Here is a 124,918-nt window from a genome sequence, read left to right on the forward strand (position 1 = left end):
TGTGACCATTCGGCCTCCGTTGTGGGCTTTTAATGAAGTCTTGAAACTTTGCGGCAGTGTTAGCGGCAGACTGCTGTTAAACTAACATTATAATTATCTGCAGTATGGCCTTAATTCAACAGCACACGGGTCTGAAGTATCACTCATTCTAACAGATGAATGCTCTTGCTACAGTTAGCTCATTGACTAATTAGTCTAATTAAGCCACTTGCCAGCGTGTGAGCGAGGAAACAGATGCGTCTCGCAGGAATTTACACAAAGAAGGCGAGAGTTGGATGATAAACTGCTGCAGCGAGACACAAACCGAAACGCAAACGTCCACCAGCAGAAATTCATAACATGCATTATTTATACATATAATTTTATATACACATGCAGGTTGTAACAATACAATATTTACAAAAACCTTTTATAGGAATGTTTTGGGCACAAAACAAGCTGTCAGAACTTTAATGATTAATACCGTTGTTCACAGTAAACACTTACAGTACAATGAGTGTTAAAAACACAAATGTGTTGCCACAATGCGGATATATGAGGTGTCAGTTAGAAAATATGACATCAAATATCTTTCTAAAGCAAAAGATATGTTGCTCTTAAAAACATCTTCAGGTTATAAGGGTGCCTAATTCTTTTGATTTACATACACACTAAAACTATCTTTCATTGGACGTACATACTTTGCCAGTGGTCAACTATTATAACTTATAACTTGGTTATAATATAACAGTTAACTTTATATTTTATTTGTTGAGATTAGGATAGATTATAAGGAAAAACCTTGATATCACCTTGACCAAGCACACGCGCCACCGCCACACAAGACGACTCGTTTTTTTTTTCTCACATAGAAAATGGACATATATCTCTTAGAATGGATGTTTTTTCACGTCCACGAATGCACTTGTCTCTTAAATATAATCGCAACATTTTGCCGTCATGTAATCGCATAGCCTGACATCGCGATTGGTGCAGCAATAGTTGAGATTAATAGTATTATTGTTTATTGTATATTAATTGTATTTAATGAAATTAAAACTACTCAAAATGTATTGATTCTTTGCGGCGGTCTACCGGAATTTACGTTTAGGCCACGTAACGTTTGTTGTTGCCGCTGAAACCGTCTACAATATAAACTAAATATTATATACAATTACAGTGTTTAAAAAATGTAAAATAAAACAAAAATAAAACTGTAAAAAATTTAATGAAACATACATGTCATACATAAAGTTTTTTGAAAAAATACAACATTCAAGGTTCAATTTAAATCCAATAGGTCCGTATAAAAAAAACAATAAAAACTTGAGAAAGCTTTAACATAAGAGAACTTCTTAAAGTAGTGAAAAACTAAACATTAAAACATTTTAGATGTTGCAGCAGGTCACATGTTGGCAACTCATGCTTATCGTAGAAATATTATTATTTTTATATCGCAATATATCACTACACCCCTCACTAAAAACAGAATTGTATTGCCGAATATGCTCCAGAACACGCATGCAAACACACAACACTGTGATAAACACATTCTCACTGAAGTACTGACACATTCATCAGGCAATACATATGAAGCACACATACACACCTAAATCTGTACAAACACAGATAGCGTCAGCATGTTGTGATTATATGCATACACACACACACACACGCCTATATGTCTCCAATACAGCATCAACATCATTTGTTTGCCCATTTAATGGAGTATGTGTGCATTAGCATGTGTTTATTCATGTGTTTGTGTGTGTGTGTGTGTGTGTTTATGTTGGGGTGTGCCAGTGTTTGCGTGTGTTCTGGAAGTCCTCCAGCGAGAGGACATCTGCGCTACTAATAAACTATAACTCTGACAAATTGGCACTGTCCAATCATCCGCCCTCTCCGTGAATAAGCCATCAGATTCATCCAATCAGACATGGCTGACAGCTCCGGCCACCAATCAGGATCGGGCGGGGCGGAGAGGACACACACAGGGCACGCTGACAGTGCCGCAGGTGGAAATGAACCCTGACTGAACCGATGCTGATCTGGGAACAGCTTCTCTTACATTCCAATTAATCTCAATAATCAAGTATTAATCTGACAGCGTATACAGAGGAAGGAGAGAGAGAGAGAGCAAAAATGTATTTCTGACTATTATTGTCTACAAATTTTTTAATCATGATCAATTTTACTTTTTGTTTACTTTTACTTTTGTTTTTGAAACACAAAAAAACAGCCAAAAAGCTTAAAGTGGCTGTCTGTAAGAATGGCCTCTTTGCCGCCATCTCAGTTTGTAACTTGCTATTGCAGGTGATGTGCAGAGGTACAGAATCTTCACTGTACATCAGTAGCGCATAATAAACAACAGATAACAGACCCAAAGTGTTGAAGTGTTTTCCGGGTGCTGGGTCATATCCCTACTTGCCAACACTGCCGTTTTGGCCGGGAGTCTCCCGTTTTGTAATTCGAACTGGACAGAAGATCCCAGAACTAGTCTCAAATAATGACAGGTACGGTCATATATCATTATACAGCATACAACTTAGATAAATTCTAAGTTTCCCGTGAAAAAGTCTGTATATTTGAGTAAAATCACAGGCTTTACTCATCCCGTGCGATTGCGCCACGTGAAATACAGATGTGGGGAGGTCTTTTCTATATCACACAAGGTCCCCAGATAATTCTAATTCCGTGCAAATAGGGCTTAAATTACATTTATCATAATGAATATAACAAAGGGAGAAATAACAACCCATGAAACTGTACCTGTCTGTTTTAACACAACAAGTGTGCTACGGTTTTTGTGTTACCTATTGAAATATTGAAATGTCCTACCTGTTCTGTTCAGAAGAAATAAAGTCATGTCTGCATCTGTTTCAATCCTTCACACCAACTTTAAAATGCCTTGCCAAAGTTTATTCTGGTTTGGACACGAGTCCTCACATTCACTTTTCTTTGTAAACTGTCATCAGTTCGTACTTTCTTGATTTTCACAACTGATGAATCCCCAGACGTCAGTTCAGCGCTGCTTGGAGTTTAAAAGTAAAAGTACTAAAAGCCGCCATAAATAATACTTAAAAGTTTCCAAGAAAAATGTTCTGTGTACAATGCTACCCCCTGTCACTCGCAGCAGCAGCCCGGTCCTCTTCGTTCTGTTCACTAAAGACACCAAATAAGTATTTCCGGAGAATCACGACCCGACAGGGAAAATTACAGTCCATTATTACAAGTTTTCTGTGGTAAATCCAGGAGGGTTAATGACACGGTTTTAAACACTGTTCGTTCATGTACTTGCTCAATGATTGGTTTCAGTTCATTTTCTACCAAAGATTCTTGCGGATTGCCACTTTAAAATTTAAAAATGTACTTATTTGAACTTTCTGCCGAATTCAATAAACCTAAATCAAGTGTATTTTTCTTTCCCCATTGGCAGTTTTTTTTTTTATTGTTTTAAGCATAAAGCATTTTCTCTTCAGAAAACGTTTTGCTCAAGACTCATTTTGCTTCTCAAGTGAATATATCTTGATTTAATTAAAATAGTTACTTGTATTGAAAAATACAAAAAGGTAAATCACTTAATAACACAATTTTATTTTTAAATCTTTATATTTTATTTAAATCATTTTTTTCATATTTTTTTATAATTTGACTATACATTTTTGTCCAAATAAAAGCATGCCAAAGGCTAAAATTATCTACCAAACAAAGTTTGAATGAAGTCAATTCGGACTGAATTAATTGCAGAACTTCAATATTTATTAGAAGGCTTAGAAGTTAGAAACAAAATCCCTTAGAACAATGTTTGAAGGATGTGAATTCAGTTCTGCTATACAAGCACTGTAATGAATATTAATTTATGACCCGCACAGATGTGAGCTGTTCTGGAATCGAGCGTAAGTGTTTTTGCGGTTCAGAGAACCTCCTATCAGCGAGGAGAGCCCATAGATCTATTTTAAATCCAACTCACGACAACACTGCAAGGTGATGAAAACCCAGACACTCTCAAATTGCACTGTCAATCATGAGAGCCCCTAAAAAAGCTGAAATAAATAAAAGCGCAGACAGACACTAAAAGACAGAGACGGTTAGAGTAAAGGCCAAGCGCACATACAGTAAAGTTAAATCCGCACGCATCAAACACACGTCTCATAATTGTTCGGTAATAGTGTGCTTATCCTGTCTGTGGGTTGGTTAGCTAACACTGTACAGTTCTTTATACGGCTGTCGTGCCCTTGAGGGAAGCATTCAAAAGTGGAACGAGACAAAAATTGGATATGGAGCTAAAAAATGGATATGGAAAACCCGTGTTTAAAAACCCAATGAAATTGGAGTTTTGTGGCTTTTCGTCCATTGGATTTAAAGGCGTTTACATGCAAATGTGCTTCTAATCGCTGACCTAACCCTTACAATGCACATTCTTTCTAATCCAATGGAAGCAGCGATGACTTATGTTGCACAACACAGATTTCTGCACAATCAAATGCTTTTACAATGAGAATGTCCCTGCCAGAGATACCACCTGCAACCTATTAGCAAGCATAACATCATTCACTTCGATGCGAGCAAAGCTTATTGGCCATTTAAATAAAAACATCATGGCCCAGCAAAAGACAAAAATACTTCAATAACTTTCAACTCCATACAGGAGAGCAGCTTTTATGCGATATTCAATTTCAAATTCCGGTGATCTACCCATATAGGCTGTGTTGTATTCCAATAAAAAAAATTAAATAGCGCTTTTCACAATTTTCATTGTTGCAAAGCAGATGTATATACATCATAGTCAAAAATTACTAAAAAGAATACTAGGGAAATATTATAGATTAATATAAATGGTATTATATACAAGTAATGTATGATATGTTTAAATGCAAACACTTTAAGATACCTTCCTCTGACCAAATTCTATGGCATCACTACATGCATTACAATCCCATAATGCATTGCACCATATTATTGGGAAAATCCATCATACCACTTTTGTGCATTGTGATGTCACACTGTACATTCAAGTGTTCGTACGTGTTGTGTGTTCCCAGGGATTCTTACCAACCCTGTGAGATGCTAACAAATTACTATTTAAACTACAAAGTACTGCGGTAATAAAAAACATCCTTAAATGTTTTATTAAAAAATTATTCAATTAAGAGAACAAGAACAACACATTTTGGTTAAGAGCTTTCAGGAGCAAACCTAAAACGTGTTTCCTACTGTAAATATGCAGAAATCTCAGGTAAAAGAAACATTTATATTCAGTGCATCAAAGCGGAGAGGTCGGAAACTGAAGCAAATATGAAGATGAAGGGTCAGATAAGAGCACAGAAAGCATCTTATGATAACAAGAGATCAGAAGGTTAAATAAACACGCAAGCACTTTCACTTTTAGACCCGAGAAGGTGAAAGAAAGCATTCAGGACAGGAGGAGGATGAATAAGGGATGAAGAGGTAAAGAAACTGTAAATATGGGAAGTATTTTAGACGGTGAAGGGGGAAAAACATGTTTACGCTTTATTATATGAAGTACTGCTGAAATGTATAGACCCACGTGTCAGAAACAAGTCAGATACATATTGAATTCCATGGTGATGTATCTCAGTACCATAAATCACACATATCACATTACAAGACACAAAAGTCACAAATAATTCCTCTACTATTGTATGTGTTAACCAGTTCAATCACAAAAAAGAGCAAGCTAAAGTCAAACATGTTTTATTCAGGAATTATGGATCAACGGTATTAAAACTAAACACATTTTTATAATGCATTTACAGGCACATCTGCAGAAAAATCTATTTATGCACATACAGAAAGAGCAATGTGTGTGTGTGTGGTGAGATGTGACACTCACCTACTGCTGTATTCTCATAGATGAGCAGGTACGACTGGAAGAAATAATTCTGGAAACGAGGAGGCTGATTAGATGCTGGAGGAGAGAGAGAGAGAGAGAGAGAGAGAGATTAAACACATACAGGAGGTGACATTGATCATCGTGTGTGTGTGTGTGTGTGTGTGTGTGTGTATCCTTCTCTCTTTAAATAGATGTTTGGTTCCTCTTAGCACCTTGAGCCAAAAACCTTCTAATCAACGAAAACCAAATATTTTAAGATCAGTTTATTGGTTTTCATGCTCTGTAAAAAAACAATATCTGTTAAAAAAACTTTGAAAAACGTATTTAATAAATCACATTTATTATCGCTTTGGATAAAAGCGTCTGCTAAATGACTAAATGTAAATGTAAATGTATTTGTGAAGTCTCAAAACTAAATATCACAGTGTTCCTTACATGATTTTATGTATGATTAAATGGTTTTATGTAGAAAAGATTAATTATGAAAAATCACAGACTGGGTGACATTTATGGAAAACGTTTTTTCAAAACAGAATGTAGTTAGTGGAAAAAATGTATTTCTGACTTATTTGACCAAAGAGTTCAATTCAATATTTTGAATGAACATTTATTGTAATTTTAGTGTCATTTTTAGCATTTTTGGTGCCTTTTCTGTTTTTTAATATCGATGTTTAGGCTTCAAATGATTAACTTTATACTTATTTCGGTTCATTGCCAAAGTTTCAACTTCCTTGATTTTTTCATATAATTCTTAAGTCTATATTTACTTTGATTACTTTTCATTAGCAGCAACCTAGCACGGACATTGTATTTAGTAAAACAAATAACAGCATTGTAATATTCCAAATAAACCAACAATATTTAATAAAGCCAAAACAAAATGCAGTTTTATTACAATAAAGCCAATAAATTCATGTTTACTACCGGATATCTAAAAGATCAATACAGTCCTTTGAAAAGGTAACAAATCAGGGTTGATTTTCTCAGACAGAGAGAGAACACCATGTGTGAGCATGTGTTGTGTTAGTAATCACTCTGGCTTGTTAGTGTTTGCCCCCATCTGCCCTCCTCAATATTGTTCAACTATACAATCCGAGATGTGTTCACCTCCCCATCAGCTGTTGTGTGCGAGACACATGTCTCCCCGCCGTGTTTGTGTGTGTGTTCACATTCAAGGGCCAAGATGATTTGTCAAAAAGATCAGGAGGACTTTGATCGTGGGCAACACACAGAGACACTAGAGAGAGAGAGTGTGTGTGTGTGTTTGAAGTACTCGTGTTTAATAAAGTGACTCGACTTTGAACACACCGAGATCGAGCCAAAGAGAGAGAGAGATGCCGAGCGGGAAATGAAATCTATCGACTGCGTATCTGCCAATACGTGCTAACCAGAACCACGTCGGCCTGTGTTAATTACTGGAGCGTTTTAGAATGGCGACGGAGATTAAAGCGCTTGGTTTTAGGTGGGCGACGAACTGTATCGCAGCTTTAATGAGAGTTCCTGCTAACAGCCAAGACTGGCGCATCTGTCCTCGCTTCTGCTCGCGATTTTTACACCGTCACGATAAAATTATTAATCATATCATTATTGTTGCTTAATGAAATTTCCTTTGACCCCCGTGCACTGAAATTAAATCGTAATGACTGCTGAAAGGAATAGGATTCAATTGAATTTTAACACCATCGGGCCCGTTCTTGCATCCGCATGAATGTGGCACATATAGTTGCAATGTACATATGACATAGAACAGAAATAGGTACCGATTCAGTGTTAAAAAAAGGCAACCGTTCGGCATCAGTAGCCAAATTCAGATTTGACTGTGCAGTTAAGGGTTTGGATTCGTTGTAAATGAATCACTGCTTGGATGTAAATGGGATTCTCATGTAAATTAGATTCTAACCATAATCAAGTTCGTAATAGTTCTCAATGGCACACTACCGAATGGCATTTTATAATTTATGCCCGTTTTAAACATTCAATCTGGCAACCCACAAATCACTTAATTTTCATCAGAGATGCCGTTGTGTTCAACGACAGAAAATCTGTTTAAGCTCTATACTGTTACGCAGTGAAAACAACCATAACGGCTGATGTCATAACATCACACCTCATGAATTTCTGGATGTGACATTGATTGAGGGTCTTTTGAGTGAACGAGTTGGACAGAATCCCTCATGTCATATCGGATCTTGTCACACAACCATCATCATTCATTATGAAAACACCTCACCTCTACCATCCTCTTCACATATAAATTCTTTAAAAAGAAACCTCACCCAAAAAATCGGTATTTACCCTTGTGTCATTGTACAACCTGAATACAACTTTGTTATGAGTGGAACGCAAAATAAGATATAAGATGTTTTGTGTCCATACAATAGAAGTCAATGGGGGCCGATGTTGTTTGGTTACCAACATTCTTCAAAATATCTTCTTTTGTGTTCTGCAGGAGAAAGCAAGTCATACGGGTTTAAATGGACATTCAGATACAATGTAAATACTTTCCTCATATAAAGTGGATGGAGACCAGTAGCTGTCACTGTCCAAACAGCTCCATAAAGACAAAGGTTCAGGTTCAAGTTTATCATCTTAAATCTCAGTCTGTTCCTCAAACTTACAAGCTGTAAGAGAATTTCGGCGCATGATGGTTTCGTCCTTTAAGAAGCTTGACAGTGTGGGTCGCCATCCGCTTTCAATGTACAAAAAAAGACACATTTTGTGTGAACTATCCCTTTAAGCTCGCTCTCCTTGAAGAGTGATGTTTGAGATTCAGTTCTGGTTTGTTCAGGGCTAAGCAGGGATCAACCCCGCCACCCCATTTCACCCCCATTACGCTGAAGCCCTTAACCAATCAGAAACAACTAACAACCATGAGAGAACCGCTCCCACAGGACCACTGAGCGAGAGAGAGATTCATGAAGTGTGTAAATGATAGAGAGTTTCAGCAAAAGAGCGAGTGAATTATAACTCTTCTGCTCTGATGTTAACTGGCAGTGACACCGTGTTGTTAAACGTGCCGTGGTGGATTGGAGGTGTCCGGCATTCATTTCAGACATCAGTCACGGCGAACACACACACACAGAGTGAGGGATGACAGACAGGCGAGAAAGAGCAGTGATGGAGTAAGATGTCAGAGAAAAGATAAGAAAAGTTGGCAGAAAGGAAGAAAGGAATGCGGGGAGGAACAAAAAAGGAAATGAAAAGGTAAAAAAGCTTAAAATAAGAAAAACAGATGAATGGCATCCTGACGTCAACATAATCCGAGTTATAATCTGAAAATCTAAATTTTAACACTAGAGCTTTTGGTTTGGTTTGTTTGACCATCAGATGAATGGAGGTTCATCAACATACAAAGGTGTGTGTGTGTGTGTGTGTGTGTGTGTGTGCGTGCGTGCGTGCGTGCGATTACCTTCACAAAGCGTGTGTAGCAGCAATAAGCTGAGTAGCAACCTGACCGGAGTCATCTTGCCCCCAAAACCTTCACACCACGACATCTTCAGCACCTGTGACATGATAAAAACAGTTTATTATACTTTGTTTATAAATGAGTTAAAAAATATACATGTTGGCTGAACAAATGTAAGTGGCAGGTCAACTTTGTGATTGAAGCTTAGCATTAAATATTCTATGACAACAGAATTAAAACAAAGCACAGCTGGTTATCTACATGTTTGAGGTTAAACCCATCCCTCTAAATCAATAATGCATGATCCATGATGAGAGATGTGATGTTTACAGGTTCATTTCATTACAACTTTGTTGCCTACCATGTCAGTATATGATATGTAAATACAATCACTAGTTTTTTCTAAAAACGATATATATCCAATGTAAGACTAATGTTGTTTGTACTTAAACAATCAAGTTATCGTGATTAAACAATACATACAAATGTAGCTTATTTTGGATCCATGCTTCAAAAATCAAAATATTCATGTCAAAAATCTTTACATTTAAACATAAAAAATGTAAGGAACTTAAATTATTAATAGAAAATGCAATGTGAAATACCCATGTGCCCTTGCGTCTGAATATTTTTATTATTTAAGCCTAAGAATAAGAACTGATTTTAAATAGTTGTTAATAGGAGGTTTTAGCTATTTGTAGTGTTACTGAAGTTGTTTTCTGTCAAGTCTGTTCACCACATCAAAAATGCAGCATTTCTGCAGATAATACAAAGCTAAATACATTTAGGTTCAATCTATATGAGCAACAAGTTAAGTGAATTTAATTTAAGTACAGTCATGAGCACTAAATGAAGCGAACTCAAATATAATAAACTAAGAAAATAGGCCATAAATGTGACAAAAAATTTACATAAAAACTTAAAATCTCAAAATAAGGGCTAATTTAAAATATTAATCAAATAAATTCAAACTAAAAAATATACATTTAATTCAAAGGGGGGGGTTTAACGCCATTTCATGCATTCTGCCTTCATTACAATATTAAACGTGCTGTGTTCTCATGCTTAACATGGTCAACTTGTCAAACGATAAGTATTACATAGTATTTCTTTGCTCGATACACTCCCCCAAGGTTTCGGAAAAAAAGTTTCTGAACATGACAAACTATTACGTAACGACTTTTCTTCGTCCCTTATTGGGCAATTCTCCTGGAAACGCACGCCTGCATCTCGTTACTCTTGCGATAGTGAGAGAAGTTGAGGTGTGTTTGTTTGTTCACGCCATTTCTGTGATGGATGTTATATAAATGGTGGATATAATACTGGATTTGCAGATCGTTTGAAAGATAGAGCGGTCCCAGCATCAAAAGATGACATGAAACGCACAAGGTAAGTGAAACTAAGTCATATGTCTGTGGTTTGTTGGCAAACATGCATAATGTAAACAACACAAATTTATAGTGAATCAAAACAGTTATGCTGGGATAATGCAATGATGTATTGTGGGTTCGTGATTTAGTTCCTCCCACCGCACACCCCCAGGATGTCGTCTGTTTTCGGGAAATAATCGTAAAGCTGTATCTATCTTTTATAAATGTGACCAAACTAAATACTCTTTGTAGATACGAAGTATGCAATTCTACTGTAGAGGTACTCCGGATCAATTTGAGATTGGCAGAAAGTGCCGGACCTTTAAAAAAAGAGGCACTACAAGTACCTATAAAAATATGCTGTCTAATGCTACAAACCATTAACAATTTTATGTTATTTTTCTTCCAAACAGCGGCTGCAATAAAAGATGTTAAATGTTTATCATAAAGCAGGTCAAAGTACAACCGCAACATTCGTCACAATAATCTGCAGTTAACAACGCACATCAACCAACCGTATGCTTTCCTTTTTTTCCTTTAATAGCACGTTCAGATACGTGCCGCCCCTGAACAGATGATATCGCTGGAGGGGAGGAGTATTATTTAGACAGCATTAATGATTAATACGCATATAATTTATGCATTAAAATGAAGAATAGTTTCACACCGGCTGGAGTGATGGGGAGGGCTCGCTCGACGAGGAATTCCCACAGAGTACGGTACTCACACACACCGAGAGCTAATCGAGACGCGCATGCTGCTAATCATCTCGGCGGCGTCTCTTTCACTCTCGGAGGAAAAATAAAAGAAATGAATTAAATAAGTAATCGTGGGGGTAAGAGGAGTGAAGATGATATTTACAAGGGTGCCGATGTGATGTGCGACTTAATTACAGCGACTGTAAGGTCGAAATTAATGATGTATAATCACGGCGAGCACAACCTCTGTTTAATTAGGCTAATTACCGTGCTGGGATTGGTTGAGCGTGTTTGTTTTGCTGGTATTTACTGTTAATGCTGTGGCGTTAAAGACGTCCGCAGGGACGCAGATAAGACACTAATTCTCTCCTCGTACCAGGAAATAGATCTGCTTAATGACGTTCAGCCCTGTCTCTTCGGATTTAAATCTGTAACACACAACATGGACCTCCTTGTGGAGTGATGCTGTATGCAAATTGTAAGTTCATGATAAACAACAGGTAAAACTAAATTCATCGACGGTTGTTTGTTAAAACATCAATGCCATCAATTTGTGTCAGGTTGTGTTGGCAGGACACTGTTAAGAGCAACCAGATACTTGATCCACCTTCTCAGTGTCCATGATGAATTCATTATTAAGAGTTTCAAGCTCACTATCACGCAGCTGCTTTTGGTCTGTCAAGTCAAGTCAACTTTATTTATATGACGCTTTTTACAATGTTAATTGTTACGAAGCAGCTGTACATGAAACATATTGACTATAAGCAAAACATTAAAGTAGAAACAAAAAAAGTGAACGCACACAGAAAACAGACACGCACACAGGCCCACATGCATTAAACACAACTCCACACGCAGAGAAGCACAACACACACTGACACATGCAAGCACGCACATATTTAAGATGAAGATATCTGCCTATCTTCATATACATTTATACATCTATCTATCAGTCTGTCTATCCAGCTATCTGCCTATCAATTTACCTGTCTATCTGTCTGTCTACGCATCTAGCTGTCTATTTGCAGACTGTCTGTCTTTCAACCTGTCTATCTGTCTAATCGTATGTCAGTCTGTCTATCCATCTACTTGTCTATCTGTCTATATCCAGCTATCAATCTATCCATCCACCTGTCTGTCTGTCTGTCTGTCTGTCTATCTATGCAGCTATCTTCAAATCCACATAGCCGTCTATCTGCCTACTTGTCTATCTATCCATCTAGCTGTCTATCTATCTAGCTCTCTATCGGTCTGTCTGTCTATACAGCTATCTGCCTATCCACTTGTCTGCCTGTCTATATGTCCACTTGTCTGTCTGTCTTCATATCAATTTATTCATCTATCCATCTACCTGTCTGCCTGTCTAACTTTCTATCTATCTGTCTGTCTATCCAGCTATCTGCCTATCAATCAACCTGTTTATCTATCTGTATATTTGCAGCCTTTCTGCCTTTCAACCTGTCTATCTGTTTACTTGTCTGTCTGTCTATGCTGCTATCTTCATATAAATGTATCCATCTACTTGTCTATCTGTCTATATCCAGCTTTCAATCTATCCATCCACCGGTCTATCTATCCAGCAGTCTATTATCTCACTACTTGTCTATCTATCTAGCAATCTGCCTATAAATCTGGCCATACGCCTGTCTATCTGTCTGTTTGTCTACTTAACAGTCTATCTATACAAGCAGATTCTTGATCCACATCCTCAGTCCCAATGATAGACTCATTATTCAGTGGTTCGACCTCACCATGACACACAAACCATCTGTCTGTGATCTGTACTATTGTCAATACATTTTGTTCTTCCACAGATGAGTTTGTTCAAAATCTGCCCTCATGGTTAAAGCCTTCAAGAAACACAGAAAGTTGATGTCAGCTAAGTGAATTACAGCCAGACTGGAACAGCGCAAGTCTTCCCCGCAGACTCAGTAACGGAGAACATGCTCGACAAAAATCCACCAGCATTTCAGCGAAATGAAATGAGCGAGCTGCATATTATAATGTTTTAGTTAGCATGGCAATCCCTGGTGTGAAATTTGTGCTATAACCTTGGCAGCGAATTGCATTTTGTGTTACAGAGGAGAGACGAAAAAAGAGAAAGAGCGAGCGAGAGGGAGAAATAGTCACATTTGTTTTCATTTGGCGTCTCGCAGTTTCCTGGGTGATATAATAAACAGAGTTCCCAGGCGTCATGCCGACTCAAACCTTCTCTCAGCCCACTGTGAAGCTGAAGATACCGCAGTGAAAAAGTGCTGTCAGACTGCGCTCAATCCACCTGCGTCTGCTCCGCAAACATCCACCTCCTTATATTGTGCTCTGCTAATGCCATTGTAAATAAAGGGACAGAAATGTAACAATGTACAGGAACTTGTCAATTACACTAGTACATTATATATATTATAATGTGAACAGAAACTAAAAAGATTCATTCTACTAACAATATTTCTCAAAAACTTCGAATAGAAATATTGTTTCTATTTGCATTTATTGGCAGAAAAAGAAATTGGAGAAATTGGTAAAAATTAACAGAAAAGATGCTTTTGGTTTTTTCAGACCTCAAATACTGCAAAGAAAACAAGTTCAGATTCACAGCAATACAACACGAATATTTCAAAATGTATTTAGGAAAAATAAAAAAACCTTTTGATGTGTCTTGTCATGCTGTCAGTCTTCCGCATTGCAGTTGGATGACCTTATGTCACTCCTGAGGTTTGATTAAGTTGAAATTTAACATACAATAGACTGGAATGTCCACAGTATTTAGAAAGGATGATTCAATGAAATGGTCTCTTCATTTTCTCCATGGCTGTATAGTGCTCTGAGTCAAGATCAAAGCTACAAACCCTCATGTCCACGCATTAATTGTTCTAATGAGCCAAAAGAAATAACGAAAATATCCCAAAACCAACAGCCTCTCACGGTTCTGTTGTGTTTTAGTTCTGGTTTTCGTGTCTGTTCATTCTTGTGTTAATTAAACGTCATTGGTTCATCAGTTCACCCGTGTTCCATTAGTACATCCATTCCCTTTGTTTGCCATCTGTGTTTAAGTTATTTATCGGTTATTGTTTATGGTTACGTGTTCTTGTGTTCCTGTGTCGTTCTTCCCCTGGATTCTACATTAAATAACTATTTGGATGATACTCCTTGTCGTGCACATTACAGAATAACCAACATAAAAAGTATGTTTATAGTGGCATTTTTCACATTTAGTTTTTTTCCCTCTCCCCGGATGGCTTCCCCAGCCGTCCCGCTGATATTTGCCGCTGATATTTCCTGAAGCTCATCTGACCCAACGGTGCTGGTGTGCAGAGGGTGAGCTGAGGGGTCTCCAGATGCCAGCAGGCCCAGGGCTGAAGGACTGAGTGGAAACGTCAGAGGCGGCAGAGGGAGGCTACATCAGGGGTTGAGTATCTGTCTCTAGCGTCCGAGACCCCCCTCCAGCCTCTGAGTCCCGGACTCCACCTCGGCCCTCAACCCAGCGGCTTCACCTTGGCTCCTGGCTCCCTCATCTCCACCGTGTCCCATCATCCCACCAGCTCCACCAGGCTTCCTCGTCCCTCCGGCTCCGCCTTGGTCAGTCTTCGACCATCCGTCACCTTAGGCTCTGTCAGTCTCGTCCCTCCGGCTCCACTTTCATCCTCGGTCGCTCTGACTCTGCCGCAGTCTTCCAGATCCCAGCCTCAGTCAGCCTTTGCCGTCAGTTCTTCCTTGGCCTTCTGGATCGTCTGTGTCACCCTTGCTCTCTGACCCTGGGCTCCTCCGCCATCGGCTGCGTCTCTTTCAGTTGGCCCACTGGTGTTGCCACCACTGACTCCACCCTGGCACCTCCTTCAATCAATACCTCCATGGATTCATAACAGCCTCTTTTTTAGTGTTTCCCCTCTCCTGCTCCATGTCCTGCATGGGCGAACTATTCAGTTATGTTTTAGTTCTGGTTTTCGTGTCTGTTCATTCCTGTGTCAATAATTTGTCATTAGTTCATCAGTTCACCCGTGTTCCATTAGTTCATCAGTCCACTTTGTTTGTCATCTGTATTTAAACCCTGTGTTATCCTCAGTTCTTTATCGGTTATTGTTAATGGTTAGATGTTCGTGTGTTTATGTGTCGATCTTCCCAAGGATTCTTTATTATGAACCTGGATGTAACTCCTTGTTGTGTGTGTTGATTTACACAGCTACTCGTGACACAACCTCTAGGTCCAAATTAATACACAGATTCTCTGCTTTTTTTTGTTGTTGTTATAAAACCACTCATGTATAACAAAGGTAATTGAAAAAAGAATGTAATTCATTTTCAAGAGGCTTTCAAGCGGTAAATTGGTTGATTACAGTTTGAAAAGCTTGTTTTTAATGTATCACGCAAAAATGAAAAAGGCTACCAATCAATAAAAAGGTTACCGGCCCCCAGGGGCGATGCATAATCCAACCCGGCAAACTTTTGCCTTTTTATAACTTAACCTTCATTTTACTAATGAGAAACCTACTGGGGCTTGGGGTCTACAGTTCACATATTGTTGCATCTTACAAACAAGCAACCGACCACAGAGATTACCGTCGTACCTAAATCACTGTCCCCGCGTGCCTGCTGGCATTAAGACAGGTGTGCACATCTCTCTTCTGTGTGCATACAAAATAGATTCCTCACACGATCAGGAAAAGAGCAGTCAGGGAAGCAATAAAGACATGCTTTGGAATTCAAAGCAGACAGCTGGATGTTGGGTCACCACGGCCTTGCACTTTGTCAGAAAGGCAATGTGTGTGACTGCCGTGGCCTGACCCCACCCAGAACAAAACCTTCGCGTTTTCTGCAAAATCACTCCGCTCCAGCAGTGAGAAAACAACATGATCCCTTTCTGCATCCTTTCAGACACTTTATATTCCCCTTTTGATATTTATGTTGAACTTCATTCAATGAAAGTCTCTCTGAGGTCAAACCACAACCAAGCTCTCACTTATGCAAACCCACATGCTGCTTTGGTCATAAATGTACACACCCCTTGCATAATCTGCAAGTTAATCTCTTCTTTTTTTATTACTCTCCGATTAAACTCTGAAATTGTTTATTTCATGATTTTACCTTTATGTTTGTCTCTGTGTTTGCAAATATCTAACCAAAGCAAAGTATTATAAAGTGCTTGTCAATTTTGACAACACAGTACAAAAAAGTATAGTCATTTCCATTTCCTGAAAAACTGAATTCAGACATAAGAGGGTTCAGAAGGACATCAACGATATATTCCACAATACAACTTTAAAAAAACATTTTTATAACATTTGAAAGGATACATAATATTCTAGCTTGATCCTAATATTTTATGTATTGACTCTTTGAGCTTCAGAAACAGTTTGGAGCTGTTTGTGATAAGAAGATTCATCGGGCTGATTTTAGTAGCTGGTATTAAGATGCCTTTTGGTCAATCTTTCTATCAAATGGACGAAATAAGTGCACACAATTTACATATGAACGCAGAAAAACATACAGAGAGAAGCGTTGTTAATTTAATCTCTGAGAGCCGTGAGACACGCAGGAACTGTAAGCGCGTGTTAGAAATCTGTGGCTGTGTAATATGAGTGATTTTAGTTTTCACTTAGATTGTGACCATTTGACTAATAGCAGCGTCTGTCAACAAACATACCAATTTTAGAAGGTGCTTAATAGTTTGGACTATGAGTTATACTGCTATCTTGTACCCTACAATAAACACTTACTCAATCTTTCTCAACCAAGTGCACTGATTTGAAGAGACATGTCTTCAATGAATGTTTAATTTAAGCAATATTCTGTATCACTTCTTATTACTTAACTTTTAGATTTTATGAGATGAAGGTGGAAAAAATCGGCATCCTATATATCGGCCACCGACTGGCCTGATTTCTAAATATCGGCCAGAGAAAAATCCATAACGGTGGACATCGATTTGTGATAGATACTGCCTGTTCTTGACAAAAAGCCTCCTGGTACATCAACAACATCTTTGTTTACCCAACATGCACTGCTTATTTCACTCAGAAGTCTGCAAACAATCACAGATCCTCAACGAGGCGACGCACACAATATCAAAGTAAACTTTTGAACAGAATAATTTGTGTAGCAGTCTAGTGAAATGTATCTAGATATATGCAACTTATTTTGTCCAGTTTTAAATAAGAAAATATTATTATTTAATTCTTAAAATGTCTCTCTTCACTTTTTAACATTATATTCGGCACTCAACATTCGGTATATTCACTTATAAGCACAGTTATATCTACTTGAGTGATAAACAACCTATTATATAATATATAACTGCAAGTCTGACTTGAAATGTTTTTGCCAGATAAATGCATTCTCCTTCAAACGCTTGCAGGCAAACCGTTATGTCGATCCTTCTGAAAGCACATCAGCTTGTAATGCCGTACACATCCAGACGCAGATGCTGAGACATTAAACACAACTTACACTTCACTAAACAAACAGAGTAAATAAGCCCAAATATGCTGATGGAAATACGGGAGTCACATCATCTCGAGCAGAGCACTAAACTCCACTTCAGACCAAGATTTACCAGCGCTCAACGATAGCATCATTTATATGCATGTGCTGACAAAATTGATTTAGCATCAAATTGGATGAACGAATTCTGAAAAAGTATAACAATCTGATCCCAACTTGCATTGGGTGACAATGAGGGAAAAACATAAATGGACGAAGAGCCCAAACAGATGCATGAAAAAAACTCTGATTTTGGATATCCATTAACTTGTACTGACTTCTAAAATGTCCCAAAAACTTTGTTTCGGGTTTGGAACAGCATGAATAAACGATGACAAAATCATATTTGTGTGAACTATTCCTGTATAAAGACAGCCTGTTATTTTAGACTTTACCCCTAATGTCCATTCTTTCCATTCGTCTGCATTTCATATTTACAATATGATGTTTTATTAACAAAGTTCGGGAGGAACCTAAGCATATAAATCAGCCCGATGTTCCATCAGCAGCAGTCACCTATCAGCAGAGCACGCAATCTCTACTTAATGATCTAGGCTGGTTCACCATCAGCAATCACTCTATCTACCCTATCAGCTCCTGCAAGCTCTATCATAAATAGACAAACAATCTTACCTGTTGCATCTTGCCAGATAACCATCCCTCCTCCACCCCAGCTCCTCTAATTTTCTCTAAAGTCCCGCAGGACCCTCGGGGGGGGGGGGGGGGGGGGTGTGTTCTGAGCTCGAGCCGGTTCCGAGCCCGGAGCACTTGCACTGAGCAGGGTAGAGTGCTCCGGGTTCGGATAGATCCGGCGGGCTCGGAGCCCACTCCCTGTACAACACGCCAAATACGCATAACCTGCATTCCCATGCTTTACCATCTATCCCAACAAGGAGCTGTTTATTGGCGAGGGCGAACTCGTGAAGTCTCTCTCTTTGTCTTTCTCTTGTCCTCTCACGGTTCTTCTCCTTCTCTTACTACTCTCTCGCTTCCTGTCATTTATCAGATCTGTCTCTCTCTGCAGTTGAAGCGACATGCTTGTCTTCCCTCTTGATCTGCCTCTTATTTCTCACTCCGTCTTCGCGAGCAGCTAAAGGATCACGGGTCGGATACACGTCGACAACGGCTGCCCAAGAGTGAAATGAGGTGTTTATTGAAACAATCTGATGTTAAGCATCGTAAAACACCACATATTAACTCGCTCGCTCTGTATTTAATTTTATAAGATACATTTATATATGAATGCGTGTTCTCTAGGAATCGAACCCAATGCTCTACCGACTGAGCAACGTGATATTTATTCAGAAAGTCCCGTCACATTGTGATAACACTCAAGAAGTGACGTCATCAATTATGACGACCTGTATGTGTGCAGGCTTTCAACAACATCATTTGGATTATTGGCAGATAATCAGAGGTTTAATCAGCCGTTATCCACCATTAAAATACAATAAAAACCTCCATAACCCAACAAAGCCATCTGCTGACTGGAATATGACTACTGCATCAATTCACTTCAAAAACGCCATCACGTACAAGGGCTTGTAAATCTTGATATAAATGTTTGATGGCTTGTTTGTGGTGAAGTTCAAAGGACATTATGAAGAGAGTTTTAAGGGCATAGAGCAGAGAGTACACACATCTAATTCAATTCATTCGCTCCAGCTCCATTACAATTACAATTAAAGGGACAGTTCACCCAAAAATAAAAATGCTGTCATCATTTACTCACCCTCGAGTTGTTCCAAATCTGTATAAATGTGTTTGTTCTAATGAACACAGAGAAATATATTTGGAAGAATGCTTGTAACCAAACAGTTCTTGGCCACCATTGACTAGCACAGTAGGAAAAATGACAATGGTTGTCAAAAGTGCCCCAGAACGGATTGCGTTCCTTCATTGTTCCAAATATCTTCTTTTGTGTTCAACAGAACAACAGGTCAGTGCTATAAGTGTGTCAAATTGTGTCATGTGTGGAGGTATCTGCTTGAAAAAGGCCTTCACAGTTGTGATGGTGAATAATGTGTTTGTATTTGTGTATTTATTCACGAGAAGGTTTGGGCGACCTGTAGAGACGGTAATTACTGCAACAGGATGGGGTCCCAGCGAGAAGCCGTGCCGCAGTTCATCCTGTCACAACCGCTCAAACACATCTCACCCAGACACAACTGTGTGAGGTCTCTCTCTCTCTCTCTCTCTCTCTCTCTCTCTCTCTGTGTTCACCTTATTTTTTCCTCTCTCTCTAAGTGCCTGACTAAATGAATTCCATCAGGTCTCCTGTAGAGCGCTCCGTGAGCCAGCGTGTGCATCTCAGACACAGCGTTGAGCTGAAACAGAGCAGAAATATGATAGACTAACCATGAGTGACATCCCTTCACAGCGACTCACCTTAAAGAAACAAGACAAGAACTTCACAATTGTCTAGTTTTCCTTAATACTGATAGCACTCATTTGTTTCCAAAGGAATTACTTGTGCGCACTTGGCAGATCCTTTTATCCAAAGCATCTTAACAGCATGTGTACCGATCTTACTGTACTTGTACACTAGAATGAGCATTGCATAATCCATATAGCCTATTGTTGTGTCCGTATGACAAATTACTTGTGATTTCTTCCAATTTCAAGTCTCTTGGAATAAAAGAATTTACTGAATAAATAAAAATTATACTTTTTTATTTAAAGGGGGAAAAGTTTTTTATCTTCATTCAAAACCAGTGATGGACAATTGTCAATAAAGGGGCCATACATAAGTGTTATACCTCCAATGTTTATGCTACAATCATTTTGACGTGGCGGGCCAACACGCCAAAAATCCTCCCGGCCATGACTACAGTGACTACAGTTTCCCATTCATTCATAATTTGTTTGGCCATTTTTGCTTAGTTTGCAACGTTTTCACTAGTTTTTACGACCCCTTTGGCGACTTTTGTTCAGAGGACGCATACTGTATAACGACAAACCTAGCATCTTATTGGATAAACCGTCCATTCAGAGGGAAAATGTCATCAATATTGCCCCGCTGTGAGTGAGTAGCAGGCGGCAGGGAGAAGCCATAGATGCTAAATGGAGAGCCTATAACCTTTAGCCAAAAAGAACGTAATGGCTAATGCTAATGCCCTGGCTTTAGCTCTTTAGGTGTGTGTGGTGATTTTATCTTGGTTATAAAACAGAACCTCTCCTATTTATCATAAAATACACCATTTATGTTTAGGCTACATTTGTCTAAAGGGGTGATTTAACCCTGTTTCATGCATTCTGACTTCTTTACAATGTTAAATGTCCTGGCTACTCATGCTAAACATGGTCAACTTGTCAGCTCGATACTCTTGCGATAGTGAGAGAAGTTGAGGCGTGATGGTTTGTTCATGGCATTTCAGTGATGGATGTTATATAATTGGTGGATATAATACTGGATTTGCAGATCGTTTGAAACTGATAGATGGCGGGGTCCCAGCGCTAAAAGATGCATGCTTTAAGTGAAACTAAGTCACATAGTCTGTGTTTTGTAGGCAATCGGCGTGTACATGCATAATGTAAACAACACCAACCTCTAGTGAATCAATGCAATAATGTATTGTGTGCTCGTGATTTAGTTCCTCACCCCGCACACCCCCAGGAGGTCGTTTTTTTCCAGAAATAATCGTACAAATGTGTCTATATTTTATAAATGTGATCAAACTAAATACTCTTTAAAGATACGAAGTAGCCTATGCAATACTGCTCTATAGGTACTCAAGATTAATATGAGATTCGCAGAAACTGGATGTCAACCGGACCTTTAAGAAACCTTCCTTTACAGCTTATCAGAAGCACCTGAGCATTCATAAACATCTGCGAAAATTGCGTTTACAATATGCACATGCACTATAAGGATAGCAAATAATCTGATAATAAATGTGTATATAACAGTCACTCTGAATGCACAACACAAACCTGAATTCGAACAGATAAAAAACGGTTCATAAAAGCGAATAGGAAAGGTCAGAAAATGAGCGTTTTTGAGTACCACAGGCACACGCTGACTGTGTATCAGAGCTGAGGGGTTGACTGTGTGTTTGTGTGCCGAAAAACTTCGAAGTAGGCAAGACAAGCTCACTGCGCAGACAAAATGCATAAATCAATAACCTGTCAGAGGCAAGCAGAGCTGGAGGACGACTGATATTCTTTCTCCCTTTTTTCTTCTGTCTGCCTCATCCCTCGCTCAACACAGAATTTGTTTGGGTTCCCTCTATCATTGCATTGCAAAACAAACTGTCGGAATCCAGAAAGAGTGAAGAAGAGAGATATTGGGCGGGTGGCGGATGCATTGTGAAGCAGTCCGCTGCTACAATAAACCCATCAGGCGGAGGGACTTTCAGCTTTCTTGACAGCAGACGAGTGAAAGAATAAATACAAAAATGGAGAAGAAAGTGCACCTGTACCTTCAGCCAACCGATCAGTCCCTTTATTTTGTCTTACAAAAGCATACTCACAAATGTATGAAAATACACAGAAAAATGATCTCTTACGTTCCTTATATTGTTTATGTTTGTGAGGATGACAGACACAGAGAAAGAAAGAGAGAAGGGAGGGAGGGACGGCATAAACACAAAGGGTCAGAGGTACAGAAGATAGCCAAATGCACATTTATCAATGTAGTCTGGCACACCTCACTACCCCGCTCTCCACTAATGTTGTTTTAAAGTCCTCCAGCAAGGTTTCTACTAGCTCGGAAATCACAATTACGCAGCGATGCAAGTTTAAGTTCTTTTGGTTGGAATAAAACAGACAATTTCATTTATATATTTTTGCCTTTTCCACCTCTAGACAACGATGAGAAGCTTTTGCCTGTTGCGCCACAAACTGGCTACATGTGATGTGATGTGTTTCCTGAAAGGTAAAATTACTTTATCAACATTAAACACAATTCCAAAAAGCTGAAGAATCAATATTCACAATTACGACATTACATGATCAATAGCAATTTGTTACAGCCATGCTTCTTTAAATGACTTGCTTCTTCGACGTACAAACATCTCAGGATCACTAAATTCATTAAACACACACGAAGTTCACACACAGATCCCAACTCCGTCTATCTACTACTACAACTTTACACACATACTCAGAAGAGATGTTTGGATGCAGACGTCACTGTATCTGCCGTGGTCAGAGCTTCATATTGCAGTTACCAGAGCAACAGAACACAATGAGCAACATGACCTCAGAGAGCACACCTGAATACACCCAAAATACACCTCTTATACACAGACAAAATACCCTAAAACATGCACAAACAATACAGTAAACACACAAACATCTAAACACACACACTATACCTCTAAACACCGACTCTTGAGTTATACCTCCATTGAAAAATTGGAGGTCGCCTCTGACTCACCAAAAGGAAGTGTCTTCACAAAAAAACACTGCACTCAATGGACTGTCATTTCTAACCGCAATACGGTGCGATGGTGGCGCTGTTTCTTGAGGCGTTGCAGTTTAATTTCCTCCTAAAGAGCTATTAGGAGCTGTATTAGCTGTATGTAACGGCTGTTTAGGTGGCGTACATCATATTTTAAGCTGTGCAGATGGCTCGAGCTCGACAGTATGAATGTGCATTGCGGTCAGAACAACTCGCGAACAAATGACTCATTTGAACCTGTTTGATTTGACAGAATATAAGAGATCAGTGAATCATTCAAAGCACGAGAGAACGCAGGGTGTGAATGGGCTTATTTAGTAAGACTGGTTCATTCAGTTTGAGCTGAAAAGGGAGTTGAAAAGTATGAAAAAAGCTTACAGTTCTCTTTAGTTGAATAACATCTTCAAAAAACAACCTTTTCTTTGAATACTCGACAGGTAAATGATAAAACAAACAGTTTACTCTGTCTCTCTTTTCTGGAAACTAGTAACTTGGTGTTAGCGCTTTATTGACCCAGTTTGACATATCGATTTATTGCTTCCTAAACTCTCTGTAAGTCACTTTGGACAAAAAGCGTCTGCTAAATTACTACATTTAAATTAATACATTTAATATAACTTATATAATTGTCATTTGAACGGCAAAATGACATTCTGATCATTTAAAGGGTATACAAAGTGACATTTATGTTTAAGAGGTCATAGGGATCCCTCAAGAATTTTACTTTTAACACCCTTTCCTCGCTGTATCCACACACACACACACACACATTCTGTAGATAAATACCAACAGCAAGTATTTGTCACGCTGTAAAGCTAACAGTGAATAGGGTATTATGACCAGCCTCTGTCCGATTATTTATGAGCCGGGCTGTAATTGAATACTGCAAATCCTCCAGCTTTGACTTATGGACAAACACTGAGGGCATTGATGTTATCCATATCTCCCTCTCTGTATCTATGTCTCCACAAACTTTACTGATTCTTTCCTGCCTACTTTAAACATTATACCGTTCAACAGAAGAATAACATACTGGTCCACATCACCTTATTAATAAAAGTTTACATATAGAATAGCGGTGTGGACAAATATTAAAAATAAATGCATTTCGTGTGAGATGAAATTAATGCATTTTAGGGATGCCCCGATATGTAAATTTTGGCCGATAATTTGTTAAAATACGACGATAACCGATATACTGATATACCATATACAATATCTAAATATTATCATAACATTTTCTGAGACTGAAACAAAAGGCGGAAAGTTGACAACGGCTTTTATTTGAAACCATTCACTGCCAAAAACAAAGTAACCATTAATGGAAAATGATGTGAGCCTTACACTAGATAAAGATCCTTTAACTTTTAAACTTTTCTGGTATAATATTTATTTTATAAACAAATGATAGATGTTCTTCCAGAGCAACCCAGAAAAGTGTCCTTAATAATAGTCTAACAAGACAGAAAGCATCAGACAGCAATCGTCTTTAAACTGGGTTTTTCCTACAACAACATTTTAGTTTTTTATTTGATCATTGAATGTGATTTATGAGCAATGTTGCCACGCTTGTGAAGACTGCAGGAAAGAATGAACGGTGAGCTCGTGCACTCTCTCTCTGTTGTGCAGACCGGTCGGCATATGATGTGAAGAAGCTGCGGAAAGCAGATGGCATCGTATGCTTTTAAATGCTCAGCGCTGAATGAAGCACAACATGCCGATTTCTGAGCTGACCCTCTCCCCAGCACATCAATCAAAAGCAGATAACACAATGAAAAAAAGTCAGAAAACCGAAATCATGTTTCATAATTAAATTTTATGGGGTGAAAATAAGAACTGTTATTAAAAATATGGGATATGGGTATTAATAGTTTGAATGATAGCCTGTTTATATATCAAGTCTGGCAAATAAAAATAAATGAAAGCCAAAATACAGCTTTTTTTAAAACAGGGCAAGAATAAGGAAATTGAGAGTATATTAATATCTGTGTCACATTATTTCATCCCTAATTATATAACTTAGAAAAGGTTGTAAAACAAAAAAATAGCAACTGAATAAAATGACGAATGATCAAATATTTTTGCATTTATATTGGATTTATCGTCAGTACAGGATTCGCAGTTCAAGGGTAGGGTACCACCGAAGATCTAAACAATGTGCTTTTGTTCCTGTTATTTACACATTCATACATCAACGAATGTTTAGATAATAGCAGTAAGTGAATGATCATGACAGAAAGACAGTAGTGTACTGGGCTTAAACCGTGAACAGCGTCCTGCTAAAATGGTTTGACCAGAGAAAATGATGAATCATTTCTCATCTACAATTTATCGCCCTAAATTTTTTTTGCGGCCGATTCTGATATGGCCGATAATTTATCGTGCACCCCTATTAAATTTGAATTGTTGAGATCAAGACCCGCCCAAATAATGAACATTAGCTTATATATCTCAAATCTCAGGACAACATTGCGTCAACACTTAGGGCGGTTTCACACTAGCACTTTTGGTGCGCACCCGAGTTTGGTTCTTTTGGGTGATGTGAACGCTGACTTCCGAACCCGGGTCTGCTCCCGTAATCGAACTAAATGGGAAACCGACCTCCCAGTCCTTGAACTAATAGAAGTATCAGGATGCTCGATACTTTGCAGTCTGTTTGCATGGCCGTGTCTATTAAGCTATCCACTCCATCTAGCCCTGAAGTTTGATACCACCATAAAGTTCGCAACCAGCTGCCATCAGTTCATCCTCTCTGACCGACCAAACAGCTTGTTCTTCTGAGCACCGTGACACATTCGCATCTGTGCTCAATTAAAATCTCAATCACACATAACGGGAAGAGATTCACAGCTCCAAAACACTAAACTGAGATCAGTGAGGTCAAAACCATCAGACTGGCACCTCTCTCTCTCTCTCTCATCTGCCTGTGACTTTTCTAATAGTTTAATGAGGATTTATTCTTAAAGGTGCAGATACACTAAGCTATAGCCATACAAAATTACCATAAATAAAGTAAATATTTGCAATGGTATATGATGTCACACTTAAGGCGTTGTTTTTGAAAAGATGTAATCCAATTACCTTTAATAGCCCCCTTCCTGATTTGGTAGTTTTTTGCATGTTTGTCACACTTGTGTGTTTCAGATCATCAAACAAATTGAAATATTAGTCAAAAGATAACACAAGTAAACACAACATGCAGTTTTTAAATGAAGGTTTGTACTAATGAGGGAAAACAAAATCCTACATGGACCTGTGTGAAAAAGTGTTTGCCCACCCCTGTTAAAACATAACTAAACTGTGGTTTATCACACCTGAGTTCAATTTCTCTAGCCACGCCAAGGCCCGGTTACTGCCACACCCGTCGCAATCAAGAAATCACTTACAGTGAAAAGGACCTGCCTGACAAAGTGAAATAGACAAAAAGATCATCAAAAGCTATACATCAAGCCGAGATCCAAAGATATTCAGAAACAAATGAGAACGAAAGACAGTCATTGAGATCTATCGGTCTGGAAAAGGTTTTAAAACCAGTTAAGGTCAGTGTTCATGACTCCATCATAAGATAGAGACTGGCCAAAAATGGTCTGCATGGCAGAGTTCCAAGACGAAAACCTAAAGAACATAAAGGCTCATCTCAGTTTTGCCAGAAAACATTTTGATGATCCCCAAGACTTTTGGGAAAATAATCTGTGGACCAACGAGACCACCTTTTGGAAGGTGTGCGTCCCATTATGTCTGAACCAAAATGAAGACTTTGGAGTGGCCTAGTCCTGACCTGAATCCTATTGAGATGCTGTGGCATGACCTTGGAAAAGGCGGTTCATGCTCGAAAACCCTCCAATGTGGCTGAATTACAACAAATCTGCAAAGATGATTTAAATCCTCCATTTAAAAACTGCATGTTTTGTTTACTTGTGTTATCTTTGACTGATATTTAAATTTGTTTAATGATCTGAAACATTAAAGTGTGAAAAACATGCAAAAAAAGACGAAATCAGGAAGGGGGCCAACACTTTTTCACACCACTGTAACTCCGTTTTTGTGCATTCCAAGTCAAATTAAAAACATAATAACAATGATTTTTTAACCACGTTTCTGTTTTTGAAAACAAACTCTTCATATACTGTGCAGAGTATGCAAATCTTGAGTATGTATAGAATGCTTGTGTAGTATAATATTCAACAAAGCACACTGCAAAGGGTCGCCTATGCACAATGCAATAGCCTTGACTTCATCTCCCACGAACTGAACAAGAAGTTATTTGCTTCATACAACCACCAAATAAAATGTATACAAAACTGTTTTCAGAAGGTAAAATAAAGCATCTGCTAAATGCCTAAATGTATATGACACGTGATTTGCATAAAGTGTAAGTTTCTTTTTTCTTTTAAAAGCAAAATGAATATGGATTTTACGATGGTCAGTTTAATGGTCAACTGGGGAGCAGGGTGGTTGGTCAATATACATGTATATGTGAACATAGTTTTAAGACAAATAAGATCTACTCTGCACTGTGACAATTAAACATTTCTACATAATTTACAAAATCTGCTAAAAAGCCAAGCCAAAATAAGTCACAACCGTGCAAGTATGCAGTATTTTATTATTCCATTCAAACACAGGCAATGTGTATTTGGCTTGAAGGGAGGGTCCTGTCCGAAAAACCCTCTCCTTCTATACCCCTTCTTTATTCTCTGACCTCTGTGTTCTGCCTGACTGACCCCACTGATTTAATGACCTCGCACAGACGGGACTCTCGGATAGAAAAGGTGAAACGGAGAGAAGGCGAGCAAGGAATAGAAAGAACGCCAAAGCGAGTTTGCTGATTACAGTACATATATCCACAGATCAGATTTCTCCATTTTATTCCTCAAATTCATCTTTTATTTTCATCATCTCTCCGTTTCTTCTTTGTATCTTTGGAGTGTCACTGTCTCTGCAATTCGGTCCTCCCTCCTTCTGATACAGCCAGTCATTTCAGCCCGTCAATCAAAATAGCTGTCCCATCCCGAGCCTTCATTTCGAATGATCATTCCCTCTCTCTCTTTCGTCTGTGCTCGTTTCAGAGTGGATTTGAAAGGGCTGACAGACATGCCGAGTAAGAAACTGTGGCAGCTGATTCTATATCAAACTGAAACACTTGTGCACACATACATATACAGTATGTCCATTGAGCATATATTATTTTTGCAATTCTAACAAAGTGAAGGTAACCAAATTCCTGATGATGTAATACCGATGCATACAAAGACATTCAACCTCATGATGAAACACATTAAACATTCAGTCCAACCATATCCCATAATGCAACAAGAAAAGACTAACCAAAATATTTTTTAGGTAATAACAATAGACATTGGCTCAAACTCTTAGTAAACCGCCTAGATTAGCTGTTATTTTTAAATGGAACGAATAAAGTTAAACTCTGTGGCCCTACAAATAGTAATGCTGCTTTAGTGTTTTGTCAGAAGAAGACACTTAACAGTCTTCCTCATTGTGAGTCTGATGCCTTATATTGTTGTCTAGACTAGATAGCTAACTAGGTTTTGGAATGAAGTCACAGTGTGATAATAAACAAAATAATATATAAAAGTTCCCAACTGATCAACGGTTAAAATGTTAAACTGGTGATCTTGTCATTTGGCATACCTCATGTGCATATTAGAAAGAGCCAAAACATCTCCGTTAACGATAGAGAGAATGAGGAACACGTTAAGTTTTGGTTTGGTCCATTTTCATATTTGTGATTTCAGACAACAACTAAGAACCTCTCCAACGATGTGTTTAGACAAACTCAGTATATCTAATTTCAACCTTATTCAAGAATAACACCCAACACCCTCCTAAAGACCCCTTGCTATCTTCATGTATAAACACGTAGTGAAACAATGTCACCATAAAACTCGGGTGCAGCTGATCACTTTGTACATCACATTTGGATGCAACGATCAGATTTTCATGCATGCATGTCGAAAACACCGAGCACCAAACTTGATGAAACAGAATTATAACGCATTGATGAAGCTAAACAAAAAGTGAACTGACAATGAGACGCGCACGGTGAAACCCCTTACGTACCCATCGCGCGCTCGGACGACACATGAATAAATAAAAGAACGCGCAGCAGGCGCTACACGATACGGGCAACTTATCACGCGGAACATTTTACGCAGGACTTTACGAATAAACTAGTCAAACTAGTCAATGGAGGAGCTAGAGCATCGGGACGAGTTTTAACACATTGTTTAAATCAATTTTCAGACTATCTATTTGACACTCAAAAAAAATTATCTTTAGAAATAGAGGTTTTTAAACATCTTAGTTTTGCAGTCAGATTCGGATGCAGGTGGTCGTCTTATCTCTGTGGATGTGCGCCCTTACCTGCCGCCTCCTCCTGATTAATCCGACCCGAGCGCGCTTGACGACCGAGCGCTCCTCCCGTTGCTGAGAGAGTGCTGCTGATGCTCCGAGAGAACCATGTCTCTCTCTCTCTCTCTCTCTCTCTCTCTCTCTGTCTCTCTCTCTCACACACACACACACACACACACACACACACACTCCCGCTCTAAAGTCAGTAAGATCAATCAAACGGGCAACATTTGGTTATTTTGAAGTGCCAAAATCTATTGATTTCAGGTTGTCATATAAAGTTAGTTTGAACAGTGAATTTCTAGATAATATTGTGAAAAACATGTGTTCATTTAAAACTGAGCCTGTGCATGATATCAGCTAAACGCTATCAATACATTATAATTGTGCAAATATATGACATGATACATATTACATGATAGGGGTTTTCTAAGCGCCATTTCCGTAGATTTGCTGCCCCCTCAAGGACTTTTACAACATGACAGGCAACGGTAGCCTATGCATTCAAAGTGTTTTATTACAAACAAATTTATAAGAGACTTCAGGGATCATAATGTCTAAAATATGGCTTTGGTAATGGTATGTAAGACACGAGTCGCCGTGAAACCACATATATTGCAGATAACATACAAATACATTGAAAAGTAGGCTACTCTGAAACTCATATGTCATTTACTTATAGCCTCACGACTTTATATTATTGTCTTTCTTCTCTGAAAACGAAACTAAAACGCCAGGAAAATGCATATTCTGTGTGATTTCTTATTTCCAAAGCACCTGTCTTGCCGTACTTGTGTTTGTTTCCATTATATGGAATAGTGAAACGCCATTGGCTCTCCTGTGTCAGCTGACGTGGATAAAACCAAACCATAGCAAATTTAATTTGTGGATTTTTTATATGGAGCCATTCATAGATATAGTCTGTAGCTGATTATTTAATTAAATTGATATTTGTTTAATTGATATTTGTTATTGAATCGTTCATTTACATTTAGTCTTTAGCAGACGCTTTTAGCGACTTACTTCAAGGAGCACTAGACGATATGTCATAAAATAGCAATAGTACTATAGGTGCTAATACAAAGTTACTAGTTTCAACAAAAGCCAGACCACTACCTGTTGAGAGAAAGAGAGAAGGTTAAGTGTACACAATATATATATTTTCTCATTTGTGTGTCAAGTATTCACAGAAGAGATGGGTTTTAGGTCGTTTTTTGAAGGATGTGAGAGGTGTCAAGTCAAGTCAGCTTTATTTATATAGCGCTTTTTACAATTTTCATTGTTACAAAGCAGCTGTACAAGAAAACATTGACTATAAGTAAAACATAAAAGGTTATGGAAGTCAAAACACAGTTCAAATATCAGACACACAATAAATTACTATATGCAATATAAAAAGTTTCACACGCGACAAATTCCAAATTTATGCTGGTTTCTGGTTCGATGGTTTCTGAATGGATTACTGACACAAGAGGGCAGCAGTTATCCGTCATGAGAACACAGATCTCACTTTCTCTCTCACTCACTCTCTCTACCTTGAATATTGAAACTTTATATTAAGTTAGTTTCCGAAACTTACGTTGCATTTTTTTCACATCATATGCGTATTGCGTCGCGTCGTGTCACCCATTTTCCAGCACCCCGCGTAAATTGCGTTTTTTCGCGTTAAAAAGGGGGCTGGACCCATATGTGAAAAACACTCGACGCAAGAGCCAAACATTTAAAAACGGATGCCGAGTCATGCCACGTGTGGTGGTGGGTAGACCAAGCGTTTAAATGTTTCTACGTATTTCCCACTCCGTTGCGTCCTCCAGCTGGTTTTGATCGCAACGCGCCCTGTTGCAAACCGACTCTGTGATTACGGACGCGCACGACCACGCCTGTCCCAGCAGCAGCAGGAGGAGTAGATGAAGGAGTAAAAGCAGAAGTTTGACCGTCAGGCTTACAGCTGCTTTTGAAAATGTCAGGAGTGGCATCCACACTCGCTAAAAACAGGGCACTGGCGGCTGGTTTCGGCACGAATGCCAACGCCGTGAAATACCTGAACCAGAACTTTGAGTCTCTCAGAAGTCAGTGTCGGAGCCGAGGTGAGCTCTTCTGCGATCCCACATTCCCAACCGCACCCGAATCTCTGGGCTTTAACGAACTCGGACCGCGATCTTCTAAGACCAGAGGAATCCAGTGGAAAAGACCAGGGGTGAGTTACACTTACATCAACGCAGTTACTGTGCTTTTACCAAAACGATGATTGTAGCTGCAGGATTATGTGAATGGGAGAGGAGTTTATATCAAGTGATCTCTCATTGCTTAGTTGTTCATTAGAAAAAGCAAAAAACTGATGCAAAAGCAGCGATTGAGGTTACAGGGAAAATAAATGTTGACAAATGACTCATCCTGTAAGTATTTGAATGGAAACAGGGCATCATAGTATGTTCAAACATTTCACATGCCTTTTGCATGTAACCCAACACTTGTTTTTGTAGTTCTGTAATAATGCTTTGAAAAAAATGCAAAATTATGAAAAAGTACAGCACTGAAACGCTAAAAAACATTTGAATTGAATATGAATCGCTCTTGCGCTGTAGGAACTGATATCCAACCCTGAGTTTATTGTTGGAGGGGCTACAAGAACAGATATTTGCCAAGGAGCTTTAGGTAAGTGTTTCTACCTCTTCCGCCTTGTATTTTATAAAATTTTTGAGCTTTAGAATAGCTTGTCTTTAAACGTTTTGGGATATCCGCATTGTACACTTTGAGTACTTTGTTTCCCTGTGACACAACCTTTTTTCTTAGTTTCCTGACTTGGGGTGTTTGTCACACTTCACACCTTGTAAACTCTCTTAATGACTTTTATTTTGCACTGAAGTCTAGTGCACGGCTCCGTGGTAAGATTCACTGGTTGCTCCCATATCAGAGAAGTCTTTGTGCTGACTTTCGGGTGAAATTCCACAGATGCTGTTTTCATCCCACAGGCCTTAAAAGCTGTTTGTTTTTTGTAAGACTTGCCATGAATCAGTTCAGGCACATAGAGAAATCTTCTGTCTGTATTAGTAATGAGGGGTGCTGCTGTGCAGTTGCATAACAACAGGAGTGTTACTCTAACCTTGCCTCACAACACGGCTTGTTATATTTCATCCAATACGCACTTAATGTGTGCTCATAGTTAAGAGACATCACATTTTTAGGATTTCATCTGGTTTGTAACTTAATATATTGACTCGTGAATGAAAAGAGGAAATGGGTAACTTAGCAACACTTTCAGTGTAAATACAAATGATGTTATCATCAGGAAAACGTTGCTACAGCTATATGAGAGATGATTCATCCTTCTGAATGTCTCAAAGCGTAAAAAAGTAATGCGACAGGGGAAGAACCTGAAAGCGTATACCCGCTGGTTAGACTTATATATTGATTCACCTTGTTTCTGTTATTCTAAAATAGCTGATGAAACCTCTTACATCTTATTCCAGGTGATTGTTGGCTCTTAGCAGCTATTGCCTCTCTAACCCTCAATAAAGATGTTCTGACCCGTGTCGTACCATCCAACCAGGGCTTTGGACAAGACTATGCCGGCATTTTCCACTTCCAGGTAGACAAACAGATGTCATGTGAACATTAAGCAATGTTGAAAACCATCAGTTTTCCTGGAATTTTTGCATAATTTTTCCAAAGCTGTGTTCTTTATGAAGTTTCTATGCATCTGTACAGTTTTGCATGTATTTCATAATAAGTTAGATTGTTGACATTTAAAGGTTATGAGCCTGAATACTAAGACTAAATGAAGGAATGTGGGCCGGCTTGCTTAGGGGTTAATAAGGTATTCTCACTTCCTTTTTATCGCTTTACCAGGCAGTTGCTTGGGTGTTCTATACAGACTGACAGACCTAATCTAGGTTTGCACAATAATAGATGTTTGTCTTTGTCCAACCAATGTAAATAGACACTTGGAATGGATTTGCGATAGATTAGGTGATCCTCCAAATCCTAATAGATTTTTCTAAACAGTGATGGGTGTATTTCTTCAAAACTTTTCAAAGAGAAACTCAGAATAGGATCTGGTTTATGGGATGGTGGAATATTTTGGTCAGGACAGGACGTAACCGCACCACTGATCTCAGAGGAAGAGCCCTCCCAATGTGTGTGTGTGTGTGTGCGCTCGGCTTTATATTGTATTTTTATTCTTTAACACCACCGTGACCATCTTTAACACACTTTGGATTCAAATGCGTGTTGATGTATTGCAGGCTTTGGATTTAAAAATGTATACGTGACAGTGCTTAGTTGCTGTGTTAGGCTTATGTTTTACGAGGTTGCTCACTCATGGATTCGATTGTTTTGGCTTCTCGGCTGCTGTTTGTTTCTCTCTAATACTTGTTTGTTATTTGGTGTCAGTTTTGGCAGTTTGGGGAGTGGGTTGATGTGGTGGTGGATGACCGGCTGCCCACTAGAGATGGAGAACTGCTGTTTGTTCATTCGGTCACAGGCTCGGAGTTCTGGAGCGCCCTGCTGGAGAAGGCCTACGCCAAGTGAGTCATGCCATTGTTTCGCCTTACAACCAAAAATGCATTCCAGCTTTCCACATTTTTTTCTAATAATTTGGTGTAAGTCGTACATATAGACCTTGAGCTAGAAATCAGTACAATGCATATTGTGTATGTCGGATACTATCCCTACAGTATGTGTCTGCGGATGACAGTTTTCTCTGTGAATGACAGAATTGTCGTTTCGTGTTCCTCAGGGTGAATGGATGTTATGAAGCTCTGTCTGGTGGTTCCACCACTGAGGGCTTTGAGGATTTCACTGGAGGGATTGCAGAAATGTACGAGTTGAAAAGTTCTCCACCCAACATGTTCCAAATTATCAGGAAGGCCCTGGACTCTGGAGCTCTGTTGGGCTGCTCCATAGATGTATGAGCTCTTTTGCCTGTGCAATATAGATTCAAAAATGAAAATCATATTCATGTCAATGCAACGTCATACTTCCATGCAAATTGTTCTCTGTTTTTGCAGATCACCAGTGCTGCTGATTCTGAGGCTCATCACTTCTCAGAAACTTGTGAAGGGACATGCTTACTCTCTTACTGGGGCAATTGAGGTTATTCATCTGAGTGTCTTAAAAAAATCTTTATCTGCGCTGTCGAGAAAAGACGAATTTAATCTTTTTTTTTCCTTTCCATTTCAACTTAAGTTAACTTTTCGGGTCTGTGTTTGTATTTCGGTCTGGCTATTCGTATTTTATTTATATAAACTATTTCATATTTTAATTTAATTACATGAATATTGATTTATACTAATATTTAATGCATAATAATTTTCTTAAATAAACAATTTGTTGAAAGGGTTGTGTAACTTTGTCCCATTTAAGTTTAGCCAAGTAACTGTTCTTCTACTGGTAAACCAAAATAATACTAGCTAGAACAACTTTTAACTTGCAAGCTATTGAAATTTACTTATTTCATTTGCTTGCTATCAGAATAATCTACAGGAACTCTATTTTTGGGATGTGTACCTGAAGTTAAGTTCGGGCCACAAAAGCGTTCATGCGCAGTCAAGTTTGTTTAGTTGTCGCTTTGAAACAGTCTATAGCAGCATGTTCTTAAGGGGATGCTTTGGTCTTATCAGGTCAATCACAAAGGCCGAAAGGAGAAGCTGGTCCGAGTTCGTAATCCTTGGGGTCAAGTGGAATGGACAGGGGCCTGGAGTGACAAGTAAATATCCCAACATTCAAAACTTATTACTTAATTTTTACCAAAAAAGATTATATCATCATTTACTAACCTTCTAGTCATTTCAAAACTGTATGACTTTCTTTTTTCTGCAGAACACAAAAGTAGAATTTTGAATGATGTTGGCAACCGAATAATGGTGGTACCCATTAACTTTTCTTGTAAAAACACAAAACCAATGCAAGTCAAAGGGCACCGCCATTGTTTGGTTACCAGCATTCTTTAAAATATCTTCTTTTGTGTTCTGCAGCAGAACAAAAGTCAAGAAGGACACTAAATGATGAAAGAACTTTCATTTTTGGGTGAACTATCACCCCCATTTCAGTAGTTATGGATGCTGATTTGGTTAACACATTCTCTTCTATTATTTTGTCAGAAGGATGGCACTGAGTCAATTTAATGAACTGAAAACCGTACTCCGAATTGTGTCTAACAACACTCGAGTTGGGTACGAGTATGGTCTTTTTTGTACCTTATTCTTTTATCTTATCTGTTAATACATATTTAGCTCTCCTGAGTGGAATGCAGTCAGTCCATCTGAACAACAGAATGTGAAGGCAGAAGACGGAGAATTCTGGTAAAGTCACATACATTCAAAACGTATAAAAAGTATATTGTTAATATGTTGATTTGGCGTGATTAAATATTTTCCTCATTCTTGTTTGTATTTGTGCAGGATGTCATTTTCAGATTTTGTGAGACATTATTCTCGTCTAGAGATCTGCACTCTGACACCAGACACACTGACATCTGACGCAGTCAAACACTGGAGCTCGAGTAAGTTCGATGGAAGCTGGAGAAGAGGCTCGACGGCTGGTGGCTGCAGAAATCATCCTTGTGAGTACCTCCAAACCATGCTTGCAAAGTAACTCCATTGCCCAAGTGTGTCGTTTTATGGCGCCACTAGTGGCAGTAAACAGAACTGCACTCAGTGTGTCACATTAAAATTGTGCTTCAGCCAATAGCATCAATTTTGGGGTGGGACAACACCAAGGGTTACTAAAGGAATAGTTCACCCAAAAATGGTCCCTGTTGACTTGACCGTAGTCACCTGACTGTTTGCTGTTTTCCACAGACACATTTTGGATGAATCCTCAGTTTAAGATCAAACTAGAGGAGGAAGATGATGATCCTGATGATAATGAAGTGGGCTGCAGTGTGGTCATCGGTCTGATCCAAAAGAATCAACGCAAAATGCGGAAGGCCGGAGAAGACATGCATACCATTGGCTATGCCATCTATGAGGTGCGGTTGCTCGGATACAATATTACATTTGGTATCTATAGAAAAGTTTTATGACATAACCTGTGATGCGGGATGTTTATACAGTTTAACTGTTGTTTTTCTGTCAATTTCAGGTTCCTCCTCAGGTGAGAAAAGTTGACTCGCTCCAGGAACATCATACAAAGCCCCCGGTCTCTTTTGACCTCTCAAGCAGAACATCCAATAAACCACCTAACAACAACCAACCATATCACCAAAGCATATACTAAAAACCACTCAAACATGCAACTTCGCAACTGCATGACAATACCGTGGTCATTGTTCAATGCTCATGCTTTCTTTAGTAAAGTTTTAATTATGTTTTCTTTTTTCTTCGTTGTAGTTCCATGGGCAGAAGGAAGTTCATCTGGATAAGAATTATTTCCTCTCACATGCTCAGAAAGCTCGATCCGAGACCTTCATCAATCAGAGAGAGGTCAGCACCCGCTTCAAACTTCCTCCCGGAGAATATCTCATCGTTCCCTCCACCTTTGAGCCGAACAAGAACGGAGACTTCTGTGTGCGCGTTTTTTCTGAGAAACAGTCTGAGATGCAGTAAGGACTTATTTTATAAAAATATAACATAATAAAATGTTATGTAACACTTTATTTCCTTTTCCATTGTTTTTTATATGATGCACTAGTTATTTCTTTTCCATCTTTCCTCCAGACAATGTGATGATCCTGTGGAAGCAGACATAGAAGATGTAAGTCACATCTGCCTGTGTCCCTGTTATGTTACAGTTAGCTATATTTTACTTTCTGGATAACGCTGATATATTTACCGCGTCTTCAGGATACTGTGTCTGAAGCAGAGGTGGATTCTGGATTCAGGGGGCTGTTTACCAAACTAGCAGGAGATGCAAGTTATTTCTGATTGCTCATAATGTTTTACTTAATAAAATGAAACATGGCTGATCAGGGATTTTAAGCTCATAAAATGTATTTGTGTCTTGTTTAAGGACATGGAGATTTCTAGCTTTGAGATACGAACAATTCTCAACAAAATAGTCTCAAAACGTAAGTAATCTTTTCGCTATGAATAACTATTGAGGTACAAACGCATTTCTGAAGATCCATAAAAATGTATGTTCTCCTTACAGGGACTGATATTAAAACTGATGGTTTCAGTTTGGATACATGTAGGATCATGGTGAATCTCATGGACGTATCCTTTTACAGCCTGTCCACCAGGCAGCCTTCTCTGAGATATTTAAAAGTTTTATAAAGTTATTAGTAGATGTGTCTGCAAAACTCACTTCCTCTAAATGTTAAAATTCATTACTTGCCCAAAAATGACAATTCAGTCATCATTTACTCGCCCTCAAGTTGTTCCAAACCTGTATACATTTCTTTGCTGATATTTGGAAGTCTTAAATAATTAAATCTATTCTGCAGATCTGCCTCTGAAATCATTGCAGTAATGCAAAAACATCAGCTATAGAGTTTAAAGTTACTGTTTTATTCATTTTCTATCTGGTTTTCACTTAACTCTGATGCAGGACAGTGGCAATGGTAAATTGGGGATAGCAGAGTTTGCCACCCTGTGGAAGAAAATTCAGAAGTATCTTGTACGTTTGCACTGAAAATTGCAAAAACCCACAAATGCTGTTTGTCAGTCATGCATTGTTTTGAATGAACAACTTCGGTCATCTCTTTTCAGGTCATTTACAAGAAGTCTGATATGGATGGATCCGGCTGCATGAGCACACCAGAGATGCGAATGGCTTTGAAGGAAGCAGGTGACCTTAGATGTTTTAAATTCAGACTTTCAGTATGTTTTGAAATGATTTTCAAGCGTAGTTAGTATTGAACAGCCCTGATATACATTTATGGACGTAGAGAGTTTTAATTGAAGTAACCGTGTTTATTTCTGCACAGGGTTCTCTTTGAATGACACCATTCATCAGCTTCTGGTGGCACGATACGGTGAAACAGACATGACCATTGACTTTGATAACTTTGTGGCCTGTTTGATGCGGCTAGAGATGATGTTCAGTAAGTACACGGTCAAATATGTTTATGATAATATTGTCAAGTTCCTGATTCTGATCGTTTGACACTACATGTACATGATCCATGTATCGATTCAGTTTCTGTATTTGCATGCGGACGAGTAGGTCTGCACATTTTCAATAATTCTATTATTCTTTGTTTAATGTGATTTATATTTTGTATGTATCTTTGCATACTTTTTTTATATTTGATCACACGCTAAAAAAAGTTCTGCATTCTCATTTGTAGAAGTGTTCAAGAAGATTGACATTGACAAGAGTGGGTTCATTGAGTTAACCTTCAACCAGGTACTGTTTGTCATTTTTCTTGTGTTTCTTCGTTTTGCATCCGAGCAGTTGCTTGAAACGTCTTTCTTTTTTTCTTGCAGTGGATGATGTTTGCCATGATATGAAGGACCAGAGTATTTTGAATAGTACTTTTATTATGTTGGTTAACCCACATGACAATCATACAGTGTACCCAAATTTGTATTGTGGAGCAACTGGAATTTGTAAACGTGTCCATGATGCAGCATTGTTGCTCTGGGGTTATATGTACTGCTGCTTGTTTTATTTGTAGCTCGCTTGCTTGTTACTGCCATGCTTGCAAGGCATCAAAGTATTATCAGTCTTATCAGTGGCACTTGCTGGGAAACTAGGTTTTTTTTATGTGTGCATGATATTGTAAAACAGGTCAAATCTGTTCTAGATTTGCAAAAAAAGCCATATCTAGGGACCAGAATCTCATACTATACAAACTCGGGGGGCTTATGTTTATTGGACCAGTAAGCCTAATAAAGAATACCATAGCAACCACCCAGAACACCCATATAGCATGGCAACCTTGCATCATGGTTTTGCACCAGTGAACACAACTTACATGTTTTACAAAAATACACGAATGAATAAACTTAATCAAACAGACTAAATTACATAATTTTGTAACTTATATCTTTATTTTGTAAACTTTATATTTATATTATATAACTGTAAAGACACATTTACAGGCTAAACGCAACAGATATTTCTAATTATTTGCCACCTTGCAAGCTCGGGTATGGCCTAATGCAAATCTAGTTTTTATTTTGGGAAGAATACGTGTTCACTGTACAGGATCGCTGAATAAACTTGTCCGTGTTCTCTTTTGTAGTGCACTTGCCCGTTATTTCATCTCAAGTGCACTTGTCTGTCTGATTAATGTTTCGCTCCGCCCCTTCTGGGATCCAACACACACACACACTGAAGCAACACGCGCATACGCTGAAGTACAGCTGATCTTTCAGGCAAATATAGCGGAATATTTAACACATATAACACGTCAGAAGAGCCCGACAGGAGCGCAGTTTAAAAGGCAAGTTACGCGTCTCTTGTGTTTCCGTCGTCCGTGTCGATGTTTATGAAGGTTTAAATCTGCTCGCCCTGCTCTCCGGCGGCCTGCTGTTATTCTGCTATATAAAATAAGCTTCTTTAGTCAGTCTCATATCTGTATTTTATTCACATATCCGAGATCGTAAACGTAAATATTTAGCATAGTGTCACGCTAGTAATGTTATGGGTATGCCGTGATTTGCGGGGGTTTGCTGAAGTAAGGACAGCTCGCGACGGGATGTTTGGCATGCCATGCATTCTGTGACAGAATAATGAACTACACGATGTTTGAAACTTTAGAAATTGCTGTTAGGGATGTTGTTTTGTTGTGAAATGTAAAGACTAGAGAGGTAAAACGGATTTGTGCGTGTGTTTGTGTGAGCGAGAGAGTGTGTGCGTGTGTGTGTGTGTGTGTGTGAGAGAGTGTTTGTGTGTCAGAAAGTGTGTGTGTGTGTGTGTGTGTGTGTGTGTGTGTGTGTGTGTGTGTGTGTGTGTCAGAAAGTGTGTGTGTGTGTGTGTCAGAAAGTGTGTGTGTGTGTGTGTCAGAAAGTGTGTGTTTGTGTGTGTCAGAAAGTGTGTGTTTGTGTGCGAGAGAGTGTGTGTGTGTGCGAGAGAGTGTGTGTGTGTGCGAGAGTGTGTGTGTGTGTGTGTGTGTGTGTGTGTGTGTGTGTGTGTGTGTGTGTGTGTGTGTGTGTGTGTGTGTGTGTGTGTGTGTGCGCGAGAGTGTGTGTGCGCGAGAGTGTGTGTGCGCGTGCGTGCGCGAGAGCGTGTGTGTGCGCGCACGTGTGTGTGTGCGCGAGAGAGTGTGTGCGCGAGAGAGTGTGTGTGTGTGTGTGTGTGTGAGAGAGAGTGCGTGTGTGTGCGAGAGAGAGTGCGTGTGTGTGCGAGAGTGCGTGTGTGTGCGAGAGAGAGTGCGTGTGTGTGCGAGAGAGAGTGCGTGTGTGTGCGAGAGAGAGTGCGTGTGTGTGCGAGAGAGAGTGCGTGTGTGTGCGAGAGAGAGTGCGTGTGTGTGCGAGAGAGAGTGCGTGTGTGTGCGAGAGAGAGTGCGTGTGTGTGCGAGAGAGAGTGCGTGTGTGTGCGAGAGAGAGAGAGAGGCTGCTTGCGTGCGTGTGTGTGCGAGAGAGAGAGAGAGGCTGCTTGCGTGCGTGCGTGCGTGTGTGTAACAGAGTGAGTGTGAGTGTGTGTGCGTGTGTGAGATAGAGAGTGTGTGCAAACAGTATTCCAGCGTTATGGACATTATCATTCTTTCATTCACATTTATTAAACCATTGTTAATAGAGTCTAAACATCAGAAAAAGATCAGTCTTTGCACGAGTTTTCGATTTTAAGAGAGGAAAATAAACCTGTGTTATTGATGTGACAAAAAAGGATGTTTTAAAGAGACAACATATTTTGTAGGATTTCTGTGTATTAATTGTTATAATATATGTATGTATAATTAATGTAGAAACCAGAAGGATGTCTCTTCATAGAACATAAAATAGTTATTTTATACATCATGTCTCAATTTATGAGGAATATGTACCGTTATGGACGTGACAATCCTGAAAATGGCACTTTCCGGGAAAATGGAAAATCATGTACTGAAAACAAAAACAATGCTTGTAACACTTTGAGATGTCACACGTGGCTATTCAAACCACCACATTTTGTAATCTGTGCTGTTAGCATTGTAAAAACCTTTGGTAAAACCTTCATGAGGTTGACATTTGCAGAAATTGCCCAATTGCAAAAGTACAATAGTTTTTCATGCTAGTACAATAGCCTATGTTAAAAGAAACAGAAAAATAACAACCTACCGTGGCACCATGTATTTGGAAATTTAAGACAAATTTATTTAATCCTATAAATACATGTTTAAAATAAGATTATACAATCATTTATGTATAAGTTCACGCAGGTAACCACATGTTAAGTTCATCAGAAAGCAAATAACATTTGGGTTCATTTTGAACTGTATTTGTGTTTTTTTATAATAAAAAATGATCCAATGTCTATAATATAAATATATAGCATGTCCATATACAGTGTTATTTATATCAAAATTATAGACTCTCATTTACATGTTGAATCCTGTACCTTTAACTGAACCCCATGTATCTATAATGTCAAATCCCATAAGCCTTAATATATCATGTGTTTTCCAAAAGACAAAGAATCATGAGAATGTACACAAGTTTTATGTTAGACTAAAGAGTAAATGTTAAGTGTTTCTGATAGATCATCTTGGTATCGGTTTTGCTATTTATACCCACTGCAGCATGTTTACATATGGAGGAATCTCAGCACACATCAGTGCTAACAGGCTGAAAGCAGAGGGCGTGGGTTCATTCGAGCAGGCCATACATTTTCAGAACCAGGATTATGAAGCCATCAGACAGGAGTGTTTGGAAGGAGGGTTCCTGTTTGAAGATCCATGCTTTCCCGCTGAGCCCCCGTCTCTCGGCTTCAAAGAACTCGCCCCGTATTCCTCCAAAACCCTTGATGTGGAGTGGATGCGCCCAACGGTGAGGCAGAAGATAATGTGTTGTGCTGTCAAATAGTAGTCAAATACATCCGTTACAAAACATTTTAAGAGAAACAAATTATTGCCTTCCTACATGAGTGGGGAAATTTGGTGAAGTGTGCCGTTTGTAAAGGTGAGTTCTGCCTTGAACTCAAACCACATGTTGGGTGTATGTAATTTCAATGGAAATTTGACTTTTAATCCAAATTTAAGTAGCCTACTCTGCCTCTAAAAATATTTTATCTTATCTATCAAATCAGTCCATTTCCAAGATATATATATCAACTTCTGCCCTACAGTTTTTCTCCCTAAATGTCCTGTTTAGCAAAAGTCATAATTCACACTGACTTTAAAGGGACAGTTCACCCTGTCATCATTTACACACCCTCAGATTGTTCCAAATCTAGTAGCTAGTAGGCTAATTATTTTCCCTACTGTGGCAGTAAATAGGGGACGAGATCTGTTTGGTTACAGACATTCCTCCAAATATGTTTCTCTGTGTTCAGCAGAAAAAAAAGACATTTATATATGTTTGGAACAACTTGGTGGTGAGTAAACGATAACAGAATTTAAATGTTTAGGTGAATTATTCCTTTACAGGCATCCATAACACTGAACAAATGTAGTACAGACAGTAACATGCTTCAATTCAGCAGGAGAATGTCCTCATATTCACCCCTCCCTTCACTGCAGCTGTTGGCGCTCTTATAAAATCACACACAGACATGGATCACAAAGATTCTTCATGCACACTTAGTCATAGTACATATGATTCAACTCAAAGGCCTCAAGAGTGCCTTAATTCAGACGGGTCATTATTGTTCCTGTATGTGAGTTTCCCCGACACTACTGTACAGTAGGTGTGTCTGTATCTGTAAACTGAGAACAGGTAAAGAAACCTTTGGGTTGACCGATACCCTTTTCAGCCCCTCTAATCTCTTCTTCCCCGCAGGAGCTCTGTGATGATCCGCAGTTCATTCTGGGCGGAGCAACAAGGACAGACATCTGTCAGGGAGCTCTGGGTAATTGATCTGGTTTTACATGCAGGATCAAGAATACCTGTCTGTGTCTTTCATTTACACGTATTAGATTATAAACAGGAATCTCGGAGCATGAGTCATGAAAGAGCAGCTCATATAACTGGCCCCAGGCGTGTCTGCAAGTGACTCATTTGCTTCATACTGACCTTGAGTCAGTGCATGTTTGGGATCATGCCAACTTAAAAGTCTGAATGAAAATGTGAGGGGTTTCCTCGTTTTTGTAAACATATCTGCCTTTATAGTGGCTTTTTACAATAATTTGGCAATTGGACACTTCAAAATGTATGGATATCAAACCAAGTGGCACCTGAAAGACTAGAAATACTAGACATTTCTGAGCCAGTTTTGTGAAAATGTTCAGACAATTTTTAGTGAATGTTTAAAGTCAGTTCACACAGGTATCATAAATGAATAGCCATAGATTTATTTCATCACATTAACGACCGTATTAAAGGTATAGTTCACCCAAAAATGAAAATGTTGTCATTATTTACTCACCCTCAGATTGTTCCAAACCTTTGTACATTTCTTTGTTGTGCTAATTTGGAAGAATGTCAGTAACCAAACAGATCCCTTCCCCCTTGACTCCCATAGTATTTCTTTTTTTTATTAAATAATAATAAAATGAATGGGGGATGAGATCTGTAAATAATGACAGTTTTATTTGGGGGTGGTGAACTATCCCTTTACCATATGTATAACCAGAAAGTGTCCAAAAACTTTTGTAACAATTTTGAACATTAGTGTATTGTTTTCTATAAACCAACCAAATATCTTTTTATAAAATGTTGCAAGATAAAATGTATTTATGCATACTTCAAATAGATACCGCTTTGATTTTGGTTCTTATGCAATGAGATATGTTTTTGACTGTGGGTGAGCAAGTGGGTTTTGGGGCCTCTGTTAGTTTACCCTCATTAAAGACAATCGAATTCATTCAGCCTGCTGCTGGCCCAACTTTACAGTTTTGAGGTTCTGGAAAATTCCTGTGCTCTGGAGATGGGAGTAGGATGATTAACAGGAATGGGTTCACATAGGCCTTACAGTGAAAATAAGCCCTGGCCCCCTGCCGGTTGCAGACGGTAGTTAATCTTCTGTGTGTTATCAAAGGCATCATTGTTTGTTAAAGTAAGAGAAGCATTTAATTCAGGACATGATTTTGACAGTTTAAATGCATATCTGTTTTATTTATTGTCAGGTGACTGTTGGCTTCTGGCTGCTATAGCCTCACTGACTCTTAATGAAAAGCTTCTACACAGAGTTGTTCCTCACGGTCAGAGCTTTCAGGACGGATATGCTGGAATTTTCCACTTTCAGGTTTCGTAAAATTGCTAGTATACACTGCCAGTCTAGGGATCTAGATGAGAAATAAAATATAAAATCTTAAAATTCAGACAATTAAATAAATTGGAAATACATATTAGTAATATAATAACAATATACATCATAAAATATTGATATAGTATTTTTACATATTGCATATACAGCCGACCATTTCAAAGAGCATTTTCAGTTTTTCTGAATTTACTTATTATTTAGGTATGTGTTTAGGTAAAATTATCATTTTTGTTTCATTCTGTTAACTACTAACAATATTTCTCCCAAATTTCAAATACAAATATTGTTTCTATTTGCAGAAAATGAAACAGGTCATAATAGAAAAGCTGCTCTGTATTTTTCAGACCTTAAATCCTGCAAAGAACACAAGTTTATGTTCACTTTTAAGCCACAGTTATATTGAGTTATATAAATTATGTTTTTATGTGATAACCTGGATTTTTATCACAGTTTTTATGAGTCTTGCTGCCAGTCTTGCTATTGGATGACTTTGTCACTCCTGAGGTTTGATTTTGTTGAAAATAAACACTGAAACTGAACTTGAATGACCACAATACATCTAGAAATGCTGATTAAAGGAAGTTTGGAATGGTCTGTATATAGTGTTACATGGGAAGGGTTTAAACTCTTTATTTTGGACTCCATCTGTCTTTTCTTCATATTGACCGCTGTCAATCCACAAAAATCTATTAATTCCGACCGTTTTCATCTGTTCTGCAGTTCTGGCAGTTTGGAGAGTGGGTGGACATTGTGATTGATGACCGGCTGCCAGTCAAAGATGGAGAGCTCATGTTCGTCCACTCAGCAGAGGGAAATGAATTCTGGAGTGCCTTGGTTGAAAAAGCCTATGCTAAGTACGTCCTGATTTATGTGTCTCTTGCAGAGAAACCAGAGATTGTTGAGTGATAATGGTATGTTTGTTTATGTTCCTCCAGGTTAAACGGCTCTTATGAAGCTCTCTCTGGAGGTTCCACCACTGAAGGTTTTGAGGATTTTACAGGTGGAGTCTCAGAGATGTACGAGCTCCGGAAAGCCCCGAAAGATCTTTACAGAATCATCGACAAAGCCTTGGAGAGAGGCTCACTGCTGGGCTGCTCCATCGATGTGAGAACTTCATTACTTCAAAGTGATAGTTTATCCCTCAAAAAACTTGTCATGAATCACTCAGATATTTGTAGCATTTGCTGTTGATATGTATTGATTGGCAGTTACATACCTCGTTCTAGATTTAGATGAATCCATTCTTTATGATTGTGTACCAGATCACCAGTGCCTTTGACATGGAAGCCGTGACGTTCAAAAAGCTGGTCAAGGGTCATGCTTACTCTGTGACTGCTCTCAAACAGGTAGTGGTCTCATGATAAATACCTCAGAGTTCAAGTGTTTGTCTTGATGTGCAGGATCTCTTTTCTCTATAACAGGTGGAGTTTAGGGGCAATATGGAGAGGCTTATCCGCATCCGTAACCCGTGGGGTCAGGTGGAATGGACAGGGGCCTGGAGCGATAAGTGAGTGAAAGTAGTCGAGTCATGTTTTTCACCTCAGCCCAAATATTTGAGAGCTGTATAGTGTGTTCCCTCCACAGCTCCTCTGAATGGGATGAGATTGATGAATCTGAGAAAGAAGACCTGCACTTGGAGATGGAGGACGGAGAGTTCTGGTGAGCTTCAATGTGACATGTTAATAGACCAACAAAGCATTCTGAACCATCACGGCGTAAAGAATGATTGTTTTTTTTTCTCGAAGGATGTCGTTCAGTGAGTTCTTGCGGCAGTTCTCCAGGTTAGAGATCTGTAACCTTACCCCTGATGCTCTGAGCGAGGATGAGATGAGCCACTGGAATACAGTAAAGTTTCACGGCTCCTGGAGGAAAGGCAGCACTGCAGGGGGCTGTCGAAACCATGCCAGTGAGTACACTACTCTGATTTACAGGACACTTTATAGTTCACCATAAAGGACACATGTGGAGTCATGAAATTATGTGACTTTTTTCTAAAAAGTAGGGATTGTACCTAAAGAACAACTTGTGTATGTGTTTCCATCATCTTTGGCAGACACATTCTGGATTAATCCACAGTATAAGATCACTCTGCTGGAGGAAGATGATGATCCTGAGGATGAAGAGGTGGCCTGCAGCTTCCTGGTGGCCTTGATGCAGAAAGACCGCAGACAGTATCGCCGTCAAGGACAAGACATGCTCACCATCGGCTTTGCAGTCTATGAGGTGATTAAACATTTGATGAAAACAAGCATTGATGAATATTGGCAGAGTTGAATTATTATTTTATGTGAGAAGAAATACTCTGATGCTAGCTGTGTAATAACAGTCATTTTACATCATATATTTCTCCTTCCTATATTTCTGCAGATTCCTGAAGAGGTACGGATCAGTTTCAGCAAATACTGTGTTTAATAGGTTTGCCTACAATATTAAGCCTTGTGTACTACCACACAGGTGATTTATTGATTTTTGTAGGATGTTTGTTCATTAAACAACATACGTTAACTTATTCTACTGTAGAACATCAGAATTGCAATGCAGTAATTTCCATCTATCTGCAGTACGCCGGCTGTCAGAACGTGCATCTCAAAAAGAACTTCTTCCTGGCTCACTCATCCTGTGCTCGGTCCGAGACCTTTATTAACCTGCGGGAGGTGAGCACACGTCTCCGCCTGCCTCCTGGAGAGTACATCATCGTCCCGTCCACCTTCGAGCCCAGCAAGGAGGCGGATTTTGTCCTACGGGTCTTTACAGAAAAACAATCACAGACAGAGTGAGTGTTTGTAAAAATGTGGCGATATAGAAAATATCTGTATTGTTCTGGTTGAAAGTTTGAGTTCTGACATTATTTACTCACTCTCAAACAATTTCCAAATTGCTCTTTAAGTCGTACATGGATGACAGTGATGATAGAAGTTACATTTTTGAGAAAACTTGAATATGCTATGTTTAAAGTTTGTGGAGTTTATTCTGTTAAAGTTTGGTCTGTTTAATCTTGTTAGGGAGTTGGATGATGAGATTTCTGCAGACTTTGAGGATGAGGTGAGTTCTTGAGGCTAAATTGTGTAAGTGTAAGCATCCAGATAAATATCTGGAGACTGATGGATTGAGACTTTTAGACAAACATGGCTTATTTGGTTTCCATTCAGGAAGAAATTACAGAGGATGATATTGACGACTCTTTTAAGGCCTTGTTTGCTCAGCTGGCTGGAGAGGTGAGTGAATAAAATAGATCAGAAATTTAATTCATTCATTTATAAATGCAGCGGCTATAAATATATATTATAATATATATATTTTTAAAATAATAAATGACTTTTTACAGCTGATGAATGAGGATTGTTTTGTTTCAGGATATGGAGATATCTGTCCATGAACTCAGGACCATCCTTAACCGGGTCGTGTCCAAACGTGGGTAAAAGCAGTCCTCTGTGCGCTCATTTCAATGAAAATGAGACTGTTTCTTATATTTATATGTGAATGAACTGTTTCTATCTCAGACAAGGACCTTAAGACAGATGGGTTCAGTATGGATTCTTGTAGAACTATGGTCAATCTCCTGGATGTATCCTTTATTATTTAAAGCAATGTTTAAAGTTTGATTAAACCTAAGCTTATTGATCAGCATATGTGATCAGTCAAGCTAGTTGTGTTTTTATTCCTGACTCTGTGCTTCTTCAGAAAGACGGTAGTGCACGCTTGGGCTTAGTAGAGTTTCAGATCCTCTGGAATAAAATTAGAAAGCTGCTGGTTAGTGAATTGTTTTTGTATTTAAGCGTTGATTAGTTTTACCTCTCTGAATTTTGAATAGATGGGTCAGCATAATGTTCAATAACAATCCCTTCTTTTTCACTCAGGAGATCTTCAGAGAATTTGACATCGATAAGTCGGGGACTATGAGCTCCTATGAGATGCGTATGGCGGTGGAATCAGCAGGTAAAGCCTCTGTTATCTTGCTCATAAATGGAATGACTGGTAAAACAACTACCAGTGACTACACCTTTCTTGTTTTCTCTGCAGGCTTCAAGCTCAACAATAGACTCAACCAGATTCTAGTAGCCAGATATGCTGAGAACGAAACCATCGATTTTGATAACTTCATTTGCTGCTTGATCAAACTGGAGTGCATGTTCAGTATGTTTTGATTAATATTACATAGTGCCTATTAACAATCTTTTCAACTCATTCTGTATGTTTTACCATTGTTTATATAATCTTGCGCTTTCTTGTAGAATCTTTTCAGCTGTTGGACAGAGATGGAACAGGAGAGGTGGAGATGAACTGTTCTGAGGTGATCGGTCTTGTTTTTCTTTGTAATTTTTTAATTGAAGTTAGAATAAATTGCTTACCACTTTCTGTCTCCTCCCTTTTCCATAGTGGCTCTTCATGACAATGTGCGGTTGAGGTAGACCATTCCCAATGCAAGAATGTGCTGCAAAGTGCCTCAATACTAAACTCTTATGCAACAACCTCACCTTCACAATAACCATTAGAGAAAAGTGCCACTCATTTTTTTTTAAGAATTCGTTTAAATAGAAAATAATGCATTTACACAATAGAGAACACCACTCAAGGTACACTTGTTGTCTGAAGATGACCTCCACTCACTGCTCATGTACTGAATGTTTATATGTGTTAGGAAAACCATAGGATGAGTAGCTAACAAGCATCTGCATTTTCTCCCAAAAGAAAAATCTGCCTTTGTTGGCAAAAGGTTGACTGTTGAAAGTGCCACTTAAAAGAAACCACAGCATTGCATGTTTTCCTTAAAGGTTAACTAATATGTTATAGATGCAGAATGTTATGTTGTATAGGCTGAATTTCAGTATTCTCACTGATATAAATATAATATAGCTTCTGAATAAAATATTAAAAATTCATGTTGATGACCGTTTTGTACTTTTTCAAAAGCTTCAGAGTAAAGTGAACTTAAAATATTGGTCCTGACAACTGTAAGTAAAAACCATCAATGAGTTAACTTTCCTGAAAAGTGAAAATAGTCTGATTCTAGTACCGAAGACATAACATATAAATAATAATCTACAGTGCAAACATAAAAATGACTGAAGCAAATCCATAAGTTTTATTTTTTTTAAAGAATGTACCATGACGACAGACTTATTGAATGGTAAAGTTCAAGTCTTATTTACAGACAAAATAAGCATGAAAAAGAATGGACATCTGAGATTTTCCAGCATACAAAAACAAGGATCTACACTAATCGTTGAGCAATGGCTATCAGTTTGGAATATTCCCCCTCCATTTTGCGCAGATGTGTAGGTATGGGAGCTTTGATTCTTGTTCCAGTGGGGTTTCCGTTATCTTCGATCAAAACAACATTATTTGAGTCAAACCGTGGTGTCATATGTGCTCCAGGCATCTTCTGACCCACAATGAGAGCTTTTTTCTTTTGTCCTTTAATTGCCAGTAAGACTCTGTCTCCCACTTTACCCACTCCATTCTTGGTGTAAACGTGAATAACTTTTGGTGGACGGTGGTGTTGGGCATTTCCAAGAGAGCTGTTGTCGACCACTCTCACTCGTGTTAACTTCTGAATAGCAGCCGCAGCTGCAGAGACACTGGAATGAGATGGGATAATATATATAACAGTGTTTCTTCAGCCATATTCAAACAGAAATATCATTTAGCCTAATATCAATATACAACTAAACTAAAACGGTTTCACTGAATGTTATGCTATCATTAAATTAATCGACGTCGAAGGATTTACAGACATCCATGTATTAAGAACAAAATATTGTGTTGATGTGCATTAATGTATAAACTGCAAAACAGCTGCACTGCGGTTAGATTCTCGTCCTCTTATTTGAGTCATGAGTCATACAGTAAAAATGTCCTGATGTTTCCATGATCATTCCCAGCAAGGCAAATGCACACCGTCATGAATCCTGTACATCGATATCAATGCAAGCAGATAGAACATTTACCTGAAAGCTCTTTGCTGCGTCAGTTTGGGCAGAATCAACCCGGATAGCGACAAGGCCATACTGACCTGACAAGAAAAATACAAATCCAAAATAAACTTTATTAGAAACAATCTTATATGACAAACAGCTTATCAAATAACTAGATAACATCGAACGCTTGCGGCAAATCAATTAATGTGATATATTTCAATTATGGCCATAACAGTTATTTTAGAGCGATAAAAGTAAATAAATTACCTGTTAAGAACATTCACACCACACCAATGTCATGCGCGCATCTTCATTACGTCATAACAAGGCGACAGTGGTTGTTTTACGTAGAGTTCGCGGCAAACATCTGACCATTAGCGCCACCTACAGTGCTGGATGACGCTTAAATACTATTAGGTCACTTTATATAGTAGGTTGTTGAACGGTGTTGTTTGCTTTTATAATTAATTCAGACAAAAGAACAAGAAATAAAAAGAGATGACCCAAATTAATTTCTTTAGATCCCTTTTCAGCAATTATTCAATTTAATAATACATTATGGTGACGTTTTAAAATCAAAAGCTAGAGGTCACTATTGGACCATATATTCCATTTAATAGCCTGTTATAGTGTTCTTAATGATTCGCGTGAAGAAGTTATTAAAAGTAATTTTATTTAAGTAGTTAAATCATGATCTGGTTGTCACTGCTGTAAGCGTGGAGATCATGGAAAACAGAATAGTTTGTTAGTCAGGGTCTGGTGTTGAGAGACTGGTTAAGTTAATAAAATATATAATACTTATGTCGGCAAGGGATAATGGGACTCGCATTTGGGAGCCACGCCCCTTTCCAATATCCGGGACTTTCGATGCGATACTGGAAAATACACCTCAGACTGTCAAGAGCCACGCAAGCGATTTTATTCTCTTCGGACGTGAAACTTTCTTGCCGTGAAACGCGAATTTAAATATTTTAATAACAACTTGAAAAAAAGCCACGTTTGAAAGTTTGAGGTAGATAGTACCAGTTCGCGGCTGTCACGCAGGCGCGCGCACGGACACTGAAACGGCTTCGAGGACGAGACGCGCGCTCGCGTCGGGCAGCGGGAGCTCGCCCGGGTCCCAGTCAGTCAGAACCGACCGGAGTCCCTAGCGGAACGGCGACGGACAGAAACGGTAAGAAACCCGACGATAACGGAATCCTATCTGACGAAAGACCGGTCGGCTCACTGAATTCAAGCGCGTGAATTAACAGCACAAGCGCTGAGTGACATTTACTCACTTTATGCCTTTGAGGACATGCTAGCAGGCTAACCGCTAACTTGAGTCACTAATGCTGAACGTTAGCTGGCTTATTTATAGCTTTTCCATATTTCATATTTCATGTCACCTTTTGATGGTTCGTGTGTTTTGTTATAGTAGCATTCTCGTTTATTTGTATCCGAGATAATAAAGTACTTCAACTAAGTCTGGCACGCAGCGGAATGAGTGTTGGTTTATATTTAGCACCTCGGGCTGAAATATCTATATACATATCGATTTTATTTATGGGTCGATATACATTAAGTGCAATTACAACTTGCGGCGGTGCGACCGAGAGTTTATAGCTGTTCATGCATGAATCCGTGACAAAGACAAACATGATGCCAGATACAAACCCTATGTAGTGTGATCTTGGAGTAAGGGCGACAACCTTGTGTTAAAGTAACGTTAACTGTTGAATAAGATTCAGGTGTTTGTGATCTCGTTTGCTCACGTAGAATTGTGTATTATAAGTCACCGTAGAAAGGATATCTTACAAAGAAGATGAAGCTGAATATATTTAAAGAATCAACTAAAGCTTGTGCCTCATGCCTATGATATTTCTCTGCTTTGTCACGTTTTATTATGAGCTTTGTGTGTCTGGTGTTCATCAGCCCTGAGACCCGCATGCATGACTACAGCCTCTATTTGTGGGTGTGTGGAGATAGTGTGTGAGGACAGGCTTATCTACCCCACAATGTCTAGCCTGCATTTGAAATGTTTTCTGAAATAAAAGGTTTACACTTTTTCGGTTCAACAGACCTGCAAGTAAAATGCTTTTTTTTTGCTTTATTCATTTTTGTTTTGTGTTTTAAAAAAGAAACCATTACATTCCAAACAAGTATACAGTAGAAGCGTTGTATTGGCTTCCTTTTATCGCTCCAGTGTTATCTTCCAACATCTTTGTTCTTTTGTCCCGTCTGCAGAATATTACAGTGAGCGGATTGATTGTTGTTTGGCTGTGGAGCTGCTGCTGACATGGGGACGCCAGGATCAGGTCGGAAACGTGCCCCCATTAGAGACCGCTTCTCCGCTGAGGATGATGCTCTGAGCAGCATAGCCCGAGAGGTCTGTAACCCCTATTTATCTCATCTTGTGGCTGGTGGTATACTGTGATTATATTTAAAGAGGTTGTATAGCCAAAAATGAAAGTTCTGTCATTCGGTTTCTTGGACCACTGTGGAAGAAAAAACTAGAAATTCTGTCAAATCCTGATCGTCCTTCCAGGAAAATGACGTGAGGTTGAGAACCTCAAATATGTGCTTTGAGAAATCACACCTGTTTCTGTGACTGACTGTCCTGGAGGATGTACACAGGTCTGCGCTTTTTTAAGTCAGAAAAGCTCTCCTGTCAGTCGTTGTCTGCGTTTAGGTTGCTGTCATGTCTTTGGAGGGTGAGGTTTTAGGAAAAAAGGGCGTGTGGTTGAAGCAGTGGGGCCGGTCTAATTCACTGACCAGTTTGACACAACAGCTGACAAATGACAATGGTGCTTGTTTTTGTCACTATGACTTCTCGGATATGGATCTTATTGAAGTGAAATGAAAGATCTTGAGGTGAATATGTAATCTAACATCTTGTACGTATCTCAGCTGTACTTTAAAGTCCAGACGGTCTGGAAGTGGATTGCAATGTCAATCATATCTCTGTTGTGATGTGTCGATATGTGGACGTTCAGGTTCTGCCAGTCGGAGGTGCAGCTGATGATTTTGACTCATCTTCATCGAGGAGCAGCCAGTCTGGACTTGTCTCGGATTTTTCAGCAGCACACATGTGTGAGCCCATCACTCGCAGAAGCAAAATACTTTCACTTGCATCACAGCTGTTTTCTGGAACTCATCCTGCTGAAATTAACTTGTTGACCCAAATTTATAATTATCAAGCCCCTGGTGGGACTACGTGTGATGATCTGAGCGTTCCATATTGGTAGGACGAATTATCTGAATATGTCAGGTCAAGAGGGTAGAGTTGTTTTTCTACAGGACGTTTCATTGGGATCACTTGAATCATTTTATGTACCAAATCTGAATGTATAGTCCAGAAAACTATAGCTAAATTACAGTACTCAGAAACACCCCTGTGCCGTTTCTTGTTAAGACGGTATCTTCTGTGTACATAAAATGCAAAAGTGTTCGATGTAAAAAGCAGATGTATTTTTCAACAGTAAAGCGACAAAACCAACCGTAAATTGCTTACACATTAGATAGGACAAGTTTCCCAGATTATTGTTTGTTCAATATTTCACATGAGGTCTCATGTGAGAACATATGAAGGAAGTGGAAGACAGTTGTTTCCTGTCCGTGGTCATGATTCTGTCACTGAAATAACAAAATCATGCTGTAATCACTCTTTATAAGGGTGCTTGTATAAAGGGAACCGAGAAATCTAAAGCGACGGGATGTGTGTTACAGAAATGAAACTGCAACCTATGTGTGGTTGTGAATTATCCGTAATGGCTTAAACATGCAACAGAGAGAGAGCTGACATCATTGTTGTCTTATGCACAGTTCACTTACTTCATCAAAACTTCTGTCAGTCAATTGAACGTATTTTAAAGCTGACAGAAGCTGAATCACAAGCTCTTTCATTGCATTAAGACGTAAGCTATCAGCTCTACTGTATGTGCTGACATCATGTAAAATTGCCAGTGAAAGCTGCACTCACTCCACCCATTCAGTCCAAAGATTATAAATCGTACTCCACCTATGACAGCGCACACAGAATACCCTTGAAACGCATGAACCTGTCGTTTGCTCAACCCCTTGTAGGTCTGCGAAAGAGGAAACTCCCTAATTGCTAACAGAAAGCTCTGTAAACTGCGAGCCTGGAATTTGATTTGCTGGACGGTGGTGCTGCAGACCAATGGTATATCTTAGCTCCCATGGAGGTCTTTTTTGTTACTGGGCCACTTGCAGGGGCTTTTGATTTATGTGGTCCACTACCCACAAAATGACAGAAGACACTAGGCCGTCATCTCTGTATTTAGGACAAGGTGTGATATTTCTTTAGCTATTACTGGTAGGGTCTGCATGACCCAGTTAATATCCACAAAGTATGCGTGAATTTCACATTGCGAATGCGATATGGGGCAGCAAACGTGTTGCAGGTTAAGGGGGATTTGCATGTGAGGTTGCACCCAATCTACGCTGGCAGCTAAAAGCATTATGGCACAAAGAGCCCTGAAGGTGTATGATATATGCCAAGTGCTGTTTGAATAACAAACTATGGTAACAAAGGCACTTTGCATTTTATTGTGTCATACTCATAACCATTACAGTATATCATGCCGTGGGAGGTCATTCCGTCCAGACTATCAAACGGTTGTTCCGCAGAATACAATCTGACCGTGACTTCTTAACGGCTGTGCCGGAGGGCGTGTAAGCGTGCACCCCCGCTCAGATTCCCTCTTGCTGTCTCATGATGGAGGCTCTGCTGGTCTATAGATAGAGTCTGAGACACTGGGCTGAGGCGCTTTGGTGAGCGGGTCAAACTGTCAGACAGCTCAACAGGTGCTGAGCACCAGATTTGAATCTCGCACACACATGTTGAGCTTACCCTCTGTGCCCTCCACATACGTGTGCAAATTTGCCGGAAGCCTTATTTGAAGGTTTGCTGTTAAGTGGCTTGATTTGTGCCGGGTATCATATGGGATGAAATGTTGTGTAAGGAATTGGAAAATGTAGGGAAGTCAGATTGCTTGTTTGTGGGGTATCGCATAAGGAATGTAAGTGAGATGCGTATGTTTACCTGGAGTCTGTTGAGGTGTGTGTGTGTTTTATGGTGGGGATGGTGAATTTAAACTAGACCCTGCTGAATCATATTTGTTTTTCTGCAGTTTGATAAAGGTGATGGAGATGATTTCAGCTGTTTGGTGAACCTAAAGTAGACTGAGAAACACAGCATCTCTCTATTTGTTTTTTTTAACTGAAGCGTTATGAAGTGAAACAGGATGATCGTTTCTGTTCAGTCCGCCTGTTTTATTGGGTTTACCTAAAGCCTTGGTCAGTGTTTTTGTTTGGCAATGGCATCAGTTATGTGTTAAAATATCATATTGGATGCTGTATTCTGTCCATTGGGGCACTAAACAACACAACAACATGATATTGTAAACTCCTTATGTAGCCGAATCTGTTCTGGTTTTTATTGGACGCCTCCAGTTTTCTCTTTGTTTTGCCTCCAGGTAATGCCGTGACGTAAGCATGACGTCGGTGCAAAAGGGGTCTATAAACCTAAAGACATGTCTAACAGCCCAACACATGAACTATGATTGACAGGCATATTTTGTGCTTCTGATTGGCTAGAAGTTTGCTGGCCACTCACCCAGATTATATACCGATGGGAACATTTGTTTGTTTGATTTTCTCTCTATAAAGGCTAAAATAAAAATACTTTTTATTTTACTCACCCTGGTGTCATTCCATACCTGTATGATTTTCATTTGCAGAATTCAAAAGAAGATGTGTTGAAAAACATTGGGAACCAAACAATATTGGTCCCATTGACATTGTATTGTCCATACGTATGGAAAGTATCACATATGGGTAAAAACATAATGACCATTTTCATTTTAACAATCCCTTCAGGTTTTGAGGTAAGGTTACAGGCAAACTCAACCTGTCAGGGTTTATGTACATCTTACTGTATGTCAGCCAGTATTTATCGTTTTCTGTATGATAAAAAGAAATCCAAAATTCACTGTGGTATTGCTTGTGTTTTACCATCACTCTGGTCATATGGAAACTATGTCTATTCCTATACTATTTCTTATGGGATTGTGAGTTATTTATTTATAGAGCCATTGAGGGAGAAAGAGGGACAATAGGATTGGAAAATTAACACGGCGCCTGTGGGCCTCTATTAGCATGTGCGTTATTCACGCCTCTGTATGTACCACGTCTCTGACACATCTCTGACGTCTATTCACCTTTATAATGAATGTTGACTTTTGAACCATCATTCAGAGTTACCTTATATCTCGATACCAGTATCAGCAACAGCGAAGAAAGCAGCATGTTTCCTTAAGAGCGAGAGAAGAACAGAGGTCTTGTTAGAAGTAATTGGTTTAATTCCTGTGCTTCATGTTAACAGATCCGCAGATTGAGGTAAACTGATGGTGATGATTTGTTTCATGTCTTAGAAATATGTCACTTATTGACACGTTTTTGAGCTATTAGCACATCTTTTTTGTTTACCTGAGGTACTTTATGTGATGTATAGCCAAAGCAGACAAATTGAGTTGCTTCCAATGTTGTAGAAATACGTTTTTATCCTATTGCTACATGGAATTTTTTTCTTTGTTTGTTACTGTGTTTTATGGACCCATCATTATCCTATATTGGACTATGTAACAATCGACACTCATTTACCCAAACAATATAGAAACTGAAAATACCAAGAGGGACTAAACCAAACAATATGCCTTTAACTTGTAAACAAAACTGCTCTTTCGATTTTACTGAACATACTGAACGCTTTCTGCTGTGACTGTGTGATGCCACATATTTCTTTTTCCCCTTATTTTGCAGGCGGAAGCCAGACTTGCCGCAAAAAGAGCTGCTCGTGCGGAGGCCCGCGACATTCGTATGAGAGAACTGGAGCGGCAACAGAAAGAGGTGAGTCCTCTAAAGCAGATAAAAACACAGAGGACAACAACAGACGCCTGAGTTGTCTCAAATATTCATTATGTACCATAATGTGCCGTAATATCCGGAACAATGTCCGTTTGCTAGACTTCTTTAATTCATTTATTCTAATCTGCAGATCGATTTGTTAATAATCCACTGATTTGCAAACCGGCTCCGTTCCCAAAGCAAATGAGCCTGACTGTGCAGGAAGCATTTTATAGCATTAGTGGCATCTTTATGATGCAAAGACTGTTAAGCAGCATATAAGAAGGAATCCAAGATTCATTCTACTGGCCAAGCTGTAAGGGAACCCCATATTGCATCGTGTCAAGCTTAGTGAAAGCATCAATCCAAATTGTTGCAAAATGTCAAATTTGATCATAATTAAATATAAATGAATAATAGTTTAATTGTTCACATATAAATAATATTATTAATAAAGATATTACATTATACGCCTCGGTTAAGGAATTAATATATTGAAATAAATTGCCGGTCGAGATGTAAGGAATTTCTACCTAATATAGAGCATCTCCGATCAGTCAATTATGAAATTCTAAAAAGTTTCCTTAAAAGACAGCTGCCTATATAGGCAAGACAACAAGCCACAGTTGGAACAGTGTCTGTATTTCTCTCTGAAAGTCTCTGCTGGATAGGAATATTGTCTTTTGGAGGTTTTAAAGCAAAGTGCTTGTCTTTGGTAAGTATTTTTGTTACAAATTGAAGTAGAACTGCTTTTACAAACAGATCATGTCATACCCCAAAATAGATGCTTAAATGGAAACAGGCATCTGAGAATTCAGTGCGTTTTCAATGGCTTCACACAGATGTCAATGATTTGGTTGTGTCAACTGGATTTGTCAGTGTTTTCTATGTGTTTCAAACCGTTTGTACACTCGTGGAAGTGGTTTTAAAAATATGTTTCCCAAGTACATACATTATGTTTCTCTTTTTGTTCGCTCATAAATATTCACAATCACTCTGCAAATGACCAAACACTGAGTTGCAATAGAAGTCTTTGTGTTTTCGTTTTATGCGTCTCTCTCTCACACAGCTGTCTTACCATCAGCACTCCTCCTCTAGCAGGAAATGGGGTCAAATCCACCAATGGATGGTATGAGAAAGATTAGGCTAGTTTGGACATGCATGTACGTTTGCCTTGAACTAATAATAAGCGTTCAGACAGGAGTGTGTGTAAGCTGTTTGCACTGACATTGTTGTTAACAATATTCTATACTGAATTGACTCGGTGTGTTAAATATAACTTTTGCTTTGAGGTTTATAAAAACACTCTTATGGTCCCGTTATCCATGAGTGGATTTTTGTGTTTTGATAGTATTGCATTCTCTTTGTTCAGAGTATTTTGCACATTGTCCATTTGCTTTAGGTCTTAACTCCTCTTGATATGTTAATGTATGCGCAGTTTATTGACAGATAAACTGTGACCTTTGATACATGTATGGCATTGTTATTGTTTCTTTCTTTAAATGAAAAAAGTTCTTAGTGTTTGTAACAGTGCTGAATCCATAAATTTCATAAATCTCAGTATTTCCATCTGATGTAAAGCAAGTAGCTTTCAATTCGGTAGCTGCGCAAGATGGCGCTCTTGAGCTTTTGGGATGCCAGGGTCGGCAGACTAATATCCGGAGTATAACACTGTATGGGAAAAGGAGGATTTTTGGCCAGCAAATATGGGTGTTTTTTAAGATTTAAAAAATAATTTATCAGTGATATGAGAGATCCTCTTTACATTGCTGAGCACTTCATAGGGCCGAAACAACTCCATAGTGTTATACAACCGGAAATTAGTCTGCCGACTCTGGCGTCGCAAAAGCTCACCGGCGCCACCTTGTGCAACTAACCCATAGGAAAGCAGCTTTCTTGGGCTAAAACAAAAATATTTTCGCTCAGATTGGTTGATATTGTAAAAAACGATTGAGTAAAACGCATATGATTTTTCTATATCTATAAAAAGATGCGTTATTGTGATATCATTGTCACAGGGATTTTGCGGCACTTTTTATTTTGCACACACAAACAAAGTTTTTAAAGTTTTTTACCCACATGCATGTCATGTTTTGAATGCAATTCGCTAACAAGGTGAAAAATCAGAAAAAAAAGAAATTACTTCACATTTTGAGATAATGTACTTGCTATATGGCCCAGTTCTCCTAATAGTCACATTTTTGCTAATAAGTTTGCATGCTTGACATTTTTGAAGATCATCAGCATGTTTGGCGTTTGTTTAGAGTTTAAGACTCTTAACACTGAAACAGGCTACCACATGATGCGTTCTCATGTCCCTATTCTCTCTTCTTTATAAACTTAATTACATCATTTCAGGCTGATGCAGAAAAAGCCCATCACGGTCATCATTCAAGTAGCCTCAGTCGACGGGTCTGTATCTCCTTGCTTTCATCTGCTCTCTGCTCTTCTTTCCTATTCTAATTTCCTTCTTCTTATTTATAAACAGGGGTTAAATGATGACACGGCATCGGTTCGCAGTGTTGGAAGTTACAGGGTGTGTGATGGACTTTAATAGCTGGTGCAGTTTTCTGGCTCATCTAGGAGCCATGTGTTGTTGGCAGCATTCATTGAAATTACATTACAAATTACGTAATTCTTTTTTTTAACTGAGGTAAAATGTAATTTGGCAAATGTACCTTGTTAATTTCAAAAGTACATTGATTTGTTGTGTCATGAACATTTGTCTTTTGGGTCTCTGTGTACTTTTAAAGTCAAATTCATCATCTGTAAGAGACTTGAGTAGTTCTTCTCATCGCTCGAGTCGGGTCAGTTCTTCCAGGAGGAGAGACTTGCTGGTACGTCATTGTGTGGGTTTTAATGCACGCGTGTTTTCAGCAAGCATTGTGTTGTAGTGTGTGTGTGTTTCAATAACATGTCAGGTTATTATATTTTTCTTGTTTCATTGGCTCGGAGGCTTGAGGCTCTCAAATTTTACTTTAATAATTAAGATTTTCTATAGATTACCAATAAGTTTTGGAACCTCTGCTTGATTTGAGTGCAGGTTATTCACTATTTTTTTATGTGTCACTGCTGAATGTTTTATAGATGATGAACGTTTATATATGGGACTTTTGGAGATGAGCATAGTTGAGTGGTTATGTAATATAAATGAGTTGTGATGTTTTCTCTTGTCTGTAGCTCTAACACACGTGTTTGCTGTGATATAATCTAATGCTTATTAGTGCACATGGCATTGGTCGCTTGGTTTTGGATTTCAAGCTGCGATATCCAGGATAGATTTGGGTTATGATAGTGTTGACTGTTTTCTTTGCAGTCCGGTGTCTCCAGTAGTTCCTCATTGAAGAGCTCCCACTCCACTGTATGTATGGAAGTGATGGTCAAAGATGTTCATGATTTTTAGTAATCTCTATTAAGTGTTGCTGCTTTTAAATCTTAAGTGTTTTATAATGTTCCTGATAGACCCTAATGTAAAGATAGGAAGTCAGTCCACATTCTCCTTGATCAATTTATAGAACCAATAGCTTTAGACATGAATGTTCTTCTCTTCCAGAGCTCTGTATATAATGATCTTCACAAAAAACCTGTTGGCAGTAGCTCCAAAAAGGACCTTCTGGTCAGTGGTGATAATAACTATTTGAACTCGAGTGCATCCATCAAAAACAGATATTCATAAAGTTCATGCCCATTATTGAATAATGTTCACTTTCCGTGAATTTCCTCAGACTGGATTGTATCATGACCAAAGGAACTACTCCAGCTTAAAAAACACCAAACCTCCACCCTCCACCATCTCTTCCTATACACCACGGGTTCGTCTGATTCCTTTCTGTGTGAACCGTACTCATTGCTAAACGCTAGCATTGATGATTTCAAGTCACCCTGCGAAGATCCTACTTGCGAAGCCAGAAATATCTTGTAATATCTGTTACATGTTTGACCTTTGACCCTCACAGGCTCCAGTAGTATCCAGCAGCAGTACCGCAGATCTGACACGAAGCTATAGTGTGGTCAGTCTGATTCTCAGCACGTCTGCTATTCTCAAATGTGCTTTGAACATGGAATTACATGGTTTTGTTTTAAATGCTCAGCTGTCTTGTTTTTTGGCTAAATTGGACCAGGGTCACTTTGTATCCACTTTGAAGCTGCGTTATCTATAGTGTGCCACCTTTCATAAGGGAAGATTTTTAGATGATTTTTTTCCCATCTGTGTCCGCAGGCTTCTATATGTGATGATGGTCTGTACAGTTCATATAGTTCCCGAGCTGTAAGTTCAGTATTCCTGTACTGAAATAATAACCATATCATCCCAGCTTTAGCTCAGCGGTCAGTGTTTTTCCCCCCTCAGCCCTCTGAATGCAGCTGGTATTCTTCCTGTGCCAGTTCCACCCGCAGCAGTCCTGTGGTAAGCGTTGCATGTCTCCGCAAACACAGCGTAGAGCTGCAGCATGATGAAGCAGCTGCTCACGCATGTGTTTCTCAAACACCAGTGTGTGTGTTTATAAATACTGCACACGGATCTGGTCTGATCATTCATCTTCTGAAGCTAAACATTGACCTCTAATTAACCCAAGTCAGCATGTATAAAACCACAGACGTGAAAGGTGATGCGTCGTTTTTTGACAACGCGTGTAATGATGTGTGATGCTCTGTGATGACATCATCTAGCTCAACCAATGGCATGACTACCATCTGTTCTGTGGACATCAGTAATGTTTGATGGTTTGTGTGAAGTGGCGTGCTGTTACTTTATAGACATTTGGAGTATAAACAGATTAAAATATCTCATTGATTTATCTGGTGACCAGAATATCATAGAGTAAGTGGGTTCTTTTGCCTTTGGTTTCTAAACACCAACCCTGTACATCCTAGTTACCACAAAGCATGACACAAAAACAACCGTTACATCTTAGCAACGGCCGGGATGCTATCCACAACAAGCACTACTCCCATTTTCCTCTGACAAAAGTTATTTTGGCATTTCCTTTTGGTGCTTCCAGTGGCGCACACTACACCTTTAAATAAGCTACAAAAACAAAAGATCTAAAATAATGCCATATGCAAATTGAAACTTGTTGAATCTTTTGAGTGCTTGTCTGATGTTTGTCTTCTGAAGGTGTGGCAGAAGGGCAGATGGTGTCTTTGTTACTTGGTGTGTCTGCCAAAACATCTTTTGTGACATGCTGACATTGTTGGATTGTCATTTTGCTAAGACTTTGACAAAGTGCTTTTTTAAATGTCTTTTTTATTTTTGTGCTCGTGTGTTTGCGTTTTCTGATTAACCGATATAACAAATGGGCTTTTGGTGGCATGCACCTCGCTTTTATCCCATAGTCACCCTCACTTTTAATTCTTTCAGTCGTCCTCTGATGACGATTCATCCAGCACTGTGTCTCAAAGCCGCCTTCACCGCGGGAGAAGAGATAGTGTGGTGAGAGAGAATAGAAACCGTGACCGTGATCAGCCAACCCGACCGCATATTCTGTTATGATAACGCAAATAATATATAATTTCCATTCTTTTTCTGTTTCTCATGAACTTGTGTCTGTGTGTAGTCATCTGATTTCTCTGAGACGGCTGCTGATTATTTCAGCCGCTCTAATCGCAGGGGCAGCATTGTGTCTGATCTCGATGATCTGAGTATTCCTGACCTGGACAGTGTAAGTCATGACGGCATCAGATACCGCATGAACTCTATTAACAGTCTGATGTGGTCACTGGAGTTCATTATTAGTTTTTTCCTCTGCACGGTTTGATGGGATTGTACCTTTGAGAGACGGAATTTGAGTACCTATACTTCTTAAGATGCACGCTGTGTTTTTCACTTTGGAGTTGATGCAGTATTTAATAACATGAATTGTGTTTATCTATAACCTCAAGTGGGATTATATAATTTTTTTCCAGTTCATAATCCATTCATCGTTGATTTGCACTCCTAATGCTATCAAGTTATTTCACTCTGGTTTGCTTTTACCGTGCTGCTGAAAACCTTCCTGTATAAATACTTGTAGGAGTGAGCAGCTGTGTGTTTATGTCTGTACCGTGTCAGTGTTTGGTTTTAAGCAGAGAGTTTTGATTTAGTGTGGCAAGCGCACTAACTCTGAATGTTTGCGAATGGTGGATTTGTGTGACATGATGTGGTTTACAGTCATGCATCTATAAGGGTTGTGCTTTGCTTTGCTGTGCTTCCCTTATTTTAAGGATGAAGCCAAGAACCAGCCAATGCCTTGTTTTTATGATAACTATAAAATACTAATAATGGTGTTTCTCTCTTTTTTTTAGCTGGATGATAAAATTGACAAGCCGTTTACAGACTACAGTCGGGTAAGAGGATGTTTTTCCTCATTTCCCTTTGAATGAATTCATTTAGGTTTTATTTCTTTACATTATCAAATGATTAGGATTACGTAATGTTATCATGCGAGAACACAACTAGCACTTTTATTTCGTTACGATTAAAGGTTTATGATTCATTTTAATTACATTTTAATTCATACGATTCTACATCTGTTTTTCCCCTCTTTTTACCGTTTTGGGTAATACTATAGACATTTTGTCATAACTGTCCTTCATAATATTTGTTTTAATCTTGGATTTATGATAAAGGGACAGTTCACCAAAACAGAAAATTCTGTCATCATTTACTTACCCTCAGATATATCCAAACCTTTACAAATGTATTTGTTCTGCTCAACACAAAGAAAGATATTTTGAAGAATGCCAGTAACCATACAGATTTCATCCCCCATTGACTACCATAGTATTTATTTTCCTTACTATGGCAGTAAATGAGGGACCAGATCTGTTAGGTTACTGACGTTCTTCCAAATATCCTCCTTTGTGTTGAGCAAAAAAATAACTGTATAGAAGTTTAGAAAAACCAGAGGGTTAAAGAGTAAATGGTGACGGAATTCTCATTTTGGGTGAACTGTGTGAAAGTAAACCTATGTGTAGTAAGCATACATTGTATCTGGTATAAACATAAACAGACAATGAAACGAATTGTGGCTGTTTATATGACGATTTAGTGGCAGGTACATTTGCATAATTGTGACAGGCCTGTTCACTTGTTTCCTGCAGCCGTCGTCTCGTAATGCCACCCCGGCTCTGTCTGCAGCTGCGCTGGCGTCTCTGGGGGGCACTTCTTCTAGACGGGGCAGTGGAGAAGCTGGTAGCCTCATTATGGATGCTGAGTCTTCTCTCAGTGAATTAAAGGTAATGATACTTCTGCGTTGCATAAGCAGATGAATCAGTTTACATGTAATCAGTTTACAAACACAAATACAGAGCCATCATCTGTGTATCAAAATAAAGATGTAATGCAGACTTGGTTTAATATGGATTGCTGGAGGATATACATGTCTTACGTGATAGTTTGCTTGAGAATGGGGAAAACACATACGCATTGAAATATTCAGACTAAATTATAATATTGTTTGTAGAACTGTTGCATATCAATTAAGACAATATCAAGTCACTTATATTGTAGATACAACCTGTTTTTTGTCTTTTTGCTTTGTTTACGAAAACTACTAAAACCGTCACAGAGCAACACAACAACTGGGTACCTTGTCTGTTATGGATAACACAGACGGGGATACAGAAGTGTCGCAGAGCTGTTATAGATTAGAGGATTGTTGTATAAATGTAAACCCTCTGTTTTCCATCTCTGCTTGTGTTTACTTCGTTTGCTTTCATCACTTGTCTTTCCTTTTCGTGTTTGAATGCTGGTGGAAATCTCTCTCCCTCTCTGTACTTTTGTTTAATTGTAAACTCCGAGGTCATCGCTCTGACCTTCAGTGAATGCCAAACTTTTCCCATGATCCATTCCTCCATCTCAACAGGACATCTATGAACTAAAGGACCAGATTCAGGATGTAGAGGGCCGGTACATGCAGGGTCTTAAAGAGCTGAAGGTAGAGGGTCCTGAGCTCACCGCATGCCTTCCTTCATCCTCCACTAACGCAGTCTTCAGTGTGAACTCACGAGTCTTGCATGAGTCTGTCACTCACTACACTCTTTAGGCAGCCCACGAGTGCTGAGATTGAGACATCTGGAAGTCCTGCCCGGCTGTCCAGTGATGTTTAAGACGACGATGGAGAAGCACAATATTAAAGTTCAGCTTTTCGTCTAGACATTTTAGCAGAACCCTTATCTGAGATGATAGATTGTAGTAGAAAATGTGTATACAGTTTATACAGGATTATTTTACCAATGTAACTGAGAAAACATAGTATGAATCTGTTTGCAGGTGGACTGATAATAACACTCATTGCTTCAGAGAGCAAGTTTGTTGACTAATTTGTGTTCTTTGAATAAGATGCACCAACCAATTGTTCACAGTTAAATACGGCCGTTAATATGGTCTTTATAATTTTAACATTTGTATATTTTTCTGTGCACTTCACATCATTCTAATCTTTAGTGCAGTGCTCAGTATGTGCTTTGTTTGTAGTGGCCAGCATTTTAGCAGCCTATTTTAGTGCGTTAGGATTTTTATCTCTGTCTTCAGGATTCTCTGTCGGAAGTGGAAGAGAAGTACAAGAAGGCCATGGTGTCTAATGCCCAGCTGGACAACGATAAGGGAAACCTCATATACCAGGTGGACACGCTAAAGGACGTCATCGAGGAGATGGAGGAGCAAATGTCAGAGCTACGCAGGGAAAATGAGGATAAATCAAAGGTGCTTTTTATCACATTATTAACATATTATAAAATTGAAAACTGTTAATAATAATAATTAAGACGTGTCAAAGCAACGGAGTTTAGAATTAGGTTTTATTTAAAAGTGTCACTGTGTTTATTTCTTTGTTATGTCTTTGATCGACAGGAGCTAGTGAGACAGAAGCACACATGTTCGGTCCTACAGCATAAACAGGAAGAGCTAAAGGAGGGCATCCGTCAGCGAGATGAGCTCATTGAGGTAGAACCCAAAAGAGAAACTGAACGAGACTTCATTATTTAAAAGATTTACGTACTTTGAGATGCCATTTGAAACTACTTCAGAAAGGATGAAATAGAAAACGGTTTCTCATAGTATTTACGCTCCTCCACTACAATCCTCTCGTCTTCCTCCTACGTGTGTTCTGTCTCATCGCTTCATTTTTCCGGTCTTGAATCTGTGCTCTTTTTTTCCTGCTTCCGCTTAAATACATTTGCAACCAAATGACTCCAGGAGAACCAGAAAAATCAGGAAAAGCTAGATACCCTCACGAGGGAAGTGTTTGACCTGCAGGAAACCGTAAACTGGAAGGACAAAAAGATTGCGGTAGGACGGTTTTGGAGATGCTGTTTGGATTGATGGTGGGATTGAATTTTAATGGTCCTAATGGAATGAAGTGCACACGTCACCCATTAACTCCCTTTTTGCCAGACTGTTTGTTTATATTTGATTTATATGTGACTTACGTTAAACATACACGCATGTGGAATTTAAAGACGTCACATCATGGGAAATCTCAATAATTACTTGTAATGTACTGTAACTTTCTATAAAAAAAATACTACAGTCGTGGCAGATTCAGTAATCTATTCTATAGTAGCAGTGCTGCCCTCTGCTGGTTACCCATGATCCTTTTCTCTGCGCCTGACCTGTGTTTGACTAAAAAAACGTTTAAATGCCAGAACTAGGCTTGAAAACTGGTCATGTTGCATGAAAGTTTGTTGCATTAAGACTTGCTCTGCTGTCGACATACAGTCATCACTGCATGAAATGTAAAATGGTAAAACCGCTGGAGTCATGTTTGTGCGCTGCCCTCTCACCTTCACTTCCTGTACTGCTCATTCATCAGCACGGTCTGTTTCCACCCTGCCATCTCGCCATGACCAACGCCAGTGTTCATTCTGTGCATTTGCTGCTGTCTCTCTCTTTCTCTGTACTGTACTGTTCTCTTCACCCCGCCTCTCTCTCTTTTCCTATCGTGCGTTGGGCTAGGCTGTAGAGAGACAGAAAGAATACTTTGATTGCATTAGGAATGAGAGAGATGAGCTCAGAGATGAGCTGGCTGACCTCAAGGGGAAAAGCCGAATGGGAGAGGTACGTCCTGTATGTGGTCTCATATCAGATTGAGAAGTTTGACATCAGAAGTGAACTGAATTAAAAACAGACTGGGAAATATTCCATGACATCAATTCTGTCACTTCTCTTTAATACGTAACTGCAGTGTGTATACGGACACTATTTATTTGTTTAGTTTAGTGTGAATGGATGGATGGGTTGAATTGTTTCTTCTGCCTCTCACAGAAACACGGGCTTGTTATTATTCCCGAGGACACGCCCAATGGAGACATTGACCACGAATCCCCCACCTCAGGCATCACCGTGGTAACACAGGAGGCGGCGCAAGTGCTGGAGTCGGCAGGAGATGGACCTTTGGGTGAGCTTTCGTGTTTAATATCACGCATCAAACATGACATGGTGACATGGTAACACCTTCTGTTTTTATACACCAGATGTAAGACTACGAAAGCTTGCTGATGAAAAGGAGGAACTTTTGTCACAGGTATGATTGTTTAGTCTGAGATCTTTTGCGTGGTGTAAAATCTTCATTTCATCCCTAAAATGTAGATTTAATGAGGGGCAGACATTCAAATTTTTTATATAGACTCTAAAACCACTGTATATGAAATAATAAATGAGGGAGATTTTAATCATAGCTGTGTTGAGGTAACATCTCTGCTCTATTAGATCAGAAAACTGAAGATGCAGCTGGAGGAAGAAAGACAGAAACACTCAAAGATTGATAGCGTTTACACAGAGGGAGAGCGAATGGAGAACGGCACTGACCTGCATTTTATTGAGATGCAAAGTATGACTCTCACGCATACACACGCACTGAAGTCTGCACTAATATTGCCATGGGAGAACACACAAAAACACTTTAACATCCGTATTTGTCTTCTGTAGGGGACGCCAACAGACAGATAAGTGAATACAAATTCAAGCTCTCAAAGGCTGAACAGGAAATGGCGACGATGGAACAAAATGTGAGTTTGTTCAAATCTGCTGATTTCATGGGTTTCATTTTTACAGACACATGTTATTATGTGAATGTGACATTTTAAAACTGACGTGTTTTGTTTGTGTTTGGCAGGTCAACAGACTGGAAGGCCAGGTGTCGAGATATAAATCTGCATCAGATAATGCTGAAAAAGTAGAAGATGAACTAAAAGCAGAGAAGAGAAAACTTCAGAGGGAGGTATGAATCCAACCAGTAGTTCACACAATCATGTTCACCATAAATAATAATAATGCACTCAAGTCATTTGAACACTTTGAATTATGTTACGGATTCATCTTGACCTCTCGTTCACTTTTGTAGCTCCGTACAGCCTTGGATAAGATTGAAGAGATGGAAATGACCAACAACCATCTGGTAAAGCGTCTGGAAAAGATGAAAGCAAACAGAACTGCTCTTCTGTCTCAGCAGTGAAGACACTCTTCTGACAGCACTTCTCTCCAACACCTGACAGTAGGAAACCTAATCGTTTCCAAAACTAAAAAGCTTCTTTGCCTCTCTTGGTAAAGTATTCATTTACACAGTCAGGGACTGAGCTTATGAAGCTTCGTGGTTAACACATTTTCTCTTTTCAACCTGAGGACTTATTCTGGTTTTGTTGTTTTTGAAAGCTTTGTGCATCATGTTTGCTGTCAAGGTTTCAATGCTCGGACTGGGTTCTTTTTCCCCTTTTTGTAAGTTGCACGAGTATGAGAGCGCTTTTAAAACCACGACTACAGGACCCTCAACATCCATGTAAAAGCTCACACAGCAACGTGCCTTCACAGGAGAACGAGGGTTATGCATTAACACTATACAGGAAAAATATTTCTACCGGTACAAAACATTAATGTGTTTAATAAAGGGTACAGCCATGAGTTGAATATATAAAATCAATCATGTCTGAAATGGTTTCAGTTGCTTTTTTTTTGTTGTTGTTTCCAAATATTTAAAATATTTCTTTAAATGTGTAAATGAGAATGCAGTATGGAGGGGCGGGTGATTCATGAATTGTGATGTTTCGCGGGGCACATTGAATTTTGTTAAAGTGCTTGATCACAACATCAATTTTACACTAAATGCAAAGATTTTAGTTTTTCTCAGTACGAGACCGACGTTTCTACTGTGAGATTCAGATATCTGTCTCAAATGCCACTCGATGCCTTTCACAGTTCTGATGTATTCAGGTTTGGTGCAGCATTTTACATTTCACACTAGAACTTCATGCACACAGTGATTGTGACTTAAGCAACGCAAAGTATACTGTAAATAAACTACACGATTTACAACCCCAACGCTGTTTCCTTCCCTTAATTGTGTTTGAAACTTTAATACGTTTTTGAGCACTTATTGATCTATCTGTTCTAAACATAAACATTTTACATATCTTTACGTGTATGGAAGTCAAAACATAACTTATAAATCAATAAAAACGTATCATCGTAATTTGATAGTAAGGTATGGTAAGGAAACAGTTTTAAACACTGATTTATATAAAATACAGTTTGTTAATTTTTGACCAAAAAATGTGTGTAATGCAGCTTTGAAACCATGTACAGCTATAATGAAGCATGTTAAAAAGTCTGATGAAGGAAATCAGTCTGAATGCATTTGAACGTTTTAATACATCAAGGATAAACTGTTTTTTTAAGAAAACTCTTTAATAATATGAAAATAGTATTACAATAATAAGTCTAATAGTATTACAAATATACACAAATTTCCTGTTTTATGCCAACCAGCTAAAAGCTCTTCTTTACAGATAATGACAGTGTTTATTGTGGACTCATTTCCACAATATTTCTGAGAACAGCATTTGAACTATATAACACAAGTGGGCTTCAGCATCTTTCAAACACTTTGTAGAGATCTGGCAGACTGGCGATCTGGAGAACGCTGCCATCTTCACTGAAGTGTTTCGGGGGACTGAAGAGAGAGCGGACAGCTTTGAACAGCACATGTTCCACCTTCCACTGCCAACTCATCTCTGCATCCTACAAGTAAAGAAGCCATTAATTCAATAAACATTCTAGTTTCATTACCAGTGTGATGCATTAGCTAAGGCAGAAATTCATATCAATATAAAGCAGTTTTCAACACTTCATTTATTTATATTTGACGGTTTTATAATTTACACAATATTAAATGAAACATTTGATTCTAATCTTTTCTTTGTGCATTGTTTTAAATCTACCTGAGGCTCTTCTGTATCAGACTCCAGCGTGTATTGTTTCCTGATGGAGTAGAAGTGACTACATTCTATAGCCAAGTCATTGAAACAGTCCCTCTCACGGTCCCAGTTCACCTGCATCAGACATCACATATAAACATAAGTAGTTTGTTTTCAAAATCATTTTTTACATACAAAGCCCAAAAATCTGAGGTGAAACACAGACCTCGGTGGCTAAACGCAGAATAAACATTGGAAGTCCCTCCATAGCAGGAATGTAGTTATCAAGCAGCATTGGAAGACCAACAAGTTTCCCTTCCTATAATAAAACAAACCATTACTAATAATGAATGATAAAACATGAGTGTTATCCACTTTGACCAATTTTCTAATTTCATGCATATGTCTTCAAATAGATATTTCATATAGAATTGCTGTTGTTTAAGGTTTTGTAACCTCCGCCTCATGTTTTAGTGATTAAATATTGAGGCGTCTGTAGGATTCACTCACATCATCTATTTCCAGGGAAAAGTATTCCTCCAGCATTTCTGCTTTTTGCTTCAGGAAGTCCACGATATACTGGGCCAGCCCTTCTTTTGGACCGTCTTCTTCCGTCCATCCGCTCTCCTCTGAGTCCAGAGCCAACATGGCCAGATCATAGAGCGGCGCTGGATTCTAATGTACCACAACAATTCATTAATTAATAGTAGAACAGCAAATAATACACATACAGATTTAACATTAAACATCATTCAGTCTTCATTCATGTTGTAATAACTGTAAACTGTGAAAAAAGTATAAGAAATGATAACACACCGACAAGCGAAGGACCCCAAAGTTACCGAAATCGTAGATCATTATTTGGTAAAACAGCTCCTGACTAACACAGCAGAAAACAGAAAAGGTTTGGTTAATATTACTCCTCTAATAAACATTTCAAGAAGCGTTAGAAGATTCTGAACAGACTGATGCTGTCACCTGAGTTTGGTTGTGTTCAGCAGATAGAGTTTGGTCTGATGCTGCACTAGAGTCCATTGAAGATTGACAGAGCCCACAAATGAATGATTCTGCAGAAGCTCCTGTAAACCTGTGGATAAAAACACAACCAAGACAATCACGCACAATGACCACTCAATTATATGTGAAATATTCTTCCCTTGCTTGGCATATTCCCTTCAGGGGCAGGACATTAATAGGTCTGTTGTCTTCAAAAATAAAAGATTTTCCGTAAATAATTAGAAATCTGTTGTTCCCTTCACAAAGCAATACAAATTCACACCGTTTTCATTTTGGGATGACTTGTCTCTTTAATATGACTTGACCTTTGTGTGTTTTTTCTTCTATATCTTCTCGAAGCTCCTTTATGCTGGTCAGTTTGATGATGCGTCTCCTGGGAAGAGCGGCTGCTGTCACATCCTCCTTCCCTTCAACAACATGAGGTCTTCTCCTGAAACACCAAAGACAACAGGTCCCCTACTTCAAATAGAAAGTATATAATACAGTAAACACGCTAACAGCTTGTACATATAGACAATGTTAGTTATATAAAAACATCAGAATTCCAGGTGCATAGTTTTCTGTGTTCTTTAAATCTACCACCAGGGGGAGCAATGTTAACAAGCTGCAATACTTTTTTTAGTTTAAACAATCAAAATCAGTTAATAAGTGTTTGGTGTTATTAAGACAACACTTCATGACCCTGCCGCAAGTGTGCTTAAAGTCACACAAAACACTTCACCTGGGTGGTGCATCCTCAGGTAGATGTTGAACGTCTGTCTTTGGCTTATCAGTGACGCTCGGCTCCAGAACCTCAACAGCATCCAGCATTTCTGAGTCATCGAGCTCTATCAGATCTTCAGCATCTTTTGGAGGGCTGGATGTTTTCTCTGACCTACTCTGAGCCGCAGCGGTGGAGGTTGATGGCTGAAGAAACGCATCCAGTTTCTGTGCCTTGCTGTCCGTGCGCACCATCTGATGGGCATAAACACGCTCCTGGGGATCTACCGAAGAACCAGATGCTTTCGCCACTCCGGTGGACACGGAAAGTCCCGGAAGCAGAGTCTATGGATAAAGCAAGCCGGTTGAGCAGTGGTTGACACCTCATAATATTCTAATCAGATTCTTACCTGTGTGAAGTACGTGCGTGAAGAATTCGAGCCGAGGAGTTTACTCTCGATGTTTTTCTGAACGCTCTCGATGATGCAGTCCTCGTGCAGGAAGTGAACCTCGTGCTTTGTGGGGTGAACGTTCACGTCGATGTTCTGAGGCGCAATCTCCAAACTTTAGAACATATGAAGTTATGTGGGATTTTAATAAATAAATGTAGAAAGTAGCACTCCGATATGTTGAATTATTCTGTTCTTCTATTATTTTTATTAAAGGATCATTTCATATGATCAGAATGCATTACCTAAGATAAAGGAAGGGATGAGTGTTTTTGGGAAGATATGCAGTGTAGACCGTCTCAATGGCTTTCTTCAAGGCACTAGACTCCACCAAACGATCTTTTACGGTTTATAAAGTCAAACAAACCATGTTGAAAACCGCAATAAGCGATATGAATGTCGAAGCAACATTTTAATGCATTTAAAAACAAACTTTGAAAAACATACGGTTGATGAAAAGGACGAGGACACATTTCTTGACAGAGTAGTTGGCGTTGGAGATGTAACCCTTCAGTTTAAAAGCAAGTTTCTGATCTTCACATTCAACTTCAATCAGCTCTCTGAAACAAACAAACTCAAACGTTTCACCTTCACTTAAACTGCTGTTTAGTTCATATATTTTTGTCATCTGTCAAGATAAATAATATCTCTTCCATACGCACCTAAATGGAACAAAGTGCATATTGTGGATTGACATAAACCCGAAAACAAAGTAAGATGGCAAAATCACATCAAATACAAGTACCTGCTGACAGCCACTCCAAAAACCACACGAATATTGTCCAGCACAGAGGCGTTTAGAAGGGTCTTCACTTCTGAAACCATCTCACCTTGCTAGCAAGAGACATAATATTAATAATACATGTCTCCGATTTTTACTTATTTAAATGATGCTGGTTGAGCCAGATCTAATGAGTTTTTCACCTTCTTGACGCTAAAACTTTTCCCAGAGTTGTGAATGGCGTATCTGTATGGAATAAAACTCATACAGTATGATATCTGATTGTAAAAAAACTTCAATCTGAAATGCGTGATGATCTCACCTGCTCACAACTTCAACGATTCTAGAATATTCCTCACCGGGGCTCTTCAAAGCTTTCCGTCGAGTAGACACGTTATAGAACAAATCCTCTACCTAAAGAAAACCAAGATTTCCTTTACGTGAAACTTTTTTATGTGGAACATGGCGTACGCGCACCTCTGAAGAAGCAGCGATGTCAGTCACGTACAGAAATCAATGTGCCCTGGTTTCCAGCACAGGGTTTGGGTGCAGACTTCAGCTTTCCATCACAGTAGTTGGCTCTGTAAACAAAATCAAAACTACTTTTTTCAAAATAAAAAGTATTTTATTTGTGAATTATTTATATGTTTAATAATAAATGATGTAGTATTTACATTGATTATTGTTTTATTTATGTAACAGTCTGCATACTTGGCACAAACAAAATTACCTGTAGGCGCATTTAGCATCAGCTGTTTTTGTGGTTAGTGTGACATGAGCTACGTGACTGATGCTGGCGAGAGCCTGTAAAAGAGATTTAGCTTCTAATCAACAAGCTAATGTACATATATAGTTTATTTGACATTTACTGTATATTTTGCTTAAGTGTATAAACTATCGATATTTCCAAACATGACCTTCCATTAACTATAATAAGGAAGTAAGATGTTTGTATGAACAAGGAGTCATACGACTACAGACAGTATGACAAACAGAGATCTGATCTCACCGTCATCAGATCCGTCCGAGATAGTGAAAGTTCTCTATAAGAGCTGTGGCATCTAAAGTTTTGACAGTACTGTATATATACAGATGACACATACCTCTCCTCTGAATCCATACGTTGATATTGATGTCAGATCCTCAAAAGTCTGAAGCTTGCTGGTTGTAAAACGTTCACAAACGATTTCTAAATCGTCTTTCTGCGAAAACAAAAACAAAGTCCCACTATGAAACCTGTCATTTAAAACACGTCCATGTGTGCGGTTAGCAGTAAGTGATGTACCCTGATGCCAGTGCCATTGTCCTGGATGACAATGAGCTTGAGCCCGCCCTCTTTCACTGTGATCTGGATGTTTGTGGCCTTTGCATCCAGACTGAGGATTAAAGACACACCATTACAAAAAAAGTTGTATTGTTGATGTATTAAGATCATTTTAGAAACAGCTTCCATTTGTGTACCTCATATAGAAAAGTGATGGCAACTTTTACTGGGGTTATAAAAATAATAAATATGTATATAACCAATCATATCATCTTTTATATTCATACCATATATTATGAAAATGGGATGCTTGACGTTAGATATTAGTCCAATGAAAATTATCAGTTATAAGTGAATTATATTTGAATATGAATAATACAAATAAATGTAATTATAATAAATTCTGCTCGTTCTTATATGCATGTAAATATGAAACAAATAAGTGATCACTAATAATAGCTGTCATTATTGATCAATAAATCGACTAGTTACTTATTATTAACAAACATTATTGAGATGTGTAAAGTTAATATTAATTCATACTATCGATAAACAGCTTGTCAGTAGTGATTATTGATCAATAATGAATAAATAAACGTCACCAGTTCTCCATCATCTCTTTAATGGCATTGGCAGGCCGCTGGATGATTTCTCCTGCTGCGATGCGGTTCACAACAGTCTCGTCGAGTCTTCGGATGACTCCCGCCATCATAAACACTCACTAATTCACAAAACAACACAAAAAAACAACACAAACTCATTCACGTCAAAGTTTGTTTATCTTCCTACGCACGCCGCCTTCAGAAGTCCAGGCGCGAATGAGAAACCCCTCCTCTCGAGCGCCGTGATTGGTTACTGGAAGAACTACATCCGTCGACGTCCGCGTGTTCGAGTCTGCGCAGATGGTGCAGATAAGAGGCGTGTTTGAGATGAGCAAAATCTGCGCAGAACCGATCACCGGTGATCACCGCGAGCTGCATGCCGGTTAGAAACGTGTCCGAGTTACGTCCGCCTTGCTCTGATGTCATGCTGACGTGTGCCAAAAAACTCTCGCGACGGCGAGGCGGCTGTGTCGGATTGAGCAGTCGAGCGCAGCTGCTCTCCTCCGACTGCGCTGTTCAAAAGCATGATGGGAAACGACTGACTGACGACACAGCTTCATGCTCATTGGCTGAGAATGTCAACCGATACATTTTCTCTTTTTTCAAAGAATTAGATTACCCATCTATTTATTTATATTTACATGCAAATTAAACAGAAACAAAACACGCCTAGCGAAGTTAAGAATTAGGACATGCGTTTATTTTATATTTCTCTTCATTAGAATTCTTCCTTGTTGTAATTTTCTCTTTATTGTATTGTATGTTTGTGTGAATTAATAAATCAAACCATTTAAAATATTCATGCACGCATACATATATATATATTTTATTTCATTTTTTATTGATGCTTAGAACAGGAACATAACAAAGGAGAAAGTATACATCACATAATATCAACCAAAAAAAGATAATCATATATAAATGGACTGTTTAGCCATTATGTCTCATCTTTGTGTGGTTTCATCTGAGAAGTGTCTGGGTCTTAAAACAAGGGAAGAAATTCTGAAGAATGTTTGTTACAATACAGCTGATACTATGGACGTGAAATGGTGGCAGAAACCTGCTTGTTATTAAATATGACAAACATTTGTTATGACCTCTGTCTCTCAAAAGCAACTTGCTATTTACTTCATCTACTATTTGCTAATACAATCCTTGAAAATGTCTTACATGTTGTCGTGTATGCTGTTTATTTGGACATTATTTGACACATTCTGTGATTATTATTGTAACCATCTTCATGTAAAAACAGTGGTATTTCGATTACATCCACTTCGTCTGCGATAAAAAACGCGAACGGGATCTCCTCCACTGTTCACGTTTACAAGCGTCAAAACAGCGAGATTCACGAAGTGTCCGACTTCAAAGGAATCTTTTGACTCCTCCCCTTACTGCAGCCGCCTACTCTCACCTACATTACAGGCGCATCTCAAACAAGCCTAACGATTAACGCATTTGAGTAACGCGAGAGCGATTCAAGAGCGCTGCTTTCGAAAAGCTCTCGCGTTACTTCGATGTCAGAACAATCTGCGCAGCGACGTGCAAAGTAAAACCTACCGGTTTGTCTCGAGTTAACCCTTAACATTTTTGATACATAAGCCAATATTTATATCCAAATATTAAGGTTTTTTTTTCACCTCAATCGCTTTTTCGATCTTCCAGAGTTAAAACAGTAAAAACATGCTAGTTGTTTTGTATTATTTTTAGTCGTTTTGGTCTTTATTTTGTTCCATTTTTAAAAATAGTAAAGTAACTTGTCAGAATAGCGTGAAACGTCCACACGTACATCTGTTTGCGTAATGTACGTGAAGTGCTCGCGCTGTGTTGCCTAATTATGCCTTAATATATCATTTTTGAAGGTGACCAAAATGCTTGTTTTATAATCAACCTAATTCTTTCTCTATGTACATTTTATGTACATAAATGTACATTTTCTAATAGCAAACTTATTTTTATAGTTTTTATAGTTTTTACAAGAGATACAACATATGAAAGCACAAAGGACTTGTAAAATTGGCTTTGCTTATAAGCTTTTCAACCTATTTAATTTGTCATTTTTTTTTTATTTGTGTAACTCCCTCGCCCTCTCCTGTATTTGTTTTTGTTTTGTTTTATTGTTTTTCTTTATTTTTTTGTCTTGTCTTGTCTGTTTGGAGTCATGGTAATGTTTTATTTTCTCTCTTTTCATTAATCTAAGTGTTTCTTTATGTTAAGTTTCTGTTGTAACATTGTTTTGTTATAACAAAATGTTCAATAAAGCATTAAAAAAAAAACGTGTTGCCTAATGTATCAATGCCAGAAAGTATACATTTGATGTGCTTGTCGAAAACTTCCAAAGCAAATTTCACAACAAATTTTAAGTCAAGTCAGCTTTATTTATATAGCGCTTTTTACAATTTTCATTGTTACAAAGCAGCTGTACAAGAAAACATTGACTATAAGCAAAACAGATATGGTTATGCAAGTCAAAACAAAGGTCAAATATCAGACAGACTATAAATTCCTATATGCAGCGTTAATGAAATAAAACTATAAAATTCTAGCAGCCCCCCCGGCCAGGCAAACAGTGTGCAAAACAGTATGCAAATGGAGGCGAGGAACCCAAAACTCTGTTGGAGGAGAAAAAACCTCAGAGGGAAACCAGGCCTAACCAGGGCATTCCAGTTCCCCTCTGGCAAAAGCAGCAGCCTCTGCACAAGCTTGACAGTGCTTGCACAACAAGGCAAAATAAAATAAATAATTCGATTTAAGATTATCATTAATAATTTTGTAGAGTCGCCACGTCCTTTGTCCAGCTCTATCATCACAGCATTTGTGCGGTCTGGGCATGAACTGCGTCCTGCCCGCTCTAGGAACAATGAGACAAGACTGGCTGAGAGTAGAGTACCGTTCTGCACTCTTTGATGCAACAAATGCATCAGTTGTTATTGGAAGTGTCCCTGGTTCCAGATGATCTAACTAGTGCAGCCTAAACCTTCGAAATATATATATATTATGATAGTGTAATGTATGCAAGATTGAAAAGATGTCTAAATTTAATATGCTCATACTTTTTTGTATGAGTAAGAACTCGAGCTGCTGCATTTTGGACCAGTTGGAGTTTTTGTAATAGGCCTGCAGGGCAACCACCTAATAGTGCATTACTGTAATTTTAGTCAATTATGAGGAATTGGGACATTTTTATGAGAAGTACAGGAGCATTACGGGCCGATATCGCTGCATCTCTACACTTAATCTTATCAAAGGAACAGTATCAAAGCAACGTTTGGGCACATCAAACATAGCTCATGCTATATGATCAATCCTGAGTCGCTTTGCTTGAGTTTCTTTTTATTCTGAGCATGATCATAAACTCAATTGAAACGTTTGGAGACGAAAATACAATTTTATTTTCCTTCCTTCTCGTTGCACCCCTTAATAATGCTTTGTTGTTCCTTTTCACTTACAGTGATCAGTTCTGGGGCGACGGAGGAATAGATTATGAAGTCCTACAGAGGTCACGTCCAACATTTCTGACACTTCAGTTCACACTACATTTTTTACTCACAGGCTTTCTGCAGCTGGATCAATATGTCTTTCAACACTTGCACCTGTAAGTATGTGAGGAATTTCCTTTCATTGTTGTTTCATATTTTGAATGCAAATGTGAGCAATACCTGAAACCGACAGCTCTCGCTGGGCTTGGCTGTAAATCTTTCTCTTCAACGCAGTCCCTTCTTTGCTCTACTGTATGAATGTTGGCCCAAAGTCAACAACACATGAAGCCTTTTCAAACACTTAATGAATGAACAGGTCTGACCCACAATGTGCAACATTCTCCGTCAGGTCTTCATCACATTGTTACAAAAGCCTCATCTCTCTAAAAGAAGGGAAACAAAAGGTTTTCCCTGCCACAAACTAGCTTTTCTGCTTTGGTGATCTGCCCCACATTTTTATGGATAGGGGCTCTGTTCTATCGGCTGAACTTGAACCTGAAATTTACAGAATAGAAATGTTCACACAGGTTATCAGCATAAAAAGTATAATCGCGTCCTATTCCCTTATTTTCCTGTTTCTATGATATTTCGTATTCAAAAGATCTCAAGGAAAGTTTCATTCAGTCATCACCTGTCAATTTAATAATGAATACTGCATACTTTTATAACCAGTGATTCAAGCAGCCTAGACTTGTTTATACACAGAAGAATGATGAGGCATATAATTACAGAAAGGAAATGCCATTTCATATTTAATAAGGTGTGGTTCAAAAATGAAGATGTCTTTTTAATGTGTCAGTCTTTGTCTCTTTTCTCTTACCCTTTTGTGAGGTGTTTACAGTAACACGCATGCTTATTTTCTGTCATGGTGGTTAATTACTTTTGTCTGTTGTTTTAATAATAATACAAAATTGTTATATGGTGTATTTTCAAACATTGGCCTTTAAACATATGCATTTATATTCAGCAACGTCTTTGCTATCTCCCGAATAAGAAATACCTTTTCAAAGCTGAAAACTGGTCACACTTGTAACACGGCTAGCCTGAACCCGCTGCTGTCACACATTCATTGGGGTTAAATATTTCCTTTACACAGCCATAGTTACTGTAACAGTTAACTACGTCTTTTGTCTACCCGAAACACAATAGAGTAATTCAATAAAAGAGCTATCCATTTTTTTTCTACTTACCTATAGCAAATAATACCAGATGACTCATAGATATTTACTGTAAGAATACTGCATGTCCTGTAGACGTACAAGTTAATTTTTTATCATTACATTTACAGTTGGATCTAGGTTTTTGCGTAGCACATGGAACGGCACAGCATATTCAAATGGTATGTGTCTGGCTGTTAGTGTTAGTTGCTGATCTTCAGCTCATTTGTACGATGATGAGCTGCACGGGTTGTCTTATTCTGAGAGTGTGACATGGAGAACGTACCTGATAAATGACATCATCAGTCAGACACAGCTGCTGATATTGTCCCGCCTCTCTTGTGGATGCATAAAAATAATATTCAACAACATTCTGACAAGTTGATGAAGAGTCGTCATTTGCATGGGCCTTGCTGCAGTCCAGCATGTTATTTCCATTTTATTTGAATGCAGAATGCATGTGGCATCCTTAGCGGACCCAGAACCATGGTTGCCAAGTCTATGTTTTTTCTGCTTAATTGGGCTGATTGCTGTGGGTTGTTTTTAGTCTGTGGTTTAACTGTGGACGTATCTTGTTCACCTGCTGTCACTTTTAAGGTAAGATAAGAAGTAATCTGTGAAAGCAAAATATGATTATGATTACTATAACAGAGTCTATATATATATATATATATATATATATATACTAGGGATGCACAATAAATTATCGGTATCGGACGATAAATGATAATTTTTTATGTTATCGATATTGATAATAAAATGTAGGCCTATATATTGCCGATAAATAATTTGCTCTGGTTAACTTCTTCAGCTGCACGCGTCTTTCTGCCGGGATCATTCACTTACTGCTATTAGCAAAACATTGTTGATGTAAGTACATTATGTAGATACAGTATTTATAAATGTGTAAATTATAGGACCAAAAGCATATTGTTTGAATCAGACTGCTGTCTGAATGCCTTCTGTATTGAGATCTTGGCTATTAAGAAAATCTTTTTGGGTTGTTCGGGAAGAACATGTATAATTTGTTTGTTAAATAAAAATATACCAGAAAAGTTTGAAGGTTAAATCATCTTTAACTAGTGTAAAGTAGGTTTTCAGGGGGAAAGGGAGAACTAACGGTTACCTTGTTTTCTGCAGTGAATGTTTTCATATAAAAGCAGTTGTCCACTTTTTGCCTTTTGTTTCAGTCTTAGGAAATGTTTTATTAATACCTAGATACTGTATACCGGCCAATATATCAGTTATCCGCTTCCAATGTTAAAGAATCATTGGCTATCGGCCAAAATGTACATATAGATATAGATATAAAAACATATTTTGAGTTTGGAGACATTTTTGAGTATTTGAGTTGGTCATTTCTGGATTCGTTTTGGTTGGCCCTCCTCGTGTTTGTTTTGTTATGCAGATCTGGCAACCCTGCACAGAACAATTTGTATGCGTAATGCAGATCAGTTTTGTTTACTTTGATTATGGGAGCATTATGTGGCCATGTGCCTTTACAATAACACCAGTCATGGCGTGTTGGCCAGCCCCCCATGATGACAGTATGTTTCATGCACACTTTACATTTTCACAGATCACTATCTGCAATGTCATTAGTATTATTTATGAAAGCATAGCACAAAACTTCCATTGCGTTGAAATGAACCCTGGGCTGAAAGGGAGTTTCCTTTTTAGGATCCATTTTCTTTTGGCCTACATTTTGTTACATTATCAGCCACGGTGTAAAATGAGAAGCTCTTCTGTCAGTTGACATTTAACTCAAATTGTACGTACACTATCGAGCAAAAGAACAGTGAAAATCATACTCAAGCACATCAGGAAAGGGAAGCTGAAAACATGTGACTTTCTAACTTGGAATGTTCCTAGGTATGAGGCCAGGCTCCTCTCTGCGCTCATGACGCTGCATGTATTGTTTGCTTTAGGCGGTATCTGTTGAAACAATGCGAAATTGTTCAGGCTTGCACTTCTTAAATGATGTCACATCCTGTTGCCCTCAGAGTATAAAACTGGCATTTTATGCTATGGTTGGCCTTTATTACAAGAACTGTGCATGTTTTATAGGACTCAATAGAAAATGTTTCGTGGCAAGCATGGGTCGTCAAGATAGCGCAAAGGGGCTTTTGTTGAAATGAAGTGAGGGGTTCAGTGGCTCCAAAGTAAAGTTCAAGCTTATGTAGCTTTGGGTGTGTTTTTTGTGCTTGGCAGCTAATTACTTTACGAAATGAAAGCCACATAAAAACAAGCAGAGATGTGATTTCAGGTGTTATCTCCATTGCTTACGGCGACACGGGCACATGCTTGAAGGTGCACACCCTTATTATGAAACTCTGCAAATATGAAGTGCATCAAACGTTCTATGTATATCTTAGACCTCATAAATGTGTGTTGTCACACAGATATGTAATAAAAGATAAACGCATACCTGTTTTTTAGTTATTCATCAGACATTGGAAATATTTGGGGGGTTTTTCACACTTAATGTCACCTTCCATCTCAAAAGTAGCCTGTGTTTGTGTGTGCAGTTAATGTACAAATTCTATTGTGTGTGTTTCATTTAACTAAGTAACTAAGTTGTAGATTGAAGAGATTTGCGCATGAAGGTGAGCTGCTGTCTTGAAAGCAGATACTCTGTTCTAGTCAAACACGTTTAACCTTGAGCTATTGACTTCTATTGTGTTTTAAATTCTTCTTTTGTATTTATTTTGAGCTAACAGATTTTGTTTACCTTAACCCTCCATCTGCCCCTCACAATAGCTTTTTTTTGGTTTCCAACATTTGTGCTTTGCTCACATTGTAAGTCAAAACGGAACACTGACTTTGCAACAAAGGCGATTATATTACAGAATGTACAGAAGCTGTGCATCATTGTGTGGATATGATATAAGGTGTAATGTAGAAAATATTTTGTGGGGTAACCTGGAAACGTGTGTCGTGTTGCAACATCTGAATGAACTGGATGTGTTCGGGCCAGACTTATTATATAATGTGACTGTAAAAATGTATGGGTTGGATCCCAAATAGATTTATGTGTGTGCCTATTAGTCAGCGGTAAACGTGTGCATCAGGGTGGGGATGAGTATGTCAGGAAGGGGGATCCATTAAGTCAGTCATGCTGTAAAACAACAAAAATCCATAAGAAAGGAAATCCAGTGCATGTACTTCTGCAGATGTAAAGGTTCATTATGGAGCCATATAACCTACTATTTTAAGTGTGTTAGAGAAAACATCATTGTAGAGTCAAATCCTTATTATTCACACTGTTGGTAAATTTGGTATTAATGACATAGAGGTCTTCCTTCATTTATAGACATTATTATTCTCCATGAATCATACTGTTGGTAAATCTTGTTTTATAATCTTAATGTATATTTGATTATATTAGATAGGCTAATGAAACTGTGTTGGTTATGTGACTGTATCTTATATACTGCAACATTTCATCATTTATTATTAAAGGTCAACATGCATTTTGCAATGTTTGCTTTTGCATTAACATGTTCTAAAAATGAACCAGACGGATGTTGTTCTGTTATTTGTGAGGTAATGGTGGTGTGAAAGGATGAGTCGTGACCCTAATGGCTGCATAATAACAAATGCAAAGTTGGGCGCGATACAAGTGTGATCAGTTTAGCCAGATTGCTGTACAAAAGTATAATTCATTCTCCCTTCAGTAATAATTTCCGGCTGCGTGTTAGTTTTCGATGGCCTCTGACCTACAGCATGTCCATCCAACACATGTGTTCGGTTGGTTCAGATCTGTGTCCTCTCCAGGTCAGGTCACGCTTGTGTTAAAGATTGACCAGGATTGAGAATGATTAACCCCGATTACAGAGATCTGTGTATTATCGTGGTGCTTGTAAATATCCACTATTAAACTATCCCCTGGAATCGTTTAAGTTAAGCAAGATTAGATTGTTCTCTTTAGATATGCGCGAAAACAAACAGGTTTTGCATATTGTGCTTGTGCGTGTGTGTGCGTATGTGTGTATGTGTGTGTGTGTGTGTGTGTGTTTCCGCGCTCGCTCGCGCGTGTTGGCTGAGATGTGCGTTTTCTTTTCCAACCAGACAGAGCGAAAGTTGAAGGCTCTGTCGTGCGTTATGACTGACAAATGTCGATGAAAGGATTATTTCACAGGAAACCAAGGGAAACGGCACTTTAGAGAAGTAAGTCGACTTTAAATACATGCGCGTACGCTTCGTTTCGTCATTACATCCCACAATGTAGTTTTCACGGGTTTTTGCGAAACTTTGAAGCGCTTCTGGAGTCACGACGCAACAATGTAGCGCGTCAATCGGATGATAAACGGATACACTGTAGCACATTTTAAACATTGATTTATGTTTATATTATTGCAGGAGGAGGTGTTGGTGGGTTTAGTCGGCAAACGGTGGTCTTTATTTGCGTGACACACCCAGATGTTGTTGAAGCAGATGTGATGAATCCGATACATTCAGATTCATAACATGTCCAAACAAAACAGATGCGTTTTCAAATGATATTCCATCGCAGCTTTACGTTTTGAACGTGGTGTTTTTATGGTTGAGCTTTCGAAAGGGATTCATTCCCTTCATATTTTAACCATGAATACGCGATGGTTATTTCATCTTAAAGACGCAATGGCGTATACTTGTTTAGTTTTTGCTTTGTTTTGGTTAGCTTCTAAAATATAACTTCGACCCTTGTTTTATGTGTGTGAATATACATTTTTGTTAGTCAAAGTTTTGTGACAAAAAAATACTCAGAAATACAGTTTTAATGGTCATCATTATGAGACTTACTTTATGTGTATTGAGATTGTAACAATAGGATTTAATGGTGTTCTATTGGTGGCAGTATGCCAGATGACATCCCACCAATACAACCAAACAGATGACCAGTAGAGACCCACCGAGATCATTATAGTTTCCTTTAAAACCATGAAAATTCCCATTATTATCATTAAATCCATTAGAATTGCTGTGATGATTTCTACTATTTTATGTACACATGGTTGTGGGTGATCCTTAATATGTGTGAGAAAATAATAGCCTATATTTTCAAAATAAGAAGATCAAGGTCTGTATAATCGGCGTTCTCACATCTGTCATTCTTTTGGTTCCCACTTGCGTGCTAACAAAACATGTGGAATAGACATAAACATTGTTTATCTTTGTCATTGAATTCAGTTGTATCAGTTGTTTAACTCTGACTCCATTGGTTCAGGAGGAAATATGGCTCATCGGTCTCAATGCTCCTCTGCCGGGGACAACCCCCTGGACCCCAACTACCTGCCCCGTCATTACCGCGAGGAGTACCGTTTGGCTATTGATGCCCTGGTGGATGGTGACCTGGAGGACTACTATGGATTTCTACAGGAAGCAAATGTGGTCAGTTTCTTATCGCAGACAGAGATCGACTATATCAAATGCATGGTGCGGGCTCCGCATCGGACAGCTCCGTCAGAGAGGAGATATTTGGCTGAAGATGGAGATAGCTCTTCGGACACTTACTGGCCGGTTCATTCGGACCTTGACGCTCCAAGCCTGGACTTAGGCTGGCCACAGCCGTTAGGATTTGTTGGACCCACAGAGGTTACTACGCTGGTTAACCCGCCCGATCCTGAGATGCCAAGTATCAAGGAGCAAGTCCGGAGAATGATCAAGAACGCACAACAAGTAGGCTATTTGGTTTGATTTGTCAAGTGCTGACCGTCACAATCTATTTTGTCTACTCGTTTTTCATATTTTTTTTTACAAATAACTCTTTGGTTAAAGCTGGTAGAGCTGTAAATGTTATCATTGCTTTAAAAAAGTTTTATGACAATTTAATAAGAACATTTGTTAACTGATGGTGTAACTATGAATAAATACGATACCATACAAAAAAGTGCACAATACGTGTTTCAAATTCCCCAAAGTTGCTCAATATGTCATCAAAATCCTAATGTCTGTATTTTCTGTCTACATTAAAGGTGTGATCATGACTCATAAATAAATTATATAACAAAGTAAAGCACTATTATGTACAGTAATGCTTTTAACTCATGACCTATCGTGATTCATAATGTCTAACACTAATGTACATGTCTAATGTACTGCTTGTTTATTGTCTTGCTGCAGGTTGTTGCTGTGGTGATGGATATGTTTACAGATGTTGATATCTTCGCCGATATTCTGGACACAGCGATGCGTGGTGTGACTGTTTACATTCTTCTTGATGAACTGAATGCGCACCATTTTGTAACAATGGTGAACAACTGTAGGGTGAATCTGGATGAGATAAAAGTAAGTACTTTTCAAATGTATAATCTGTTTAGATGTGATAATTTCGATACGTAACGTCAGTTAAAGCCACAATATGGAAGAATTTTGTTATGAAATATCCACAAATCACTTGCACAGTGGGATATATTTCATGCAGTTGTGTGCTTACATTATCCCAAATGTTTCCAAGAATGTGCAAATCCAGAGAAATTCCTATTTAAAATAATGGCCTGTCCCTTGTCTCCCTTGTATTTTTGGCATATGAGTGACCTAATATCCGCTGATCTGAACTACCTTCAGTTTCCGGTTATAGAAACTACTGCAATACGCAAATGCGGAAGTGGTTATACAGCATCTGGGACGCAGCATCCGTTGTTCTGTTATTATGGATCACGATTACTCTTTGGCGAGTAAAGGAAACTCAAAAAAGCTTTAAACGTTTTAAAGTTTTAAACACGAAAAACTGTGTAGCATTACGCTAACAAATCAATTGACAAAGTCCAGTATCATTCGCGGGCTAGCGTAGCCAATACATTCCACGTGTTTGCAAGCTAATTCATTACAATGACATAAAATAAAGCTTGGAAACTGCTGAGTTACTTTATGTGGTCATGATTAATATCCTGTGTTTGAAAATTTGTAGCTCCTTGCTAATTATTTCTGACTCAACACTTGTCACATTAACCTGCAAATTAAAACACTTCAACAACATCAATCAACCTTTATTGTTTTTTGCAATGAGTGTCTTGTTGTTATTTGAGAGCAGTTGTTATAGTGTTTTGGCCAAAACCTGGAATGAAAATCTCTTATAAGAAAAATGCAATTATATAGGCCTATTTGTTTTGAGTCAGTTGATACACAACTGCAGAGGTGATAGGACTCTGGTATTTCATTATAAGAAGGTTGTTATTATTGGTTTTATTAATCATTTTTAACCATTTTTACTTACAGTTTATGCGAGTCAGAACTGTTCCTGGCACTACATATTTCTGCCACACAGGCAAATCTTTAAAAGGTCAGATGATGGATCGCTTCATACTGGTGGATTGCAGGGCTGTTTTAACTGGAAACTACAGGTAGATGTATATTTTTCCTTTTAACTTTTTTTTTATTAAACTAAACTTTACAACTACAAAGTTTTACGAAGGTGTTTATTTTCTTGTTGTTTGGGTCACAGTTACCTCAAACAGAACTGGATGGTATTGTCATAAAATGTATGGTAATTACAACATTTTACTACTGTTTGTTGCAGCTTCATGTGGTCTTTTGAGAAGATACATCGCTGCCTAGCACATCTGTTTCTTGGACAGCTTGTGACCACCTTCGATGAAGAGTTTCGGATTCTGTTTGCCCACTCCGAGCCGTTAGATGTAGAAAAAGTTTTGGCAAATATGTCGCACTACAGCAATATACAGGAAGGCCATCTCAAAATGGAAAAGACGCACATGTTCAACAGAGAAATTCCAAATATGCTCCCTGAAAGGGCTGGTCATTACCCAGAGAAACATATGACTGTGGGCGACAAAATGTTACCCTACAAAAGCATTGAACCCACCACCCAACCATTCCGAGAGGGCCATCCATTTATGGAGCACGGAAGACAAATGAGAGGACACAGTGAAAGGTCTGGCTTCCAAAGGTATGGCTATCCAGATGTACCCGACTACGGATACATGCCCCCTCAAAACCAGCCAACAATGAGAGGCAAACAATTCATGGAGGGAGTAGTGCCCAAAGAAGGCCACTTTGCAAGGGAACACGGTTTTTACCAGGGCGCTGGATTACAGCCTGATTATGACAAATATGGTAGATTTAGAGGACAAGGCTACCACATTGATCAGTTTTCAGGCCCTGGCTACCCTCATGAGGTAAATGAGGCCGAACCACCCAGAACATATGACCATGTCCAAAGATACCTGCAGTCTCAGCCTCCTATGGAAGAAGGACACGGTTCCAGGAATTTACTTTCACCTGCGCAGTCTAATCCCAGAAGACACAGCATGGGTCAGCCTTATGCCTGTCAGACCTCCCCCACGCAACCAAACCTACCAGACCAGAAACGGTTTGTTAACGCAAACAGCAAACCACAAGATGTCAGCCAGAAGCAGGGGCTGCGCGATTGGAGGATCAGCTCATACCTCAGTGCATATGATGATGGAGAAGATATGGATTTTCCTGAACTCGAAGGATCAGACTTATCTGATAACGTTCCATGTTTTGTGCCTGAAGGGCCTGGTGGTCCTAACGAAATTAGACCAGGAAACATTGAGCTCAATAGAATGATGACTACCTCTAGGAACAATCCACCTTTTATCCGAAACAGTTCTCCTCCACCTCTGATTTTAGTCGACCACCCACCAGATTTCATTGAAAATATAAAATTACCAATAGCAATGAAATCACCGCCAACTTCAGATTCATCTTGCACCACCGAAGGCGACAAAATGGAGGAGCCGAAAATGAGAAAACCAAAGGAAATCAACCTGTTTGGCGAAGAGTTTCTCAGGAGCAAACCAACCCGCACTGTCCAGAGAAGTTCCAGACTGAGACACTCGCTGATATTCAGTTCAAATCTGGAGTTAAATACATCGGAAGATTCAAAAGATGTGGATGAGGCTTCAAAACTCACAGCTCGTGTATCACAAATCATGGATAAAAGGCGGTGTAGCGCTAGAGAGCCATTTCAGTGGAGCAGTTTTGTAAGGTCGGCAACCATTGATGATCAAGCCATTGAGTCTGCACGCTCTGAGACTTCACTCAACAAAATTGGTGTTGAGTCTGATGTCGGTAAGGTCAATAAATCTCAGGATCCTGTGGAAGAGAAAAACATGCAAGAAACCGTACAATCAACAGCTCTTGAAGAAAAAAGCAAAAGAGATGAAGCTAAAGTATGGCAAAGATCCTCTTCTTTCGTGGATATGAATGACCCAGACAGTAGATTTAGGTATTTCAAAGAGTTAGCAGCAAAACGCAAAGCTGAATTTGCAGCAGTCAAAGCATCTCAAAGCAATCCAGAGAAATTACAGAAGAAATCTGAAGCACCTGAGAAACCTTCAATAAGTGATGGTGGGGAAAAAGCCACTGTCAAGACACCAACGATACAAGACACCAAATATCAGGAATCTAGCGAAGGCACCTTGCATAGAGCCACAGATGCTGAAAAAATCAGATTTAAGCAAAAGCTTGCTGAAGAGTCTTTAAATTCTTCCCAAGAAGTCACTGCTCCGACTTTAAATACCTTCGTGGAGTCAAGCACAGAAACACAGAAATGTACACAAAAGACGATATGTTCTTCGCCTGGGAAGTCTTTGCAACCTGTTACAAATTCACCTTCAAATCCAAGATCAAGAATTGTTGAGGCCCTCTCAGTGCCTGCTCCATTTGAGACTGGTTCCTCACAAAACCAAGTGAATAAAGATGGATTAAATACTGCTTCAGAAACCACGCTCACCCAGTTTCACATTCCAAAAGAAATAGGCCCCTCCTGTGAGAATCCAGTGGTTGATTTGTCAAAGTCAAAGTGTTTGTCACCATTAAACATCACTTCCAATGAATCCAGCCAAACACCTGCACAGACGTCAGCTCGTACTTCTAACACAATCTCTAATACTGTAGCTGCAGATTCCAAACTAATAAAAGGTGAACTAACCCAAAAACATTCTGCAAAGAAGGCAGATTCTTCCCAACAACAAACTTTAACAGAAAATGAGCAAAAACCCACTATACCAGAGTCTTTACAACAACCAGCCCCAATGAAGACTGACTTTTCCCAACACCCCTTTAAAACTGAAACAGACTCTTCACATCAGCCCACTGCACCAGGAAGTGCATCTACACAAACTCTTGCCCCAACCAAGACAGACTCCTCCCAAAAGCCTATTGTAATGAATGCAGACTCTTCCCAACAACTCTCTGCAACTGCTCAAAAACAGACTACAATGGAGGGAGAGCCAACAACAGCGGAAAGTAAATCTTTTCAACACCCTGTTGCAAAAGACGCAAACTCTTTTCAGCAGCCCACTGCAACTGAAAACAAACATGCACAATCGACTGCCACAAAGCCAGACTTTTCCCAATATCCCTCTTCAGCTGAGACGGACTCTTCTCAATGGCCCCATGCATTAGAGGTGCATCCTACCAAGATTCCCACTCTAAGAGAAAATGAACATGCCCTGAAAACCATTGCAATGGAGACAGAAGCTTTGCAACCGCCATCTGCAACAAGAAATGAACATGCCCAAAAGACGTTTGCAACTGAGGCAGAGTTTGTCCAACACCCCAGTGCTACAGAAAATAAACAAGCCCAAGAATCCATTGCTATGGAGACAGAATCTTTGCGACAGTCACCTGCAACAGAAAATGATGAACTGAATCCCATTGCAATGGTGTCAGAAGACTTGCTACCGCCGACTGCAACACAAGATAAACATGCACCAAAACCTAATGCAGCTGAGACAGAATCTGTGCAACAACTCCCTGCAACAGGAGATAAACATGCACAAAAGACATTAGCAACTGAGACAGAATCTGCGCAACAACCCCCTGCAACAGGAGATAAACATGCACAAAAGACATTAGCAGCTGAGACAGAATCTGCGCAACAACCCTCTGCAACAGGAGATAAACATGCACAAAAGACATTAGCAGCTGAGACAGAATCTGCGCAACAACCCCCTGCAACAGGAGATAAACAGGCGCGAAAGACATTAGTAACTGAGACAGAATCTGTGCAAAAATGGCCTCTAACAGAAAATGAACAAGCCCAAAAAACAACTGCAAAGAAGGTAGACTGTCGTCAACACCCCACTGCACCAGTAAAACATTCCCAAAGTCCCACTGGAACTGAGGCTGAACCTTTCCTACAGCCTACATTACCAGAGACAGACTCTTCTCAACATCCCACAAAAGCTGTAAGTGAATTTTCGCACCAACACACTGCAACAGGGACAGATGTTTCACAACAGCCCTCTGCAGCAGAAAATGAACATGCCCAAAAACCAACTGCAACAGTTGCTGAGTCTTTCCAACAGCCAGCTGCATTAGATAAGATCTCCAAAATTCCCACTGAAACAGAACATGCCCAGAATCCCACTACAACTGAGGGAGGATCTTTACAACACCCCCTGGCAACAGCTAATGAACCTGCCCAAAAAGCGGCTGCAACGGAGGGAGAACCTTCCCAACATCCTACTACAACAGACTCTCCTCAACAGCCCGCCGCATTAGGGATGCAATCTTCCAAAATTCCCACAGCACCAGAAAATGAACATGTCCAAAACCCTGATGCAACTGAGGCTGAATCTCTCCAACAGCTTCCTGCAAAAGAGTCAATCTCTTCCCAACAGCCCACTAAAGAAGAAAGTGAACTCGTCCAAGAATTAACCTCAGATCAGGCGGAGTGTTCCCAGCAGTCAACAGTGATAGGAGCAGACTCCTCCCAAAAGTCTAGGCTAAGAGAAGCAGATGTTTCTCAAAAAGTTTTAACTCAGTCCTCTGAACCATCTGTTGGAGGCTCTTTCCAAGTTCCTTCTACATTGGGAGAGGAATCTTCTCAACACGTCACTACAACTAAAACTGAACCATCCCAACACACCACTGAAACAGACTCTTTTAAAGAGCCAGTTGAAAGACTAAACGACTCCCAGAATGCCACCGAAACAGACACAGATTCATCCCTTAAGCCAAGTGAAACGGATGAGTCCATTTCAACAGAATGCGAATCCATCCGACACCCAACTGAGACCAAGTGTGTGTCTGCATCTCCCTCCACATTAAAAGTCACGCTGTCTCCTCAGACCATCTCCTTTTGTGACACCATCCCAGCAGATAGTCACATATTGTTCCAGACAGGCTCAGTAAGCACATCAACAATTGAAACTAACACGGATCAAAATATATTGATCACCACGGTATGCACTATACAAAGTGAACTGAAATCCCCTGAACAAGGACACGCAGAAAATGAATCAAAGGTTGTCTTGTCCACTTTAACATCATTTCAAGAAAACAGTTCAGCTACTTCAGAGCAGAAAGATGATAGCGTTTGTCAAGACTTTCACAAACAAGAATCCATCTCAACTACTAACATTACTCCAGAGAACAACGACTTATCTCAAAGTATCATCACAGACAGTTTCTCAGCTGAACATACATCTGAAAAACCATGTCCACAGACTGATGACGGCAAGATGGAGCAAACACAGACCAAACCATGTGTAGCTCCTGCTGTAAAAGATTCCGATAATGCTGTTAGTCTCACTTCAGTAGCGGTGAGCTCAAATGAGCTTCATGATTCAACAGAGCCTGATGCAACTCAGCAATCTGTTACATCATCTGTACAGGAATCTGGTTCTTTCAATGATCCAAAACCTGAGGATGAGCTTCAAAAGCATGAGGAGCAACCTCATAGACATGACTCTTCAGATGGGTCTGATATAGCTAATGTTTCTATAACAACTGAAACCAACCAAACAACACCAGAAAACTGTGTAAGCATCTTAGCAGAGGTGTCTGAAAAAACAGAAAGTAATGTGACACCAAACAGTGCAGAAAATGCAAAGAGTCAGTCTGCTATGACGGAAAATCCCAAACCCATTCCATCCGCCCATCAGTCGTCTACTGCAAGCGTTATATCATGTAGTAACCTTAGAGATGACACTAAAGTCCTCCTAGAGCAAATTTCAGCTAAGAACCAAAGAACCAAACAGACTCTTGCTGCAGCCAATGAGGATAAAGAGGGCGGGGTTAAATCTGTAGAACAACAGCTGTCCAGTTTTAAAGGAAAGCCCTGGTCCTCCAAGGCTTCAGCAGAAGAGAAGGAAATGTTGCTGCAAAAGATGGAGAAGATGAGGAAGGAGAGAAAAGTCTACAGCCGTTTTGAGGTAATTTTTAGATTTTGCTGTGCTTTCAAGATGTCTGTTTTTTATTCTGATTTAATAAATAACATTTTTATTTATTTAGTTTGTTTATTCAGTCCGTAAAAGTTCTAAAATTATTATTATAGTTATTGTATTTTTTCCTATTATTTTAAATGAGCTTTTATCTTTACTTTTTTCCAGTTTTTTGTTGTTGTTAATGTTTGGTAAAAATGTTCATCAATTTTGTTATATGCTTTTGTCATTTTATTGTTTATATGTTTATTTATATGTTGCTATATAAATTAATAACTTTTTATTTTAGTTTTTGTTTATTATTATTATTATTGTAGTGCCTTAAACTTAATTTTTGTTTAGTTTTTCCAATCATTTTTAAGCCAATATTTGATTTGAAGAAATATTAATGTTTTCAAAGTCGAACTTTTAGTAAACAAAACTAACCTTGCTGATCACGAAAGACAATCTGGAGTATCTCCTTAGGCAATTACATCAATTTATTATAGACATAGAACATTTAATTCCAGTAACTTTAAAATGAAATTGTTTTAGCCATTCCTAATAAAAAGGGAATTCATACCCAAGTGTGAAGCTCGATATGAAAAGGTAAAATGTCTTTTAATTACTCAACCAAATATGTATTTGTTTTTTACAGACCTCTTAATTTGGGATTTATTCTATTTGGAAGAGCGACTTAAATACTGGACAAGCAGAGGGCTTATTTTTCCTCCAGACTTACCTCATAACTGTGAACCTGCACAAACTTGTGTCAAAGTATTTTCCAATGTGTTACTACAACAAATACCTGCAAGACTTAACATGAAGACTGTTGAGTGCTCTTGCTTCAGTCCTGAACGAATGAACAAATCATTTATAGACATGTACTGTGTGACAGAAGACAGGAAAACAACCCCCGTATACCTGCTGGATAAGGTTTTGATAGGGCAAATATTTCTGTATATCATTGTGAAAACACATCTGGATTTCTGTAATGTACATTCTTCAATATGGATGCCTGTCTCCCGAAATTGATTTTATCTCTAGTTATGATCCGACAAATTTGTTTAACAAACATGAACAAGGAAGAAATAAGTGCGTAAACTGTTAGAGAGTAAAGGAAGTAGCACAATGTTGACAATTCAAGTGATATTCTACTGTAAGATTTTGGGTGGATTTTTGTTTAAGAAAATTGTGTATACCCTAAAAGACATTATTTTATACTTTCAGAGCCCTTTCGATGTAAGATTCCAGATTATTTTAATAAACTACCCAATAGAGGATTTTAATATGAACAGAGATATTTTAATAACATAAACAAACTAATGTGTAGGCCTAAATACAATTAGGGTGTATTATGTTTGTCTTCAATAATGATTTGAAAGATGTTCATCTTATTTGGTCATTGAAACAGTATGAAACAATCAAATGATGCATTTTATACATGGTCTAAATGTATTTATATTCTAATATTTGGTAGAATAATGTGGGAAAAACATATTATTGTACATAGAAATTGTCTTTTGGCTCCAGGAACTAGATTAACAAAACTATATAAAAGTTTTATAAAATGTGCAATATCTCAGTATTGAGTTATTTAAAGGGCTTAGCATGTTTGTCCATATTAATACAGTGAGTCAGAATCCGTTTTTTCTTAATCACATGTGAAGATAACCAGTGTCTCACAAATCTGCTTCCGCTCAGATACGGTTTCCAATGGTAATGTGTATACATTCAAAACAAAGTATGATCTGTTACACTGATAAAAAAACGAAATAAAATGATTTTTCACACATACAGAGGGATCTGTTATCATCCTGTCATCTGTGTTGGGAAATATAATCTTACACAAGGTCTGTTTTTGACTGCTGTTTTTACCCTTTGGCACCGTTATGGTTTTTTGTAAGGGACCAAAGAATAACTTCAGAAATGGGGCTTATGAACTTAAGTCAGTCAAATAATAATGTTATGTTACAACATGGCAGAATATTGTGTGGTGGGTAACACTCTTGCTTCTAGCGAGACCGATGTGTTCGGTTTAATCCTTTGCTTCGGTGCTTTCTTCATGACATCATTGATCTTACATGAGCTGCTCAGTCATGCTGCAAAAAAATGAAGCATGCCGTCAAGCTTAAATTCTGCTTCGCTAACACTTATAAAACTTCATATTTTTAGGCCGTGATATTTAAACCCATGTTACAAAATACGGAAAGGAACATGAATAGCATGTGTGATGTCACCAGAAAAACAGTGAGACCTTTGTCAGCACTTGGACTTTAATAAGACTGTGGCAAGTGATCAGTTTAGACTAATCTCTGGCTTTTCTCCTCGTAAATCTGAATGTGTCCCCCTTAAGAACACTATTGTAGAGAACCGGACTTCAAGACTGTAGCCATGACAGGCATTTTTAAGAAAGTTTATCACATTTCTGCTTTCTTCTGGTACGCTTTTATTATCCAGTGCATGTATGGGAAAGGAGATACAGATCTGCCACCTGGATTATTTGTCTACGGTGGACCCTGGAAATATCTCACTTTCTTAAATCTGGTAAGATGCGTGCCATGTTAAGTCTATGAAGACCTCAGGTTTGTTCAATTGCAACTATGTTGATCTGTTTAACGCCTGACTTGTGTTTGTTTCCTAGGTTTTACAGATGGTGTTTTTTGGATTGGGATCCCTTAATGACCTTCAGCCTGTGGGAAAAGATTCCAAAATATCATATTTCTGTCTTTGCAAGGACCTGCTCTTTTCTGTCTTTGTGTTTCCAGTGGGGATGGTAAGTTTGTGTTTTTCTGTGGCTTTTTTTACGCATTCCAACCTGCTACACCTCAATACATCACAGTCTTTAAGAGAATGAGATATGGCAGTCTTCTAGATTATAAACCATCATACAGCGGATCAATAATGTGAACATTAGTTTATCTTGTTAACGTAATGGATGGTAAATAACTGGACTGAATTCTGTACATCATTTTACTGTGTTGCCATAAAAGGAGGTGGACGGGTTTATGTAAAAATGCATTATGCGCATTCTCCCCTCTATTGGTAGTCTCTGGTATGACAAAATATTTAAAGTATGTTATTATTTAGGAAGTTTAACATATTTATAATAACAACAATTGAATAATTATTCCTTTTTCATTTTAAGTTTGTAGTTCTATTGTTTTGGCTGATTTATGCCTACGATCGACAGCTGGTTTATCCTGCTTCAATGGACACCATCTTCCCTTCATGGCTGAACCATGCAATGGTTTGTCTAATAATACAATTTATAATAAATTCCACACATTGATTTTTAAAATGACTAATAACAGACAGATTTGTGTTTTATTTTTAGCATACTGCTGTTCTTCCGATCTTGTTAGGTGAGATTTTACTGGAGCCACATAACTACCCTAAAACAAAACATGGTTTAGCTGCTTTGGGAGTCGTTGGTCTTGCTTACCTAGGATGGTGAGTTTGTTATAGTATGGAATTAAAAATGTATGTAATATGGTATATTTTATTTTAATTGGTCGGGCTTTATACACATTTGAACACCTGTTGTTGTTGTTTTTTTGTTGTTGTTTATTAGGTTGATTTGGGTGTATCAGACTGTGGGAGTCTGGGTTTATCCATTACTGGGGATGTTTAGCAGCGCAGGCTTGACTGTTTTCTTTTTTCATAACATGCTTGTGGTTTCACTGCTGTACTTACTGGGACAAACTTTAAACCAAAAAGTCTGGGGTGAGAAGACTAGAATATTTTTCTAATCATACTGTATGTTTAAGTCCTGAACTATTTCATTGTGTATTTGTGACAAGCACTTTAAATCTCTGAACATTATGAGTAATTTACTAATGCTGAACGAATGAATGTTTTCTCTTTTATTTCTACAGGGGGAGATCATCCAGGCATAAACAGGACATGAAGCATTATTGTAAACATGCTGCTTACATGTTTTTATATCTGTCCTACTTCTGCTAACATATACAGTATGGGAAATTAAAATGTGTTTCTGTGATGCATGCAGGTGATCGATGTAAAACATTTGCAAATAATAACAAATAAAAGGCTGATGTGTTACAGTATATACTGACAGTATATGTATAACCAGTATGGCTTCTATTCTATTAAAAAGCTATGAAACGGGTCATATAAGTAGTGTTTCTCACTTTCCATTCAATCTCAAATAGAAGAAACAGAAGTTGTAAGTATATTCATATGACATTAATGACAGGAACAGGTGCTGGGGAACATGAATCATTTCCTCTTGGTCCATTCCACTAAAGGCTTAGAAAGTAATTCCTCATGAAGTTTGCTTCTGAGTGTTTCTCCCTGCTTGATCCCGAGATGCCTGGAAGAGGGTACAGCACTTATTTCACCCATAGTATTGAAAGTCGTAGGGCCGTGTAGATGGATGTTTTTGTGGACAGATGGTTGGATTGAAGGACGGCTGGATCTGGAACAGTTTGTTTACGAATATACAGTATATGTATTATATATGTATTTTATATTTTTTAACCTATGTATAGTGTGTAGATATATATTTCTATATATTGATTGATGATGTATTACCTTTTTGTATGGGGATTCACCTCTAAAGTCAAGTCTTTTGACTTAACTTTAACTCTTGTGCCTGACTGAAAAGAAAAGAATTTGATGGAAAAACAAAAAAAAGATCTGATTTTTAAATCTAGATGAACCAGTTTAGAGGACATATTGAGTATTTCCCTCTTACCTGTGTTGCATAGCAAACTAGAAATATAACTAAAACGAGTATAATAATGATGTACTGTGGGTGAAAGCAATGAAATAATTAGTTATTTGTATATATTATATATTCCATATATAACAATACTTAGAATGCTTGGCAAAAAACATTACTCCACCCCATTGTTTCTATACAGATGCACCTACATTTTTTGCATTCGTTTGATTAACGTCATGAGTGTTTTTAGACCAGGAGATTATTTTTACAGTAAACACATCTATAATAAAACCCTTAGTTTTAAAATGTATACTTGAGTTTATCAGGAATCAGATCAACTTACCACCAAAGCCTCAGTCATGATTGTTTCTTGGTGTATTCTTCTGGCTGTGTTAATTTTCTTGCGTGCTCTGATTTATGAGAAGCAGAGAGACGTAAACTAGAACCAGGTCTACCAGCATACAACCCTGAACATCACAAAGTGAAGACGACAAAAATCATGAGATTTCCACACATGAAAACATACAGTGGCACACACCACTGTGGTGTTATGTAGCTCTTGTATGTTTTCATTAGTGTAATATATAACCATTTGACGCAGTTTTTCTTAGTTACTGATAGACACATCATAGGGGAAATGCACATATTCACTTCCCTTTCTGGAGCTTTGCATTTATTTGACAAAAGGAACACGGCACCGCAGAGAACCTTAGCCATCACATTTCACTTAAATGTCCTTTATTGGTATTTCGTGGTACCAACAATGTGTGTTTTGTACAGCTTAATCATAACAGTGTTTAGAAAGGGAGGTGTGACAGTCATTGGATTTGATCGATTATCAATATCATTGATCATTGATTTATTTTTTCAATAAAGTTAAAAAAACTGGATTGCATTTTCATATTTATTGCTAATCATGATATCGATCGAGGAACGTTAATCATTCAAAATTCAAAATTGATTTTAAAATATTTTAATGTTCATTCTGCTCCTGCTATAGTGAATATAAATAATGTCCCAAACAAGAGTCCCAGTGAATCTCATCTAAGCCTTCGCGTGCTTGTATGTACAGTACAATATATACAGTTCTGGAAAAATAACTCCAAATTTGTTTTTGTTTAAAAAAAAGAATTTGATCTCTTACTAAATACATGCATGCATGTAAGCACATAAGTGTGGTGTTAAAAAATAAATATGAACTTTTTGCCATTATCCGAAGTCTGGTTTTGACCAGTTTTCAGTTTCTGCAAATAAATGCTAAAAGAACAATATTTTATTTGGAATTAAGGACAAATTTAGTCAATTCATGTATTTACCTTAACACATAAATATTACATTCAGAACAATTATCTCTCTCCCTATTAAATGTATATATTAACCATGAACTAAGAACTTTTGTGTTTTATATGTTGCACATTGTCTAACATTCTTGTTTCTTAATGTCTTCATGTACGCATACTTTTAATGAAAATTTTTTTATAATTTCTGATTTAAACATCATGAACATACAGATAATTCATAGCCCTGTGAAGCTGAACTCTAGACCCGTTTATGCTCTCGTTCATAAGAATATGTGCTAATGATAAACTTTGTTACAAAGCATCCTTTCCTCATGGTCCTTTCCAGCTGTGTGTTCCAGAACAGATGATTCAGATGTGCGGATCAGCACTGCCTGCAGGTTTGGACAAAAGATCTGTTTGGACAATTCATCATGATTTACAGGTTTGGGTTCATATCACCACAATAACCACTTCACGAGAGATATTGTTCTCCTCGTTTTCTTCGATCACATTTCCACGTGATGTTATTCTGTATTCTTCTGTATGACACGACCCCTCTCAAGATGAAGATCCTCTCAGATCTCTGTATTCTTTAATATGATGCAGAGTGTTTGGATCTGCATCCACTAGGCCAACAGAAAGCAGTTTGGCAATAAGATGAAGCTCCTTTTCATTAATTTTCCACTGTAGAAAAAAACAGTTGATGTATTAATATGCATTTATTTCATTCCAGATCTTCACGTTAAAGATAATTCACAGATATGTTTTATATTGTAGATATTTTACCTTTTTGAAGAACAGGGTTTTATCAGCATTGCCACCTTTGGGGTTTTTCTATGTCATAAAAATGAGTAATTTAGCATAATTAAGATGGAAGATTTAATGCAAAATAAGCAACATTGAGATGTTTTTATGTACAAACTGATAATGTTTAATTTGTAATCTGTTATCTATCTTCCATGCATCAACCAGTTCGATGAAGGAAAAATGCACATGATGTAAACAGTATTATGTAAAAGCTCTTTTCTTCTGAAAATGAGTGTGAACTTTCTCTCTCCAAGTTTTGTAATAAATCATTCTCTAAAACGTCTTCTATACACACCAGATATAATAGCAAGAATAATCATATGTAATTTGTTGCTTTTAGAACCAGTTTAACCAGTTGTGAGGATATAATGAATCATTTCCTCTTACCTGACTCAGACCATTTGACATGCACATTATAATGCCAATAAGTCCCAACACAACCTGTAGGCAGATGATTTGGAGTATTAGTTAAGTCATTTCTAATGTATTACATATCGTTAACAAAATATATGTATTATGTACGTGTCGTATAATGGTATATAAAAATAATGGGAATCGATGTCACATGTTTATGCCATTGAATGTTTATTATTAAACAACCGGTTTTGTGTAGACAAAGAGTACTCGCTTATATGAGAAACGTGGTTTGAACATTTCTTTTGTTATGGACCACGAATAAAGACACTGATTGGTCACTACGCTTTGTGTTGGTCGCTATTGCGGCATGTTGTCATATTGTGTGATATAAATAGCAATAGTGGGAATTTGCTAATAAAATGTCTATGAAAGCATAGCGACCAACACACAGCGTAGTGACCAATCAGTATCTTTATTTGTGGTCGATAACAAAAGAAATGTTCAAACCACGTTTCTCATATAGGCAAGTACTCTTTGATATTGAATTACAAAACCAACACCAGCAAACATACAAAAACTGTAATCAATAAAACAAAAAAAGCTTGTGACAACCTGCCCCATACACTTGATCTTAGAACAAAATTCAACCTTCCCATTAAATTATTTTATAGTTTTGTCACTTTTTTGTTATTTTACAAGTTTTGTAAAACACTATAATACAGGATTTTAAGATTTCAAGTTTCAGGAAATTAGGTTTAAAGCTTAGAATTTCCAAAACCACTAGCACTCAAAGCACACATCAAATATTGTATTGTACCATATATTGTATAATTCATTATCTTGAGATAAAAAACTAATGAACTTACCCCTACAAAGTACAACATTTGTGTTTCTTGGTGTGTTCTTCCTGCTGTGTTTGCTCTCTTGAGTGCTGTGATTTATAAGTTGCAGAGAGACACAGAAGTGTCATACAGAACCAGGTCTACAGGTTTAACTGCATGTAAGAATCTTTAACACCAGCAATTGTTGGCTTTCCACACACTGTGACACCTGAAAACTCTGAGTGACGCACAGTTCGGTCTCAAATTAACACATTTGACGCTGTTTTTAGTAACATTTTCCCCTCTGTGTGGTTCTTTTAGTTACTGATAGAGGATTCGGGTGACTACCCACACTGAAGCTTTGTTTTTATTGCTAAATTCATTCACTTTAAAAATAGTAAGATGACATACAACATATTATGTTTACTCGTAGTACGACTGAGTAAAATGTTTTATTTTATAATTTTTCTTTTAATCAATCACTTGTTTCAAGAGATGTTTTTAAAGCGATTGTATTGGTGTATGTGTAAGTATATATATATATATATATATATATATATATATATATATATATATATATATATATATATATATATATATATACATACAATAAAACACATTAAAAACATGGTTTTTTTCAACTGAGTTATATAATTTTGGAACCAATATATATAAATCCCAAAACACAAATCTCTTTCCATTACACATGAAGTGAGCTAATACAGTGAGAAAATTCATATTTTACATAAAGTCTACATGTTTATGACAGCCAGTTGTTTTTAATATTATATGTTTGCAGGTGTGCTGCAAGTGTTCTGTGAAGCAGGTGTATTACAGCAACTTTATCTCAATGAGACAATGATTATTCCATTACAATTTCACCTAAAACTCATACTGGGTATTACCGCAAGATGGAGCCACAACACAGGTAGAAACCTTTTACTCATAACTACTGTTAATTGTTATCAAAAAGATTTCAAATCTCTCAGATCATGTCACATTTATTTATAGGAAGCATGTTGAACCTCATGTGGGTGAGTACATTTTGATTTTAAGATACATTTTTCCTGTAAGTTATATGTGTTTCTGCAATTTTGGCCTTTAAATTATATTTGCTATGGGTCAGGGAACATGAGTTACTATACATGTAGCCTGAAATAGCATCCTTTAAGCAAACTAATAGTGAAGAATCTTTACATTTAAATTTAAACACTAAAATTCTAATTGTCATTTATTCGCAATTATTGCAAAGACAAGGCTCTAAGACAAGGTAAAAACAGCTGTAAATAAGCAGTTGTTTCATTGTGATTGTCAATCTTTGTGTGTAAATATAGTATGTATAATGATTATAAAAACCATAATTTCTGTTTCCCAGTAAAACATCATGTCTGGCTGTTACATTTATTTATTTAAGCATGCCACAAGCACAAAAGAAAAATACACCAGGGCAATTCCGTGAAACCTATACATGAAAGCATAATGTTGTTATCAAAAGGTTTGTACTATACTTACAGCACATATATCAACATTTGGTGGTTTCAATATCCATGAGAGGTCTCTCTTCAAGTTTTTAAAGCATTTGTTTAATTTTCATTGTCAGGTAAGTGTCATTTCATGATTGTCACATGCATAACGTTACATATTTCCCTGTTTTAAAATTGAAAACTTGTGCATCCTGATATCTGATGTTTAAACTCTACCAACAAGGGTTTAGTCAACTATAAACAGATGCATCAGTAAATTGGTAACAGACACATTCTCCAAGCAATTTTATGTCACATCCACAACGCTGGAATTGCCCAGCACACTTTGAAAAAACTTTAATAAAGCACAAAATAAAGTTAGACACACGTAACACTTTTACCATCCCGCATTAGATTGGCTGTAAACCCGATTTTAGAGTAATGTTATTTTAAGCATACGGATACGGTGTATCTTTATGTCTGAATTAGATCATTTAAATAAATCACATTTAAGATAATATCGTTGTTTTACACACAAATCAAATAAGGATATAACTCCCTGCACGCCGAAATATGACTAGTAGACTAAAGCAAAACGATCGTGTTTCCGGTTCCAGACTTTTTCCTCTTCTGCAGGCTTCCTCTTGGCAAACGCGTTTTGATTGGTCCGCGGGAGACCATGTAACCAATCACGTTGCGCCTACCATGGAGGAAGGAATAAATGCAAGATGGCTTCTCGTATAAAACCAGTTGCCTGGCTTCTCTTGTGTGATCAACAAAATTACTTTCCCCCCGTTATTCGATTAAAATATCGTGTTTGGGGAAGTGCTGAAGGCTGAATCCGTCTGCGCGCCGGTGTAGGTGTGACGCAGCGTCTTCGGGCGCTGTGGGATCATTTTAAGAAGCAAGCGGGGCGATTTTCAGCCGCCGCGCGAGAGATCGGGCCTGTCGGCTCACGCCACGATCAGCAGCGCGACACCGAGACCGAACCCGAGTCCGAAGCGTGAGACTGAACCCGAAGCAGCCGCGCCCGAACCTAAAACCGGACACCCTCGCCGTTCCCATGGCCGTTTCAAGGTTGGTCGGTTGCTGGTGGCTGGTTCGCTGCGGGCCCAGCATCCCGCAGAGTTCGTCTTCGTTTTAACATTTTTAAGTATTTATCAGATGTGGCGTTAATATCATTTCTTTACGTTTTCTGTAACGGATAGCCTATCTGTCAAATGTTCGTCAGGGACGGTTACTCTGATCTTGAATTTTGAAATAACCGTCACTTGTTCCTTTAATAACGGCTAATATGCTCATAATAAACTTTATACGTTTCTGTCAGACGTAGTTTTTCTTTTTTTTTTACATTTGTCACATAATAATGTGTCACAAACGTCCCATAATTCAACACGCCCCAACATGTGGGGTTTTGTTTTCTCACGCATACATTAGCAGCGTTTTGTCTTGTGTTTCCGCTGTGTTATGCATTTATCTGGGAGCGCTTTGCATTAATGGGTCTTTTTTAGCCTGGTAAGTCTGTAGTTAACGTGTAAATCCAGGGGATGATAAGTGGACTAACCCCACGCAGTGTCATCCATCTGAGGGTTAGCCGCAGCCAATGAGCTCCTGTCTCCCACGTTAGCATCTGAAGGCTGTATTCATTCCTCTTTCTCCATCGTTTCGGTTCCTGCGCTGTTTCTTATATAACACGTCTGTCAGGATGGTGCGAGGGAAGCTGGTTGTAAATGCTCTATTTTTACACTTCGACACGTTGCTCGTGTGCAGTTAGTCATTTAAAGTATGGCCACGTTATTAAAATATCTCCGATCGATTACTATGGGGTCAGAAATGCTTCTCTGGTCAGGTGTACGTTGACATGATGATGATGATGATGATGATATTACGTTGGGGGTGATGTAATCTGATGTATGTGACGTGAAAGCCCTCCTGTAGTCTGCCTCGGTCATTTTCATTAAAGGGACGGTTCATTTAAATATGAAAATGATCATTTACCTGCCCTCATGTCATTCCATATATATGTCTTTCTTTCTTTCTTTCTTTCTTCTGCAGAACGCAAAAGATGTTTCAGGGAACACAAAACCACTGAAGCATTTCTCAAAATATCCTCTTTTGTGTTCAATTGAAGAAAGAGATAAAACATCATGTTTTGAATGACATTACGGTTTGAATAAATGATGTCATTTGTATTTTTGGGTGGACTGTGCCTTTAAAACCGTTCATCAATTTGAAACACACTAGATTCCTTTAATAACATTGTCCTCTCTTGCTGTTTTCAGGCTAGAACGTCTCTTTATTTTACTGGATACAGGGACGACTCCTGTCACCAGAAAAGCAGCGGCTCAGCAACTGGGAGATGTAGTGAAGCTTCACCCACATGAACTCAATAACCTAATGTCAAAGGTGAGTTTTCAGATTTCCTTTTAGTTTCGATTGTACGGAAGAACCTAGGATATCATTGGGGACAAGAAGCCAAATGTTGACAGCTATGAAAGCTCATCAGTCTGTTGTGTTCTTCTGGTGATGCAAAAGCCATTAGTATGACAGCCAATGTAGATAAACTGGATTGGCTACGCTATCTGAGTGAATGTTTCTTCCATAATAAGAGCGTTAACCATCACTCTATATAAGTAGATATAATAAATCATGCATTGGGTGGAGTGAGCTAAGCTTTAGACTAGCAAAACAATATTCACAATCAATGGCTACATTTATTATCGTGCTGCTTTGCATTATACCACCTTAATGGTAGTACCATGGTAATAAAACACACTTCACATTTGAATTACAAATGTCAACAGTAGCATATTGATTCAGATGAGATTAGGATCTCTGGAGTTATTACTGTACCTTGCTTGGGAGTGTCTGTTAGCTGGGAAGGTCATGTGGTCTGGGCGAGAGCCTTCTAAAACCCTGATGAAATAACCTTTAATTATAACGTTACTCATGTTATTAAAGGAGAAAGAAATGAGGGTGAGGATGATGCCTAACACTGTGATCACCTCGGCCATGCTGTCCATTATTGGAACTTCCTGGGTGATTTTGTTTTCTGATGGGTTAACAGCAGCTTTTTACAAACACCGTTGTTTCAACGTTTGAAAGTAGGCACCTGTATAAAACCATGGTCTAAGGAGAAACGTATACGTAGTAGAATTGTTTCAACATTTCAAGCGTCAGCTGTTGAGTTCAAGGGATGATTTGACTTATGTAACCTGTCGCAGGCTTTAAGTGGTGATTTCTTTTTCTCTGGTCCCAAAAGGTTTTAACATACCTGAGGAGTCCAAACTGGGATACACGAATCGCTGCAGGACAGGCCGTAGAAGCCATAGTGAAGAATATTCCAGAATGGAGCCCACCTCCAAAGCCAAAAAATGGTGAGCTGAATTATTCTTGGATTGCTTAACCCGACATTTGGTTAAAACATTTTAAAGTGGCCATAACACACAAAGCTTCACATTAAAGCACGTGCGCACACATTGCCAACTAAACACAAACAGTTTCACCCCATGTGCGGTTCATGTCCGGCATTGTTTAGGGCTGGGACCACCGCTCCGTCTATCTCCAAATCCAACGTTATATCCACCCTTTATATAACATTCATCACCCAAATGAAGTCAACAGATAAACACAGCTGAACTTCACGAACGTAGTTCTGTCTCTCTCCGCCACACAAGTGAAAGTGACAAATAACATCTGCTCCTCCCGCTCTCCTTGGTTGATGCGTGGGTGTGCCGTGTGCTTTTCCGGGAGAATTGTCCAAAAAGGGACTAAGAAAAGTCGTTACGTAAGGATTTTTCATGTTCGAAAAAAACTTTCCGGAGCCTGTACGAACGCCGGGGGAGTGTATCGAGCACAGAAATACTATGTAATACGTCCAACTCATAATTTTTTGACAAGTTGACCATGTAAAGCACGAGAAGACAGAAGGTCAGAATGCATGAAACACCGTTGCAGGGTCACTTTACGATGCTACATCACTGCTAGAACTTATGTGTGACACTGGACCACAAAAGCAGTCATAATGGTAAATTATTTTAAATTGAGATATAGATATCTTCTGAAAGGTGAATAAATAAGCTTTCCATATTTGGTTCAGATACAACTATTTGAAAATCAGGAATATGAGGGTGCAAATTTTATTTGAGAAAATCGCCTCTAAAGTTGTCCATCGGAGCTGCTAAGAAGAAACAGGTTTGTTTTAACAAACCTGATGATGTTGTGAAGAGTAGATGAGTGAGTGAACGTGAGCAGGCAGCAGCAAACGAAGTCTGTAGAGGTTTTTTTTCGGTAATTTTTGTTTGCGATTTTCATATATTAGTTTATGGTAGTACATTTACAAATTACCTTCATCGAACATGCTCTTTACTTAATATCCTTATGATTTTTGGCATAAAAGAAAAATAGGTAATTTTGATCTATACAATCCATCCAGCTTGATCCTTCCAGTTTCATTGTTTGAAATTGCTATAAATATACATGTGCTACTTATGACTGGTTTTGTGGTCCAAGGTCACGTGACCCTTTATTACGGGAACATTTTAGGTTAAAGCCAGAATTACATTGTATAGGTCAAAATTCTAGATTTTTCTTTTATACTAAAAATCATTAGGATATAAAGGTCATGTTCCATGAAAATATTTAGTAAATATCCTACCGTTAATATATATAAAAACATTATTCTTCTGAGTTGATTCCCTGCTACAGTGCCTCTGATTAACAACTTCAAAGGCAATTTTCTCAATATTTAGATTTTTGCGCACACTCAGATTCCAGAGTTTTAAAAGATTGTATCCCTGACGTTTACTGTCATATCAGTAGAAATCTTTATTATGTAAAAATCTCAATTTCGAAAAAGATTTACCCATAAGACCAGGGTCCCATATTCTCTGTGCATGTGACATCATGGAAATGTTTTTTAAGCCAAACTGCAGAACTGATTTCTTTAACAACTAACAATTCTGATGGTTGATGGTCTCTTGCTGAGTGTGTGCTCTGTTCTGTGTGTTCTTCTCAGAAGTGTGTGCAGAAGACATGTCTCCAGAGGAAATGTCCTCAGACAGACTGAGTTTCTACAGGTTCGATATCTCCCGGCTGCTCAAGCATGGCGCGTCTCTGCTGGGCTCTGCGGGTGCAGAGTTTGAGCTGCAAGATGACAAGTCGGGTATGATTGGATCCCTCTCCCTTGTGTGTTAGCTCTTTGGCTTTGTCATATTCTGGTTGTTAGTGATGGTTGCTTTTTTCATTTCATCAATTGTAGGTAGAGATGTCATGCCTAATAATTAAGCTTGCGTAATGTTATAAACAGGCATAGCAGGATAAGCGACTATCAATTAAACCCATTGTTCTAACTTTGTAAGCGCCTTGCTTTATCAGCAGAGGTAGAAAAACCCTTTAGGGATGTCTTTTATTTGCATGTCTCCATGAAGAAAGAAAAAAGTTAAAAGGCAGCGATTTGTATTTTGTCCTCGAACAAAACATACAATGTATTTGCATTTACATCTTGATTTCTCATGTTTTCTTTTCAGTAGTGGGTGTGCTAAGGCAGACTTTGCTTTCGCAATTCACACAGACATTAAAATGAGTAAAAAAAATCCTGTTGACTTAATTCGCCATTTTCAAAAATCATATTATATTGTGAACCTGTGTGCTATCAAGGAGCCAAAACACTTTGTATGTGAAGACATTGTGTTCCTAGCATTTTAGGGCTGTACAGTACAACGTACGTGCTACATAAACATCTGTCTGTGCTAAGAATACATGTAATAGTGTAGCACATGTGCCATAAAGATTGGAATGAGCGTTAGACAGAGCCGCCTGTTTGTGTGAAATCCGTTTGTGTGAAATCCGTTTGTTGTTGTCCTTGTTTGTGTGTGAGGTTAACAACCACTATTTACGAACAATCGTGTCTTCTGTGCAAGTTAAAAAAATTCAACTTGAGCGAGAAATTTGCGCGAAGAGCTCATTGACACGTACTGGATGACGGATCTGGATGTTATTTCTCCCATCACTCACGCAAACTTTTCCTGCTAGTAATAATTTTGAGAGTAGACTACAGTTTTTGTATGGACAAATGTATTTACTATTGTATAGCAAAACACTGAAAATACAGAACTCTGAACAATTAAAGGGAAAAAATGAATTTGGGAAAGCTAAAAATTATATGTTACGTGTTACAAAAGATTGTAAACCTCTGTAGCACCAGTGCTATTTGCAAAAAAAGTTAACGTACAGCCCTGCATTGTGATGTTGACAGACCGTTGTGTGTGATGCTGTAACAACAGTGCTTCACAAGTGTCATGATTGTGATCTCATTTCCAGGTGAGATGGATCCTAAAGAGCGACTGGCCCGACAGAGGAAGCAGTTACAGAAGAAGTTGGGATTGGATATGGGTGCGGCGATCGGCATGGACACAGAGGAGCTTTTTAACGACGAGGACCTGGAAGACGCCTGTGCCTCCAGTACCAACAGAACACAGCCCGGTAGAAGCCTAGGTTGTCCCCTCTCACGCAACCATATGGTGAGTTGTGCTGGAATGGCATTTGAAAGATACAGTGTCGGTCATACATAGTTTACATTACATTTATATTTATGGATCGAAACCCATGACCTTTAGACTGACAACTGGGTCAATATCAAAAAAAGTTTTGGATGATGGTTTGGGTTTTTTTGCCTCACTGATGCAGCTTTGTGAGAGTTATGGTATTGCTGTGTTTTTATTTAGCCGGCAGCAGAACTTATAGATTCTGAGTTTCGCCCAGGCATGAGCAATCGACAGAGGAACAAGGCCAAGAGGATGGCCAAACTGGTGGCAAAGCAAAAATCCAGAGACCTGGATCCCAATGAAAAGAGGTGAAGCTGGGTTTATTTGTGATCTTGGTGAGATCATTAAGGTGTGTGGGCAATCATTGTGATCATTTCCATTACGTTTGCTACAGTAATGACAGTTTTGAAGGAGAACCGGAGGAGAAACGGCGGAAAACCACAAACGTAGTCATCGAGCAGCCAGCAACAGACAGCAAAGTCTTAATAGATAATGTCCCTGATAACTTCAGTTTACTTGAGGAGGTGTGTGACATGCTCTCGCTTCACTTCATGCTGTACACGTACATTGTTCTGTTTGTGACTAATATTTGAAGTCTTCGTTTACAGACTCAGGAATGGCCTCTGGAAAGCTTTTGCGAGGAGCTGTGTAATGATCTCTTCAACCCCGCGTGGGAGGTATGGTTAAAATGCATCAGTGCTGATTAAGCTAAAACTTGCTGTATTTTTCTGCCTGTTGCAGTAAGAAAAACACCCGTGCTGTCTTTTTCCTCCTATTTCATATTGCATTTTATTTGCGTGTACAGATTCGTCACGGTGCAGGCACGGGTCTGAGGGAGGTGCTGAAGTGTCACAGTGCAGGAGGAGGAAAGTTGGTCTCCAGTACAGCAGAACAGGTGCGTACTGGACATGATCAGAGATCATAGGTTAAGTGACCTTCAGTGTTTGATGTTTTTTTTTATTCTCAGATGGAGCGGCAGCATCAGGAATGGCTGGAGGACCTAGTCATCAGGCTTCTCTGCGTCTTTGCTCTGGACAGATTTGGAGACTTTGTGTCGGATGAGGTTTGTCATCTTCCTCTTAACTAATGACTTCGTCTGTCTGCCATCTACTGGTTAAAGGCTAAATCTGCACATTAACAGTAGGTGTGTCTTGCACGCTTTATTCAAAACATATTTTGGAGCATGTTACTAAGATAACATGTTTATGGCACTAAAGGCCACACAATAAACGTAACCACAACACTTGTCACGTGACATGGCAGTCTAACACCATGACAAAGTGTCGGACATGTGAGAGAAACGGCATCATGTAATCTTATACATGATCCCTACTTGTACTGTTACATAAATTCTATTTAAAGAATGTCTACAAGGTCATGTGAACTGGGGGTAGGAATAATGTTCATTTTTAATTGCCCAGGTGGTCGCACCTGTTAGAGAGACGTGTGCTCAGACTCTGGGTGTGGCCATGAAGCACATGACAAACAGCGGCGTTGCCATGACAGTGGATATTCTTCTCAAGCTGCTAACCGAAGACCAGTGGGAAGTTCGACACGGAGGCCTGCTGGGCATCAAATACGCTCTCGCTGTCAGACAGGTGCAGTGGTCTTTATAAATTGGAATCGAATGTGTATGTAAATCATCAATAATATTGTAAATGTGTGTTTGTAACCTGTGATTGAACTCGCTGACCTTCAGGATTTGATCTCGGAGCTGCTGCCTCTGGTTCTTCCTGCTATTACAGAAGGCCTGCGGGATCTGGACGATGATGTTCGTGCAGTGGCAGCGGCGTCTTTAATCCCAGTTGTTGATGGATTAGTTCAGCTGCAGCCTGCTAAGGTCTGAGTTTACACTTCAATTGCTAAAGGAGATATGGAAAGAGTTTATTTATTCATCTAAAAATGCTTGTTGAATAGGTTCCCTTCATTGTCGACACACTGTGGAATGCTCTTCTGGAGCTAGACGATCTCACGGCTTCCACAAACAGCATCATGACCCTTCTATCCTCTCTGCTAACGTATCCTCAAGTCCGCCAGTGCAGGTGAGAGCTGTTTCAAACATAAATGACTCCAGAATGTAAGGTGAATTATGATTTTTGAATCTAAAGAGAAACTCAAATCCTGTTTTTTTTTTTCATTTATAGTGCACAACAGTCTCTGACCGTATTAGTACCTCGCGTGTGGCCATTCCTGAGACACACCATTGCTTCTGTTCGCCGGGCGGCACTAGAGACCCTCTTTACACTGCTGTCTAAAGCTGACCAGGTTGGTAATCTGTGTATTTGACAATCCACCAAAATGAATTTATAGCATCAACCAACATGGCAGAATCCATTTGAACTCTATATGTAAAATCATGCAAGTTTGATAAATAAATGCACTGCTTGAATAAATAAATACACTGCAATATTATAAACATAATTTTAGAGCTGTTTAAAGCACAATTGTAACACCAATACTTTTTTGATTTATTTTCTGTTCATTTTCATGTAGAATTGTGCAGTGTGGCTGAATCCCATCATGCAGGACATGTTAAGGCACATCTTTCAGTCCGGCATCCTGGAGAGCAACCAAGAGATCCTAGATCTGATTCAGAAAGTGAGTCGAGCGCTTTACAAGGATCAGGATGAATGATATGATAATGGGTTGATTTGATGTGTTGATTGTGTGTTGCAGGTGTGGGATGAGTTGTTGCGACAGGCCCCGCATCAGTATGTGGTGGCAGCCAGCTGTCCCTGGATGGGCGCCTGGCTGTGTTTGATGATGCAAGCAGCACACATCCCAATAGACTCAAACATGCTCCTGGAAGTCAAAGCCCGCTTAAAGGTTAAAAACATCATCTTATGTGATGTCCGGGAATAATAATATTTTTTTTACTCTTGGTCTGTTTGTTACTAAACTGTAAAAGCTGTTTCATTAGACACTTCATTTTGTTTATGATTACACTGTAATGAGTGTTGTGAAGCACTGATAATTACTGACGATTGTTTATTTTGAGATCCACTTGTTTTTAATTTCAAAACAAGTTTAGCTTACTTTTAGGTTTTTCAGGGGTCAGGAAAAAGCCGGCAAGGATCACTTCCTGTCAAAGAAACTGTGCAGGAGTACATCGGTGGAGCAGATACCATCACCGAAGACCCCGCCACACGAGACTACGTGGTGACTCGTGCACGTCTTATGGCTGCGAAGTATGTTGGAATATATATATCACTCTTTTCTTTGTTCTACCACACGTGAGTCTAAATGCTTTTTTTCTCCCAGGCTGTTAGGGGCCCTGTGTAGTTGCATCTGCGACCCGCGCTTGAACAGCTCGTCTCAAGAACTCCGGCCTGCTGAATCTCTGGCTCAACTTTTACTGTTCCACCTCAATTCCAAATCAGCCCTGCAGAGGATTACGGTTGCCATGGTGATCTGCGAGTGGGCGGCCCTGCAGAAGGTGCTTTTTTTTAAGAAGAGGTTTAATTTGTTTATTTTTGGTTGTTACTGACACGCAGTTCTGTGCCGCAGGAATGCGAGCTGCTGTCTAGCGTGGTGCAGCCCCGTCTGTTGGTCATCCTCTCCGAGCAGCTGTATTACGATGAGATCGCCATTCCTTTCACACGCATGCAGAATGAATGCAAACAGCTTATAGCTCTGCTGGCTGACGCACAAATCGATGTGAGGGAGCGCATGAACTGCACTGTGTTCACCATCGATCAGGCCAATGAACTGGTTAGCAAAAGATCTAAACTTCGTAAGCTCCCTATGAAGACTGCTGTAGTCATTTAACTCATCCCATCATATCCCATAGGTGACCACCATCTTCTCAGAATGCACCTCCTCTCTGAACCTGAAGTCACGTCAGTTTCAGCCGCTGGACGGTAAGAGGCTCCAGGCTCAATCCACAGTGTGTGAGACAAGCGTCGAGTGGCAGCAGCTACAGCTGAGGGTTCACACCTTCACGGCCTGTGCAGTGGTGGGTTTGGCAATGCTGCCAGACAAACTCAACCCTGTGGTCAGACCTCTGATGGAGGCGGCCCGTCGTGAAGAGAACACGCTCGTCCAGGGTTATGCCGCCTCTAGCATTGCCCGCCTGCTGCAGCAGTGCGCCAACAGAACTCCCTGCCCGAACGGCAAGATCGTGAAGAATCTCTGCGGCTCTGTGTGTGTGGATCCCATGCTCACTCCTAACGCTGCTTGTCCTGTCCCACCAGCCAGTACTCCGGCTGTTCAAGAGAGCAGTAAAGGTGAGATGGGATAACAGCTTATCTGACACGTGTGTGTGTGTGCTTCTGGGGCCGAATTCACGAAACCGCAGTAGCGAAATGGCAACAAATGTATAGGATAATGCTAAGTAAGTCATTTGGATAAAAGCATCTGCCAAATGCATAAATGTTAATGCAAGTTCTCAAATATTTTCTTAAGAATGTTTTAAGATTGATTTACAAATTTATTTTATTCTGATAAAAAATGTAGAAATTATTGTAGGAAAAATTTAGGAATGTTTTAAGAAAAGATAAGTCATTTAACAATGTTTTGTGAATCCGCCTCCCCTAGAATAATTATGCTAATGCTTCTAGTTCTAATGTGTAGATATTAATATTTGCATTTTCTTGTGAAATGACTGACTGTGTTTTCTCGCTTACAGCTTCTGTGGCAGAGAAAGAGGCGATGCATCACATGGTTAATAAAACCAGGGGTATCATCACACTCTACCGCCACCAAAAAGCAGCTTTTGCCATCACCAGTAAGAGGGGACCAACCCCCAAAACCCCAAAAACATCCAACAATGACCTGCCTCTTGGAGCTGCGGAAACAGATGAGGTACATAGAATGTTGTTGTTGTTAGCAGCCTGTGTTGTTTTTGATGGCGCAAGAAATATGTTAATGATCATATTCTTACATTAATGTAGAACAAGAAGCCATATCTTATCCAGAGGAGAGGGGCAGAGTTCTCTTTAACAATAGTGGCTAGGCATTTTGGTAAGGAGCTCACCAGATCTTTGCCCTATCTGTGGGAGTCCATGACCGGCCCTCTCAGGAATGCGCTGGGCACTCAGGGATTCGGTGCGTCTGCTTTGATTTACTCACCTTATCATTAGTGTTTCATCAGAAATTTGTTTTGAAAGACATTGTAAATCAGCATCTTATGCTTAAATGTCCTTTTCCAGTACGTTTGAACGCATTTTTGAGATAATCACGTGTGTTTGTGCAGATTCCAACCATCTGTTGAAGCAGGGAGACTCTGTTGGGCAGGAGCTTGTGAACTCTTTACAGGTGCTGGAGGTCACAGCAGGAGCCATGGCCCAAGAGCTCAATCTTGTAGTACGTACACATACTTTACATATACATTCCACTGATCTGTATAAATAGATTATATATAATAGAAAGTTTGGGTATACCAACATGGCGGCGCGGTACCTTCAGTATAATGACATTATGAGTAATCCAGTCATTTATTTGTGTCTGTTTGCTTTACGTCCTGTCTCCATAAATCGGCCTGATGGAGGTATCTCAGAAGGCAGCATAGATGTATTCTTCTCTGCCTTCAATGTCCCACAATTCTATGCGTGTGCTCATGCAGTTATCAGAAAGGTGCCCTTATGCTGCCTCCAAAGGCATTGTTTCTGATCTCTAGAGGCAACAAGTCAGCTTGCCATCTTGCCAGTGTCAGTCGTTTTTTTGTTATCATTCTATGCACTTTCTTCCAAGTCAGTAAGTTTCCTGTTCCGTCTCTCTTCAGTTAATGGAGCAGCTGCCTCTCCTGTGCACCTGTCTGCAGCATCCATATACAGCTGTACGTCACATGGCCGCCCGCTGTGTGGGTGTGCTCAGTAAGATCGCTACCATGGAGACCATGAACGTGTTTCTGGAGCATGTGCTGCCATGGTTGGGTGCTATTGATGACAACACTAAGCAAGAGGGAGCCATTGAAGCCCTGGCCTGTATCCTCAGTCACACACTGTCTCTATAATTCTGTGTTTTAGACAAACATCTGAAGTGTGATGAGGGTATTGAGAATAGATATTCCTTAACGCCCTGTTCAGGTGTGATGGAGCAACTGGATGTGGATATTGTTCCCTATATAGTGCTGCTGGTGGTTCCTGTGCTGGGTCGTATGAGTGACCCCTGTGACAGCGTGAGGTTCATGGCCACACAGTGCTTTGCTACGCTGATCCGACTGCTGCCGCTTGAGGTGCGAGATACTTTTGCTCTTCATCAGACACAATCTTCTGCAACAGTGACAGAAGTGCAAAGTAAACTTAAAACGAAAGGAATGATGCTTTTCTATGAGTTTTGTTCAGTTTGAATTTTCCGTTCAACCTCTGGGAAAAACTACTCTTGTTTTTACATTGTCCTTTTGTTCTCGTTCAGGCTGGAATTCCAGACCCTCCATCTATGTCTGAAGATCTAATTCGGCAGAAGGCCAGAGAGCGACATTTCCTTGAACAGCTGCTGGATGGAAGGAAACTGGAGAATTACAAGATTCCTGTTCCCATCAAAGCAGAGCTGCGGAAATACCAGCAGGTGTGTGGGGTGCTTATTGGAATGGTTTTTTTTTCGAGAGGAATGCAAATCTTAAAGTAAGCATCAGCTGTTTGTTTATTCGGAAGCTCTTTCTGTTCTCTCATGTAGGATGGTGTGAACTGGCTGGCGTTTCTGAACAAGTACAAGCTTCATGGTATTTTGTGTGATGATATGGGTCTGGGTAAGACCCTGCAGTCCATATGTATACTGGCTGGAGATCATTTTCTCAGGTACAGCTAAAACCAGCTTTATCAATCATGTTGCTTTTAATGAACAGCTCTGTTCTGCTACCATAATATATGCTTATGAGTTTTGTGTTGTGTACAGGGCTGAGGAGTACAGCAAGACCAAGGCTCCCGACTGTTGCCCTTTACCCTCTATAGTAGTGTGTCCACCCACCCTGACGGGTCACTGGGTGGATGAGGTGGGCAAGTTTTGTTCCAAAGAGTATCTCAATTCTCTGCACTATACTGGACCACCAACAGAACGAGCACGGTAGTGTCTACAAAACATTTAGTAACATCTTAGTTTTCTTGCAGGTTCAAAGCATGTGATGTGTTTAGCAATGCATCTACAATAGATGCCCAGCAGCTAAGATTTTATTCATGTTTCCCTTTTTTGTCTCATTTTTCAGATTACAACACCAGGTGAAGAAACACAATCTCATTGTTGCCTCGTATGATGTTGTTAGGAATGACATCGACTTTTTCAGGTAATAGTCTGTTTTCATGTTTCATTCAGACAGTTTAACTGCTTATTTAATGTTTTTATGACATAAAATGGTATCTTCCTCCTCCCATACAGGGATATAAAATTTAATTACTGTATCCTTGATGAGGGTCACGTCATTAAGAACGGGAAAACCAAACTCTCCAAAGCCATCAAGCAGTTAACTGCCAACTATAGAATAATCCTCTCAGGAACGCCCATTCAGGTGAGAGTAAAGCATGCAGACTTGTAGGGTTGGGTATCGTTAGTTTTTTTTTGATGCCAGTGCAAAATCTATATTTGAAAACCGTACCGGTGCCCAAATCGATAAGAGCCACAAAACCCCAGTGGATGACATTTTAAAACAACATATCAAATGCATTACTGTGTTAAGAACGAGCTCCACAGGACGCGAGCAACGGTTTTATTGTGATCGCTTGCATTACAGACGCATCATATGAGTCTGAATTAACGTTAGTTTTACTTGTACCAGGTGATGAATGCTGAGATGGAGGGAGGGAGAGAGAGCTCACTATGATCAATCCACAGGTCATGCGCTTGTTCTGTGCGGATCACAGATCATTCCCGATCCGTTTAACCATATATATATATATATGTGTTGAATCTGTATTTACCAGAGCTTTCCGACTCATTCACATGAATCAAGGCAAAGGTCTCAATCGACGGCTCTGTCAGCATTTGTTGCACAGAAATCTGCGTTTTAATTCGGTCCAGTTACATACCAGATATATAGCTATTGTCACCGGGTTTTGCTACCCAACCCTACAGACTTGCAAATCTTAGTTTCAAACGTTTTCGTTAAACTCTTCTCTTTGTTTTCCCATAGAATAATGTTCTGGAGTTGTGGTCACTCTTTGACTTCCTGATGCCAGGCTTTCTGGGTACTGAGCGTCAGTTTGCTGCCCGCTATGGGAAGCCCATCCTCGCCAGTCGAGATGCTAAAAGTTCATCTCGCGAACAGGAAGCAGGTGAGACACTTGTTTCTGTTTAATTCATGTTAACAGGGTTGACAGTTTAATGTTGCACTATAGATTATAAAATATATCGGTTGGTTTGTCTCAGGTGTGCTGGCAATGGAAGCTCTGCATAGACAGGTTCTGCCCTTCTTGCTGAGGAGAATGAAGGATGACGTTCTTCAAGATCTGCCGCCCAAGATCATACAAGATTACTATTGCAACCTCAGTTCTCTACAGGTACGACATGTTTAGCCACACGAGCACACACACGTTTTGAGGATGTGGTTAAAACGTTCTCGTGAGTTTAGAGATGTGCAGTGAAGTTTTGAGTGCAGAATGCTGCATTGAAGGCTCAAAGTGTAACTTGACTATCATTTATAAAAGTGGATTAACTGCAACATTTTGTAACACAATTATACGCTGTCGCTCATATTCTTTCACCCGTGTATGTTCAGGTTCAGCTCTATGAAGACTTTGCGAAGTCTCGCGCCAAGGTGAACGTGGACGATGTGATTTCCACAGCCCCTGCACCAGAGGAAGAGGAGAAGCCCAAACTTAAAGCCACTGGACACGTCTTCCAGGTCTAATGTTATGAGAGTTGTGTGATGATAAGCAGATGCTGTTGCAGACAGGGCATGTGTGATGGTGGTATTTGTTTCAGGCTCTACAGTATCTGAGGAAGTTGTGTAATCACCCAGCGCTGGTATTGACCCCTCAACACCCAGAATACAAACACATCACAGAACAGCTGGCTAGCCAACGCACTAGCCTCCGAGACATCCAGCACGCTCCCAAACTGTCTGCACTTAAACAGGTCTGTCCACAAAAATCCAACTAAATCAAATCGTCTGTGTGTGAATCATTTTTGTAATAACATTCACATAATAAAAGCTGATATGACGATCAGTCCAGTGGTTGCATAGCAGTTTATGTGTATATAGTGAAGTGATTGTCATGTGTTCTCTGATGTAGCTCTTGTTGGACTGTGGGCTGGGTTCTTCCGGAGCATCCGATGGTGGCACAGAGGCTGTGGTGGCCCAGCACCGTGTTCTCATCTTCTGTCAGCTGAAGAGCATGCTGGACATTGTGGAGCAAGATCTGCTGAAATCACAGCTGCCCACCATCACCTACCTCAGACTGGACGGAAGCGTTCAGGCTGGCCTCAGACACTCCATAGTCTCCAGGTGAGTCCACAGACAGGCTAACATTTCTGTATGTTGTATGTATACTTTGGTTTCTTCCAAGGTTTTGTTTCCTCATTGGGTTATACAAGTCAATGTAAAGCTGCTTTGTGTAGCATTTTTCACGACACTTTGTTCCAAATATATGTAATTGAATTGAGTTTTTTTCCCCCTCTCCTACAGGTTCAATAATGACCCATCCATAGATGTCCTGCTGCTCACCACTCATGTGGGCGGGCTGGGATTGAATCTCACAGGGGCTGATACTGTAGTGTTTGTGGAGCACGACTGGAACCCGATGAGAGATCTCCAGGCCATGGATCGAGCTCACAGAATAGGCCAGGTACTGAAGATGACCACCACGTTTATTCAAAATGAGCTGATCAACTAACCCAAAATCTACTGATGGGTTTTGTCACGCATTTCTTTTTCAAGTTGTGAACGATTTCCGTTAAGAAATGTTGTGTTTTGTAGAAACGTGTGGTCAATGTGTATCGTCTCATCACACGGGGCACGCTGGAGGAAAAGATCATGGGATTGCAGAAGTTTAAAATGACCATCGCTAATACGGTCATCAGTCAGGAGAACGCCAGTCTGCAGAGCATGGGCACAGAACAGCTGCTCAACCTCTTCACACTAGACAAGGTCAGTTCCTATACTCTGATTATTGTCTGGTGGGTGGGTGTGTTTGTGTGTCTATACAGTCACTCACATGTGCATACTGACACCGCTTTGTGTTAATATTCAGGACGGAAAGGTAGAGAAGGGCGAGTCGGGATCCTCTGGTAAATCCGGTATAAAGTCTGTTCTGGATGGGCTGGGTGACCTGTGGGACCAGCAGCAGTATGAAAACGAATACAACCTGGACAGCTTCATGCATTCGCTCAAATGAGCAAAGCACACTCGCATCAGGCAACCAGAAAAGACTAGACGTGTTAAGCCGCTTGGTGTCACCGATGGGACGTCGGAGACGTTCAAAAGCACTGTTGCTATCGGATCGTTAACACTCCAGTCTTAAAATCCTTCTGCCAGGCTTCTACAGATCTGAGATCTGTGCTTACGAGAGCATCCAAACTATGTGTTATTCAATTTGTCACTGGAAGAAGTCTTAAAGCTAATCTTAAAGTGTTGTACATGCATCTGTGTGTATGGATTATGTTTGAACCTCAGGATTTTCACCTTACCATCAGTATCCGTGACAGTATTCCCAAACATAAATGAACGAAGAGAAGCTGTCGTTCAGGAAGTAGAACGAACAGAAACCACTTCCGTCATCTTGCAAGTCAGCAAAGGACAGTGTAATGGTTCATTCGCCCACTAGGGGAGCTTGACTAACTCTAATAGGATTATATGAAGGGCTTGATGCTACTCCTTCAGACACTTCATTGAAAATGTCATAAATGCACTGACTGTGATCTTTAGGTACACAGGGAAGAGCAGCAGGACACCGTCCTGAAACTTTGTAGTTTTAAAAGGAAAAAAATAGGACTTGTAAATATATTTCTGTTATTTGCCATTTTTGGGTAAACCGGTAGAATTTTAATAAATTCTAATGAGCTCTTTACATTGCGTCTTGTATGTTTGCATTCATGAAAGCGTGAGAATGAACTGATGACTGTTTATTTCTAATCTTATTCTATACTTGAATCATTTTAGGTGCTAATGCATTTATCCCCAAACTGCTTATAACTGCCAAGAGTGTCAATTATTCTGAAATTTAGTTTGCTTGTTTTATGACATGAGCTACTTAATAATTATAAGATAAATGCATCAGTGGAAGAGACTATGATCGTTTCTACATAAGTCAGCGTGGCAAGTAGTGTTGCTTTCGTCAATGACTAAATATCGTCATCTTATCGTGTGACGATGACTAAAATTAAACGTATAATGGAATATTGTTGACGAATACAAACGAGACTGTGGTTTACAGAATAAAATCTCAATTTCGTTTCGAAATTATTAAATCTGATGCTTAAATCTAAGAGGCCGAGCGGCATTGTTTAGTAAAAAAGGAAAAACACAAAAATTTAAACAAATATATGTAGTGAAGAAATTATATGGCCCTAATTTATCCATCTGTGTGTTACATGAATGTATTTTGTCAGTTACCTGCCTTCTCATGATGAAATGCACTTGCATACTTGACAAATTAAAATGGAAAAAAACAAAAGTACACTAACTCTCTTCGCTCAACAGGTAGTGGTCTGGCTTTTGTTGAAACTAGCAACTCTGTATAAGCACCTATGACACTATTTCTCTTTTATGACATATCGCTTATTGCTCCCTGAACTCTGTGTAAGTCGCTTTGGATAAAAGCGTCTGCTAAATGTAAATGCATAATCTTTTTAAAATTGTACTCCTGTTTGGCCTTTGCTACCACACTTTAAACCTCTCTCGCGCCGGTGCTATGTGCATAAAAGTCTGCATTCATTTACTGCATTCTAGCACAGGGCACTGATGGCAGTCACTCTTTTCATGTTGGTTCTTTGCAATGCTGGCAAGTATCCCGTAACCCTTCCAGTCGACTTGCGAAATCACTTCATATGGTTTTATTAATAAAGGATATTGGAAGTAAAATCGATCTAGGTAATAACAAATACTTTGATTTTAAGAGTCACACAGCAAGAAAAAGAAAACTTGTATAGGAAAAGATCTGGAATGGCTGTATTCTTGAGTCTATAAGGTTACAATAAGATAACCTTGTTTGGAAATGGGTTTGGCTAAAAGAAAATGTCTTTTATTACTAAATATTACTAAAAGAGACTAAAATACCATTTTCATCAACTAAAACTTGAAAATAGTCATGGATACTTCAGACTTAAATGCACAGACCTTTAGTCGACTGAATCTTGATTAGACTAAAAAGAGTATGAACGTGACAAACTAATAAAAACTAGAATGACAGTTTGGCACGAAGACTAAAACTAAAATGATAACCCCCTAAAAAATACAACTTACAAACAATCCCACATAAATCTCCTGTAACTGGCGTTTTGTTGCACACCAGCAGTTCCTTTCCAAGCAGACAATAATGTGACGACGACAACGTTTCACAGTGTCATACAACTACGTTTAATAATGTTGATTTTTAGTACAGAAAAAATAGGGAACACTAGAAAGTGTTAGCAGCACTGCTTTCATTTTATTTCAAATTCTTGAATCACAGTTTTACTGCAAATGCAGACAAGCAGAGGTCCAAGTAAACAATCTCAAGCCTTGCAAAGATGGAAGTGAAATCCTAAAATCAAGTTACACTGGGGACAAAGATAGTGAGGTCATCTATCAATACGTTAATTATTTTTATAAAACAAATGGAGCAAAAGTGTGGCAGAAGAGAAAAACCACAAGCCAAAATGACCTTAGATTCGATCAATCTTTTTTTATTTAGAACAGCTTTGTGACTCGTACATTAAAGGTTATTTTTGGGGTCTAAAAAATGTTAATGAGAATCTGTGATAAAAATAAATGTAACCTGTCAGGAGGGGTGTGAATCTAAATCCAAGACAAAAAAGCAGTCAAGGACATCCTGAGGTTTGTTTTCATGGGTTTTTTTAAATTATTAAAAGAAAGAATTGATTATTTTGCATTATGGCCAATGTTATCCTTTTGAAGAAACGCTTCAATACATGTCAAAAGATTAACTGAGCTAAGACACGAAATCAAGCCATTCTGCTAAATACATGAGATCGAAGAGCTTCAGAAATGATCTCATGACATCTGTTCGGACACAAAGTTTTCAGCAGGAAAGTTTTATGGCAGCGTCTCGATCGGGTTTCATCTCAACAACCTCACATTTGCTCCATTTTACCATCATTTTTATTGCCCATTCGTTTCTTTTATATGGATCACATCATGTTACCAACCGTGATCGAAAATGTTTGTGTGCACTTTTTCCTTCCTTGTCACATTAACGTTACATTAAGTTACAATTTGACAAAGTTCTCAGCTTAAAAAAATGATTTTAAAAAGAATTAGCGGCATAAAATTAATTTATTCCAAGTAAAAATACAAAATAATATCACAACATTGACCAGATATGAATGCTCCCCCAGAAACAGCTAAACATTAATGGTTGAGGAATAAGTGTGTAAAGACACAACGAAATAAAAAAATCATGAAAATACGTAAATAGGTTTTAATTCTAAATTGTTTTTGTTGCAAAAATTCTCTAAAAGTAATGAAAAAATTTCTCAGTACAAAGGCTACATTACTACTGGAAGGTACGAGCATGTCGAGTAAATACACAGTAGAAAATGATTTTCGATGCTTGCAATGAAAATAAATCTGCAATAAAGTTTGATGCCTCTTTTTCTTGTTTTCTTCTTTTTTACAAACAGTACAAACAGTATTGCACATTACAACAAAGAATCAAGGTTCTTATAAGCCTTAAAAAAGGGACTAATTCAAGTCTTGGGTGAGTAGAAGGCAATCGCATCGCTGTTGATCCGGGGGCTTTCGTTCCTTATATCTTTTGAAAATTAACATTCTTTTCAACTTTCCGAACAAAGGTTTACCTTCAATTATATACGGTTGAAAAATCTGGGCATGTGCGCATTACAAAACAGAGGGGAACACATCATAAGAAACATGAAATATATTAAAAAAATGAAAATAAACAGAAGATTTCTGGTTAGCATAGTGAAGGACTGATTGTAAATACAAAAACATAAGTAGTACGTTCATTTGCACCTAACGGCCTTGTTGACCCTATAGAATAATAGACATTTATCATTTATAGTATTTGTAAGATCTGATGTTTGTGAAACAGCGGGGACCATCTGTACTTCAGAATCCTACAGTATTACATTAAAAGAACACGGCTCTAGCTCCTTCAGTTGTTTTTCTTTTTTTTCTTTTTTTTTTCTCCAAAAATAAAATTAAAAGCAAACAAGCATGACAAAAATAAAATTACCTATATATGTTAAATCACTTTCTCCTAGCAGAATTAAATTAATTTATATACTCTTTATTTGAATAAACTTACTTAGAAAATATCAATCTCTCTCTCTCTCTCCTATTTCAAAATTGAGGTATTGCAAAAGATTAGGTCAGTCAGAAAGCACACATAGTTTTCTATTAAACAAAAAAGCTGACTGTTCAACCATCCAGATACAAAGAGTAGTGCATAACAACTATCATCTATTATAGAGAAGAAACGAACGTAGAAAAAATCTGGGCCGGGAACGAAATATCACAAAGACACCCGGAATTTACCATCCTCGCTACTACCCACAATCCATCGGTGCAAAAGTAGTTTTGCTTTCTCACCCTAAACCTGACAGTTTATGGGTGACGGGATGCTTACACGCACTCTGCCTTCCGAACCCAGTGCCGCCATCCCATAATACTTAGTACGCGACCTCACAACCCACTCAACCCTTTCTGAATTTTGTATCGAAAACATGATTCTACTTCAAGCTTTGCAGGATAATGTGGATAAAAATGCAGCGGTCACACAAGGTTACGCCGCCGCGGCTGTCATAACGAAATGATGTGCAGGTCGTATCGCGCCCATTGATTTGAGAGCCAGTGTTTGCATTTCTCGTTCACCTCGAAACAGACACAGTATTGAGAATCACACATGTGAAATCTAGTCTTGTTGGTCATTAAACAGGAAAAGCACTCTTTGGTTCCTGTAGGGACGTGAAACGGTTCAAATCGGACTAAAGTGTGTGTGGTTTGTGTCGAGAACTATCAGAGGAGGGACTGTATGTATAAATGTGTACATACGCATACGCATACGCATACGCTAGCTTCGAAGTTTCACAGGACCTCCATTTGTTAGACATCGATAACAGTTAAAGCAAATCACAGTTCTAGGCGTCGTATCATCTAAACTACATACGGTATAAAAATTGCACAACTCTATATGAACAGTCACTGCAAAAAATACTTCACCTGTTAAAGACACGTCGCTATAAGGAAACATCCTACGTCCAATCGGTTTGAAACACATGATTGCGGTCTCAAGTGTTCTTGTTTGTTTTCAGTTTGTGCTCCATGTCACTCGTCTGTGGCGTCGGTGCCTGTGGGAGAATGAAAGTGCCTGTACGCACCGAACTGAATAAAGTATGAATAGATTCATACCGTGTATTTAGCAGCAAGAGCTATTGCAGCATTGCACATACCGCTAAAAATCTGTCCTAAAAATAAACGCCTACGATGCGTGCATGAGGTATTGACTATAAATATGCAAAACGAGAGCAAAGAATGGTGTTTTACTCCAATTCTGGTGTTTCTAAAGCCCACATAAGCATCATGATGTGATTTTTTTTCCAGATCTTTCTCACGATGAGT

At 38.8% G+C, this 124,918-nt stretch overlaps 8 protein-coding genes across 15 annotated transcripts; 6 read left to right on the forward strand and 2 right to left on the reverse strand.

The window, feature by feature from the left end:
- The first annotated feature begins 31,475 nt into the window (after positions 1 to 31,475).
- On the forward strand, positions 31,476 to 39,697 carry capn2a (calpain 2, (m/II) large subunit a). The gene is given in 22 exon segments (XM_079473217.1): positions 31,476 to 31,754; positions 32,143 to 32,212; positions 33,028 to 33,146; positions 33,950 to 34,083; positions 34,296 to 34,464; positions 34,567 to 34,593; positions 34,595 to 34,651; positions 35,179 to 35,264; positions 35,791 to 35,859; positions 35,959 to 36,119; positions 36,358 to 36,527; positions 36,641 to 36,652; positions 36,889 to 37,100; positions 37,216 to 37,252; positions 37,342 to 37,407; positions 37,508 to 37,565; positions 37,649 to 37,713; positions 38,048 to 38,116; positions 38,209 to 38,287; positions 38,427 to 38,543; positions 38,790 to 38,848; positions 38,929 to 39,697. Coding segments are annotated over 22 exon segments (2,097 nt in total). The 5' UTR covers positions 31,476 to 31,517; the 3' UTR covers positions 38,953 to 39,697.
- Positions 39,698 to 39,754: 57 nt separating this feature from the next.
- On the forward strand, positions 39,755 to 49,674 carry capn1a (calpain 1, (mu/I) large subunit a). Its single transcript, XM_079473216.1, has 22 exons — positions 39,755 to 39,890; positions 42,168 to 42,414; positions 43,366 to 43,435; positions 44,652 to 44,770; positions 45,512 to 45,645; positions 45,727 to 45,895; positions 46,054 to 46,137; positions 46,213 to 46,298; positions 46,376 to 46,450; positions 46,537 to 46,697; positions 46,845 to 47,014; positions 47,159 to 47,170; positions 47,353 to 47,564; positions 47,794 to 47,833; positions 47,941 to 48,006; positions 48,145 to 48,202; positions 48,292 to 48,356; positions 48,473 to 48,541; positions 48,649 to 48,727; positions 48,812 to 48,925; positions 49,024 to 49,082; positions 49,169 to 49,674. Exons 2-22 carry the CDS (start codon positions 42,169 to 42,171, stop codon positions 49,193 to 49,195), a joined length of 2,115 nt encoding a protein of 704 aa, XP_079329342.1. The 5' UTR covers positions 39,755 to 39,890; position 42,168; the 3' UTR covers positions 49,196 to 49,674.
- A 183-nt stretch (positions 49,675 to 49,857) lies between these two features.
- Positions 49,858 to 51,088, reverse strand: mrpl14 (mitochondrial ribosomal protein L14). Its single transcript, XM_079473215.1, has 3 exons — positions 50,977 to 51,088; positions 50,740 to 50,804; positions 49,858 to 50,370 (listed from the first exon to the last, which is right to left on the reverse strand). The coding sequence occupies exons 2-3, from the start codon at positions 50,796 to 50,798 to the stop codon at positions 50,004 to 50,006; spliced, it is 426 nt and encodes a 141-aa protein (XP_079329341.1). The 5' UTR covers positions 50,799 to 50,804; positions 50,977 to 51,088; the 3' UTR covers positions 49,858 to 50,003.
- A 439-nt stretch (positions 51,089 to 51,527) lies between these two features.
- On the forward strand, positions 51,528 to 69,905 carry lrrfip2 (leucine rich repeat (in FLII) interacting protein 2). Of its 7 annotated transcripts, XM_079472312.1 has the most exons (24): positions 51,528 to 51,883; positions 52,936 to 53,077; positions 57,532 to 57,618; positions 58,685 to 58,744; positions 59,974 to 60,027; positions 60,104 to 60,151; positions 60,369 to 60,452; positions 60,932 to 60,976; positions 61,169 to 61,231; positions 61,341 to 61,427; positions 61,572 to 61,625; positions 61,835 to 61,882; positions 61,964 to 62,020; positions 63,898 to 63,939; positions 64,696 to 64,830; positions 65,460 to 65,531; positions 66,128 to 66,298; positions 66,446 to 66,538; positions 67,859 to 67,991; positions 68,068 to 68,117; positions 68,303 to 68,423; positions 68,522 to 68,601; positions 68,709 to 68,813; positions 68,937 to 69,905. In XM_079472312.1, the coding sequence occupies exons 2-24, from the start codon at positions 52,988 to 52,990 to the stop codon at positions 69,045 to 69,047; spliced, it is 1,890 nt and encodes a 629-aa protein (XP_079328438.1). In that variant the 5' UTR covers positions 51,528 to 51,883; positions 52,936 to 52,987; the 3' UTR covers positions 69,048 to 69,905. The 7 variants fall into 7 exon arrangements, with proteins under 7 accessions (XP_079328438.1, XP_079328440.1, XP_079328441.1 ...); XM_079472314.1 differs by lacking the exon at positions 65,460 to 65,531; XM_079472313.1 differs by lacking the exons at positions 51,528 to 51,883; positions 52,936 to 53,077 and adding an exon at positions 56,997 to 57,108.
- A 79-nt stretch (positions 69,906 to 69,984) lies between these two features.
- mlh1 (mutL homolog 1, colon cancer, nonpolyposis type 2 (E. coli)) lies at positions 69,985 to 76,058 on the reverse strand. Its single transcript, XM_079472311.1, has 19 exons — positions 75,535 to 76,058; positions 74,954 to 75,044; positions 74,772 to 74,870; positions 74,399 to 74,472; positions 74,177 to 74,249; positions 73,991 to 74,082; positions 73,872 to 73,914; positions 73,693 to 73,781; positions 73,395 to 73,507; positions 73,193 to 73,286; positions 72,909 to 73,062; positions 72,521 to 72,843; positions 72,105 to 72,229; positions 71,761 to 71,869; positions 71,599 to 71,662; positions 71,293 to 71,457; positions 71,009 to 71,101; positions 70,807 to 70,917; positions 69,985 to 70,606 (listed from the first exon to the last, which is right to left on the reverse strand). Exons 1-19 carry the CDS (start codon positions 75,642 to 75,644, stop codon positions 70,454 to 70,456), a joined length of 2,175 nt encoding a protein of 724 aa, XP_079328437.1. The 5' UTR covers positions 75,645 to 76,058; the 3' UTR covers positions 69,985 to 70,453.
- An 8,116-nt stretch (positions 76,059 to 84,174) lies between these two features.
- fam83ha (family with sequence similarity 83 member Ha) lies at positions 84,175 to 95,086 on the forward strand. Its single transcript, XM_079472534.1, has 6 exons — positions 84,175 to 84,337; positions 85,377 to 85,828; positions 86,273 to 86,437; positions 87,368 to 87,492; positions 87,669 to 93,297; positions 93,944 to 95,086. Exons 2-6 carry the CDS (start codon positions 85,385 to 85,387, stop codon positions 93,950 to 93,952), a joined length of 6,372 nt encoding a protein of 2,123 aa, XP_079328660.1. The 5' UTR covers positions 84,175 to 84,337; positions 85,377 to 85,384; the 3' UTR covers positions 93,953 to 95,086.
- A 466-nt stretch (positions 95,087 to 95,552) lies between these two features.
- LOC306903426 (androgen-dependent TFPI-regulating protein) lies at positions 95,553 to 97,417 on the forward strand. The gene is made up of 6 exons (XM_079472579.1): positions 95,553 to 95,832; positions 95,930 to 96,061; positions 96,434 to 96,535; positions 96,623 to 96,738; positions 96,860 to 97,011; positions 97,164 to 97,417. The coding sequence occupies exons 1-6, from the start codon at positions 95,680 to 95,682 to the stop codon at positions 97,193 to 97,195; spliced, it is 687 nt and encodes a 228-aa protein (XP_079328705.1). The 5' UTR covers positions 95,553 to 95,679; the 3' UTR covers positions 97,196 to 97,417.
- A 5,973-nt stretch (positions 97,418 to 103,390) lies between these two features.
- On the forward strand, positions 103,391 to 120,191 carry btaf1 (BTAF1 RNA polymerase II, B-TFIID transcription factor-associated). Of its 2 annotated transcripts, XM_079472737.1 has the most exons (38): positions 103,391 to 103,780; positions 104,986 to 105,109; positions 105,966 to 106,080; positions 107,721 to 107,867; positions 109,025 to 109,224; positions 109,429 to 109,556; positions 109,643 to 109,772; positions 109,857 to 109,925; positions 110,054 to 110,143; positions 110,216 to 110,311; positions 110,670 to 110,846; positions 110,948 to 111,088; positions 111,166 to 111,290; positions 111,393 to 111,513; positions 111,742 to 111,846; positions 111,925 to 112,074; positions 112,300 to 112,436; positions 112,510 to 112,684; positions 112,756 to 112,959; positions 113,039 to 113,474; positions 113,876 to 114,051; positions 114,141 to 114,294; positions 114,443 to 114,552; positions 114,971 to 115,172; positions 115,275 to 115,423; positions 115,603 to 115,755; positions 115,864 to 115,985; positions 116,083 to 116,250; positions 116,390 to 116,467; positions 116,560 to 116,689; positions 117,311 to 117,452; positions 117,547 to 117,677; positions 117,896 to 118,021; positions 118,102 to 118,254; positions 118,413 to 118,624; positions 118,805 to 118,964; positions 119,096 to 119,266; positions 119,370 to 120,191. In XM_079472737.1, exons 1-38 carry the CDS (start codon positions 103,767 to 103,769, stop codon positions 119,511 to 119,513), a joined length of 5,565 nt encoding a protein of 1,854 aa, XP_079328863.1. In that variant the 5' UTR covers positions 103,391 to 103,766; the 3' UTR covers positions 119,514 to 120,191. The 2 variants fall into 2 exon arrangements, with proteins under 2 accessions (XP_079328863.1, XP_079328864.1); XM_079472738.1 differs by lacking the exons at positions 103,391 to 103,780; positions 104,986 to 105,109; positions 105,966 to 106,080 and adding an exon at positions 106,544 to 106,633.
- The last annotated feature ends 4,727 nt before the right edge of the window (positions 120,192 to 124,918 follow it).

This window comes from Barbatula barbatula, assembly GCF_947034865.1.
Source record: "Barbatula barbatula genome assembly, chromosome: 14".
NCBI classification, from domain to species: Eukaryota; Metazoa; Chordata; class Actinopteri; order Cypriniformes; family Nemacheilidae; genus Barbatula; species Barbatula barbatula.

Coding starts and splice junctions, on each gene's coding strand:
- capn1a (XM_079473216.1), top strand. CDS start 42,169: ATGTTTACATATGGAGGAATCTCAGCACACATCAGTGCTAACAGGCTG. Junction 46,698..46,844: donor GGGCTGTCGAAACCATGCCA/GTGAGTACACTA, acceptor CATCTTTGGCAG/ACACATTCTGGATTAATCCA. Junction 49,083..49,168: donor TGGAGATGAACTGTTCTGAG/GTGATCGGTCTT, acceptor CCTTTTCCATAG/TGGCTCTTCATGACAATGTG.
- mrpl14 (XM_079473215.1), bottom strand. CDS start 50,798: ATGGCCTTGTCGCTATCCGGGTTGATTCTGCCCAAACTGACGCAGCAA. Junction 50,371..50,739: donor ACGCAGCAAAGAGCTTTCAG/GTAAATGTTCTA, acceptor ATCTCATTCCAG/TGTCTCTGCAGCTGCGGCTG.
- lrrfip2 (XM_079472312.1), top strand. CDS start 52,988: ATGGGGACGCCAGGATCAGGTCGGAAACGTGCCCCCATTAGAGACCGC. Junction 62,021..63,897: donor CCACCCGCAGCAGTCCTGTG/GTAAGCGTTGCA, acceptor TCTTTTTTTTAG/CTGGATGATAAAATTGACAA. Junction 67,992..68,067: donor GGCAGGAGATGGACCTTTGG/GTGAGCTTTCGT, acceptor TTTATACACCAG/ATGTAAGACTACGAAAGCTT.
- mlh1 (XM_079472311.1), bottom strand. CDS start 75,644: ATGATGGCGGGAGTCATCCGAAGACTCGACGAGACTGTTGTGAACCGC. Junction 74,250..74,398: donor GATGCTAAATGCGCCTACAG/GTAATTTTGTTT, acceptor TTTTGTTTACAG/AGCCAACTACTGTGATGGAA. Junction 73,063..73,192: donor CATCCCTTCCTTTATCTTAG/GTAATGCATTCT, acceptor TATGTTCTAAAG/TTTGGAGATTGCGCCTCAGA.
- fam83ha (XM_079472534.1), top strand. CDS start 85,385: ATGGCTCATCGGTCTCAATGCTCCTCTGCCGGGGACAACCCCCTGGAC. Junction 85,829..86,272: donor TGATCAAGAACGCACAACAA/GTAGGCTATTTG, acceptor GTCTTGCTGCAG/GTTGTTGCTGTGGTGATGGA. Junction 87,493..87,668: donor GTTTTAACTGGAAACTACAG/GTAGATGTATAT, acceptor TGTTTGTTGCAG/CTTCATGTGGTCTTTTGAGA.
- LOC306903426 (XM_079472579.1), top strand. CDS start 95,680: ATGACAGGCATTTTTAAGAAAGTTTATCACATTTCTGCTTTCTTCTGG. Junction 96,536..96,622: donor CATGGCTGAACCATGCAATG/GTTTGTCTAATA, acceptor TTTTATTTTTAG/CATACTGCTGTTCTTCCGAT. Junction 96,739..96,859: donor GGTCTTGCTTACCTAGGATG/GTGAGTTTGTTA, acceptor GTTGTTTATTAG/GTTGATTTGGGTGTATCAGA.
- btaf1 (XM_079472737.1), top strand. Junction 110,144..110,215: donor TCTCCAGTACAGCAGAACAG/GTGCGTACTGGA, acceptor TTTTATTCTCAG/ATGGAGCGGCAGCATCAGGA. Junction 119,267..119,369: donor ACCTCTTCACACTAGACAAG/GTCAGTTCCTAT, acceptor GTTAATATTCAG/GACGGAAAGGTAGAGAAGGG.